General features: G+C 45.3%; 2 long non-coding RNA genes across 2 annotated transcripts; both read left to right on the forward strand.

Annotated features, from left to right (window-relative positions):
- Window positions 1-5,456: 5,456 nt before the first annotated feature.
- Window positions 5,457-91,752, forward strand: LOC121364669. Its single transcript, XR_005956891.1, has 4 exons — window positions 5,457-5,778; window positions 26,405-26,485; window positions 59,968-60,341; window positions 91,600-91,752. It is a non-coding gene; the product is annotated as an uncharacterized LOC121364669 (long non-coding RNA).
- A 15,561-nt stretch (window positions 91,753-107,313) lies between these two features.
- Window positions 107,314-113,693, forward strand: LOC121364674. The gene is made up of 4 exons (XR_005956892.1): window positions 107,314-107,643; window positions 107,876-107,973; window positions 111,143-111,249; window positions 112,115-113,693. It is a non-coding gene; the product is annotated as an uncharacterized LOC121364674 (long non-coding RNA).
- The last annotated feature ends 29,749 nt before the right edge of the window (window positions 113,694-143,442 follow it).

The raw sequence follows: 143,442 nt of genomic DNA on the forward strand, positions 1-143,442 counted from the left end.
AGGTGGATGTTCTCCTACCCAAGGAGCCTGATTGCGTCTGAGAAGGGGCATGGTCATTGGCTTGAGCTGCAAGTGATTCAAGGCTGAAATGGTCCTTCTTTGTGGACTTTATTTCTCTGTCACCATTCAATTTTTCTGGGTGAGGCAATCCAGTATCTCTTAAGAATCACACTCTTCATTCATTGTAAAACATCTTTTTCCAAGAGAAGGATGTGTGGAATGCTGTGTCCCCTATTAGAGGTGATTTTGACAGCATGAAATAGAATTTTATTTTTTTTTTGGTACTATCACCTAAGTTGGGAAACATTCGTGTCTTGAATACTATAAAAAGATGAGTTAATATTTATCTTACAGTTTGTTCCTTTAGTCTTTTTATGTAACAGTCTGCCATTTATCTGGAGAGTATCTCCCCCCCCTTCTCCTCAGGGAACGTTTTCAAGATTTTTTCTCTTAATGTATCTGTGTCAGTTGGTGCAAATGGAGAATAAGGTTATGAAATTTTGCTTTGAAAATGGTCCAAGGTGACATTAGGTGCTTAAAATGTCAGATTGTGCGACATTCACTTAAGATTTTGCTTTTTGTCTTCAAAAATGGTTAAAAGAAGGGGGGTAATTGTAAAGCATCTCAGCAGTACTTCAATTTGTAGCATCCCAGCTTGTGATCCTCATGTGGAGTCATGTAGTGAAGTCGAAAGAGCATAGTCATGACCTGCATTTTGTGTGAGAACTCGAGCTGTAAATATACAGCCTGTTGGTCACTTGGGTACTGGTTCAGGTTGGTGGGCAGACCCATCCCAAGTGTGGCTGAGGAGTCCTGGGTGGATGCGAGGGACACAAATTTGTGTGATGATACCTTCACTGGAATAACTAGACTTACACTTTAAAATGTACACTTTATTGGGAAACTGTTACAAGAGTTCTTGGAAAAATTTTTATGTTGCACTTCATGCCTTACCAAACAATGCATCTTTGGGCAGAGTGTGGGTTGGAATTCCCAGTCTACCGGGCAATCCTTCTGTGCTTGTCTTTTTTCAGCCCTCCCCTTTTCGTTGGAGTTCCCAGAAAGGAATTGATTTTTAGGATGAAAAGTGGTAGGGTAAGGCCAGATGAGTGGTTCTTGCCTCCCTCTTGTTTTCCTCAAATACTCAGGCTTTGGACGTGCATGTGTCTTCGCCTGCTCACAGACTGGAGGAGCATCTGCGAAGTGCCCTCCCCTCATGAATCATCTCGCAGCCATAGCTGCTTTTTCTTTATCTGGGGGCAAATCCCCAGCTCCAGGGACTGCTTGAGATGTTGGCGAAGCTTGTGAAGCCCTCAAAAGGAGCCAGGTTACTCCAAAAACTTGGTGTTGCTGAGTGAGGAGAAAAAGGCACAGCAGCCTTTGCATTTTTTTCCTTTGTGTTTCTTTGGGAAATAATTAGTTTTGTTTATTTATCTTCTGTAAGGACTTAAATATTATGGTCACGATATAAGAGATTGTTAACTGGTGTCCTGCCATAATTCCATAAAGCAAACAAGTTCATGATTCCTCACTGATACAAAACACAAGTCCTATTTACCCAGAACTCCGTGATTTTGCCACTCTCACTTCTATGTCAGATTCAGTCTATAGCTGTTCTAAAATTTCATGCCTAAGAACAGGAAGCCAAGGAGAGGTTTTGGAGGTGGCTTGAGCTGATTCATCAGCTGGATGTTATTGCAGGGGACAGTCTGTGCTTGATCCTGTCCTTTTCCTTCTGCCAGTGGTGGTGCTGAGCCTGCTTTGGCTCACTAAATCAGGAGAAATCCAATCCCTTGTGGTAGCTGAGATACCCATGGCAGCAAACTGCTGCCTTTCAGGAAATACACCTGCAGCCATTTGCTGGAGAATTTGTAAAAAACCAGAAAGCTTGAATAGTTTTCTCTTTTTTTCCCTTTCTATTCTCTGTTGGGTAACATTGACGTTGATAAGCAGTCTCAGTGTCTGGAGAAGTTTTTCTGCATGGAGATGTAACAAAGCCATTTTGGGATGCTCACCTTGTGTTTCAGTGGGGATTTTGGTGTTGGCAAACTGAGCACATACTGCTCACAGTGCCTGGTGGCAGGAGCAGCAGACACAAATGCCCCAATTGCATTCTTGCCCACAATAAAGTCACTACTGGAGCTTACTGCAGTGATCCTGAGGTTTAACAGGTCCCTTACTGCATTTAACTCACATGGCTGGGTTGTAATGAACATGTTAGAGTGTAAAAAAACCCAGCCTTTTCCTTCAAATAAAACACAGGCACAGAAAACATCCTTTGTTTTTTAAAATGAGCAATTGCACTTGGGACTCTTTAACATTCAAAATTTAACAGGTGGGACTCCTTCTCTCTTCCTCACGTGTTTTTCAACTAATGAGGAACAAGTATTTTCACTGTTTTTGTGTGTTTATTAATCATTTGGGGGTCTCTCTATTGCAGTGCAGACTTTGTTCATTGCTGGTTTCCTACAGCTGGTGTTGACAGGTTCCTGCTGCCCCTGGAGAGGAGCCGTGGCTCAGGGTGCTGCTCTCGTGTTGAGGGTGATGCCTTGTTTGCTCAGAGCTGACACGTGCTCAGCCCGTGGTGTTTCTGTGTGTGAGTGATTCAACCCTTGTTGTGTACAACTAATGGAGTAGTTCTTGTCAAGGGATGGGGAAGATGAATGTGTTTTTCAAGTGCTGGCCCATGACTTGAAAAATCTGGATGTGTTTCAGGGCTTTGCTGCCAACCTACTCTACTGCATGACCTTCAGTGAGTTGTTAAGTGCAAGACCTCTGCTGTTGGGGTTGGAGAACACTCATGGACAGTCAGCACCAAAGACCCTCCAGTCTGAGGGGGAGGCAGCAGTGGAGTGAGCTGGAGTGATGTTCTTTCCAGCAGGCAGTGTGCTCAGTCTTAAAAATCTGGCACATTTTAAGGGCAGAGTCCAGAGAACTGGAAAGTTGTCTTTTCAGGCATGTGGTGGGCACGAGGGTTTGAATTTCATCTGCCTCTCAAACAGGGTAGCAATGACACAGTGCCTTCTCCTTACATTGGGGGTGGAAGGTACTGAGGTTCCTCCATACCACAAAGGAAGATGCTTAAAATGAACATTAATCATCTGCCATTGGTTTATCTGTTACAATCTGACTAGAAAAGCCCATATGTTTATGTAGAAACCTAACTTGTGCAAGATGCTAGTCACTGAGCTCTTGCATAGCCCGTGAGTCCTGCTGCCATCCAGCTGGCCTTGAAGGCCAATGATGGGAGTGCTGTGAGAGGTGTGGTGTATGCGAGATGGGGGGAGATATAAAAGATAGAGAACAAAAAAAATTACGTTTTCACTTGCTGGACAGTGAGGACTGCTGGGCTCGTCTCCCAGGAGAGCTGAGCAAAGTACATATTGACACATCCACGTTGGAGCCTGGAGAAAAAGCCCTGCTGGTGCATCAGGCACAGCAGAGCGAGGGGCTGGGCTGGTGGGACAAGCCTCATTTCTCTGGAAACAGAGATTCATCTCAGTTTGCATGCTCCTATTTTACAGGTAATTGGATTGTGGAGAAACGAGTTAGCTCGAGGATTTTGCGCAGGTGTTCTTGCTGTAGAGAAATAGGTTTTACAGGCATTTTCCATGTCATAAAGTTATCAAGAGTGGCTGAGATTGGCTATGTAATTAGTGGGATTGGAGTTATTTTGGGAGATTCAAATCCTTTTCCAAAATGTTTTTATCAGCTCAGGGACTTAGGTCAGACCTTCTTCAGCTTCAGTTCATTTAAGTGGGGGGGAGGTTAGGGAATATTTCATTTCCTAACCCTCCCCATCACTGGGAAAACTGTAGAAGCAAGGACAAGGCATTTCAGATTTCTTTTTCCATGAATTAGCAGACATCACGGCTGCAGACTTCCAGTTGGCTTGTACCGATTTGCCTGCTGGGTCTGTAGCAACAAAAACACGTTGTAGGCGCACCAAATTTTTGTGCGTTAGGGTGTTGTCCCCACGACCCAGCTTAGCCTGGGTTGTGCTAAGGCAATGGTGCATCTTTCCTACAAAGAAAGCAGTTTTGATTATTTTCCCTAGGGAAGAAGTAGTTTTGGTTCAAAGTAGATTTTGTACGTGAGGTGACTTAAACATGATCAAAGTCAGTAGAATTTTATTTCAAATAAACATGTGATTCTCCTAATCAACCCTTTAAAGAGAACATCTGGGGGAAAAAATGTCAGGGTTTTGTACATTTAATTATTCACTTGATTTTTCCCTTTTAAATATCTGATGACGTTTCCGCTGTTTGAGGGTAGATAGGACTTTATTGACACAATTAGCAAAACAAATGATTATCACACCTTTTCCTTAGCCCTGTCCTATTTGATCTATTTGCTTGCACTTTCATTACTCCTTTGCTTGGTTACATTACACACAATGTTATCACCTTCCTGTGCTTCTGCAGCTAAAACAAAGTGAAAAAACCTTTTTTGGCTCTCAGCTGCTCTCTGCTGTTTTCCTTTTACAGATGAACTAGAAAGCAATGTCAGGCAAAGAGTTATTTGAGTTTCCTTTCAGCACTTGCTGGGCATTATATCCGGGCCTGGCACTTGCCTGTGTTTATGTGACAGCTTTCATATTTTAAAATAACAAACAAAAATCCCAGCAACTCTACTCCCAGCACAATTAGTAAGATCAGATTAAAAGAATTGAAAAAACAAACAATCAAAACCCCCCAGATCATGATGGGTTTATATACGTCAAATACTAGAATCTTTATGACTAATTCTTTGGGTATTTTGAGCCACTTTGCTGGGATGTGTTTATTTTCTCTGAAAGCAGAGGTGGGAAGTGTGGCTCTGTCTGGTCGGAGGTCACATTGGGTTCTTGTACTGAGGGGCAGAGTGTTTCTGCTATGTCACTGGTGGGTTGTGCCAGACTTTGCTGTGGGTTGCTGGAGGTGTGATTCTCCTGGTGGTGGAGAGACATTTTCCACTGAGGTCAGGAAGGCAGATGGTGCTGCTGGCCTGCTGCCTCACAGCCCTTTCCATCCTCCTCTTCCCTGGTAGTGAAAATACCTCATTAGGTTTAGGAGGTGTGGCAAAAAGGAGAGGGGAGGAAAACTCTGTTCTTTCACCTGACAAAAAGAAAAAGAGTAGTTTTGGAAAGATCTGTTGGTTAGGTGAGAACTACTTTCAGTTTCTGGCTTCTCCTCCTCCTCCTTGCACATCCCCTAGAGCCTGTGAGGCATCTGGAGGTGGTGCTCCATGCTGTGTCTATGCTCACTGTTACATTAATTTAAATAAATCATGCAAATGAAAAAAAAAAAAGTCTAAAACCTTCCTTCTGTGCAAAAATAAATCAAAATGTTAAAGTTTGCAATCCAATTTTTTGTCCAGCGTGGTAAGAGCTGTTGTGTAATGGCCTGTCCCTTTCTTCTCTCTGAAGGTCCCAACCCCATGTGTCCCACTTGTCTGGAATAACGTTTGGAGTCTGGCAGTCTGGTCCTTTTCATAGCTCCAGAGGATTTTTAGGAGCATGGGGAGCATGGGATGCATGGACCTGTGGACCCACAAAACCCTCTGGAGAATGCTGGCTGTGGATAAAAGCATCTGGAAGTTTCTACCATCTTTTTACCCTTTTTTTCCCTGGGTCACCCTGTGTCATTTGTGGCCCAGTCCTGAGGATTACAGCATACAGTCACTTACTGGAATACCTCCCCATGATCTTCTTGAAATGGAGCCACTGCTTTACCCAGCTGGAAGATGTTTTCTGTTCTCCCAGAGCTTTTCCAGTGCAGCAACAACACTCCTGTCCAGGTATGTAAATGTTTTTTTCATTGACTGCCCAGTTTGCTTTACCTACCAAAGGCCCTGGTGCCATACTCTAAGGATGACTTTTCTTTGCCCATTTGAGGTGTAGGTTCTTGTGAACAGCAGTGTCAGCTTCTGAAGGTTCTGATGACCAACCATAGCCTCATACATGAGGGAAAGGATGGATCTGTTGCTCTTTGTTCCTCCACCTGGATTCTCCAGGACTCTTGGGCAGCTGTGTTTGTAACCCACAGCTTCCATTAGCCATGTGTAGATCAGCTTATCAGGCTTCATCATCTCATTTCAAAAAAGATGACACAAGTGGTTTTTCTCTTCTTAGTTCAACAGAATTTCTGCTGAAGAACGTAATTTTGAGGATGACTTATCCCATAAAAAAGGAGATGCCTTTAGCTCTAAAATTAAACTACTCCTATTCCATATAGATATGTATAACTCAATAGCACTAGTGATAACAACTAAATTTGCATCACTAGAGTAATTTACAATGAATTAGATGTTTTTATGGAGGTGACAAATTTTTTTCCATTCTTTCTAGCAGGGAGTTACTGGTTTTGGTGTCTGTGGGTATCAATTTGCTGTGAAAATCAATTCTTTTTGGCAGTTGTGCTGGTTTGGTCAAATGCTCAGGTGTGCTGGTGTGTTGATCAGATCTCTCCTTCTACAGGGTAGACAAAAAATTAGCCCTTTGTCTCTAAGTTTTATTTTCACCATACAAAGAGGAGGTGCTGAAGGAAAAGGGCTGAAAATGCTTTGATGTACATTTATCTGCATTCCCCTCAGCATTTGTGAGGCATAAAAAGTTTCATCTTCTTGCATTGTAAGCACAATTTTGCATCAAAGGAAGGAAATGAGAGGGGTAGAGTGGATAGAGCATGTTCAGTGGGAAACATAATCAGTTGCCTCACTCTTCAGTTTGGCTGTGACTCGTAGGCCAGATGGAGATGGTGGACAGAGATTGGGGATAAAGATGTTCTTTGCTTTATCAATGAGCAAAGTCAAGTGCTTGCTGTGCTTGTAAGAGAGGCTGGAGCTAACAGTGGGGATTTGGAGTTGGAGGTGGAAGCAGCATCCTGCCAGGCTGGTGGGGATGGTCCATGCTCAAGCCCCTGCAGTGTAGTCATGTGCCAAGGCAGAGCCTTCTCCAGCAGCACTGCCCAGAGCTCAGCCCAGCAGGGCCAGACCCTTCTGTGTGCTTATATGGACTTTGTGCTCTGCTGCAGAGACATCCCCTGGAACCAACTCTTCATTTGCAGATAGTTTTCCTTCCTTAACCTGTATTAACAGTTATCCCATCACTGAAATCTCTAGTGTTTTATTAACTAGCTCCTAACACCTTCTAAAGCACCTAAGAAAGACAGATCACTTGCAGTTGTTCTTTTTATCTACAATTAAAGCAAACACCACTGATACTAAAAATCCTTTTTTTTGTGGTAAGCTGTTTGACAGACACTGCAAACCAGATCTCCCCTTGTTGCTATAAGATGTGAAAAGGTCCTTTGTCAGCAGCAGTGGAATGAGCTTCATCTTTTATAAGTCACTGGGAACGAATGGGGCATCAGTTGCTCTGCTCTGGTGCTGCCAGGCCCTTTGGTGCTTCTGGACACTGAACAAAACCTGCCTGTAACCTGGATAACCCAGAGCAGCCCCAGGGTGCTCGACCTCTGCATTGTAGGGTCAGCACTGACAGTGAGCAAGGAGAAAAGCCATCGTAGATGGACCCTGAATTTTGTGTTCTGCACGGCCCCTTGCAGTGTGACTCCCATGTCACACACAGTCTGGCAGGTACCTGGCACTTCTGGACCACCTGGGAGTGGCCCAAGAATTGGAGCTTGGCCAGGAATGATGCTTCAGTTGTAAATGTGCAGCTGTCCTTTACAGGGAGGAAAAATCATCTCAGGTTTTCTTCAGAGCAGGTCTCACCCTGCATAGATGTGGGGCAGATTCAGAGGGTAAGTAGTTTAAGGGCTTTGCTGTTGGTCAGCATGAACATCCAGGCAGGGGGGCTGCTGGCTGCATCCCTAGGTGCTAATTAAAAGATTAACCCCATTAGCAGTCAAGATTTTTGCTGGTAAAGTAGCAAAGATTTGCTTTGAGTCAGGTTGCAGATCCTTGGATCAAAATGTCCTTTAGGGGGTTGGTCTGTATACAGATGCATATTATTAATAATATAAAAAAATACAGAAAGCTTCTGTTTGGCTGCCTGTGGGGGTTATGTGTGTGGGTGTGTATTTCAAAAGCACATAACTGATTATAAAAATCATTGATGGTCTGAATCAGTATTAAGGATGGTTGGATGACAGTGAAAAGCAGCCCTGGCACATTGCAGGGATGTTCTTGTCATGACTAACCCCTCTCACTCTCACTCCTATGGAATTTTTCAGTGCCCAGCACAGACCAGCACTGAAATTGCAGGTTTGCAGAAGTTTTTAAATCTCTCCCCAGCTGGCAGCAAATTAAGGAATTGCAAGTATTTATTGGTTTAAGGATAAAATATAACCTCAAAGCTATAAAAAATTTTGACAATGAGGCTTTTTAAAGGGAGGCTTACTTTCTTCATGGTTTTGTGAGTCAAATGTGTCGAAGCCTGACAGAGGAAGAGGTTTTAATCTACAGGTGCTGTCTCTTGCTTGATGGTTTCCTGCTTCTAAAATTACTTCCAGGTTTTTTGGAATTGGGGCTGAAGCTAGTTTCAGCTTGTGGGCAACCTCGCTTACCACTTCAGCAGGCTGGATTTGTGAGGATTGGGGGCAGCAAATGCTAGTGCTTTTAAAGATTCTTATTTTGGCTGCCAAAAGTCCATTTGCCACTTTTAAAATATTTACAGCTGAATCTTTGAATTCACATCTTTTGCTTGAGGAAAGTGCTGAAGCTGGCGATGCTGAAATTTTGCTTTGATCTTTCTTCCCCTGTCTTGCATGGGGAGTTTGGAGGAGAGCATGCCCAGGGTGAAGGATGTTGATTCACCTGTGCTCACTCATCCTGCACAGGCTGACTTTTGCTCATCGTGCAGCAGTGAAAGTCAACATGAACAAAGCAAATTAAACATGCATGTCAGTCCTTAGTTTATGCTAAAAACATCAACCACTTTTGAAGTGTGCATTTTCTCTCCTTTAAGGGCTGTCCCTCCTTTGGGGCACTTATTAATGAATGCCATTTGTGCCCAAACTTTGTGCCCTTACTGCAGGGCATGTAACTGGGAATACATTAGGCCATATTGCTGTTTATTTATATCAGTAAATAAATATTCATATATTTTTAAATATCTGAAATAATCCTCCTAGTGTGTCTTTAATGATCCTCTATTGATTGCTTTAAGACCTTGCTTGGAATTTTGTATTAACCAAAGCATCGCAGTCATTACTTTCAGAATAAAATCTTTCTTTATGTGTGATTTTTGCTTTTCTTTATGTATGATCTTTGCTTTTCCATGCTTTTCCTGACTTATTGTGCACAGTAAATACTGAGCTATCTGCTGACTTTCTGTGCTCTTCAGGTTGCAAAGAAGCAGTGACCTATCATGAGACATATTGTTAATGCCAGCAAGAAAGCAAGAGGTGTGTGCTTGGCTTCTGAATCCTTTGTGTTGCTTTGAGGGGTTCTGTGCAGAGCTGGAGGTGCCATCAGGCTGTTTTCTGGTGCTCCCAGCTGCTGGGCAGCGTTATGAGGATTAGCACTGAGGAACTCTTAGCGAAATTTGTCTCATGCCACGAAAATGTAAAGCCTCCAAAGCTGGCTGGCATCCCAGGGCTGTGAGAGGCCCTTGGAGGGGCTCTTGGTAAAGGTGGCAGGATTTGCACTGTTCCCACTGTGAACGGGACATGATCTGAAGAGTTTCTGATGAAGCTTTAATCATCTCCAAGCTGGTTTGGTTGCTTACATAGGGCAGCAGACAAAAATTGCTGAGCAGGAACGGCTGCTATGGGGCCAGTCTGCCACCATGGGAGGGCATCTACCTAATCTTCTTGTCCTGCAGTGTGGAGCCCAGTTCAGAAAAACAAAGTGCCATTTTGGGCAATATTTTATTCTCAGGGCATTTCCTGACCTAGAATCAAACCCAGCCTCCTGGTTTTTCCCTGGCACTGTTTTGAGTATCCTGTGATTTTGCTGCTCTAGTTTTGCAGGGTACCATCATTGTGCTGCCTCCTCCTTTGTCTCTGCAGTGTCAAAATCAGGAGGTCAGATTAGAGACCTGGGGCTCCAGCAGCAGAAACAGGGCCTGAGTGTGTGCAACACAACAAAGTACCTATATTTATAACAATTATTGTAGACAGCTTGGGGGATGAGGCACAGCTGCATTCCAGCCCTGATGCCTCTTACTATCCCGATTAGAAGTGTATCTTCAGCCCAGGCTCAGCAAGCCCAGTTTGCCTGGCTGCAGGCATTCCCTGGGGAGCTGAGTGATGCTGGAGACCCCACACTGCCCTGGCTTGGCCCCCTCCACAGCTTGGATGTGCCCTCCTGCCACTGGCAGCATTCTTGAGGCACGTGGATGTGGAATTGCCATCATCCTCCCCACTGGCACTATCTCTTGGCTTTCATTAAGCTTTTTGCAAAGAGCAGCTCTTTGTGGTGGCCCCTGGGCCGTTTTATCCAAGGCTCCATTTGTATCACCATCAGGTGGTTTTTGTTTGACCTTTGCCTTGCTTAAAAATTAAGTACCAATGTACTAGAAAGAGAAGTAATTTCCCAGATAAGCACTTTTCTCCTGCTCTTCTGTAGTTCATGGGGGAGCTGGCTTACCCTGCCTGTGGATGACTAAGGAGGAAATTCTTTTTTGGTTAGGATAATGCTGACAGTTCACTGGAATTTTTTTTATCATGGGTTTATCACTTCCTCCCTATGAATTCTTATGTGCAGGGCAGGAAAAAAAATAGTGGTGACCACAAGTTATGGAATTTGCCTTCTGTAGAAAAGATGCTGAACAGGTAAATGATGCTGCCAGGTTTGCCATGGTTTACTCGGAGGATTTGCTTCATATCCAGTTACATAAACAGGCTGGGTGAGAGTCATGAATATTCTAGCAGCTATCATCTTTCAAATGTGTTTTTTTAATGTTAGAGTTAATTAATGCTCATATCTCTTGAATATAGATGAGTGTAAGCCTGCTCATCTTTCAGGTGAGGAGGAGGTTTGGATTTATCACTTGTCTCTCAGAGATGGCAGGGTCAAAGTCGAGTTTAAGTGTAAGGGGTTTCTGGGTCACCTTGTTAATCTCCCTACCTCCCTTTTTTTTTGTAGAGGAGATCTGGATGTGTGTCTCTAGAGAAGGCAGATGGAGTTTGGCCAGAGAGACTCTGCCTTTTGGTTAAACATGTGTGTGTTCATGCAGTGTTTGCTTCCCATTGGTGCTCCGTGATTGCACTGTTGATCTTTCTGCAGAGGTTTGACACTGCTGCTGAAAAGCTTTGACACTGCAAAGCACTGTTTACTTATGAAAGTGTTATTATGTTTTGAATATCTATTATTCATCTCTTGTGCTAAAAGTGACATTATGTCATAAAATTGCTGTTAGATTTCAGAGCTTTGAGAAAAAGCTGGTTTTTTTTTTGTCCCAGACTCTCTGTGACAGTACTGGAAAGTGCCTTACCCTTTGTATCTCTGTAGACCCCTTTTATGAATTGTGAGTGACAGCAGGAAAGTATAAAAGAGTGCAGAGGAGCTGGTTTTGATGTTTATAAAGGGCTTTGATAAAAGATGCAGCACACAGACTTGATATTATTTCCTATTTTTAACATCTTAGGAGCATAAAGTGCTCAGATCCAATATTTATGTAAAAAGGGAAAGAGGGGGGCTGTATTTCTTCTTTATTTTCTCCTCTATTTTTCTTTTTTAGGGCCAGGTGAATTAAAATAGAAAAGCGTCTCTCTTCTGTGCCCTAGTAAAATTTTCTTCCATGAAGCATCAGTAAAGCCAACTCCATGATGCTGAATGTGTGGATGATGCTGGAGGAGACCAGCTGCAGTTTTGAAGGCTCCTTGTTTGCAGGCTTGTGCCTTCAACTTCCCAGCCATGGCTGGCTCCAGTGGACCCAGCAGCCATGGTGATGTGCATGGTGATTCCCCAATAACGGGGAATGAGAGCCAGAGAAATCAAACATGGAAAAGCTGGGGCAGTTCCTACCCTTTCTCTAAAAGTCAGATCACAGTAGAAGCATCTCTCTAATAGGTAGATTTGCTTGCTCCACAGAGATGCAAGGCTGTGTGCTGGCTGGGTAATTGCAGTTTTACTGATGAAAGTGCTTGTCATTATTTCCAGCTTTCTTGTTGCAGTCTCCTCTTTAGTCTTGTCTGCCAGCATGGCTGGCTTGTGGTGGGCCTCTGTACTCCTGCATATGAGCTCCTGCATATTCCCATGCATCTAACACATGAGGAGGTTTCATGGCACTTTCCCTGTGTGTGTGTGTGCATAGGCCTGGATAGAAAACACGTGTGAGGGTGAGTGTGGGCTGTGAGTGCCTGCATGGCATTGGCACGGACATTTCCGTGATTGGTCCTTCATCCATGCATGGGCCTTCATGCTGGAAGGTGAATAATGAGTGTGCAAACCTGTCCTTGAGATCCACCTGATTACAAAAGTTATCCTCTTGCTTGAAACACCACATTTTCTATTTTATTGGGGCTAAATGCCTTGAAACACCCTGTGCAAGGAGTCCTCCTATCCCTTGGAGAACCCCAGGATGGAGCAACTTTGCTCAGTCCCATATTGCTGCAGTGGAAGAATTCATCTTGATGGGACAGACATAGCAGCAGCTGTCAGTGGGGTTTTTGAGTTCTTCAGCAACACTTAGTCATCCAAGGGGATCTTCAAAGCAGGTGCTGGTTTGAGGTCGCTGGACTTTAGCAAAGACATCTGAGGGGAGTGAGCACTTTCTGCTCTGTTCTTCATGCAGGAGTTATATGTGAAACCATAAAAAAAGGGGAATTACCAGCCTTGGGTGGTCATTGGAAGTGTGTTTGCTTGGGTGTTGTCTCCCAGCCTCTGCTGTCACTCTAAAGATTGCCAAGCTGGACACTGAGGTCTGCAGGGTGCGATGTTCCTTTGGGATTTGTTGTCATAGAGTTGTGCCTGCTTGGTAGCCTTGCACCTTGCGTGCTCCTTTGTGGTGATGAGTCCTCAGTTACATTCCAAAAAGACGACTCTGGTCACACACGATTACAGGGGCTGAAGCACAGTTTTATTTTTTTCTTGCCTCACCCATGAAACTGCAACAGCGTATGTAAGCAGCTGACTTGTTGACTTGGCTGGCTTATAGCAGTAGTGTGTCAGCTTATACAGGTGTCTTTTCAACTTCTGACAGGCTGTTCAGTTAGGCAGAAGGTGTGGGTATCCTTAGTTCTTTTGTAAGGTATGGGAGGACTGTTTTGTTCAGGTGGAGTGGACGCCATGGTAAATTGGAAAAGCTGTTGCTGAGTCCAGAAGAGATGAGTAAGGGTAGAACTTGTTAAGCTGAAGTGGCAGACGTTGTCTGTGCCCCAGCTGTGGCACTGGCGTTGGGGTGTTCTCCCGTGCCTTGGTGCCTGCTGTTCTGCAGCTTGGGTGCTTCCATTGCATTTCCAGCAGCAATCCATATGCCTGGCTCTGGAGCACAGTGGGGGCTCCCCAAAACCTGGGGCTCTGTGTCATTGAGCAGAGCTGTGCCAAAGTGCCTGATGAAGCATGGATCTTGGCTGGCAAGAGCTGCAGTTCCTCTTCTTTTGAAAGAAGCTGGGAAAGGCTCCCCAAAACAACCAGTGGAGAAAACATCCAGATGAAAGATCTGGTAAGTCTCAGTGTCCCCTCTGTGGTGTTTTCAGGCTCTTCTGTAATCAGCTGTCATTTTAGGATCTGGGCGTATTGGACTTCAGGGAGTATGGATTGGAACTTAAACAAACAGTGATTCTTCTATAAATATTTAGCTCACACTGTTTAGGAGCTGCTGAGAGTTGGAGACAAAAAATAGTTTAAAGTTCATGACTGTCTGGAAAAGCTATCGGGGGGAGGCACTTGGTCACCAGATTGCCTGGCATGTAGGTTTTGAATAGTTAATCCTCTTTTTTTCCCCTGAGGAAGAGGATGTGTTTAAGCATCCTTTGGAGAGGCATAAGATTGCATTTTTCCATTGCTTGCATGGCTGCAGTGGAGACTCAAATCAAAGAGGTTTTCTTCAAGAGAAGACCTGGTATGGAGTAAATGGATGGTGCCCCCTGACTGTACACATCTTTTCAAATTTGGAGTGGACCAAATCCATCTGAAGTTCATACATCTGCATGGGAGAGGGGGGATATGTCTCCAAGTGTGTGCTTTTGTCTGACAGAGGTTTGTGCCTGGGCCAGCTGCTGCTGAACGATGGGGTCCCTGATGGGGTTTGTGTAGACAGCATGAATCTTGGGCTGCCACATTGTTCCTGCTCTTGCAAAAACCATGATAGTGAGGTAGACCTTCCTCTGCCAGCCTTTTTTTTTTCTCTCTTAAATATGAAGATAATACACTTTTTTCAATTTGCAGAGCTCTTCAAAGAATAGAAAAGAATGAAATGTGCTGATAAGGAGGGCATTGGTAGCCGAGACAGGCAGAGGCATACAGGCTTTGAATAAGCAGGGAACATCATGCACAGGAGTCTGGGGTTACTGATTAAAAAGAAGAGAAAATAATTGATTATTTTCTCTCTCCCTCTGTCTTGCTCTCTCTGTCTTGCTCTTCTAACACAAAGTACATGCAGTTGAACTAGATGATGGTTGTAGGTCCCTTCCAACTGTCCTATCCTATCCTATCCTATCCTATCCTATCCTAATATCCCATCCCATCCCATCCCATCCCACTAATATAACAGTAAACACAAAATGTTTGCTATGCCCTGTAAAACATTTTACAACTGTTTGCACCACCCCTGCCCCTGGTTACAGCATCCTGGGTCTTTTTGTACCAGGATGATTGGTGTGCCCTGTCCTTGTGGTCAGCTGCTTTGCCTGAAGATTAATGGCAGAGGAGAAAGTGTGAGGGAAGGACAGGTAAGAAAAACATAAATTTCTCATTTATCAGGTTGTTGAAACTACTTTTGAGGTTTGAGAGAAAATGTCAGTATTTGAGTTGGAGGTGGTGGCAAGCTTGATGGTTTTTCTCTTTCAATAGTTTCTTTTAGTGCCCTTCCTAATTTAAGACAAGGTGTTTAAATTATTAATGTTTTAGCACTGAAGCAGAGGGATTCCAAAGCCTTTGGCAAATATCTGCTAAAGCATCTATCTTAAAAAAGAGCTTCATGTTTTTTTCTGACTCCATCTTTGACAAAAGTTCCCCTTCTGTGAGAAGCACTGAATCTACAGAGGTGGACAAAGAACTTGATTTTATGTAGAAGGTAATTTTCTCCAGTGGTGTTTGGCCAGAAAACAAAGATGATAATTATTTTTATTTTTTGGCATAGCCTTTGCAGATCTCTGTGCTTCTGCCTGTGGCTGAGGCAACACTATGCCATTGGTGAATGCCAGCACACTGTCCGTGATGCTCAGGTGCTGCCTGTGAGAGGTGGGTACCCTTATCTGGTCTTTCTGGCTGCAGCATCCTGGAGATGAGAGGCAGCTGAGGCTTCAGACACTTTCACCAAAGCTGTAGTCTGAGCTCAGGCCTCCCATTGGATTTACCACACATTTTCGTCCCTATTCCCTTTAGGTATTTGTACTGATTTTGTACCAAATCTCCTTCTTGCTACTTGAACTGAAGAATAAAGTATTATAACTCTGGCATGGGGCAACTGTCCAAGGGATATATTGGGATACACTTGGCCTTTGAAAACAAGGACTTCAGTCTCCAGCCCTGTCAGTCCTTCTGGCTCCTGGAAGTTTTTCTTCCAAATGGTTATTTCAAACCTCAGAGAAGAAGTTTGTGTTTTTTCAGAGCTATGATTAATACCATTTTTACGCTTCGTTGCAAAATGCCACACAATGAATGAGACCAGCAGGGTGGTGGTTTATGGGTGGCAGGAAAAAGAAAATCAAGCAAACACTTTAAAATGCTGTTTTGGAAGAGTGATGTGTGTGTGCATGTTTTATAATCTGCTGTGAGCTGTGGGGTTACGTTCCTATTAAAAAGAAAAGGGGGAAAAAAGGCTTAAACCTCATCTATGGGAAGAATGTCAGAAATAGTTGAGAAACTGAATAATTACAGTCTTTTTTGTGGGTCAGTGAAAGTGAAGGATTGCAATGCAGGTGGCTTTGCAATTAAAAAGTCACAGGATGGCTGAAGCTGGAAGGGACCTGTGCAGGTGGTAGGTAGCTTCAGCCAGTTGCCCAGGACCATGTCCAGATGGCTTTTGCATATCTCCACAGATGGGGACTCCACAATCTTCCTGAGCAAGCTTGGTCACCCTCACAGTAAAATGAGGCATAATGCATGCTATTTCAGCACATTGGCCACAGGTTTCTGCTCGTTACTGCTGCAGTCTGGAGAGTTTGTGGGGGTGTGTGGTGTTGGGACAGAATGTGTTGAATGCATGGGGAGCCTGGGCTGCAGCTGAACCCCGTGGCTCGGGCTTGGCAGTGCTTGGCTGGGACTTGGAAGAGTTGGGCTTGACATAAGATGCCAAAAATGGTCTCTTCAGCAGTGTGCAGGGAGTCTTGCTGCCTGATGGCCAGGTCTGGGCCACTCCGATTTGGTTTTGAGGCTGTGCTTATACCTGAGCCTCCAGCCAACTCTGCTGTCTTTTGCTTCCCTTCCCTTGACAGTGTGTCTGTTCCCAGCTGCCGAGTCACTTTGCCACCAGAATCTGGGACTCATTTATCAGCATAAAATCAGGCTAATTACACCTTTGAAGTGTTCAGCATCAGTGGTGTTGCAGCATCAGGTGCTTCGCCAGAAAACTCTGTGTTAGTTGCAAACCTTAGGGAAAAGAGGCCTAGAGGTTTCTTATGGCTGTGTACCTAATGTGTCCTCATCCTGAGGACAAAGAGGATGCTAGTGCATGTGGGAGGTCACCTCACCCCCCATAGAGACATTTGGGTCAGCATAGATTTGCTTCCTGGTGGCTTCATGTGCATTCCTCACACAGCAAAACAAGCAAAGCCTAAGACTACTCAGCCTCTCCTTGGTCTCTAGTGTTTCCTCCTGTCTTCCATCCATGGAGAACAGCAACCCTTGTTTGTTGCCCTGGATGCCTTTTTTTCCCCTCTAAGCCATGTTCTTTTCATCCTGTTTTTGTTGCTGATAAATGATGGGAATAGCAGCAGTGAGATGATGCCTCCCAGTGAGCACTCCCACTGTCCACAGACGTGTCCCATATAGCCCTTGTGCCAGTGACGGGTATTTTCTCATTAAAAATAGACCACAGACAATGCCCCTTCCTGAGGACTGTGATTTATCATTTAATAACAAGTGGTTACTCATTTCCTTCGGAAAACTCTCTGGAAGTGTTATTTTTCTTTTCCCCCTTGCTTCCCTTTTTTTAATTTCCTTCGAAACCCTTCATTACCCATCAGAGCCACTGTGTCTGTTAAATGAAGTGTTCCCTTTTCAAGTGGAAATCATATTTATGATTTAAAGTTAATGAAAATAACAACTCTTAACCCGTTGGGCATGAGCTTTTCTTTGTAAGTGCCTGCAGCCCTGAAGTCTTAGCTCAGCCGCAGGAAACAGCAGCAGAGAGCTGGGTAGGTAAGACTTGAAAAACTGTGATGCTGATCCTAAATGGGGAATGGATGATTTGCTTGAGCTGACTTTAAAGAAAATTTCAAGTAACTTTAGAACTCATATTGTCTTGACTTGCCAGCCCTTAGCTGTGATACCTCCAAGTTCTCCTGAAGGATGGAGAGCCTGCAGAACTGCTAGGCAGTCTCATACCAGGTCCTGTATTTTAGTGACTTTACCAAAGAAGATCAGAAAGTTGTAGAGTAGTTCTTGAGGAAATCCCAGCAGCTCAGTAAACAAACTTGGGAAATGTGCTGAAGATGAAATCATTGTAAGTTGGTACTTAAGAAGCTAAAAGAAATAGTTCTCTGTTGGATCAGAAAGTAATTTGCAGGGTCAGTAGCAGATCAGATGGTAGACTGCAGATGATACAGGAGATGAAATGCAACCAGGGACATTGCAGGTACTTCAGGTCATAACGTTTTTTCTTACAGTTGCTTTAATGAGCTGCAAGGGTAGTTTAAAGATGCGAAAAATAAATTCAGTAAAGACAAGTGCAAAGCAGCACTCTTGGAAAACAGGATGCATGTACCCAAAATAAGCAGTAACTCTCAAAATGAGCAGGTTAACTACAGAAAGGAATCTGTGAGCTGCAGTGAATCACAAGCTTGTTGTGAATTGCAATCAGATGCTGTTAGAAGACAGGTAGATCTTGAATAGCCCAGACAAAAATGGCAAAGGTAATAATTTGTCCTGTAAAAATCCTGTTTGAAACACAGCATCTAGTCTCAGCCCCTCTATTTTAAATATGAAAGCAGGCAGCTTGGGAAGATGAAGCTTCTGTTTGGGAAAATTTACTTAGAAGGAATAGTTGGAAGATTTGCATATATTAAACCTAGGGAAAAAACCCCAAAACCAACAGCCCACAGGTGTCAGGCTGTGGTTTGATGGTATGCTGTCTTCAGCAGTAGTTCTGGGGCTAAGTATCTCTGCTCTCCTGGTATTGACTGTGCTGCAGCTCATTGTGTGGTCAGCTGTGGTCACACCTTGTGTCCACACTGTGAGCTGGGACAAGGAATTTCACTCAGTATAGAAAAAGCTGAAGTCTCTCCAAATTTATTGCAAAGTATGGCCATGCAGACAGCAGATGTTATGCAGGAGGAAGGAGGGCAAGGAGAGGAACTGGAGATTGTGAGCACCTGGTAGAGCTGAGACTTGAAGGGAACACAGCAGATTTGAGACATCCAGGAAGGTGGTGTGAAGAGTGCAGCACACAGTGTCTCTCCATGTCTGAAGACAGGACTAGACAAAAATTGCATATCGGGAATTCCTTTTCTGGGCGTGGTCTTCCAGTGCATCGTCTCTGTCTTGCCTGGTAGCAGCGGGGTAGGCTGGCATTTCTCAAAGTGTGGGTTCCAGCTCCTGGTGGTGGTGGTGAAGGAGAATGAGTGAGGCTGGAGCTGACCCAAAAAGCATTAGAAACCTCTTTGTTAGCAGCACAGCAGCCCTTCCTGGGTGGTGAGGCAAGTGATACTCATCGCTGGGAACTGCAGCCGAGTCCTGCTTGCTCTTGGCAGGGCTGTGCCGGTGTTGCCTTGGAGAGCAGCACAAAGACAAGCCAAGAGAGGGTTTAGGGCTTGGTGGCTGTTTGACTTCCCTCCTGGCCCAGCATTTCTGCAGTCCTTGCATCCAGATTTTGGCATGGCTTCTGCCCCTGTCAGTCTTGCTGAGGCCGAGTGTCTCAACGCCTCCTGATTCCGTTCTGAATCCAAATTTCTGTCATTACTGCTTTGCACTTGGCTTTTTGGCTCTTGGAAGTAGTTTGGTTGACCACAAATTGGTCACTCTGTGCTGTGATGTAAGCTGATGATCTCCTCTGCTGTGGATGCTAAACCAAATATTCCTGCAACTGCTGGGATGTTACCAGGCTGGTGTTTGCAGCTGATGGGAATGTGCTGGAGCTGTGCAAGCCTTAGTGATTCAAGCTGATACTGAGGTTTATGATGAAATGCTAAATGCCTGGTCTGTTCTGTCCAACCAGCTCTACCCCTAGGGAAAAAAAGGGGGTTTACTGCAAGAAGAAAGGATATTCCGGTATTGGTTGGTTGATAATGAGCACACAGAGCATCAAAGCTGAAACAGTGTAATCACTGGAGGATATAGAAGTGCCTTGAAGAGGAAGATCTTAGATAGGCAGACCTACAGGATACGCCTGGTTGATTTTTTGTAGGCTGCAGAGCTTTCCCCTGTGGTTTGCAGGGTTCCCTTTCCTTGCTGCATCTCTGTACAGCTCAAAGCACAGAGTCTTTGTCCACGATCTTGGAGGATATAGATGTGAGCCTTGCTAGGAAGATCTAGGCTTCAGTTCCAGTCTTCCAGTCTTCTTAATGCTAAAATTCCCTTTCGGGGGTGGGGGTGGGGAGGCAAAAAAAAAACCCCACAAAGAAACAAACAACAACCAAAAAAAAAAAAAAAAAAAGGCAAAAAGCAGCTTACTATGTTTGCTTGTGACATGTTTGACGTGTTGCTGAATCTGGCTTGTGCTGATCTCAGTTGCTTAAAAAATAAAAGGAGCATGGTAATTTGTCTTAAGATGGTACAGAGAAAGTGAAGAAGAGAACAAGTAGTTTACTAATCATTGCCTTTTCCAGGCTGGTAGGCTGGGGCTTACTCTGGGAAGAAGTCAAATCCCCAGACAGTTCCATATAATATCACCAGATGAAGGGGTGACCACCACATGAAGCTTACTGGTGCAGGGCTGGTGTGGCAGCACTGCTGATAGTGGAGCCGCAGAGCTCTTCAGTAGGGTCAGCAAAGTTGTAGTGGCATCTCTGGGATGTATCTTTGGACACACAGAAAACCCGTCTTTGGTGGTTTGGGTGATGCTGAAGGCTCCGAACTGCATTCCTGAAACCCCAGGGTGCTGTACAGGTGACTCAACAGCATCAGCTCTAAATGAGGAAGTGCGGAGTCTAGCAGCTGCTGGACTTCAGAGGACAGGGTAAAAGGTAGGACTGCAAAGACATTGGCACAAAGGATTTTTAAAATGTTTTTAAGGAAGACAAGCTAATAACAACTAACTTTCTCTTTAGAAGTCCCTTTTCAAGGACAGATCTATTATGTTAATGACAGTGGTGAATATAATTATGTGTAAGGATGAAATCTTGGCTTTGGTGACTTCACAGGACTAGTATTTCATGCAAAGAGATGTTCTTGGAAGCCAATCTGGAAGTATAGTCATGGCAAGAGGATGTAGGTCCGAGTGGGAGTTGTCTGATTGCCGCAGGAAATGTTTAATTTTGTTTTTACCTTGATGCATTTGTTCCAGGGCTGTTGGTACTACAGGGCATTCTGAGCAGGTGGATACCAAACAGCATTTGTGACCAGGTGGGTCATCTATCCTCTGGCCAGTTTTCTTATAAGGGCATCTCTCAGGCTGGATCAGCACCTCTCCTGGATGGTACCCACAGAGAGCTGTGTGGCATCTTCCTGGGGTGGATGCTGGTGTGTGCAGCTCATCTCCCCCCACACTTGCTCAGGGTGCTCAAAGCAGGGACTCTCAACAGCCACCAAATGGTGATGCAGCACACACAGCTCTCCACCCCAGCTCTTTTTTCCCATCATTGTCCCCAGTTTTCTATTCACCTCCCTCCAGCTCTGTGGCTGGGGGCTGTGTGACCACAGTGAAGCCTCGCGCTGGCATCTTCCTCCTCCTCTCTTCTGTCCTGCCTTTCCTCCCTCTCCAGCTGCCGGGTTGCTCTAAGCAACTTTGGCTTCTGTCCCAGGAACAATCTCTCAACACACAAAAACTAGGAAGGCTAAAATAACGCTTTAAAATTGTTAAATAAATAGCGATGGAGCTCTGCTTAAATGCGAAATGCAGCTTAATTTGTTAAAGGCTTTTTGTCCTCCCTCGGACAGGGATTGGCTGGATGTGTGTGTGTGTGTGTGTGAAGCATTTCTTGTCGCTTCTAAGCTGCATCTCGTGGCCCCAAGTGGGCAGAGAGGGTTATGTGAGTCTGAGTTACTAAACGCTTACAGTAAAAGTGTAGTCATCCTGAAATTCAGCCAAAGAGCTGGAGGTTTTGTAAGGCCCTTTTTTTTTTTTTTTACGTTTTCCTTTCTCTCCCTGCAGGATGCTGCTGCGTCACTTGCATTCTTCACCCCAGCCCAGCAGTAACTCTTTCCAGACTACCAGCAGCAGTCTAGGCACATCCTGCCCCATTCCCCCTCCAAGAGCTTTGTGCATGGGACAAGTGCATCCATTCCCTCTCCCTCAGCAGAGGAGCTGCTGCCAGCTCAGACAGAGGTTTCCATCTTTCTGAAACATGAAAAACACTCATTTCTCTCTCACACCTTTTCAAAACTGGAGCAAAAATAGAATAGCAGTTACTGCCATATGAGAGAGTGAGAATGGGAGGCTCTGGATAAGCATTTGTAAAATATCCAGGGGAAATGGATGCCGGCAAAGGCTCTGTTGAGTGGGAGTGGGTGTACCAAAATGTATGTGTCAGGATGAGAAATGTATTTCTTGGGAAGGACATGGAGAACTGGCTGCTTCCCAGCACACAGCTCCTCCTGGGGCTCTTCCTGTGGGAGCTCTCTGCATTTTTTTTTTTAACACATGGACTATCTCCACAGCCCACTCTTCTGAGTAGAAACTAATCTGCATTTTGAGAGAGAGTTGTTTCTTATTAACTATCTGAATGGGGAAAAAATAACCTCCACTCCCTGTAGTGGGAATTGCACAAGTCAAAATTTTACATTCCCTTCTCCAGACTCCAGAGTCATTCCTGGAAGGATGAGTTGTGGGTCAGAGAGGGGCTATGCCCTCCTGCCACACCTGCTGTGAGAGCTGCCAGCTCCAGCTGTCAGTCTGAATGTATGATGAGAGCAGAGTAAAACTGCAGTCATGGCCTTACCCGGGATACCCAAAATTAACATCAAAAGGAAAGGAGGGAGTTGTCCAAATGCAGCCTGCAAACCTTTAATTCTGTGTGACAGTGATACCCTGAGCCAGGTAATCTCCAGCATCAGTGTTGCTGCAGTAATGGAAGCAGCTGATTCTGTGGGAAGATGAAGGTTTGATGGAAGGTATAATAATCTATCTTAGATGTTTTAATTCTCCCTTTTCATCCCAAACATAAGGAGCAGAATTTCCTCCACTTTGAACGGGTCTTTTTATGTTCTTTTTTTACAATTGGGTAGAACAAAATCATGTTTCTTCAGTATATAAAATGAATCTGGCAGCCTGGTTTTGTACTTCAGCCTCCCAAAGAAACAAGCAAGCATAAAGCAAGAAGACACACTGCCTACTAAAATGTCCCACTTATTAAAAAATCCACAGTAAAATCCTCTGTGAACATCCTGTTTCAACTCTGCAATGAAACTCACTGGTCAGTTAACGGTGGATCTCCTGTTCCCATGGAGAAAGGCAGTTGCAGACTTAAGAGGTTGCTGTGGGAAAGGGGGAAAAAAATAAAATTAAAAAGATCCAGTCTTGGTCTTGCAAACAAAGGTTGCCTTGGATTGCAGTCACATGTTGCAGTTCAGCTGATCTCACTCATGCCAAAAGGGGAAAGATTTCTGGTACTTGCCTGAGCCCCAGTGAACTGGTTTAGGGAATTAATTAGAAGAAAATTACTCACCTTTTCTGTTTTTTCCTATCTAGTTTCCTCTTAGATTCAACTATCCTGCCTTAGCTCACTAGGTCAGGGGGTCAGGGGCAGCCATTGTGTGAATTTAACAATATTTCAAATTACACCTCAGTCTTCTGGCTTTTCCCAACTGGGAAAGAAGTCTCTAAGTACCCAAATCTGGGATACCACTGAGCTTTGTAAGTCCTACCCCCGGTGGCTGCTTTGCATCAGCAATATCGGGGCAGAAGCACCTGAAAGAACCTTTTGTGGTCACTGGCAGTCCCCAGGCACATCAGATGAACTGATAAGCTGGTGTTGGTAAAAACCTCATCATGCATATGTCTGCAGTCAGTAAATAGTTTTGACCTGGTCAAGCTCCTTCCCTAGGGTGCAAGACTCTGTGCTAGGGGGAATGTCCAGAAGACCCTCATATGGCCGGACATTGTGTGAAATTACACAGAATCCACTGTTTTGGCTTCACAGAGTTGATGGTGAGGTGTGCATTACATGGCTTTTTGGGGCAAAGCCAGCATAACAGGTTTATCTCTCCTCCTGGGTGGTTTACTCAGGCCTTAGGGCTCATTTCAGATCTTTATAAGGTGTATAAGGCCCCTGGGTTTCAGAGGGTCAGAGGATACTTTGAAGGCTACGATCTCATCAGAGCCAAGTATTGAAAAACTTCCCAGGATTTTGTCACTTTGCCCATGTGTGTTCTGTGTCTGGCTGTGTCTAGGGAGCTGCTGGGCTGGCAGTTGCCAGGAACATCACTGCCCAGCTCAATCCAGGCTCTTGCTTCCTTGATACCATGCCATGTATGTTTATTTATTGTGGTGAAAAAAAAAATCTAGTGCTTGTTAGATCCCCAGACCTGTTCATTTTTAATAGGTTGGTGGTTTTTTCCTTCTCTTTTTTTTTTTTTTTTTTTCTTTCCCTAACCCTGAGACATTATGGATCAGGGCTGCTGAATAAAAATAAAAGTGAAAAATCAAGTATGTTTATAAATTTTAATTTTACAGTGAAAAGGCATATCTCTGCTTCTTGGGTGAGGTGGTATGAAATGCTTGCCCCATCCCAAGTTTCCTGTGCTCCCTGATGGCATCGAGGTCCTTGCTTGCAGCACCCCATGGCAGAGATAAAAAGCTGTGGTGTATATTCCCTTCAAGGCAATGTGGATTTCTCCTCAAAAACCTCAGTTCTGGCGACCGGTTTTATAAATGCCTAAAAAATGAGGCTTGTACCTTATCTCTTGAGAGATCGTTGATGGATCCATTTCTCAGAAAGATATTTTATTCAGTCCTTTAATGCCACGCCACTCCCTTCATTCAGATGCCTGGAGTCTTTTATCACGTCTCCTCTTACTCATTGCTTAGCCAGGTTGGGCATATTTAGTTCTTTTAATCTTTCCTGCACCTCAGCTGTCTTTAATCATCCTTCTTGATGTCAGAACGTTTGATGCCCACTTCTGCAGAAAACAAGCCTAGGTTGGTTTTTTTTGGGTTTGGGTTTTTGGTTTTTTTTGGTTTTTTTTTGTGTGTGCGTGTGAATTGCTTGGGAAATGTCTCCGGCCGCTTGCCCAGGCTCATGCCTGGATTCCTCAAAAGCTCCCTCGAATGTCTCAGTGTGGCTGAGGAAAATTTCTGGCTCACCATGTACACCACCAGACTTGGCACCCTCTGGGATTAATTAAAATGTTTATTTGTTGGGTGTGGGCAGCAACACATCTGGCCTCCCAGATGTTCCATGGATTGTGTTTCCAGGGGCACATTTCTCTGGGCATCTGCAGAAGGGTGCAGGTGGTGATGGTGTTTATGGAGAACAGGTCCAGAAAGGTTACTGTGACCTTTGTTTCCTTCCTGTACCTGCCAGCAACAGGGAGAGAGAGGTTTAATTGTTCCTATGGTCTCAAAAGCAAAGCCTGATGGTAACTGTTTATAAGTGCCTGTGCTGCAGGTCAGGGTAATTCTTCTCTGGTATGGTGACCCCTTCCTGCTGCAGGTATTGATCCTGTCTTTCCTGAGTAGTTCATCTGTTTTGTACCCAAAAATAGTAATTTACAGCTTCTTAAATGAGTTTGAAGGTGAGGATTGCTGCTAGCTGGTACCAGGCTGAGCACTGCATCCCTTCAGGGCAGGGTCTTCAAACTCACTGTCTGAAGCTGATGTGTGGAGGTGTCCAGAATTCCCTCCACATACCTCCTGGATACCTGCTATTTCAGTGGGAGCTGTTTCCTAAAGCCTGACTCAATAATTTTCTTAATATAGGCAAGCTCAGATGCTGACTGGAAGGAGTTAAGGCACTCATCTCCAGGTTTGCTGGGTCTAGGCCATTGCTGTGCAGCCAGGAGTGGCTTCCCTGACATGGATTTTGAATTACAGAGCACTTGGCAGGAGTTAAAGAAGGCCAGAAGCGCCTTGTCCCTCCCCCACCTCCCATTACAAGGGAATGCTTCTCATACTCTCCCAAATTTAGCAGTGCAAATGTGGCTGGATTTAAGTAGGCTGAGCAGTGAGAAGATTTTGATGGTGATAAAGGTCCCCTTTCCTCCTCTGCCTCACACTTACACTGCCAGCAACCTGTGTGATAGAAAGCTGTTTGATATATGGCTGTGTGAATTATTGGTCAACAAGGGCTCTGCTACCTGAGAAGGAGAGGATAGGGACCTGTGTGGTGGGAGAAAATATGAGGACCACCACCCAGCAGAGCACTGAGAACCTGAACAGCAGCCTGATGTCCACCTGGCTGTCCTGTGTGACCCTTGGGCTGTAATGAGGGGGCTCAGCAGTGTCTGGAGGTCACCATGAGGAAAAGACCTTGTCCTCCCTGTGATGACACTGGGATGCTCTGGGTCATGGAGCAGGAGGCTGCTGCCTCCATTCCTTTTCCTCACTGCTCTGGCCCAGGCTCCCTGTCACTCCTGTCTGTATTTCCTCCCATTACTCCTTAGGAGTGTTTGAGGGATTGCTCTAGAGCTGGCAGTGAACATCTCGGGAGGACCTTGGCATGCCACATTGTTGGGTCGTTGTGGTAGTCCAGCATGGGACAGGCTGTAGGGCTCCATCATTGATGCCTGAACTTTGGTGGCTGCAGAGGAATGTGCTGCTGCTTCAGCCACTTGCATGGGGCTCCATCCCTTCACCAATTTATATATTTATATATATGTATGTATATATTTAAATAAGTAATATGTATTAAATAGATGTATAAATATTATAAATATTTAAATGTATACATAAGCTGCTATTTATATAAGCTGTATTTTATATATAACTGGTTTCCATTGCAGCCTTATGTTGAAAAATTAAGGCAATTGAAGGTTTTTGGTTGGAGGGAGGGGACAAGATTGAGCTTGCTGACATTTCTTTTGTCGTAATGTCATACAGGTCTGGATTGACTGCAGAAAGCAGAAGGGAGGAGCGTGTCAAAGGGAGGTCAGATCCTGCCAGGGTTTCCTGGGAAATGAGGTGAGTGGTGATATCTTTCAGCACTCATAAGCCTGGAGATAGAAGCCCTCCGGGTCTTCCCTGCACCCTTTGTGTGAGACCTCTCCTGTTGATCCTCCAGATTTCCTTTTGTTACAGGTTTTGCTGTATTTGCCTCTTCAGGCCTAATGGGAGGATTGTAGACTGCTGTTGTGCTTGGGAGTCTCAGAAGGGCTGGAGACTATCTGGAATCTGTTGAGGTTTGTGCATCACAGGTCTTGTTTCTGGCTGTATTTGGGCTTCACAGCAGGGGACTTTACTTGTCTAGGTTTAGGGAGCTCTGATAGAATTACCTGCTACTGATCCAGTCCCCCCAGCCTCCTTTTACAGTCGCTGGAAGGAAATGGGTATTTTTTGAAAGTGTCTGACCCTGACCTGCTGTAGGCATCTGAATGAATTGAATCATTCCCTACAATACCTGTTTCTCTGCACTGTCAGCACAGCTAGGGCAGCTTGTTTGGTTGTAGGGTCTGCAAGGCATGTGTAATATCTGTGTCCTGTGTGGGAGGGCTGGAGTTCAGGGTCCTTGCTTGTGGCTTCGGGTGTCCAAAGCTGCTGCATGAAAGCTTGGCCGCTCCTAAACTGCCCTTAAATTTTCTTCAAGGTTTGGACACAGCTTAAATCTGTGAGCCACTTGTCTGAGCCTGCTCTCGGCATTTATGCACCCTGACTGGCAGCATACATGCATTCCTGAAGGATAGGGTATGATTGTTGAGAAGGTTTCAGTCCAACTGGGTCATCTCACACTGGCTGTTGCAGCCCCAGTGAGAATCAGCAAGAGATTCCAACCTCAGGAGTTTATTCCAGCCCCAGGAGCCGCTGCACTAAGACCTAGTGAGGCAGCTTTGGCTGCACTGTAACCTCCTGGGAACCAGCCCTGGAGCTGCTCTGCTCTTTGGCTTTTTGAGTGATGTGGCTTGTGGCTTTTCAGCCACAGGAAGGTTTGGAACAATGCTTGCCATCTCCCCATGGGAACCTGACACCTGTAGAGGGAGCATCCACATCCTGGTACCTTGGATAAGGTGCAGAATCCCCCAGGTGTGGTTCTGTGAAGAAGTGGGGTGTGCATGTCAGCTCTCTGTTGATTAGAATCTCCATCCAGAGCTTTTGTGCACATCCCTGCATCTCTGAGCCAGGGGAAATCCTGCACAGACATCTGCCTGACTTTGCTCGGCCACCCCCTCTTCTTCCCCTCCTTGTTCTTGGAGATGTGTTCTGCTTGTGTTTGCAGAGTGCTCAGCCTGTGCTGGCTCATCCCTACTGCAGTGGGGATAAATATTGGCACTGGCTGAAATTTAGACGTACAAGGTGTTGTACTTAAGCAGAGGTAACTCTGGAAGATTTTTGGTATGCTTATGCTTCTGCTGATGCTCTCAGTGTTTGTTCTCTGAGGGCAGTCTGTTCAGAAATAGGGATTAATGATGGTCCATTGTCAAGATTGTCACCTTTAAGTCAAAGAACAAATATAATTTGCTGTAGTACATCACTCTTGTTTAGTTGTAAGTGGGCAAAGGAAATGTGTTTGTGTTATTCTTCATTTATTTAATGTTTTCTCTGCAATTTACTGTTAGCTTTTCTGTATTACTGATAATTGGAGTGTTTTCATTGCCACCCTGGAGAGAGGAATCTCTCCTTTTTATAGCAAGGGAAACTGTCACAGCGGAATGATGTGGTTACTGCCCTTTGCCTGAGCCTGACACATACCGCTCCTGCCTTCTGTCTGTCTGCAACCAGAAGATGTTGCAGGGACTCACGGTGCCCTTGTATTTGATGCTTGCTTCTGCCACTGGTCTCTTTGCTCTGAACCGTGCCTTGAATCTCCATCCAGAGACCAGGAATAAACGGATTCTTTGGAGTTGTGAGAATTGATGTTAAGGATGAGCAATTTTACGGGATATGCAAGGGCTTCTTAGGAAGGGGGCGGGGGGGGGGATGCTTTCTGCAGTATCAGTGATTCCAGGGTATCTAAGAAGGGGGCGGGGGGGGGATGCTTTCTGCAGTATCAGTGATTCCAGGAACAGCCTCATTTTTACTTGGCTGCTGGACGTCTCTCTGGGTTTTTCACAATTAAGTTCACTCCATCTGGCTTTCTTTCTCTGTCACTCCGGTTTTTTTTGAAGCATTTTTTGTGCTGGGCTGACACCATGGATATCAGCAAGGATATTCAGGGCTCAGGGAGTGCAAAGCCACGATGCTTTCTCTGCTTTTCTCTGCTTTCTTTGAGTTTGGGATTTCCTTGAGCTGGGATGCTTTGGGATTCTGGGACATGATAAGCAGGAGAATGTTGTCGTCTCCATCTTGACCAATATGAAATGAGCAGCCTGCCTGAAATAAGGAGGGTTTTGCAAGTCTCAGTGACACCAGTTAAGTACTCGGAAGGGGTGTGAATTGGGGGTGGGTGGAGAAGGAGGTTTGTTGTGTGCTTCCCGGCAGCTAAAAGCAGGTGTTCAGTCAACTGAGAGTTGCCCTAAAGGCAGAGAATAAGGATGCAAATGATCTGTGAAACATAAAAGGAACCATCTGAATGCCCCTTTTCTTGGTTTACCTCCACCCTGGGTAATTTCCATGACACAAGTTGATCAACCCTGAGAAAAAGCAGTTCGGTCCAACTGGAGAAGATAACTTTGTCAAACCTAACGACCTTGCAAAGAGGCGAAAAAAGCAAAGCGCAGAGGCAAGAAGAGCGTGGGCTGTGGCTCTGCTGTCTCGGTGGGGAGGTGGGCCCCTGGCTGGCACTCGAGAGGTCCCAGCTTCCTCCGGCTTTCACAGGCGCCCGGCAGAGTCCGTGCGGGTCCCAGTCAGGCTCTGTGACCGCAGCTCAGACCCTCCGTGACGGAGGCAGTGTGAGGGGCCGGGCGTGAGCAGAGCCCACCGAGCTCCTGTCCGAGCAGGCCCCGCATGAGTCTGGCTGCTTATTTAAACCCACCTGCAGCGGCTTCTAGGCCGTGCTTTGCTCATCTTTGATGCAGTAGCAAGGCACGAATCCAGCCGGTTGCTGCAGCTCAAGGGGTGGCTGCTGAAGCGCGGACAATGCCTTAGCTCGAAGCTGGTGTGGATTTAGGACCCTCCTTGGCCAGCCGGGAGATGCTGAGTGCAGGGTGGAGCAGTGCTCAGCTGTTCTCTGCCCATCCTACTCCGATTCTGCCTCAGTCGAGTTCTACGCCCAGCCTGCATTTACACCCTACTCTAAATGAACCTTTAACGAGGCTCATTTCTTTGCTGTGATTTGGACCTGCACCGTGTGTCTGTTGGGTGTTTCAGCTCAGCTGTAGCTGCAGATGGCTGGTCTCCCCCACCTCTCACCTGTGCTCTCCTGTCCTGCAGGTGACCTGCTTCATTTCATTGATAGTTTCACTAATCTTCCCGGTGTTAATGAGTTTTCCCCAGCTACCACTACTCCCCTCCCCCAAAGCCAAGAGATTGACTCTTTCGCTGTGAGGGTTAATTGCTTATTTATTTTGTGGACTGCACATCCCTCTTTGTGATTTCACTTGATATGTGCAGGATGTGGTGATAAAAATCTGTTCGAGCTGTCTCCTGTTTCAGACATTTTTGCTTCTTTAAAGAAGCTTCATGGGACAATGAGTGTGTACAGGGGTGCTTGGACAGGAAGGTGGGGAGGAGGCAGCAGGCTGGGCGCTGTGCTCTCCGCATGCTCCATCCTTGCTCCCAGGTGCTTGAACAAAGGCTTTCAGGTGTTCTATCCTCACTAGCCACTGTTATAAATCTGCGGGAAAAAATTGTGACATTGTTCAGTCTGCTCTCCCTCCAGCTCCTCTCAGACTTCTCTTCAAGATCCAGCTGCTTTTCATCAGCAGCTCCGGGGGTTGTCTGGGCCAGCCGGCAGCTTGCCACGTTCAGTGGTGACACGTCTGTGTCTGGAGAGAGCACGGCATCACCGTGGATCTGTACAGTCTCCTTTGCAGGCTGCATGGTGTGTGTGGCCCCTTCCAGCCTCACCCATTCTGTCATTCTGTGCAATTCTGTGTGTTCATGGAGGGCATGCAGTTGCAGACTGCACATATTTAGTTGAACCAGGTGTTTTCTGGTCTTTTTTTTTTTTTACGTTTTGCATCGGTGATTTGTTTGGTTCTGCTGTTTCCTCCTAAAGTTAACAGTGTCTATGGGTGGTTTACTCACATAAGTTAACGGTGTCTATGGGTGGTTTACTGACATGCATGAAAAAACTGCTCTCAGAGGTGGTTTGTATTGTCTGTATTTTTATCTTGAATGTCTGATCTGCAGCATGTCCTGCAGAGATGGCTCCTTTGGGGAGATGTTGCCCTTGTGTGGGTGCTTTTCCTTAATAAATTTGACCCATTTGAAGAAAACTGTGTTCATTTTCTGAATTATGAAGTTGTGTATTGAAAACCAATATGGAGTAAAGGGGGCTGAGGTCAAGAAGGGTTAGTTATGAAAACTGGGCTGTATTCTGCTAACATCTCAGTGTCCCAGGGGTAATGCTTCTGAGCTGGAGCCCTGAGTCATCACTGCCTGCCCCAGCACGACTTCCAACCAAAGCAGTGCCACGTTAGAGAAGCTGGCATGGGAGCTGGAGCCTAGAGGCTTGAGGGGTCCACACTGATGGGGCTGCTGGGTACATAATGCTGATATACCCCCATGGAAAGGGGGATTAAAAATTGGGCAAGAAAACAGGATCCAAGCTGCCAAATGGCTGCATGTGTTACTTTTCCGTGTTTTTTTTTTTTTTTTTTTTTTTTTTTTTTTTTTTTTTTTTTAAATTTCTTTCTCTTTTGTTTGTCTGTTTGCCTGAAATTTGGATTCCTCCCAAAAAGAGGACTTGAGAGATCTCTAACAGCCATAAAGGGAGCTCATCTGAGGAGGAAAGGGTTGCCCTTATTGCACCAAGGAGACCTACTGGGAGCTGCTGACTTGGGATGAGGTGGGTGGTGGTTTTCCATCTTGTCTTTCCACATGGTCATGGCAGGGAGAGCTGATGTTCGTTCTAATTGAGAGTGTGTAGTGACACGCCAGGAATATGTCCTTGCTGGATTGCATTCTTCTGTGGGAAGGCATCAGCTATATATAATCCCTATCATTGTGATAGGGATTAACTCATTAAACCTTACTATATAGATAATGCTTTACAAATGATCTATACCTGGGAAGATTTCCTAACTGGGCATAGTCCCAAAGAGCATGAATTGGATGGTTCTGACTCTTTTATGTTATTCCCAATGCCATGGTGTTTTGGATGAACATTTGAGGCTGCAGCCCTTTCCACGTGCTCTGCTGTGATGGTGCCACTGGTGTGGGCAGGGCTGCTGGGCAGTTGAGCAGAACCAGGTGGGAAGTAGCAGAAAGGGCATTCCTTGTGTTTGATTGCTGGCAAATCCCATACCACATAAGTTATCCGTGAAGAGACGTCGTGATGATAGAGGAAGATGGATTGTCTTGTTGAATTTAATTTTCATATTAATTCAACAGTTGTTCTAAAAAAAAAAAAAAAAAAAGCCCTCCAATCAGCTTGATACTTCTTGGGATCAGTTTTTGTGTGTTTTGTGAGAGCACAGATAAAGGCTATAAAAGCAGTTTCATTTTCCAAAAGGGGGAAGAGCTCAAGCCTGAGTGTGAAATGCCCTGCAGCATACTTCCCAAGTGATCTTGGGCAGGTCAGACAGCTGGACTAGAAATGTCCAAAAGTGTGACTGGTCATCCAAAAAGCTGACCCACTTGGACACGTTGTACCAGCATTACTGTGCCAGTCTCAACTGCTGTTTGGTGGACTTTATGACTCTTGAATAGCTGTGGTTTGGAGTCAGGTTAGGTTGGGTGTGAAGTAGAAAAAATGGTGTTTCAGTGTAAACACCACTTAATTTTGTGTGAAGAGTGGGAACAAATAATGCTTTGGACCAGGATCCTCTATGGCTCATGGAAATTTTCTGAACGTTTGACTTATGTTAGATGCCCATTTTCCAGACAGCTAAAATTAGGGAGAGAGCAGTCCCACCTTGTAGTTTCTTGATGTTTCCGTTGCTTGTGTGTAAAATGCGTTTAGTGTTAAGTTTTTGTTTCCCTGAAACAGAGAATAAATGTAAAACTTGGAGCTATTTCCTGGCTACAGCAGCAAATGTGTTTGGGATAACAGGCTGGTCTTGGCCATGGGTTGCATCTTTGAAACTGCCAGCATGCTGAGAGTTAATGAATGTGCTTGTATTTCTCTTGATGAGCTGGCATGTTCAGGCTTTGAAATCAATTTTACAGCTGCACACCCCCGCATACCTTTTTATTTAAGATGTTCATTTCATGAAGTTCAAATAGCACCCATGTTGGACTGAATTCCAAATCTCCAGGAGAGTTTCGGACAATTTTGCTTGAGGTTTCTCTTGTGGTTGCTTGCAGGAGAAAAAAACCAGGGTAAAGTAACCAAGGTCAGCACCTCACTTCAAGCTGCCAGTAGGACTCCTCCAGGGAGAGAGGGATTGAGTTACTCTCTGCCTGCAATTCATCCCTCATGCCTGTAATCAAATAATCCAGTAAAACGGCGTCAAAAAGGATGGGAAAGTTAGGAAAACTTTTTGCTGTAAGTTGAGCTGGGCAAATGATGCTCAGAGCTGTGTTGGTGTCTTGGGCACAGATTTCTCCTCAGAAAGTGCTGGGGAGGTATTTTACCCAAGGTATTGCATTGAAGTCCTGATGCCTATAAAGTGTGGAGCAGAATGGATGCATCTTCAAATCACTGTGCTTGCCCCCATCTTGGTAGTAGGTCTTAATTTTTGAGTGCTGTGATTCTGAATGCATCTTGCACTTATTATTGATCAATATATGTAGTGCCTTTATTTGAATTTAATTAGTTCTTGTTTAATATTATAGTAGGCTTACTACAGATAAGTACTACCTTGCATTTATTAGTTTTTCCATTCTAGAGGATCTGTTAAGTCTTCCCAGGGTTGATTCCTAACCTTAGGATGCTCCTGACCCCTTCAGTGCCCTTGGACACATTATCCAATTGTGGTAAAAACTGTCCAGCCCATTTTCATTTATTTTCCATCTCCTTTTTCCTCCTTAACTTGATTGTTATGAAGTCATTGAGCTAACAACAGTATTATTTGGTTCCAATTTACATTATTGACATTTCAGCTTTCTCTGGGTTAAATGGCATCCTGGTATTCCCTGCCAACATTGCTTTTTGTCTCGTTAATGTTGGACTAACCTTCAAGGAATAGATTTAAATAAATTATTTCTGAGGTTTTGCTAATTTTTGCCATGTAAGGGCTGTGTGACTCTCAGAAAGTTGTGTTTCAGCAGCAGGCTGGACTAGACAGAACACTGGTGCACTCTGTGATGCCAAGGAAATAATATGCTGCAGCGCCCTACCACATGCAATCCTTGTTTTTCTTGGGATATCTCCCGTGGACCTTCTGGCTGATTTTTCCCATTCTTCAATCTGATGTGATTGTCGTATGTTGTGGTATGTAGGGCTCCAAGCCAAGAATATCCAATATTTTTGAAATGTGTTCATTACTGTTCAAAATAGGCCTTTTTTCCATTCTCTTATAAGATTGTGCCACTTCTCTAATATGCTAATTTTACCCCTTCTTTGGTATCCACACTCCTTGGTGTTTTTTGGTGTGTACTGTATATATATCTTACGTATAGCTCTGTGTGAGTATGCATTACTGTATGTAATTTATATAAAGCTTGTGTTGTCTGTGCTGTCACAAGGAAATAACTCACTTTTGTGGTGGGATCTTGGCTTGGATATGCTGTGTCCAGCCAGTCCATTGCCAGGTCTCTCTGTCTTGCTTCCCTTCATTCCCAAGTAATGCCATTGCTCCAGCCAGGCATGGGAAGACACAAACTATGGAGCACCATTGCAGGTGACTGCAGGTGAGGAATGTGGGGGCTTTGGAGCTGCTGGGTGGAAGTCTCCAGATCCCTGAGTTACACACACTCGTGAGCTGTGTGTGCACATGAGCACGGGTCCACAAATGTGGTCAAGGTGTATATGGAGAAAATGGCTTTAAAAATGGGGATAAAACTGCCCTGAAATAGAGGGGGAGACATATTGGACCATGACTAGAGTATCACAGGTGTGGATGAAAGCTGGAGACAGCAGCCAGGGCAGAGGTGGAACGTGTGTGTGGGTGGAGAAGGTCAGTGTGAGAAACTGCATTGGATGGCAAACTTGCAAGGAAAATTCTGATTCAGATAGGAGAATCATTAATTGGGCAAATTGATTCCCACACAGTGTCTTGAACACCTGCCTTACTTTGTTATTTTGCTTTCCTAGTGTACCTGCTTGAGTCACATGCATGGACCCAAAAACTGGGTATAGAAGGACTGTGGCAGTGCCAATATGTCTGGGGACAGGGAAGGAGCTGGAGTTAACTGTGGCATCTGATCAACTTTGTGGTCAACTCTGACTTGAGGGAACCAGTGGAGCAACTTAATGTTCATGTCTTTTGGTCCTGCATAGAAGAGGGTGATCTCTATTGCTTGGACATTCATGGTCTTTGTTATATGATGGCATCTCTTTAAGGCCTCCACATTGTCATGATGGTATCTACCAAGGGGATGGAGACCTGGCTCATTGTGGCTTTGTCAGTTTTACATATTCGCCCAGCTGCATTGTGATGGGCTTTGTTGTAGGCAGGTAAAGGTTTCCAAGAAGCTCTGGAGTTCCTAGACTGATGACCTGAAAACAGAGGCATAAAATATGTGAGGTGAAAAGTGGGAGGATGGATTGTTCCTTTGAGACAATTGGGTGTTTATTGGGAGGAGGATGTGAGGCTGAAGTTATTGCAGGTAAGTGCATTGTGTACCTTGGCTGCCAGTTTCAAGGTTGTCAGCTGAGGCAGGTGTTATGCCAGAGCAGGATATTGCCACCTCCAGCAAGGGTCTCGATGGGCCTGGCATGACAGGGAAGGCTGTAAACTGGATTTCTACTCAGTATTACCCCAGGTTTCTGGGCTGAAGAGACAGCTCTTGGTCTAAGATGCACAGTGGCTTCTCACCAAATGGCTATGCCTGATTAGTGCTGCTGGAGTTGCTACTGGTATCAGAAATACTGATTCTTTCCTACAAAGGAGGACATCTTACAGTGTGATAGAAGCCAGAAAGGTGTTAAACTGTTGAGCCTGTTTTGTCACTAAATGACACCATCAGTCAGCTAGAGCTCTGAAGATGGAAAACTTTCATAGTGTTGTGAAGTTACTGAAGGAGGGGAAACACTCAACGTGATTAACTTCATTCATTTGGGCCTTAGGACATTGAGGATGGGTTGGTGACTGTATGGACATGAGCAAGCCTCCTAAATGGGTTTTCTTTATGTCAGCCAAAGGAGGATTTTCCAAGATTGGTCCTTATGTTCTCCAAGCAAAGCAGGCCGAATGTTGTTGTATCTGACTGCAGGAAAGCTGACACAGTGGCAGTAGCACTCAAAATTGTGTATTATTCCCTTCACAGCCAAAACTAGAACAAGAAAAATATCTTGTGTCAACCTGGCCTTTGAAATACAAATGAGTGAGCTCAAGCTCACTTGTAAATGTCACCGTGTGCTTTGTGCACTCGCTCCCGAATGTGCTTGCTTTGCTTTCCCAGGTAACACATTTTCAGACTTCTGCTTCAAGTGATGCTTTGACAAAGGGAAAGGAGAAGAGAGTCACTGTGCTTTGTGTTGAGTCCTCCAGGGCTGTTTTCCCACTGAGAAGCTGCACTGACCCTGAGCCAACTCGAAACCATCAGCACAGGCACAGTGCTCCCATGAAAGCCCAGCTGCAGCCTCATGTTCTGTTGTCAGACTTGGGGGAATGGTGTATGAAAGGGCACTGTGCAACTCTTTGGCTTGACAGCCTTGGCTTTCTTTATGTGCTGTAAGTCTTTCTTAGGCATTTTTGTGTCCTTCTGTCAGGGAGTCTGTGCTTACTTGCTGAAACTCATTTGTCTTGTTTTAAGGGCTGAGTTATCCTGTACTGGACCACCAGCAAGCAGCTGTGCCTGGCCAGCTGGCCGAGCCTGCTGCAAGTCTGAGGAAGCAGAGGGGCAGGCACTGATCTCTTCTCTCTGGTGAGCAGTGACAGGACTTGAGAGAATGGCACGAAGCTGAGTCAGGGCAGGAGGGGTATAGGTTGGTTATTGGGAAAAAGTTCTTCATACAGAGGGTGTTCTGGTGTTTTGGCACTGGAACAGGCTCCCCCAGGATGTGGTCACAGCACCAAGCCTACCGGAGTTCAGGAAATGTTTGGACAATGCTCTCAGGCACATGGTGGGACTCCTGGAGTTGTGCTGTGCAGGACAGGAGTTGGACTTGGTGATCTCTGTGGGTCCCCTCAGCTCAGGGGATTCATGATTCTGTATTTCTATGGCAAAGCATTGACCTGTGCAGTCACCTTTAGGGTCCTCTCTAGTGCCTTTTGCAGGATGCGCTCCTGGGGTTTGCAGTAACTCATGCAGCTTCTTTGTGAACTTCTTCCCCTCAAAATTGAATCACAAGGCATGTAGAGAGCCAAGACTGCAACAGGATATGTTGCTTCAGCAGAGAAGCCCGATGTGGAAACAAATTGTGCTATTTTGGGTTATACCACAATGGGCTGGCTGGGTTTGATGACGTTTTTGTCCTGTCTGGGATTAACCTGATAGGGATGGTAAGACAAAAATAACATTTGAAGCAAATCAACCCCTCAGAATTGCATTTTGGATGCTAGAAGATGGTCATCCTCAAAACCTAATTGTTTTAAACCAATTTGCTGATTAGTTCAAGCCAACTTTGAGACTCCTGTCTGAGAAGTAGGCATTTCTGTGGAGTTAATTGGAAAGAACTGCAGTTTCTTTTACCATGAGCAAAAATAAATGTCAGACTGAGGACAATGTGTAACAGCAATGACTGGATTTGTTGACTTAGCCAGAAATATGCAGCCAGTAAAAAATAAAATCATGTGGAAATACCTCATAGGCCTCTGAATCAGTGCTGACAATCCCTCTGGAGCTTTACTTGCAGTTGGTGAATAAAGTTGTTGAGAGGAGTGCACTGGTGTGGGTCTTCTCCACAGGCTGCAGGTGGATCTCTGCTCCCCTGTGGTCCTGCATGGGCTGCAGGGGCACAGCTGCCTCAGCTTGGGCTGCACCACAGGCTGCAGGTGCCTGAAGCACCTCCTCCTGCTGCTTCCCTGACCTCCACAGGGAGTTCATCACTAATCCAGCTATGTGAGTTTGGCATGATAATGGGGTACTACATGGTGTGGAGGAGGCAGCTACAGTGTACCTTCTTTCTGGCTGGTTAATACCCTAGTTTGCAGTGAATCCACCCTTGCCCCCACCTTTATTTTTACCATTTTAGTTAAAAACATAACCTGGTGCTGTGTAAGGCTGCTGGGGCTGTTGCTCATTCCCCACGATGCTCAGCCATGGAGCATACGCACAGAGGCTGGTGCTCCAGCCCTCTGCCTGGGTTCCTCCCCATGCATGACTGTAATTTAAAAATATGTAGTGGGAGGCTTCCCAGACTGAAAAGGGCTTCATCTTCCCTGGATGAGCTCAGCTTTTTTTACAACATTCCATTTACACCAGTTGATGTCTTTCCAAGAGTCTGAAATCAGGATAGTGACCCACAGCTGGAGCATCTGCCAGAGCTCTCTGGACATAGTGCTGAGTCTGCTGCTCTCTGGGCAGGAGCCTGCCAGGAGGTTTGCCCATAAACTTCTGGTATTTATTGTGGTAAAACGGGGTTTATAAAAAGTTTTAGTGGTGGCAGGGCTGTGCCAGTGTACTTGGATGTATTAATGAAATAGGGTTGTTGTTTGAAGGAAGTTACTGAAATGGTACCCATGGCCCCATACGAAAAGCTGGTACAATCAGGGAAGATGTACCTTCTGTCCATTTCTCCTTCTGTTTCCTGCCTGTCTTTTGATAATATTGAGTCTTTCTGCTTTGTGCTTCTTTAACTTTTTGTTTGCTTACAAACCTCCAAGGTGTGCTGCTGACTTCAATGAGTTTTAGTGCTTTTGCCTTTGCTGTGGTGAGCAGTGCATGCAGGTTGGATCACTGCTGTTATTTTGCGTTTTCCCAAATCTTCCTACAGGCTGCTTTTGATTTCAAAGATACTTGTTGAGAAAAGGAAGATTTCCACAAAAAAGCCTCTCACACCTCTGGTGCATTCAAGCATGACTCCTGTTGAGCATCTGTACTGTCTTACCTTGGCAATTAACAGCTGATTAAAGGGGTAGGAATACCAGTTTCAGCTATTTTTATGGCACATATGTCACTTTGATACTTTTGCAGTGGGATGTCCAGCAGACTCTACTTGGTGATGGGTGCAGGGACTTGGGGGCATGCACGTGAGCCCCAAAGTATTGCTGCCTGTCAGGGCACTGCCGTGCTGAGCATTGAAGTGGCAGCTCCCTGGGGCCACCAGCAGCAGAGGCTGGGAGTTTGGTGAAGCTCTGCAGGGAAAACATGTACTTCATGTGACTGAACGCTTTCCTTTGGAAACTGGCAATAGGTCCAAATTTCCCTCTTGCTGTACCTTTCCTCTGTGCAAGCTCTCCCCTCTCCTCCTCCAAGATTGGTTTCCATTTCCCAGCGCTGCAGCTGACACATCTGGGTAGGAGCATCATGGGCTTCTGTGCAACACATCAGCCTTGTTCTACCATGCTGACTTCCCTCAGTGATATCCTGAGGGATAGGGATAGCAGTGGTGATAAATACCTGCTCTCACCCAGCAATACCCCTCTCAGTGCAATCCTTCTTTATGGGCTGTGTTTCCCACCCTGCATGGAGACAATCAGAAGAGTCCTCTGAAACCTAAGCATCACCTTGCACAGGTGGAACCTCTTTTGGATATGAATCAGGAGGCAGCCTCCCTAATTTAGATAGACAGAGCAGTGTTGGAGCCACAGCTCAAATGTGTCAGAGCCTTTTCTGGCAAATCACTTCAAAAAGGGTAAAGAGAAAGCCCAATATTGGGCACAGACAGGTTGCAAGGCAGGAGCTATCAGCTGCAGGTACCTCCAGGAGCAACCAGAGCTTCACAGTGCCATATCCAGTTCCTGGGACAAGAGCAACTTTCCTGTCTGTTCACTTACTTTTCTTTGCCACCTGAGTGTTTAGTGCACTTTTAAAAGCATTGTGTGCATATCCAGATGCTCTTCTCCTGGACTAAGCAGGTGTCCTCCTTTCCCTTAGTTGGTTTCTTCACACAGAGGTAGGAAGTGGCAAAATATTTGTTCAGAGATAAAATTAATGTGTTTACCTGATCAGGAGACCTGGGTATGGGCAGTACCTGAGTAAAATTTTTGTTTGTTTGAAGCAGCATGGAATTTTTAAGAAAATCAGAGGAGTTTCCCTTAGGATGAGCTGCTTAACAAGTGTCCTGCTGACCAAGCTGATAAATGCCAAGAAAATCCAAAACAGAACCCAGCACTGTTCTCGCCAGCTGCCAAGTTTTGTTTGCTTTGGGGTTTTAATTAGAGGCAGTTTCCCCAAAACAAGTGTTTTATTTGTTACCATCTTCTTCCTCCTCTTCCTTGTCCACTTCTCCCTTCTGCTGCTGTTGGCTGTGTGCTCAGCTGTGCTGGGCTTTGCTGGGCTGTCACCATTCCTGCCACCATGGGGATGGCACTGCTCTTTTCTCCAGCTCTCCTCAGCCCTTGTGCTTGCTCCAGCTCACTGTGCTGGTAGAAATTCTGTGTGTGTCTGTATTGAGTGAGCTTCCTGCTGGTCAGTGGAGTGCATCAGCAGCTGGAGAGGTTTGGTGAGCACAAGGGCCAGCAGTGGCTTTAGGAAGTGAGGAAAGGTTACTTGGTCTTTTTCAGTGATGAAGTGTTAGACTTGCACACATTGTGAAGGTTTCAAGCCAGTCCACCTCACCCGTCAAGGCTGCATCCACATCACTTAGAGAGATGAAAAGGTTTTGTGTGTTTTTTTCCCTCTCTCCAAATAGGTTTTTTCCTCTCTCCAACTGCTTTGAGAGTCCCGAAAGTCCTGAGGTATAGACATAGATGGTCATTGATTCTTTCCCCTCTAAACTGTCTTGAAAGTAACCCAAGTCCTCTGCAGGTAATCATGGCATAGGGTAAAATTTTATTTCAATAGAAGGGGAGAGCCTGGTAGACCATCAGCTCCTTTCATTTTAGTGTAGTGTTGTCTTGTCACCCTCGCATATTTAGAAATATGCTTTGTTCTCGTGTTCACTGGTGCATTCAAGCTAAATGTGACTGAGCCTGGTGGCTGCTTGGATGGGTTATATGGTGCTTCCAGGTGCCATTTGTACATGAGGACGCTGGTGATGCAGGAAATGGTTGTTTTCCCTACCTGTAGCTTTTAATGATCATTCAGAATATTAAAGCATTTCTTTGTACATTCACATTTATCTTTCTATTGGCTAAATTTCAATTCACTTTCTTCCTTCTGAACACTTTCATTTTTGTTGAATAAACTGTTCTTCACGAACCATACCAGTGAGGTCCTTGATGCTGTGAGGTTTGGGTGATTGGGTTTTTAACAGCTCTTTCCACTCAAGGGTGGATTTTCTTTCATTATGTACCCTCTAACTGGTTTTCCAAGCCTTTCTCACCTTGTGGGTTTATATATATGGGGTTTTTTTTTGTTTGTTTTGTTTTTTGTTTTAAAGAAGATGTAGGATCGTTTCAAATAAATTGAAGCCTTCTGACAATAGAGTTGCATTTTTTACTTTTACTTTTACTTTTACTATTTGTTACTTTCCACAGACCCATACAATATGGAACATTGTTCCCCAAGGACCAGATGGCTTGAAATCCGTCATTCAACCAGGGTAGAGTAGCACACTTGTTCACTTGAATCTCTTCTTTCTAATAGTTACCAGTTACGGTTATTAGGAATTTTCTATGCTGTTGGTGATTTATAACCCTTCCATTCTCATATAACTGTTGTGGACAGCAAAATCAAAGGTCTTGTTGGTGTTTGCCCAGGGCACCCACTTTGGTCATATGAGCTTGGGCAGAGTGCTGTACTAATGTGGCTCTGTGGCTTTTGTCTTAAGCTGGATTGAGTCCCAGTCAGCTTTAGGCACAAGCAGAGCAAGCCCAGGTCTGTCTGCACATGTCTGGGTGGACACATCCCACTTGGGTCATGTGAAATCCCTACTCATCAGGGCCTTGGAGGGACCTTCTTGCCCTTGGCTGTGCCTGTGAACTGTGTAGCACTGGATATACAAAATAATCCCAGGGAGCCTGAAAATGCCTGTGATGTGAAATTGTAACATTAATAAAAACAAAGGAATTGTTTGTGTTCAACCAAGCAGAGTCGTGCCTGTTTCTCAGAGAACAGTGTTTTCAGCATTGCAGTCCTTGGAGAAACTCTGATCAAAAGTGCTGTTGCTGACCTGCAGTGCAGGTGATTGCAAGGTGGCAGGCACAAGCTCTTGCCCAAGAAACTTTTTTCATGTGCACATGTGCAAAATGTCTGATGTGAGCATGGGAAATGCTTCCCAGCAGGGGAGGCAGGGCCTGTGCTGCGCAGTGCAGATGCTGTGGTGTCCCTCTGTATGGGGTGAATCAATCCCAAATCTGCAGAGATGCAGCCCAGCCCCAGTGAGAAGCCCTGGAAGAGGTAGGGGAGCTCTCCCTGTGTGTTTGAAGTCTGTAAGGTCTGTGGTTTACGCCTGGTTTCTGTCACTGCAGCATTCGTTCAGGTCAAGTTCATCTAAAGGATGAGAGCAAACCCATCCCTGCTGTGTGTGCATCTCTGTTCTGGGCTGCAGAGCACAGGTCTCATGTGGCTGCTGGATTCTCATCAGTCAGTGGGTGCTGCTTGGGGCTTCTGGGTCCTGCTTGGGGCTGCTGGCTCTGGTGGCTCAGCAGGGCAGGCTCAGCCCTGCCCATGGTATAGCTAGCCCTGGAGCCTGGTGGAAGAACTTGCCTTGCAAGTCTCTCCTGGGCAGTGGAAGGAAAATCACCTCCATGTGGGGCTTGCTTTTTCTTCCTGTGTCTTTCAGTTTGGTAGAAGCTCGGTGTCAGAGCTGCTCAGGGTGTGAAATGTGATATTCACAGGTTGTCTTCCTGGCCAGTTGGGCATCTCCTTGATTGGATAGCAGAGATGCCAGTGCACATGTGGAGGTTGGAGCTACTGGCAGAATTTGGACCAGAACACTCTGAGGTCTTGCTCAAGGCTGCTCCTGCTCCTGGGGCCAACCACTAGCAAAGGATGCTTAGTGTTGGTCACTTTTAGATGACAAACGTGGAGGGATGGCAAAGATTCAGGGATCCACACCAGCTCATTCAGTCTCAAAGTGACCCTGATGAGGACAGGCTGAGAGAGCTGGGGTTGTTCAGCATAGAGAAGAGAGGGCTCCTGGGAAACCTCTTTGTGGCCTTTCAGTACTTAAAGGGAGCTTATAAGAAAGATGGGGACAGACTTTTTAGCAGGGCCTGTAATGATAAAGGGTAATGGCTTTAAACTAAAGAGGGTAAATTCAGACTAAATAAAAGGAAGACAATTTTTTGTGATGTGTGTGGTGAAATGGTGGAACAGGTTGCCCAGAATAGATGGAGTAGATGTCCAATCCCGAGGTTGTTCTAAGTAGATGTAACAACAGGACACCTGAGTCTTGGTGCACTGCGAAGTGTCCTCAGGTAACTTGTGCCTTCCTGACAACATTATGCAAGTGGACTTGGTCATGTTGTCTGCTGTTACCCTGGGGATCATACCTAGTGCAAGCAAGTATCTCTTGACCTTGATGGGTCTTTAAAAGTGTTATTTTCCCCATTGTGACAGTAGGAGCACTAACTGTGGCCCTGAGTCTATTGTCCTTAGTACAAATGTTGAATCAAAGGCTGTCCACCCCCCAGGGAGCTCGTGGCCTGCATCAATGACTGGAGGTTGTGATTGGTACTTGCATATGGGAGAGTAAAATAAAAATGCCAGGACACTATTGCTCATCTTGACAGACACGTCTCAGAACACCAGCAGCCTCACAGTTATTGAGTTTTCTTGTAAATGTCACGCAGAGGAGAGTTTTGATGAAGTCACTGAGGTAGTTTGGCAGGCATTTGAGATTAATTTCTACCAGACGAGGGGTAGGAAGGGAAAAAACGTCATTCAATCAAAGGCATTTTCCATTGACCGGTCCAGGAGACCAAGTTCCTAAGTAATAGTCAACATTATAAGAGTCAGCAGCAGACAGTGGGTACTGTAGGGCATGGGGTAAGCATTGAGAGTTGCAGAGCTCTTGTATGATTAGATAGGGAAAGGGCCTATCCTTGAGGAGATGAGGTGGGATAGAAGCCATGACCCATGTGGTTGTACTCTTGCTGGTCAGGAGAAGTTTGGTCTCAGGGAAGGATGGGTGTTGGCTGTGATGTGAGGAAGCAAGAGCTTCAAGGACAATGGCAGATTTGGGTGCTGGATGAAAGAGCATTCAAAAGATGTCCTGAGATTTAATTTCAAACATAAAGGAGACCAGTCTGGAGTAGAGAAGAGAGTCTGCATGGAGGAGGGCAGAGACCATCATAACAATACAAATTTCTGGTGGAGGTGAAAGGGAGGTGGAGAAGGATGGGAGCATGGGTTGAACCATAGGGCCCATGGGGAGGGAGGGAAATCTGAAGCTGAACTGGAGGATGATGAAGAGGCAGGAAGGGAGAGATGAGAGGTAGTGCTGACAGAGGCAGGTTGGAGAAGCCAAGACCAATCAGAGGGACATATGGATTTTGACCTTTGGCTAAGGAGCCACTACTTTTTTCAGTAGAATCATGAATAAGTAATATTATTGCTTCCAGACCCAGACAGGATCCTCTGCAGATAAACCAGTGCAGACAGGGAAAAGCTTTGCATGTAACATCATTCTGGGGTGCATCAAACACAGATGGGCAAAAACAGATGGCAGAACCAGATGAGCAAAATAGGTGATTATCCCACTCTGGCCAGTGTTGGTGTGGCTTCACCTGGAGCTCTCTGTGCAGTTCTAGGCCCCACCAGTTAAGAAGATTGTGAAGGTCCTTGAATGCATCCCAAGGAGGGCAGCAAAAGTTGGTGGAATTGCTGAAAGTCATGTCGTGTGAGGAATGTCTGAGGGCTCTGGACTTGTCTGGTTTGGAGAGGAGGAGGTTGAGAGGTGACTTCATTGCTCCATAACAATTTCCTGAGGAGGGGAAGGGGAGACGGCTGAGCTCCTTTCCCTGGGATCCAGTAGCAGGATGTGCGCAAATGGTCCAAAGCTGCATCAAGGAGGGCTCAGACTGGACATCATGAATCATTTCTTTGCCAGTAGGGTGGTCAGACACTGGAAGGGGCTTCCTAAAGAGGTGGTCAGTACTCTGAGCCTGCCAGTGTTTAACAGGCATTTGGACAGTGCCTTTGGTTATATTCTTTAACTGTTGATCACTCCTGAAGCAGTCAGACATTTGAACTACGTGGTTGTTGCAGGTGCCTTCCAGCTGAAATGGTCTATTCTATTTACTCTATTTTACTCTATTCCATTCAATTCCATTCTAATCCTATCCTGTCCAGTGTTATGCTATCCTATCCTGTTCTGTCATCAGAATAGGCTCTGTGTGTGTGCTTTGGTCAGGGACCCCTGCTGCACTCCTGCGTGGGAAGGGATCTGCCTGGCTCCAGTGCTTTCTGTCCCATCTCCCCACTTGTGATGGGGATGCTGTTCCCATAAAACAGGCATGTGCTGATGTCTCTGCCTGGCTACACAAGCCAGCTCTGGAAAACCTCAGCTCCTAGATTACCAGCATAGCAGGGCTCTCTGTCTGCAAAGGTGTAAGATTACAAAACACACACTCGCAAAGCTTAACCAAAACCACCTCATTTTTAGCAGTTTGTGAGGGTTTATTCATTACACTTCAGCAGAGGAATGCAGGAATGTGAGCAGCATTAAACCTATTCATTTGGCAGGGAGGCATCTCCTCTCCCCTGCTCCAGCCTGCTTGGCTTTAATGATAATTGCACCTCTTGAGTTGTTGAGTTGGCTCTCTGCCACACGGCCCTCCCCACACAGATGTGTGTGGCACAGTGCTGGGAAGGAAGGCTGGAGCCGGGAAAGCTTCGATTGATGCTTTGGAGCGGGGCTGTGCTTCCCGCTGGGATGCGCTCCACCACTGCTCTGCATCCTGCCCTGCATCCTATCTTGCATCCCATCCTACTCACACCTCTTCCCAGACTCCTCTGCTGTGGGCAGCTGCCTGATTCAAAAAAAGGCTTTGCTTTTTCCCTGACAAGCCCTAAGCCCTGCCAATGACCTAGGCTGAGGTTTGAATGGTCCTACCTTTCCAAAGAGCCTGTTCTGCATGTCCTGGGCCACCCTGCCTTTCTGGGACTTCCCCAGTGCCAGCATGGGCAGAGAGACTCATAGATGTGCTTTTGCTCTTGACTCTGGCCAGGGAAGAGAGCAACAGTCACTCCCCCACTCTTACATATCCTGCTGGGGAATTCATGTTGTTGTTGCCATTGTTATTATTGTTATTATTATTTATTATTTCTTTAGTGAATCTGATTAACCGTCCCCAAGCACATCTAACAGTATCCTAGCATCTAAAATTTAACTATTGATTTTAAAAGCCTTGTCACTTTAAAAATGGGAAATAATAATACAAACTAAAGAAAGGCAGCAGTATTTTTGTTGGCTTGTTAAGAATTTGAAAGATGCAATAAAATCGGATTTTGGGTTTATTCGTGCTGCCTGTTCCCAGAGGAGGAATGTGGTGCTCTGCATAACCTGGCTGCTTGCAGCAGCTGCTGCCGTCACTGCTTTCAGCTCTGCTGCTGGAGTTTCATAAAGGGCCTGGGAAGCTGAGGGAACTGGTAGCGCTGGATCCCTGATGAGAAGACAAGTACTGTGTGTGAGCTGTGGATGCACAGGCTGGGCAGCTGGAGAATTAGTCAGCAGAAGTGAGCACCATGGCTGTAATAGCACTGTCGACCTATTAGAAACTGGTACAGTTGAATTGAGGCACAGAGACATGGAGGAGGTTTTACTGAAAGTAGCTTCAAGGTCTCTGTTTAAAGGACACTGTTTTGAAGGGTCTGTAATGAGAATGGAAGCAGCCTAATTCAGTTAATTAGCTGGGGCCCAGCCATCAGCTGGGCACCCCAAGGTTTCACCTGCTGCACAGGGCCAAAGAGGAGACAGCCTGTTCCTAGAAGCTGAGATGAAACTAATTGTGTTTCAGCATCTGGGATGAATTTGGACAGAGTTTATTAATTGCACTTATGCTTGAAACATTAATTAAACTCTCTCTTGGCAGGACTGAGTAATGGAAAGTTAAGTGGTAAAGAGGTTTTTTTAGCCCCCTGGTTCCCATTGTTGGGGTCCTCAGGTGCAGTGCTTTGATACCCAACTTCTGGATTTTGGTCAAGTCACTAAACTGCTTCGTGTCCATGGTCCACAGTTGTACAGCAAGGGCTAGGGCAGAGGTGGTCTTCCATGCTGTGTATCAGCCTCAGTTTTGAAACTCAGTTTTGGGTATCATCAGTAGACAGCTCCTGTCCAGTTTCCTCTTCGTTAAGTTGGACTTCTCTGAAGGTGTGACTCTTGGACACATTATCCTCAATTGCTACGATGATAATCCCTTAATTGTTCATTTGTACAGTAATTTTAGCATTTACAAGAAGGCCAGATGAATTAATCTGAGGAAGATGAGAGGGTGGGATGGACAAGTTGGTCCACTAGAGCAAGTGAAGGAATTAAAGAAGAGTGAATAAGTCTGTGGCCAGGTGAGAGACTTTTCTGTCTGCTTTCTCCACCTAACACATTCACTGCCCTGGGCTGAGAAGAAGCAGCTCCTTAATAGTACACTGGAGAATATATACAGCAAATAGAAATTTTTTTTTAAAAAATGGACCTGCTGACCGTGGTGTGTCCTCCATGGTTGCCTGTACAAGTGATTCAAGAAGCACCATCACAGCCATAGCCCCTGGCATTGTGTCTGCTGCTGCTGGAGGGATCCAGCTTTGCAACCTTTGGGCTACTCTTAAGGTCATGTTTGCTTTAATAGGGACTCTGTATGTCAAGGTCCACACGCTGGTAGCTCCTGGTTCTCTGAAATGCCCTCTCCCAGTCACCTTAATTTGTGGTTGTATAACTCAGACCTTGGGCACAGAGAGTTTGGAATAGAAAGCACAGAACAAAAATCCTTGGTGATTTTTTGGTGTTTTGTTTTGGTTGTAAACACCTGCAAGTATCTATCTTATTCATTAATGGAGAAACTGAGCCACATGTGCTACCTGCCCTGACAGCCCTTCCTCTCTGCAGGAAGTCTGCACTCCTGAGCTTTAAACACAGGAAATTTATAGGGAGGAAAGCAACAAACAAACACAAAACAAAAGAAAAAAAGTGATGCATTTCCAACTACCCCCTTAGCAGGGACAGTGCCCAGTGCTTTCCAGCACCTGTAAAGGTGGGACACACCCTATCCTGGGAAATGGCTGTGCCATGTAACATGTGCCCTACCCTCCTGCCGGTAACTCATACCCTGCAGCAAGACAGCACAGAGGGATGGATAGACTTGTGCTCAACCAGTCCTGCTTTCTCCTTGCCCAACGGGTTGTTGGGCAACTTCAGGATTGCTCAACCCAGTGGAAGTTTCTCCATCAGGATGATGGGTGCTAACAGCACTTAAGTAGTTGTTAAGTGCTTTGGGATCTGTGGTAGGAAATCAAAAGATAAGGAGAGGAGGTGGGGGAAGGGATACAAGTGTCAGGAATTTAATTGGGAAATCTTTTCCATTGTATCACCTTTGTATTTATTATGATCCAACTGCTACTGTTGGCTTTCTGGAGCTAGGTCAAGACTGCGGTGAATCCGAGACCCTGAGCCTGGCTGTTGCCGCTGGCTTATGCTTGACATCTTTACTGTGCTAACAGTAGCAGCAACATAACAAAAAATATTTGTGTCTCCTGGAACATAACCTCTTTGGGATGAGAAGAGGTCCTGGCACTGCACTCTGCCCAGATTTAGCTACAGATAATGGAGTTTTTCCTACCGACATCTTGGGGCGATGGATGGTTGTACGACACGGTCCTTTCATAGCGTCCTTGCAGTGCCAGCTCTTCTCCATGGTCTTTCTTGTCCGATGGCGGGTGGCTGCTGCCACTGTGGGGCTCAGGCTGTGCCAGCCATGTGTTGCCCAGTCAGGCAGGGCACAGCTGGTGACTTGCTCTGCGGTTGCCTCAACCTTCTCCCAGGATCTCCAGCTGAGCTCAGCTCTGCAAGTATGCACATGCAGGGGAGCATCGCGAGAGCCGGCAGTCCCTCCTCCTCCTCCCTGGTGCCGGAGCTAGCTGACGAGCCAGCATCAAAGCAAAATTTCCCACTGGTGTCTCTTTTCTCAGAGGCTGCCTGTCTCCATCGCTGGCTTTCAGTGGCGTTGAAGCCTGCCTGGGAATGGGCGCCACTCCCACATAGCTGCTGGGTCGACTCTCATTAGGAAGGGCGTATTCCTTGGAGAGGGTGAGCTGTGCCTCTCGTTTTGTTTCTCCACGTAGGAGCCAGGCTGCAAAGCCAGGACACAGAGCTGTATTTCTTCCCCAGGGCTTGTTCTCACTGGTGCTGCTGTAGCTGGCAGCCCTATCAGTCATGGCGTGGCGATTAACTCTGGCACAGCAGCAGTGCCTGGGTGGCTGAGCCCTTCCTGCCTGTGCTGGGCTGTTCTGCTGGACCCTGGGCTGGTGCCCCATTGGATCCATGCCCTGTTTTGTGGTGGGGATCTCATCCCATGCCCTGAGTTTCCCCATGGACTCTGTGATGGTGAAAGGCATCTTCAGGGAAAATGTCATAGTCCCCAGTTCTGGTTCTGCTGTTCCCCAGGGTTCGTCCATAGCTGGTGGCCCTGGTGTAGCTCAAAAACTCAAACTGAGTACTTTGCTAGTGAAAGAGGGGTAGCAATGTGTGTGTGCCAGAGACAAGGAGTGAGTTGTTGTGCCCTCTCCAAACCAAGTGAAGAGATCGGAGCTTCAGAATCTCCCCAGAGGGTGCTCCTGTCTTGGCACTACCAAGCGTTACTGCAATTACTGGTTAAAACATCATGATCTTCTTGTCCCCACATCTTCCCACTGACTGTGTCATCATGATTTGTATTATCAGGGTGCAGCAACTGATGCAGCTTGGGTGCTCACTGATCTCCTTGGAAGAGAAGGAGGAAGAGGAGAAAGAGAAGGAGAGGAGGAGGAGGAGGAGGAGGGCAGGAAGGAGCAGGTTGCCCAGAGAGGTGGTAGGTGCGCCATCCATGGAAACATTAAAGATGGGACTGGGCTCTGAGCAGCCTGATCGAGTTGATGTCCCTGCTCACTTGAGGGTTTTGGAGTAAATGGTCTTTAAAGGTCTCTTGCAACCCAAATGATTTGATGAGGGCAATCCCCAGCCTGGCTAACCCAGGATGGCAAGTCGGGTTCAGGGCATCCTCCAACCTTGTTGCAGAGCTGCAGGAGTGGAGGACAGAGACTGACCCAGCAACAAAGGCATAGTTGCATGCATTGAGGGGAGATCTGAGCGCTCACATTGCTCAGCTACAAATTCCTCCCTAAATGGGTATTTCAGGATCTTTCTAAAGGCTATTGCTAATTAATACAGACCCTACCTGTGCTTGCTCTTCAACAGCAGGATGTGTCAGTCTGAAAGCTGGCTGGAGAGGCAAAACAAGTTTTGGGTTTTTTTAAATCTTCCCACAAGACATGCCTTTCTGAGCACTGAAGGACATATTTGCATTTTTTGGGACATAGTGTGAATACTTTCGGCAAATACTAAAATAAATACACATATCCAACCCACATGAGTATATACAAGGCAGTAGAAGATAACTGCACTTGAAGGGCTCAGCATCTCGTTACTCCTGCATAGCTTGTTGGTCAGGGAGCCCGGTGAAGTTGTCATGTCCTCTGACAGTGTTTCAGCTCATACCTGTATTGTCCCTGGTGTACACCATGCTTCAGCTGTGGGCTTCTCTCTTCAGCACCTAGTCAGAAACAACTTGCCTTGGGTTTGCAGTCCATGTTTCTAGATGGTTCCTCTGGTGCTGCAGGATCGTGCAGTAAGCCAGTCAGCTGAGAAATGGGATCACTTCACCAAATTCAGTCCAGTTTTTTGATAGCACACGTAAATACAGCTAGTCACCAAAAAGTAAAACCCCAAGGCAGCATTCAGTGGTTCATTCCTTCGGCAGCTGAGCAGTGTTACTGTAATATCTGGCTGTCCTTCTGCACTGCTACACCCAAAACCAATCTCAGGCTGCTGACAACAAAGGATGTTGCTGAACACACTCACAGCAGGGAGCCCATCCAACTGACATTTTTTTCTCTCCCTTGTGTTGTTATTCTGTAGATTCGGTTCCCCAGTCGAGTTTGCAGTCTCAAATGGCAAACTGGCATGCACTGGCATGGCTGAGAGGGAGGAACTAATGGGAACAATGTCATGGGTTGCTCCTAGTGCCAGAAAGCTCGTGGGGGAGAGTCACTGGCCTAATCACATTGAAACCTTGGGAGTTGCAGCTGAACTGGGAACCTCCTCGAGCTTTGTGCCTGCCCTACTTCCCAGGGCAGTTTGGTTGATGATGATACATGGCAAAGTCTCAGTGCCCAGTTCCCTGCACACACAGGTTGTTCCTTTGTGCTCTTGCTTTTAAAGTTATCGGCACAGAATGCTAGAGGCTGGGAGAGTGTTTGATAAATCTTTTCACATTCTCATCTTTTTCTACATTTGCTTCCCATCCTGATGCTCTCTAATAGCATCGGTTCAGAGCAAGGCCACCCCTGGTAGATGTGAGGTTGGGAGGAGCTGGGCTGAGTGCCAGGCTTGGGGCTGGATGCCACGTGTATGTTTTTTTGTTCTTCTTGCCCCAGATAAGCCAAGATCCCCCTCTCAGGAGCCATGTTTCTGTTTGGCTTGTGTGGAGCTGGGTTTTGAACCTTCTGCTGACTGAGCTCAGCAGTGGGTTGCTTACCAGCATCCTTGCTGCAGCGTGAGGATGGGACAATTGATGTCCGTGCTCATTGCAGGGGCCTTGAACTATGTGACTTCTAAAGGTCCCTTTCAACCCAAACCATTCTGTGATTCTATGATCCCCAGTTCTGTGGTCCAGCAGGTGAATATTTCTAACAGGCCTGAGGGAACCCCTTTTGGAGAAGGGGAGAACAGGCACATCCTTCCTCTCCGCAGCCTTCTTCCAGCATGTAGTACTCCTGAGATGTGCTATTTCCCTGTCTCAGTGTGCAGTAACACCAAACCCTCTCTTTCCTTTGATCCGGGGCTTCTAAAAGAGCAGCATGATGCTCCTGTGCTAGCCAAACAGCTTTGATTCTGCCATGCAATGTGGTGTGCATGTGTCCAGGTTGATAGGGGCTGTAAACACCCATTTCCTTGCAGAGGTTGAGAGTACATGAAACCAAAGCTCACAACTGCAGTTCAGTTTATTTATTTGTTGATTTGTTTATTTTTCCTAATGGTCCATGTGTTTTTAGCACTTGTTACTGGATGCAAGGGGATGCTGCATCAGTGTGTACCTGCAGTGTCCCTTGTTAGCTCACAGCTGTCATCTCATGTGTAGGAGAGGATGCTAACAACAGCTGGGTCCCCAAAAGGTGTTTCCTGCAAATCCTGGAGACAAATCACACTAATGGGAGGTGACTGGCTGCAAACTTGTGGCCAGAGGAAGATGGATGGTTTTGAGCAGGGGTGTTGTGACCTGAAACTTAAGTCTGTAGTTGGGTCACTGCCCTTTCAAGTTGTTTTCACTGGGCTGGAAGCTTTCTTGTTATACATGGAGTTGCATCCAGGAAGGATCTGAAAGGTCGCTTAACCCTTTGCCTCTCTATAAGCAGAGAGAAATGATAATACAATAAATCCAAAGCAATCCAACCATCCTCCAAAAAAAAAAATAAAAAATAAAAAAGCCTGAAAGCTGAAAAAGCCCACAAAGGAGGATGCTGGGTCTATACTGCTTGTTCAGCAAACAGCCTGCATCTGGGTTGAGGTTGCAGTGAAGGTTTATACAGAAATTCAATGCCATTTGGGATGTAACGCAGGTAATAGCATTTTCCCCCCCTCTTCTCTCTCCTCCTTCATGTTTGCTCTAATGCATTTGACTGAATTACAGTGCAAATCCATGGCTGTATAAATACCAAGTGGGGGAGAAAAAAATGCAGCAGAAACCACAGGCATTGTTTAGGTGGTTCTTTGATGTATTTCACCCATTAATATAAACTGTTAGCCTTATGGGATGGTTTCAGGCTAAAAGGGGCTTGAGACTGGTTTGTTGGGTGCCTTATAAAAACACTTCACAGACATTTCACTTCCCATCCTTTCTCTCTTGGTGTGTGTGCCTTGCAAAAAGGTGCTTGTACTCTCAGCTCCCAAGATTAAACCCCTTTTACTGCACAAATACTGTTTGGGATCCACGATTTGTTCATATGTTGAATGCCTTGAAGGATATAAATCCACATTCTGGCACTGCCAGATCCATGTTCTACATGGGCGCCTTAGTTTTAACCAGGCTTCTTGGGAAGCACGTTCCTCAGGGCAGATCCTACAGCTTAAGCTGGAGTCAGGAGTGGGACCATGCTGGCAGTGGTGGGTCTACAGTGATGAAGGAAAGGACAGGGGGATTTGGCAGCTGTCTTGTTTGTTGGTTTGGGAGTGCAGGGGGAGGACTAGTCCATGATGCTTGGCAATAAATTTGGCCTGATACTTAAGTACCAGTTCCCAGGAAATTGCCATCAGAGTAATTAGCATGTGCTGACTTATTTGTACAGTGATAACAGCAGGAAAGTATTGAAGCAGGAAAAACAAACACATTATTCATTTGAACCTTCAATCCACAGCCTTTACCTGACAGTTCACTCTTTGCAATACACAGGTCTATTTTTAGGCTTCCAAGTCAGGTGAGCTTTTTTTTCATTTTTGCTTTGCATTTTGGTCTTTATTTTGCTGACATAAATTGGAAATTAATCTGTGCTTAGAGATAAACAAACCCAATTTCAAAATAAACCTTTTGAATACCAAAGACTGTGGAAGTGCTGCAGCTTCAGTACAAGGCTCTTGAAACCTGTGCCCATGCAAATGGGATGAGCTGCAGATGGCAGCTAGGGTAGGCAAGAGGAGCTCTCTGTGCAGGTGCAGCTCTGGGTAGTGGAATGTGATCCCTGTTTCTATCGGATGTATTTGCTGTGAGCATCTTCTTTAGCCCAGGTTTCCCTGCTTGGTGGTGAGTGCTGCTTAGCCAGCCAGGTTAGAATTGTCCTTTGACAGATGAGCACTGAGGAGCAGGTTTAGTAACTTGGGTGATAATTATTGTTAACGAGACTGTGGGAGAGTGGCACAGGGTCACAGGAGTTTGTGGTTGTGAGGCATCTGAGGGAGGGTATTTGGGGAAGGGCAGCCTTATATGTGTGAGTATATGGAAAAGCTGGTAAGAGAGCAGGAGGTGTTTGGAGGTGGGGGGAAATGGGTGTGGAGAAATGTGTGGATTCACCTTGGAATGGAAACAATGGGGATAAAAGTGTTTGCTCTGCCTTTCCTTTCCTCCCCTCTTCTGCTTACCAGCCACCCGCAGAAGCAATTCCCTGCCAGGCACTTGTGCTAAATCCTTTGAAAGCTCCTCTTCTCCTTTGGCTAATATAAATTCAGAAAAAAGGGTGGAGGCAGAAGACAGGCTGTCTGCAGGGGAAGAGAGCAGAGAGGCCCCAGGGTTTCTCCTGGAGATGGATTTGTGAACAGCTGAGAAAATCAGGCAAAGCATCTCCCTCAGCCAGCAGCTATATCACAGGCACCCCTGGCCACAAATGCAATGCAGATAAATCAGAGTTAAAGTGCCCTTTTTAAATACCAAAGGCTTTTAAGTATTTGAGCCAGCCATCAAAAAGGTGACTTACCATCTCCATATCTTGAGCTCTTTGCATGGAGCCTGCATGCCTCCCTGGAAGGTGGGGCTTAGGCAAACACTAGCAGTGCTGCTCAAATCAAAGGTAGGAATGAAACTTGTGACCTCCCTTATGCAAGATTCAGACTGGGTGACCCAATGGTCCTAAAGTCTTTGGGAGTGATTGCTGTGCTTTGCAGCCCCCAAAGTTCATCCCCATCCCTGGTTCCCCCTGTATTTTCCAGCTACCAAGTGCAGGTTTAGGGTTGGTGGAGGCTGGATTCTGACTGCAGCCTCCAGGTTTCCTAGGGAGCAGTAGTAGCTCCTTGATTTTTGTGCCACAGGTTAGTTACCCTTTTAATCCTATGGCTGTCACCGTGAACCCCCCACATTTTAAGCCCTAAAGGAAGAAGGGGCAGGAGTGAGGGCAGGTATTGCAAATGCACAACCATGAACCAGTACCATGATGATGAAAACTTTAAACAAACCAGGCAGGAGCTGAAATTTGCTTTCTGCTTGCAGGGAGGGCTTTCCAGCTCTTTGAGAGAGAATGCATTCAGGAACTATGTCCTGGGATATGCCTTTGGGGCTTAGAGGAACCCAACAGATGTGAAGATCCTGGAATGAAGAAGCACAAAGGGAACCTGCAAGCATAATTATGATAAACATCAATGGGTGGTTTCAGAGTGTCAGAACTGGGAGCTTCATTCCTTTGGCTCAAGTGCTTGTAGTCAGGAAAGTTTTGTGTGCCTTTCGTAGAGCCACAGACCAGCCCAGACTGGAAGGGATTGTCTGGTTCAGTCTTTTGTGGGAAAGGGAGCCAAGGTGATTGTAGCAACCTTGTCCAGTTGTATCTTGAAGACCTCCAGTGATGGCAATTCCACCATCTCCCTGGGGAAGTTATTCCGATGAGTGGTTGTTCTCACTGTAAAATGCTTATTTCTTACATTATGCTATGTTTTTGGCCAGTGAGTGTATTTTTTTTAATTCGCTTTTATCTGGATATGATTTTTTCTGGTTTTTTAACTGGGAGAAAAATATCAGAGTGAGTTTCTTGGTTTAACAGCATTTTATTTTGCTGCTTATGGTATGGATCTGGCTCTTTTACTGCTCTTCAGAATCCACATCTGGGTAGTCATGGGATGCAGAGGACCTTTGGATGGGACAGGGATGTGTGGGCTGTACAAGCCCGACCACTGATAATGGGGCATCTTGTTCTTCGTACCACCAGTAGTTGAGCCTCTTGTTTTTAGTACCTCATGGATTTCTAGGCTTTAGGACATTGTGCTTGTTTAGTCTGACCTGCTGTATAACAGAGAGTCCTTGAATTAATTTACACTCTGCAGTCAGCAGTTGTGAATGCAACCAAGCACACATTTTTGGGGGAGCAAGAGAAGCAAGGTGGAAGCATCCCATCTTATTTTGAAAATTGCCAGTGCTGGATCCTTGTCCATGCCAGTTGGAGGACTCTTCTCTCTGTTAATTACCTGAAGTGTTGAAAAATGGTATCGTTGTTTCTGGTTTGTTTTCTGTTGAGCTTCAACTTTCAACCTTTGGTCTCGTTATGCCTTTGTCTGGCAGGCTGAGAGCACTCTTCTGACAGGTACCTACAGGCTGCGAGGTGCCTTTTAACTTTCTCTTTGATTGACTTCCTTGAGCTCCTTGCTACAAGCCCAGGTTTGTTCTTGTGGTTGTCCTCTGAACTCTCTCCAGTTTTTCCAGCAGTATTCTTGAAGTGTGGGTACAGGTATGAAACCTCACACTCCCATCAGCTGTGCCAGCCCAGGGCCCGAAGATAGCAGGGCCTCTGCTGGTACGTGACATCCCTCGTCTGTGGGGCCAGGCACCATGGACCTGCCTTGCGAGCTCACGTTGGGCTAATTATGCCTCTTACCTCAGCCAGTCCTGTAGGTCTCGTATGCTTAAAAAGTTTCCACGCATCCATTTCTTTAATATGCCAAGTGTCTCTTTAATCTTTTTGATTTTTTTTTCCTTGGTTGTATTCTGAAAGAAGTTTTAGTCCAGCCTTTCTCTCTCTACCAACCAGACGTCAAAAATCTTTACAAAGTTGAGAGCTGCACAGAATGTGTTTTACAGAGCTGGGGGAAGGAAAGTAGTTCACAAGAGGGAAATAACACTGAGATCTCCAGTGGACGATGGGACAGGACAGGTGCATACCACTGGCTCCAAAGTCCTGCAGGCTTTTTTGACCTCTTCGGATCTTCATTAATTGTTTTCTCCTGTGAAGATTAACCATGGAGATGGTTAACCTGCAAGCACTGTGCCAGTCAAACCTGTCATTGCTGGCTATGGAGTGTAGCACCAAGCTTCTTGCCTGGGGATCATGGACTGGCTGCTCCCACTGGGGGTTTGTGCTGGTGAATTTCTAGATACTAGACACAGAGAGTTAACTGTATTTCGAAATGAGATGTTTTTATTATTGGTTCTATGTTGTTTCTTATGTGTAATGATTCAGAGGAAACAGAGGTGTTGATCTGACAGGGAACCTAGAAAGCTTTTTGGTAATATCATCCAGATGTTTCCTTAGCACATCTGCTTAAGCCACTGTTGAAGTCAATGCCTTCAGCAGTGCTGTTGGTGTGTTTTACTGCCTGCTGCTGTGTGTGATGTTAATTTATGAGTAATGCAGAAATGGAGGAGGGGGAAGTTTAGCAGCAGAAGCAAGGACAACCAGCTGCCGAGGAAGCGTGGGAAAGGAAGGCAATCCAGACTGTAACCCAAATTATTCTTGCTTTTACCATTCGTGTAGGGTGTTTGGAAGTAATCTTGCATGTAATTTTAAGTACTGTGCCCCAGGTTTGCCTGGTTACAGGTCACTGTGTACCTATGCTGTTGCAACTCAGCCATGTGGGCAAGACATTTGTCTGTCTGAACACTGACTTCAGCTGAGAGCAGGGCAAGCTCTCCTTGTGTGAGAAGATACTCCTGCCTATCCCCTTCTTAGTGGGAAGCTGTTTCTCTCCCTGGTTGTATCTGCTTAGCACTTCAACACTGCCTTGCTAATCCCTGCACCAGGATTGTCAGCATGTGGTGTTCCTCCAGGGAGGGTCAGCTTTGGGGCAGCTCAGCTGCCTCATGCCAGGGCTTTGGGCAGCCAGGGTACTACTGGGAGCTGTGCTTTTAATGTCACTGTGTCAGTGTTGTGCCCTGCCCAAGGGAATATTGCCAGCAGCCTGAGGATAACGTTCCATAATTCCCAGAGCCCTGAGCTGTGCAGTGTCTTTCTGGGCTGCACACTCCACGCCCTGGGTCACAGCCCTCCCGATACGGCCTCAGATCTGGTGAGCACTGCAGCTCCTCACACCAGGCTGCTCTTCCTCCCTTTTCCCCAGTGACTTCTGCTGGTGGCTCATTTTCTGTGTCACAGAGAGCATGTCTTCAGAGCAGACCAGTCCGTGGTGCTCACTGCAAACTACTGATGTGGATGCCTGGTCTTGGAAGGTGATGGCAGCCACAAGGTCTTTGAAGAAGAAAAGCATCTCATCTCCCCATATGAAGGCTAGTGTGTCACCTCCCTCCGGGGATGGCGGGGTAACATTGGAGGTTATGCAGGTTAAAATGGGGGAAGAAGGTTGAAACGTGTGGTTGGGGTGTGGCAAAGCCCTTTTGTGAGGAGGAGATGTTGGTGTGGTAGGTGCCTGTGAGATGAATGGCCCAAAGGCAGGAGATCTCATCCTATTTCTGCCTCTTTCTCTCTAATGGGTGACACAGCACCGTGAGCTGGCCAAGGATGGGCCATCAAGTGCTCTTGGTTACGTGTCAGAGAGCGGCCCAGCTGGTGATTCACAGGATGGAGGTGGACATTGCACAGCCCCAGAGGAGCCTGCAGCACCTTGGTTTGTGTGTGTGGTCCTTCAGAGAGTAAAGATGCTGAAACAGCGCTGCAGGTTTTGAAGCAGGAACGACAGCATGGCTTGTTAATGTTTGTCATGTGAACACAGAAAGCAGCAAGAGATGGTCAGAGAGACATGTTTCTGGAGCTGTGGGTGGCATTACCACCCTCATGGCTTGGGGCCCATCTTGTTTCCAGTTGCCATCTTGTTAGCTGTACCCTCTGTGCTCCCAGGCAGTGCCAGAGCCATTTGCTTCCACCACAGCAGCTATGAACCACACTGCTTGACTTCCCTAGCAAAGGTGTGTTTGAGGCTCAGTGGCTTTGTACCTCCTGCGCCACATCCTGTGCACCCAAGGAAGAGGTTTCTTCTGCAGCATTGACCAGATTTCCTGCTTCTCATACAATGATATCATAGAAAGCCCTATGAAGAAGAGACTGTAGAGATCATCTATTCCAGCCCCTCTGCCATGGGCAGGGCCCTCACTTCACCATTGGTCTGTGTAACTAGGAACATTAAATCTGGGTAGGACCAAGCTTCCATTGATATAAGAGAGCTCTTATTTTATGAGGTTAAATTACAAGTTATTCCCAGCCGCCTCCTACGCCTGAGTTTCTGTGTCACTGGCCCACCCTGGTAATCCTTCTCTCCTTGCTGGGCTGGAGTTAATTTGCAGGGATAGGGCTGCTGGCCTCTTCTTCTGCAGCTCTTCCCACCCAAAGAAACCTTGTAGACATCTTCATTGTGTTTATTTTCCATCTCTTTTAAATGTCCCCTGAACAAAGATGAAGGCTGCTTCTTTCTCTCTCAGGTCCATTATGTTGGGTTGCTTGTGTCTAGCCAGTGTCCTGTGGAAGAGCTCCTGGACATCATGAAAGTCTTTAGATAAAGTACCTAAATGCTGCACACAAAGAAATGGCTATTTTTGATAAAACTTAGAATTTAATCTAGATTTGATTTCTGGAGTTGTTCCTGCCTCCTCAGTGGAGCAGTGTGTTATACCCAGCAGAGCAATGTCTGCGTTAGTATTAATCAACACACAGTGTAGTCATTTTGCTAGTTTGTGACAGTCTGCAGTTGAACACTTACATTGTCTTAGGGTAAAATTTACATGTAAAGCTAACTGTGTGCTGCATTGTGTATTGAAATCCACTTAATTTGATTAAAGTAGCTCAGTGTTTCCTTTGTTGGCATTTGAGAGCTGACTCTTACTTTGTCACTAATCCGGTGCCGTGTTGCAGTTGAACGCACCCTCAGGAGACAGTCAGCTTCTGTAAATCCTTCTTTTTGGGAAAAGTGTAGTAAAAATTTGGAGAGGGTTGGCTGCTGACAGTACAGCTAAACTTTCTGACTCCATCTGCATTTTGGTTTGTATTTGAAAGGAGTCTTTGTTTCTAATGGAAGTTATAATACAAAACGTAAAAGTTTGTGACTCCAAAGGGAAATTTTCCAACTGTCGAAACAAAGTGCATCAAGTCAAAATGAGTTTCAATTCAGCAACTCTCAAAATTTCAAGTTGTGTATATTTCCTTCCTCTTATTCAGAATGGTAGGAAAAAATATGAAGATCTTTAAATCCCACAAGGATGATAGAACTGGATTTTTCTTTGATATCTCTTATTCATCTCTGTTAGAGTAGCACCTTCCATTGGCTGAATCTTGAGGCAGCAAGATGTTCTTTTGTCAGTACTGCAAGGTCAGGGTGTCCTTTGATGGGTGAACCAGACATCACGCTCTTGATACTAATAGAAATCATGTATAAAGGCTGACGGTTTTCAATCTGTCCTGATCCAGATATTAAAACTGTGTTTTCTTTATAGGTGTATCCACTGTTTGGATGATGAAACTTGATGAGCTGCAATTGGGCTTGGATTATAGTACTTCAGAAGACTTTCTGAACTTGCCAGGCAACCCTCCCTCTAGACTTTGGGGACAGAGGAGCTTAAATTTATATTTCCAGTGTCACACAAGGAGATAGAATGGAGTTGGCTGCTTTGCACAAGTAATGAAAATCAATGCTGTGTTGCTGTTGGAAGGAGTGCTCAAAAGGACAAAAGCCTGGCATATACATCTTGGTTTAGAGACAGATTTTACCTGGGAAGAGTGTGCCCAGGGGAAGATACAAGAAGGCGAAGAGGTGATGCTACAAGCCAGCTTCCTGACCTCCAGAGTGGGACTGAAGCTTTGTAACAAGGTAAGAAAAAAATGAGTGCAAAATATTTTCTTTCCTTCATACCTCACTGAAATATCCATCAGACAAGAAGTGAGATGAGTAATAAGTCCATGCATTGAGTAGTTTCTCTTACTGCCCCCAGTCTCTGTCCTGTTACCTGGCCTCTTCCTGTGTCCTGCATCACCCATGCCTTGGGCAGGCTTCATGTAAAAATCATCAGTAAATTTTGACTGCCTTAGTTGTCCACATATCTAAGACTTAATTTTTCAATTTTTCAAGCATCTCTGCTCTCACACACACACACGTACACACACACACACACACACATTAAATGTGTTGTTTCTGGACTTGTGCCTTTACTTTATGCCTGAGGATCTTGCTGCTCTGTTGTTGGCAGTGAGGATGACAAGTCACTCACACTGTTTGCACTGCACTCTGTGTAGCTCCAGAGCAGGACAGTGATGTGTTTTCCAAACAGATGAGAAACAGAGAGAGCTGAAATGTATGGGCTTTCACATTGCTTTGTCCAAAGCCACAAGAAGAGAAAGGCAGAAAATAGAGCAAAATTAGCTGTTTCCAGTTTACTACCTTTGGAGAACTGATAAACATTGGTTGTGAAAAAGAAAGTTGAAGCTTGATTTAATTTTTAGCTTCTTTCCTGCTGCAAATGTTTTTCCTCATAAACATGCACAGCTCCTCCCATGCTGGACCCTGGGCTCTTGAGTGCTGGAAGCATTCCTTGGAGGAGAAGGCTGGCCAGGATGACAGAGGGGTGTCAGGCTTGGTCTGTTCTAGTGACACAACTCCATGAGCACGGGGAACATTCGGCTTTCCTCTGCTGCACTTTGTGCACTCCGTGCACTCTGAAGGCTGGATGGTGGTGAGGGTGGAAAGGGTTCATCAGACTCTCTCTCTGAGTATGTGTGGTGTGTGTGTTGTTGCCATGAAGGCCATGCCAGCGTGTGCATGGGGACCTATACTGTCATGGCAATATGCCCTAATAAATTTGGCAGTGATGAAAATTGCTGAACTGGACTCCACCGAGGTGAAAATTCCCCCCCTTTTCTTCCGATCAGAGATTTGCTGGCTGTCCCTCACCCTCATGTCTCAGCACTGAGCTGGAAGGACCATCACTTTGTATTAGAAGTTTTTGACCTCTGTGACTCATTCAGCTGTTAGTTTAACTGCTGATTTTTCTAGTGAGAATGCTAGTGACATGGGTAGATATGGTGGTGGGAAGGTACCACTGGCTGGGAAGTAGCACTGGTTTCACATCTATGAAGAGACTATCTATGACTAAATGTGTAGCTGCAACATTTCTAAAGCAGATTTGAATCAGAGAGATGAAGAATTCTTTCAAAGTCTGGGTCTGGCCCAGTTCCTTGGAAGAACCAAATTTAAGTATTTGTTCGTTAAGCCAAAGTTTCTGTTTCAGAGTGGATGTTTAGATGTTAATCTTGTGTTGAAATTCCCCCATTTAAAGGTGAGGTGACAAAATGTGTGATACACATTGAAGAGCAGCCACATTGTTAAAGATGAAAGAGAGTAAAGTGGCTGTGCAGAGCAAGACCATCTACTTTGGTATCTCCCTTGGTGATAGCTAAGAGAGGAAAGAGTATAAGAAAGAGTGCTTTAGGAATGAGCTTTTCTCAGCAGATCCCTGCAGAATCCAGTGCTTAAAGTGCTAGGTGTTTCTTGGGAGTGTCCTTTATGTCCATTTGTCCCCATGGATCAGATGCTCCTGTTGTGCTCAGGGTACAGAGCTCATTACTCTGAGCAACCCAAGCCATGCAGTCTCTGGCCCAGTATTGTGTTTATATGGGTTAGCCAAGGTCACCTAAATCAGAGGTGCTAAGTTGGATTCAGCCAGGGGACATCACAGCACCTGGTGGGCTGATGGTCCTGCTCCAATGACCAGGAGATTGGAATTCACCCTCAGTCCTGTGTAATTCTGTCATTTAACCCCTCCACTTCTTCCCCTGGGAAGCATCTACTGGCACTTCATAGAGAGCACCAGTCGTATCTGTGGGTGTGAATTCCTCTGTAACAAGTAGGATTTAATGAGAAGAACAGTCCTTAGAAAATCCCGTGCAGCTCAGTCTTATTAGTCATGTAGGACTATTGTCTTCTTGGTGCCTTGATGCATAAAGGAGAGAGATACAACCCCTTGTATCTCACAGGAGCCTCTTCCAGGTCTCCAAAGAAGGATAGAGTGTAATTTGGCGCTTGTTATTTCATTGCATCAGCTTTTCTGGGTCTGGGAGTGCTCTTAGCACAAGCACATAAATTACCTGTCTCATTTTGCTGCATGCACTGCAGCCAGCCATATGTTTGAGGCTGATAGAGATTCTTATCTCATGGGCTAAAATTACTGAATGGAGGATGACATTTCTTATCAAGGGCTTTGCTGAATCAGAGAATGGCCCTGGCACCCAGCTCTGAGACACCACTCCTCTTTGTCCAGCCTCCCAGCCCAGCAATAAATGGATTTGTGTCTGTAGGTCAGAGGTGCTTGTGTCAAGGTTTTGTTGCAGATCGAAGCTCTGAGGATTTTCCGTGTGCTTGGGAGGATGTGGGATTGAGGAGGGGAAGGGAGATTGTTCATGTGACTAAAACAGGGTATCTTAGAGCTGTGCAAATGCATCTTCACTTAGAAGTCCTTGTATGCACAGCTGATAACTTCAGGCTTCACGTCCAGGGACTCTTTTCTCTCACTGGACAAAGGCTTTGCTTCCAGTTCTGTGGTGTGAAAAGCCATCCCCTCCTACTGACAGCAAGAGCTTTTCTCCAGACTTCAAGCTTGCATCTCTCCATCCTCCCACCTCTTTAAGGACAGGTTATTTTTCTTCCTCTCTTTCCATTTCTGTCTTTGAAGGTTAACCTGGTAGCTGCTGATGAGTCAAGGAATTGTCTGGGTGTTTATCAAGTAAGAGAGAGACAGAAATTTCTCCCACCAAGCCTAGGCATCTTCTTTTTGCCTTGTCTTTGCCTCTTAGAGCAGAACTAACAGCATGGGATGTTCAGCTTCTGCAGTGCATCTGGGCAAAGCTCTTGATGGAGAGTGACCTTGGTGGACTCCCCTAACTGAGCACTGTCCACAAAGGCAAGTTTGCTCCTAGGAGTCCTCCTGGGCAGGAAGCAAGACTAGCTACCCACCCAGCCACCCAAGCATAGTCTAACTTCCTGTAAGAGGTTCCTAGGAAAGGCATCTCTGAATTAGCATGTGGTTTTCCTTCCACACAACAATACTCTTGTAGTGTTGTACTAAGGGCAGGGTCATCTTCTCAGATCAGAATAAATCTGGTAAAACGCCGTCTTTGACAGAGAGAGACTTAATGTCAACATGAATTTCTTCTGCCAGGTGGTCCCAAAGGAGTTTTTCAGTTTATCTGTGACTGTGGCAAGGTACTTTACTTCCCCTTTAATTACAAGTATCTTCAAGTTGGCCTGTGGCAGCCATGTAATGCCCAGCAGGAGGTGCCTCAGGTGTCCAGCAGAAGCCATTCTTTAGGTCAGTAGAAGAGTGGTAGCCAGTATGGTGAGGACATTGTGGCTGAAGGTCCCACTATTTGCACCCTTCCTGGCTCAATCCTGGCATGCTCTTGGAAGCGTGGGACTCATCTTTGAGTGATGCTGCCCAGGGAAGACCACTTTATTTCAGAGCCAAACCACCAGCACTGCTTTCTGCAGTGCCCCATGAGATGCCCAGAGATAACAGCCCTTTGTGGTGTGGCAGTGGGCCAAGGCTGTGCTCTGAGTGACTCCTTGGGGAGGCTCCTCTGCCATCTGCAGCAGCTGTCAAGAAATGCTGGGGCTGACGGGTGCAGCATCCCCAGGGTGCCCCATCTCCAAGGTAGGGTGGCAGAGGTCAGAGAGCAGGATGGTGACACCCTTCTCATGGATGGCACCTCTAGGCATGTGCAGCCATCTTCCTCCTCTTGAAACAGCATCCACAACCTGATTTTCAGGTTTTTCTATGTCCTCCCTCCTGCATTCTGATTGTGCAGCTCAGCATCCATCACAGCTTGCAGCATGGGGGTCCCAGGCAGTTGCAGATGTTACATGTGGGCTGAGTCTTGCTTCCCTCAGACCTTTTCTCTTCACCATTTTCCCCCTGAATCATGCTGAGTCACCCTGACCTCAGTGGAGCAACCTCAGGCCTGCCCATCAGCCTCTGGCCCTGCACCAGCAGTTGAGCAACCACTGTCCTGAGGTCATGCTGGATTGGAGGTCTCCAGGGCAGCAGATGACCAGCTGGCCCTTGGGCTTTGCTCCCCAGCAGTGTCTGCATGCCATTGCACCACAGTCATGCTTTTCCCCTTTACCTGGCTCCTGCTGAGGTGGCTGTTTATTGCCTGTTTGCCCTGGATGCAGTGCTCTGCTGTCTGTGGGAATAGGTGATTGCCTGGGTGGGGGATTGGGGAGGTTACGGGGAAGTGCTGTGATTAGGGCTGGTGACCAGCTGGTAACCCCCAGCTGTCAGCCTGGCCTGTCCAGCTGGGCCCCTGCCTTTAATACAATTGCAGGATCATGTTTGATTTGTTAAAAGAAAGAGCAGAGGGGGTTTCCTCCAACTGCCAAGTGCATGCACTGTCTGACCATTGTCTCAGGCATTGTGTCTGCCTGTGGCTTCTGAATTGTTGCAGATAACCTCGGTGAGTTGGGCTCTGGCAGCATACCCACCACAGAGTTCACCCCAGATGCCCGTGGGGTGCACCCTGCATGTGCACAGTGTGCACCCTACACACTCACACTAAGCATGCTGCTCACCCATGACATGCACCCCCATGCACTCATGCATCAGGGCGTGTACCCCACGCTCCCAGTACTGCACTCCCCGTGTGCAGTTCCGTGCACTCTGCAAGCTTGTCGGGATGACGTGCTGGGTGGCAGTGCTTGAGGTGATCAGAACTCATATCTTTGCTTTCAGTTCCCAGACCGAGTTTGCAGTTGGAAAAAAAAAAGCAAAGTCTGTCATTTTATTTGTCAGCTGAGGTAATTTTTTTTCTAGAAGCTGCTAAGGCACAGTCAACCCGGAACCCGCAGCGCTCTTACTAGAAACCATTATCTGGGTTAGACTGACACACATAATGGGAAGGTTGAATTGGCCCTAACACATGGCTGGAACATTGTTAGTGCCAGTGTTGGTCTGCTCTGGTGTAGCCATGGGTGATGTAGTGGCCTGTGGAGCCCTCTTGCAGTTGGTGGAGACTGTCAGATGTCCCACATGTAGCTCTGGGAGTATGGGAATGGGGACTGAACAGGCTGAATTTCCAAATATTCCCAAATACTCATAAATCTGTTCATCATAGATGCTGCCAGCCAGGTATGAGTTGTGGAGTATAGGAGAGCCTCCAAAACTTCTGCTCCATGCTCAGGGCTTCCCAGTTCCAGCACGGGCTTGTGCAAGCAGAGCAGGACAAGCCAGCAGAAATGCATTATACATGGGGAATAAGCAGACTGGCTTGGTCCCTACCATTTTGAGCAAGCCAGAATACATCTTTTAGAAGGGGAGTCTTCAGTGGAAGTACCTGGGAACCTCTCCTGACTCTGGTGGCTTGAAAACAGCCCGTTTTCTGAGGTGCTGTGGGCAAGCCCTGTGTCCTGCACCTTGTGCTTGCTCAAGCAAACCCTCAGTGCCAGCTTTTCCCCATCCAGTTTCTGTCCTCATGTCTTGTATGTGATTATCTTCCCATCTGATTTGTTACAGTAGCAAGCAGCTCGTTTAGGTAATTTCCATCTAGCTCTAATTAAGATTCTACATGCCTTTTTATTCCAGTGAAAAAAAGGGGTTCCTCTTGATTGCTTTTGAGTAGGGGAGCGTGCAGCCGGGTGCCCTTGACTTCGGCAGTATTTAGGAGCACGTGTAAGTGCTTTCCTGGTCTGAACCAAAACTGCAGTAAATCTTGACGGCTCTCAGCAGGAGTCTTTCATCTGCATGAAGCTCTGTAAGTGAAGGAAGTGTTGGCAATTCTTGGAGCCAACAGAAAGAATGTGTAAATCCTGGCAAGGAGGTGAATTACCGTGGAGTTCAAAGCATGACATGCTCCTTTGTGTACTCTATCTCAGTTGTCAGGAGGGAGTTAGCTCTTAAAATGTGGTGCTAGGGATGAGGACTGAGTTATTTTGTGCTTGCTTTTGTGTTTTGGACTTTGCCAAGCATTCAGGTGGATGGATGCTGCCCCATCCCACAAACTCCAACTGGCTGAGCATTGTGAGAGGAAGGATGAAGCTGCTCTGGAGTCCTTTATTTATTTTGGTGCTGCAGGAGTAACTTTACAAAGCAGTCAGTCCATAGCTCAGGAAATATTTTCCTGCTGGCCACATCCCTAGCTAGCAACTGCTCTCCCACTCTGGTAGTGAAGGCAGGAAGAGCAAAGTTCTAGCTGAAAGTCCTCCTTTTTCAAAATTAGTCTGATTTTTATTTTTTAAATACTCGATTGCTGGGTTATTCTTGGAGGTATCTTTAACTGGGCCTTGCAGGATATTTCATGTCTTTGGCAAACTTTCGAGAAGGAGGTGTCTTAGTGATTCCGTACAACTCCAGAGGGCTGCAGAGGATGCAGGCAGGTGGTAAAGCCAGAAGGAAGCAATTAGAGGTCAAAATAAATGCAATTTATGCAAAGTCTTCATGAAGAAATTCAGCCTGATGAGGGCATGGAGTAGCAAAACACCTTCCTAAGGAGAGACAGAGCATCACTGCTTTGCTCGTGTGACACGGGGAAGGATCCAGCTCTCTTTCCCAGGGGATGGGCTGGTGCATCTTTTCCATCTCTAATGTCTCTGCTTCCTCATATCTGATGTAAATAATTTATAAGGCTCGAAACGTGATCATGGGGCCGTCTGTGCAGGAGGAAGATTAAAGCCTGGGGCCAGCAGTGTGCAGGAGACCTGCTACCTAATGCAGTGCCTGTTCTCCATGGGCAGTATGCCAGGTGAACAAGTGCTGGATTAGTGCCTGAACCCTACTAGAGTCATCCCACCCAGTCCTTTTGTTCTTTCCACCTCTTTTTCCATGTCTGCTTCCCCCCCCCCCTGCCATTATTTTCCTTTTTCTTGTCTTTTTTTTCCTTCTTGTCTTTTCCTCCTTCCTTTTTTTCTCTTCTGTTTTTCCCATCTTCTCTGCTGTTTTCCACTGTTCTATATATGAAAAGTCAGCATTTCTTTTTTCCAGGTAGTAGTTTTTGGCTGTAATTGAGCTGTGTATATTCTGACCACATAAGAACGAAACAAAGGGGTTATCACTTCTTTACTAGTCTGGCTTCAGCCTGGGGATGAAAAATCACCTGTGGACAGAGAGTGGAAATCTGTGAAAAGCTGTGCTGGTGGTCTGAGAGAGGACTCGAAGTGCCCAAGTTCAAGACCCTTGAATTCAGCCTAAGTAGCCAGTGGGTGTCAATCAAACCCATGAGGCAGGGTCTGGTGTGAATAGCTGCAGAGCAACTGCAGCACAGTTTCACTGGCAGGTCCCAGGACAGTTGCACAGGTGTTTCAAACTTTCTGGAAGCAGCACCATGTAGAGACAAATCTTGCTGGTTGTGTTGCTCCCTCACTTGGCAGACTTGCTCCTCACCTAGAGCTCCAGAGACTGAAGACAAATCAGAGTCCATTAGCCATTCTGAAGCAGCATCCAGTGGTGTTGATCAAATATATAAATAAATAGAGCACAAACTCCAGAGGTGGGCTCACTTCCAGGAGAGCTGCTTCTATCTGCTCTGGTGTTCCAATGGAGCACCTCTCCTGTGAGGTGAAACAGAGACAGTTTGGGATGTTCAGCATGGAGAAGAGAAGGTTCTAGGAAAATCTTAGAGCACCTTCCAGTACCTAAAGGAGGCTACAAGAAAGGTGGAAAGGGACTTTTTACAAGGGCGTGGAGTGATAGGACAGAGGGTAATGGCTTCAGACTGAAAGATGGCAAGTTTAGGTTGGACATAAGGAAGCAACTTTTTACTGTGAGGTGGTGGGGCACTGGCAACAGGTTGCCCAGAGAAGTTATTGATGCCTCATGGCTGGAAGTGCTCATGGCCAGGCTGGATGGGGCTTTGAGCAACCTGGTCTAGTGGAAGGTGTCCCTGCCCATGGCAGGGGGGATTGGGTGATCTTTGAAGCTCCCTTCCCACCCAAACCACTTTGTGATTCTTGAAATCCTGCAAGTTATGATCTCCTATTTCAGTTGATGCGTTTGCATTAACTGAGAGGGAAGAAACATGACATTTTCAGTCCATTCAGCAGCAGAGACATGCTTGTGCCAAGACACCACTGGCGACTGCTGAGGTGGCAGTTTCAGTAGAAAGGTGGAGGAATGGCTCAGCCCAGAGCCTGACTGTAGCATCCCTTCACCTACACAGGTAAGCTGGATCAAAGCACCATAAAATACCCTGGACAAATGTTAGTGAACCTACAAAAATATTCTCTCAGAATATCACTCCTGTCTGATTCTCCAGGGAAACAGGTCAGCCAAATGCAACAGGAGTCAACAATAATTACAATTATAAGGGGCATTTGCTGACTTGATCTCTCTATGGCTTTGTCTTGGTATCTCTTGCTCTGTTTGTGGCAAGCTCATTTAAATGGGTAGTTGCTTGTCCCTGTGCCTGGGTGGCTGGTCTTGTCAGTCCTCCTCATGTCACTCATGGAAGTAAATTGTAAATATATATATTTTTAAACTTAGGGCTTTCGTTACATCATATTCATCGGCACGGTCTCCTTTTTGTACCATCTCAAATTTATCCTTCAAATAACACACGTAATTTTTTAACTTAATTTCAAAATGCTGCAATAATGTTATTGTAGACGCAACTATTGTAGCTATTTATAAGAACAGGATGCTCTCAGTTTCCTGGGACTGTACAGTATTTTCATTTTTTGGCTTCTCTTTGAGAATTCTGTAAACCACTCTTTATTTTCAGCAAATCATCTGTTTTAGCTTCGCGATTACTTTGTCCTTTAGACTGAAAGGGGCCTCAGAGCGTTTTAACCTCCTGCTTCCCCTGCCTTGTAATCCCCCCTGGGTTTGCCAGGCTCCTTCCCAACATGAATGGGGGGCCGGAGGGGGAGCAGGGAAAGGGGGATTCACTTCCGATGAAGTCAGCCAGGCTCGGTGCTGCGGCAGGAGCTGGGCAGGACCCCCCATCCTGGCTGTCCTGGCTCAGAACTGGGCAGGACCCCCCCCATCCTGGCTGTCCTGGCTCAGAGCTGGGCAGGACGCCCCATCCTGGCTGTCCTGGCTCAGAGCTGGGCAGGACCCCCCCATCCTGGCTGTCCTGGCTCAGAGCGCTGCCAGCGCCGGATTAGGCAGCAGCCCTGAGCTCGGAAGCCGGTGGTGACTTCACTCCCCTGTTGCTGACCTCCTCATGGGAAACTTTTCCCAACAGGAAGATGCATGAGGTTGTTAAATACTTCCTAATGTCTGGCTGAAGTTTCCCCTTTCCTAATTTAATTTCACTTTGCTTATGATTTAGGTGATGATTTAAGAAAAAAACCCAATTTTTTGGACAGTTTATGTATTTTTTTTCAGTTTGAAACATCTTACTCTACTTTTAAGTAGACAAAAATCCTTTGGTCTGTCACAGATGCAGTGGATATTAGCTTTATAGAGCATCTCCATTTTCACAAATTGCTTTACCCCAATGTAAAGGGATATTTTAGAAAAAATTAAGTCATAGGTTAGAAGAAAAAGGAAGAATGCTTCAAAAAGAAGGATGCACAAAAGAAGGATGCATCAGGCGTATCTGTTCTTTTTTCCCACAGTCATAACTTGGTGCTGCTTTCTTTTCATGTTTCCAAGGGTGGTTTGTGGAGTTCCACCCCTGAGCACCCATCAGCAGCAGAGACCCTCAGTGCTGGGCAGTTCTCGCGTGTCTGCCCAGGTCCTGGGCTGCAGCAGGCCTGCAAATGAGTTCCTGTGAGGAGCAAAATGCAGAAGAGTGGGTCATCCCTCCTTCTTCTGTGAAGTTCTGTGGAAGATAAAACACCTCACCCAAACCCAAGGAGGGTTACGGCATGGTAAAGCTGGAGCTTGAAGCCCTGGTGAAGTTCTGGCACCTCAGCCTTGGGCTAGATCTTCTCCCTGGGCTGCTCAGTGGGGAACTCCGGCTGCGCTGGGCCATGCTTGGCTCTTAAAGCATCCTTGAGTTCCACTGAGCTTCTGCTCTCAAGGGTGGTAGAGGAATTTATGTGCACTAGAAAGCACAACGGGTGACAGAAGCCTTGAGAGATTTGGTATCATGAGAGCAAGGAGGAAGGAGACTGCTCCTCCTTCCTGTGTCTCTTCCTTCCCCTCTCCATCCTTCCTCTTCCTGCTGGGCACTCTGCCTCTGGGGCTCAGCCTCCACTCAGGGGGTGCCACCACCCCTCCTGGTCAGGAGCCAGTTGTGCAGCTGAGAGATGCTGATTTTTGGGAGCACTGTTAGATGTTTTTGTCTGCTCATCTTGGAGGTTAAGTGTGGGAACAGTTGCAGCCTGAGATGCCAGTAGCTGACAGTTGCATCTGACATATATTTCAATTTTTGTTATCTTCCTGCAGCTGTTTTCACAACACTCATATGAAAGGTCCACTTATCTCACTCCTTCCATGGTAGAAAAGGCTAAAGAAAACATTCCTGTTTGTTTGTATTGAAACTGGTATGGTTTGTGGCTTTTATGTTTTCTTGCAGGGTTTTTTGTTTTGTTGGGGTTTTTTTTATCATCTTGAACTCTTGAGCAGAAGGTAACAAAACACTCGAGGGCAGAGTCTTATCTCTTCTACATCAGTGCAAAGGTAGAACTGTCACTGACCGTGGGATTGGATTGTCTCATTTCACAGGCATACCCTCTGTTTTAAATAAATAGATTAATCCCTCTGCAAATGCACATTAATTTTCCACTCCCCTTTCTTACTCACTAAGGTATGTTGCATTATAGCTATTAGGAGTCACACAGCTCTCCTATAACAGCATTTGCATCATTATACAAGACCTTTTGTTTTTATTCTTCATAGAAACAGCTGTATCAGAGGGATAGATGTAGAGGGGTTAATTTGGCATCATGGAGCAGTGCATTGATCCCCTCAAATACAGCTTTGCTTGTATGGATCAGGGGTTGCACTGTGAAGTTTCAAAGACAGCCTGGAAATTGGGGAGATGGAGTCTGTGTGGTGCCTGCAAGCCTGGCCAGGTGGCATTGGAGCTTCTCTGGGACATGAGGGATTTGGGATACAAGCTGTGGCTCCTTGTGTCCTTTCCTTCTGATGGTGTGGTCTCCTGCTGTTCAGGAGATGTTCTCCAGCACAGCAGTGGTATTTGTCCAGCATGGAAGGGTAGTCAGGGTCTTGTTTGCTTTTGTTATTAGATTGACTGAGGGGCTGCAGACTGGGGGAAGGAAGAGCTTGGTTTCTCATGTGTGTGCTCTCAGGTGCTGGGCTGAGACTGAGCTTGTCTGGTGGGGAGGCAGAGGGGTTTATGGTGTCATTGCAAGTCTTTGTGACTCTGGTCATTAGGTAGATGCAAATCATGTGATTTTTAAATTGGCTAAAGTTGGCATGGAATAAGTGAGTCAGATGCTTCCCCCTTTGCAATGGTCTTCCTGTCTGCAGATCGGTGGCGAGCACCGAGGGCTTCACTTGCTGCTCTGCTCCAGCAGCCCCAGGTCAACTGGAAACCAAAGGCTGCATTCCTTTGATCAGTGACTAGTGAACTCAGGTATTTAAGGTAAATGTTACAGCTTTCTGGGAACTGTCACCTGAGTTGTTACATAAATGGCGTGAAATTATTGTCATGGAGCCAGTTTGGCTGACACAGGAATGTTTTCCACTTGAGTGGAGATACAAGAGAGGACCTCTCAGTGCTCCTAGATGCTGAGGAATTCAGCCTCTCAGCCTTTCTGAGACGAGGCTTTCCTGCCTGCTTTGTAAACTGTGAAAACAAAACACAGAGATGAAGAGAATTACCCGAGATCACATAGGATGCTGCTGCGCTCAAGATCAAAATCATCTTCCGTGTCCCAGTTTTCACTCCGTCTATTAATACACCACGCTATTTTTAGCCCTCTAAGTAGCCACGTTGTTTGTAATTAGCTTCACTAATAACTGCTCTTCCATACGCTGCAGGACCCACCAGCGGAGCAGCACGCTTTTCCGAGCCAAGCTAAATACAAGGGCGGCTAATAAAAGGCATCCGCATTTCCAGTTGGTTGCTGCTGAGCAGACACGTGTCCTTGTAGCTCTTGTGATCAGTCAGCTGCCTAAATACAGCTCCTGTACTTGGGTTAAGGATGAGGTGTTGCTTCTCAGGGTTTCCGGGGCGTTCCCTTGCTGACCTTTCAAGAAAGTGAAGCAGCACGGTCTGGTCTCTCCCTCTCTCCGGCGTGTGCTGAGTCAAGGCTGCTGCTTTCGAAGAGAGGTACGAAGTACCTAGAGCAGGAAATTTAATTAATGGCTGCAGACATCTTAGGTGACAGCTATATTTACACCCCAAGAGAATTACTAGTTACTGTAGGGATTGGGAGGTGCACTTGCAGCAGCTGCATGGAGCTGAGTGTCCAAGCCAGATGCAAATCCAGCAGATGACTGCCGAGATGATGTTGAGCTGCAGTTCTCTTGAATTCCACCAGTGACTGCAATTTTGCTCCATTGAAAACACAATTGCTTCACCAGTACCAGCTCAAAGCTACCTAAGCAAACAGACACACTACTAAATAGGAGGAACAGACGGTTTTCACGCATTTTCTTTTAAGAATTCAATCTCCAAACTTTCAAGCCCAAAACAAGGAACCCAAAAATGTTCTCCAGTGTGCAGAAAATGAGGAGCTGAATGACTGCAGTGCTGCATCACCTCACTGCATGCTTGCTATGTGACTTTTGCACCAGCTTTGTGTACAACAGCAGCTGTAGGGGCAGCCAAATGAGCTCCCCTTTCAGAAAACCCATGTCAGAGGGTTATTAACTCGAGAGCTGTGACCTCTTGTGACAGCGTGGCTCGCTTGCCTCCAGATCTGTGAGAACGTCACCATGTTTTGCATGTGAGGTTTTTTTTTTGCTCTCCCTCTTTGATATTAATATATTGAGATGGTTATCTTTGACTGTGCACACACATGCAGGCCAAGCTGGTTCACTGAACACTGGCACAAGCCATGTGTGCTTAAACCAGCGGTCTTTATTCAGGCAAAGCCCCTGTTGATTTTTCCTTGCTTCTGTAAATTCCAGAGCCTTGGTCCAAAGCTAGCAGTACACATTTGTTTGCCTTTGTATCGTAATACAGATGGGCAATCCTTGTAATACAGCTACATTTATTTACTGATAGAAATGTGCAGAACTGTGATAGGTTGCTATATAGGTTATTATTGATTTTGTTCTTTTTATTCCTGCAAAACCAGCTAGGCTAAATGCTTTATTAGAGCAAATAGACCTCTCTCTTTTTTTTTTTTTTTCCCACCAAAAACTGAACTGGCAAAATGGTCTTTTAATTTGTAAGAATCTCCTAATTTGGGTCTATTATTGTATCACACATGCTCTAAAGCACCAACAGGGCTAGATTACATCTGTGGCCAGTTCACTTCCTACTCAGCACTTTATTTGCATCTTGGCAGGAAGATATGACAGTCTTCCCCCCTCTTCCTTGCATATTAATTTCATATATAATTCCTGTTTAGACATTTTAAAGGCAATTTTGACCATACAGCATAACTGAAATAAAAAAGACCAGACAAAGCCCCAAACCCAAAATTAAAAAATGCTAGTAGGAAGGTCTCAGAGGAGAACCTAGAAAAACAGGAGGGTTTCTCAGAGGCAAGTGGCCTTCACAAGAGTGCTTACTGGGTCCAGTTCTCATGTTCTTCAAATAAACTCACATGGGAAGAGGTGGACAGGAAGACCTGGGATGGGAAAGCCTGGAGCAGCAAGTTGCTTGTTCAGCCCAGTACAGGTGTATCAGGGAGGAGATGGATGACCTGCTGAGACAGAAGGATGCTGATGCTTCAGGAGCAAGTGGGTCTCACCTGTTATGGTCGCAATTAGGCTGAAAATAAAAAGAAATGTTCTAATTTTGGGGGAAGATTTTTAATAAAAGTGTTGGGACTAAGGTGTTTGGTTTGTTTCTGGGTAGGATTATGTATTTGCCTGAGGTGGGTGCTTACTGAGTTCATGTTCAAGGCAGGCCCTTCTCAATGCTATTAAAAAAAAAAAAAGGGAAGAAAAATATGTATATGAAAATAAGTCTGAGGTTTCAGGAGCAACTAAGTTAGCCTGGTTTTATTTCTAAATTGCTGCCCCCCTACAGAGCTTGTGCTCTGGTGAAGGAATCAGTTTTGTTCCGAGGCTGATAAAATGAAGTGCTGAGAATGAATGTGTCAGGTTGTGGTTATGTGGCCCTTCTCACCTGGTGTGAGTGTGCCCATGCCACAGGGGTTGGTTCCACTGTCTTTTCCCTTTCAAACCGATTCCATCCCTGCTGTTGGTGCCTGGGTGCACATGATTTTGCAGCACTGCAACACTGACTTGAACAAAATTTAACCCAGAGAAAAAAAACGCAGTCTAGCTTGTTCTTGATTGTGTCAGTTCCTGCACTTGTCTGACAAGAGCCTTTGTCCCCAGGGCAGGTAGGGAAAACAGAGGTCACCCTGAGCAGTGCTGAGCTGCAGTGTGAAATGCTCAGCAGTGGGTCCCCAGTCTGAGAGGAACGTGGACCTGTTTTAGCAGGTCCAGAGGAAGCCACAGAGATGATCAGAGGGCCGGAGCATCTCACCTTTGAGGAAAGGCTGAGAGAGCTGAGGTTGTTCAGCCTGGGGAAGAGAAGGCTCTGGGGAGACCTTAGAACCACCTGAAGGGGCTACACGAGTTCTGAAGAGGGACTTTTGAGAAGGACATGGAATGATAGGACAAGGGGCAGTAGCTTCATATTGAAAGAGGCTAGGTTTGGTTTGGACATGAGGAAAAAATTTTTTTTATGATGAGGGTGGTGAGATGGTGTAACAGTTTGTCCACAGAAGTTACAGATACCCATGCCTGGAAGTGTTCAAGACCAGGTTGATTGAGGCTTTAAGCAGCCTTCTCTGCTGTGCCTGGAAACTGTCCCTGCCCATGGCAGTTGATTTGGACAAGATGATCTTTAAGGTCAACTTCCAACCCAAACAATTTTGTGATTCTCTGAAATACTAGCCATGACAAGAGCTCTTATTTTCCAGTCCCTTCCAGGTAGGAGGAGATTAAGGTGGCCATCTCAGGCTTCAGTCTTGGGTGTGGAGGTCTTGGGGTTTGGTGGATCTGTGTTGGTTCCCACGGCCATGCCCTTGTGCCTCTCCCCACTTGCGGGCAAGCTGACAGAAGCATTGTGCCCACCCTGGGATCCCCTGCCCACAAAGCCTCACAGCTGGGCTGCAAGAGCAGCAAATGGGCTCTTCTGTTCTGGCAGGAGGCTGCACGGCAGCCTGTGTGAAACACTTTAGTGGCTCTGAGATATCAGCACAGGGTGATTCATACATGGGGTTTTCTCTCACTTTCTGGCATGTGAAGTTGGGGAGGTGTTTGGAATTTTCTCCCCTCACAGCCCCCGCTGCCCAGCTCCCCTCTGAAATCTCTCTGAGACACCCATACCCCCCTGGGAGACCCTTGGGGTATTTCCTCCACCTCCACCAGCAGCGATTTCTCGGTGAGAAAATTCTCTGAGGCTTGGCCTCAGCTCCCGTGGCTCACCAGAGTCTGCAAGACTCAGGCAGGCAGCGAACACAAAGGTTGCATATGGCTGGGTGCAAATGAGCCAGTGTGGTCATTCAGGGTTGATTTCCTCAAACAGACTTGAAAGGAGGCGTCTTTATCTTTTCCTGTCATTATTTTCACAACTAAATTATTTGCAATTTAGTTGTCCTTTAGTCAAAACAGGGGGAGGTGGGGAAGCATCCCCAGTGTTTAGGATTGTTTTGCACCCAGTGCGTGGCTGTGTTTGGGTTTCCCTAGTGTTGGGGATGTTAAAGACCCTGACCTCAAGCAACTCTTCCTGAGCACTGTGTCCTCACTTGGACAATCACTCACTGCCAAGCAGGGAAGTGATGAGCACAAACCCCCAGGCTGACAGGTCTGTACATTGGAGTCCCAGCCCCAAAAGCTGTGTCATGCACAGCCCCTGCCATGGGTGTTGGCTGAAGCATCCACCAGCAGGAAGGGTCACACTGTGGTTGATTTAGTGGTACTTCACTCATACAGACCCTAATGTTTGTCTTTGAGCTCCTGGTGTGCATGTTTCATCCAATGACCCCCAAACTACCTTTCCCTCTGCCACTTTGGGTGCTGTCTTGCTGACCAGATACCATGCCCTACATTTTATTTCTCTGATAGCATGTTCTGATAGGGTTTTTTTCTTCCTTTTTGTTTTCTTCACAGATTTATCTGGAAAGTGTGACTGACAGGAGCAGCTTACTCACCATTAGATAAGTATTGCAGATGACTCATGCTGGAGTATTGATAGCTGTGCTGCTGAGATGGATATGCTGTTTTATAACAGCTGTAGTGTGATGCCAAGAGCCAGGAACCTTAATTTCACTATCCATGCTTTTCTGTGAACCTGCTTTGGGTCTCTGGCAGCTTTTCTCCTTGGTTTGTCCATCTAAAGGGTTCACACAGAGGGGAGGTTTTGCTTCCCTCAGTGGGGTACAGGGTATGGGGCAGCTCATGTCACCTTGAAATGAAAGCTACTGTTGAAAGGCTGCAGCTTTTATAGCTGTTCTCCAGGACATGCAATATTTGTCTTTTTAATAGATGCCATTAGTGACTCTGCTCGATACTTTGGGTTTTTTTGTTTTGTTTGTGTTTTTCCAGAGCCATCGTACCCCTTCTTCAGCAGAACAAACCAGAAGGTGTAGAAACAGGTAAGGCAGCTGCTGTTGCAGCATGTTACTTTTGAATCATTAAGGGAAAAATACTGCAGTAAAGTGCAAAAAAAAACCCTGTTGACTCAATGGCAAGTGAGAGTTTTACCCAGTGTACTCAGCTCCATGAGAGGCCCTGAAATTACTACATTCAGGGACAAATTTGCAGGCTACTTGAGAGCATGTGTCTGAACCTCCCTCTGCTTCCAAAACCACTGGCCTCAAGGCTGTGTGAGCAATAGGCGATGAGATTGAAGAAGTGATGAGCAATAGAAAGGAGCCTGCTCTTGGGGGAGATGCAAAAGGAGCTGAGCTGTGAAGGTGGGGGATATGTACAGGATGGCAGGAGCTGCTGGGGAGGTGTTAACCCACATGGGATGGCAGGGGACTGTGGTGGCTTTAGCTTGGATGGGTGTAAAGGGCCATAGAGCAATGAGGGAAATTTGGAGATGAAAGGAGAAATTTTTCAAGGGAGCATTGCAGCAAAAGCTGTGCTGCCAGTGAGCACGTGGGCTCTGCCTGATGTACCTACCTGTGTGTGGCTGGTGTCACTGGGGATGGCTGGGACCCCACCTGTGCCACGCTCTTGGTTCACACCATTCTTAAACTGCCAAGGATGTTTGGTTTCCATGAAGATGCTGGGCCACAACTGAGGATCTGTGGCTTGAGCAGTGTGTCCCTTTCAGCAGCAGGAGCCTGGGACAGGACCTTCCAGTGGGGCAGTGGAGGCACGTCAGATGCTGCACCTGATTTCTCAGCAAACATGAACCAGAGCCCAGGAAGAAAAATCTAGCTTGAGGATCTGTGCTGTGTCCCAGCAGCATGATTTGGGCTCAGCATTTACGGTGAGAGTGGTGAGACACTGGAGCTCTCAGAGAAACTGTGGATGCTCCCTGTGGAACACTTCCATCCCTGGAAGTTTTCAAGGTTAGGCTGGACAGAGCTCTAATCATCCTGATCTAGTGAGAGATGGCCCATAGCAAGGGGGTTGGACTGGATCATCCTTGAAGGTCCCTTACAACCCAACCCATTTGGTGGTTCTGTGATTTTGATACTTTGCTACATTCATTGGAGCTTGTGCTCTTCAGGCTGTAACAGACCTTTGCTGGGTCCTGATCATGTGTAAAATAAAAAAAATAACTTACTGCATCTGGCTCCAGCAGAAACCCCTGCATGATGGCTTTGTAGCATAGTCTCAGTTAGGTTCCTGCCTTCTAGAGTAGAAAATGCCTTTAAGGTCTCCTCTGTTTAGGCTCTGCATCAAAGATATTCACATGCTATGAAACTGCCTCAAGAGTAAATTTTTTTTGAGTGATAATCTGATGTTGCTCTTGGTAGAAGGGATGGGATTTTGGCATTTGGGGATTGTGTAGCATCAGTTAGTGAATGCAAGGGCCAGGTCATCAGGAATTTTATCAGCAGCTTCTTCCACTTTGGCCATGTCATCCCACACTGACATGTCTAAAAAAGCCCCACAATTCTGACGAATGCTCTTAACCATCACTTGGTGGAAATATTTTTGGGGTAGAGAAATGAGAACACTTGTCCCTGCCCCATTCACCTTGCATCACTGGGGTCAGGATGGCAGCTCAGAGGCAGGATCTGTGCTTCCCCCGTGGGTGGTCTCAGCTATACATATTCAAATCGGGCACCCAGGCATGTCACCTCAGTGCAGCACGGACTGAGAGAGGCACAGGGGCTTTCCAGCCCTTCAGGCCATTATTAGTAAGAGGATTTGCGTGTGGTGTGTCTTTTGGTTCAAGCTGTGAACTGCCACTAGGCTCTAAAAACTGCTGGTGAGCCTTGGTAATAGTGTTGCAAAAAGTTTCCGAGAAGCATAATAACTTCCCTAAATATATATATTTTTAATGTCTAAAGATGTTTGGGCGTTTGTTCATGCTGAAAGTTTGCTGACCCCAGTAGAGCGGATTTGTACTCTTGCCATCATTTGGGAAGCTCAGGCAGGTAGTAGATAAGGATAAGGAAGTGGTTGTTGGGGTTTTGCTTCTGTCTCTGTCAGTTTGGGATGGTGGATTTGGGGTCATATTTGAGGGTTTGGTGAGTTGGTAGAACAATTTATAGCAACATGAATGGCCTGTATGGTAACTTCAAGATTGTGCCAGCTAAGCAACTAGATCAGGGATTACAGATCCCAGGGCACCTGAAGTCCAAATAGGTTTTTAAATCACACAGGTCATTTTAAAAGAGATAATTAAGTTTCTGAGTTCCTCAGTAGTGCCTACAAATGTTCCTGCAAATGGCTCATGAAGCACTTTCAGTCTATAACTTCTGCCAGAGGAAAATGTGCTATTAGGTGGAAATTAGCTGCCCATGTGGCATTTTCTGTCTTGGAGTCTCAGGGAGTTTTACTGAGATGTGTTAATACAGCTGTGCTGAAGGTACTACTCATCTGCACGCTCTGATAACCATCCTCATGTGAAATGAATCCCTGTGGAGCTGTTTGAGATCTTGCTGCTCCTAGTTCCCAACCTACCTGTTTGCCAAAAGCTGCTGCCCACAGAGGCAGGGCTGAGGATGAGCTAATGTGCATCTGCACCTTATCCCTTGTTCTCTGTGAGCACAAACCCATCTTTGCTTACTGGGGGAACTGGAGCACCAGGTGGGAAGCTGAAATGGAGCATATCTATTCTGCCTCCCCTTACTGGGGCAGTGGGGGATTAAGGGCTGGAAGTGCTCTGAGGCAGAGGCAGTGACATGTCAGGTGCTCAAGTTAGGCTTTGAGAGCAGTTTTCCCTCTGGAAGTGTTTGCTTTTTTGCACTTGACTGGTTGGCAAGGTGGGAGTCATCACCCCCCCATGCAGGTCAGCAGTGCAGCTTTTGGTTTATGCTGCAGCCAGGGGCGATCTAGTCAACATTGTCCATAGGGTTTAAGGTGTGATGGACCCCTGATGAATGGGACAAATTGCACCTTCATCTTCCTTGGCTGTGTGGCAGATTCTTCATCACCTGCAAAAGCACCCCGTGCCGACTTGTTTGGATGCAGGTGCCAAGGCTGTAAACACCTTTCTTTGATGAGATGTGGCGTGCCCCGGCCAGCTCACTCTGACTAGATACAGTATTTCAGATGGCTCTAGGGTGAGTGAGATGAGTCCTACACCTGCTGCAGCAGTGCTCATGCCCTGGGCTGTGGTGGGCTGTCTGGGGAGAGAGGGGGTGTTAAAGCAAGTTTAGGGGGTCCTTCTTGCAGCAAGTCTGACTTCCCATCCTTTTCTGAAGAAGATGGTGGTCAGATCAAGGCCAGCTTGGAGAAGGGAAAACTCCTGTAGGTCACTTGCAATTTGGCAGTGGCTGTGTCACCCACAGTTTGTGCACCCACTGCATCTGTGACCTGTGGATGTGATGGGAAGGCAAAGTAGGACTTGAGGGCACAAGAACAGTGTGGAATCTTTTCAGGAGTAGTGTTGTTTGAGACAGTACAGGGACAGTAAATACTGTCCTTTTCCGCAAAGATTCAATTAGTTTTGTGGCAAAGGTTGCTTTCTGTCTTGGCTCAAGGATTTCATAATTTTAACACTTGCCTTCTGGAGGTCCACAGGCCACATGAGCATGGGGAGCACGGGCTGATGGGCACTTGGTGAGCATTCTTACTTACACTGTTCCACAGGGATAGTTCTGCCATTGAGCTCTGGCTGTGTCTCTTTCCAGCTCCCAGCACTTTCTCCCCTTTAGATGATCCCGGGTGCAGGTGTATGGGGCTGGCTCTGCCATCTGCACTGGTTATGGTGGCAGCAGATTTCCCCCCTGCAAAGGGGGTTTTCCCTGGCTGCTGCAAAGCTTGAGCAGGGAGCTGTTCCAGCTGACCCTGCTACTGCAGCAGATCTATAGATGTACTATGAACAAGGAGGAGGGGAAGCACCTGGAGACACATCTGCATTGGACCATGTCACACAGCTGTCCTAAGTGGGCAGCCCAGCCCATCGGTCTGCGCAGTGCCAGTGTCCTGCCTGTCAGACCTCACCAGCCTGGCTGCCTGTTCCAGGCAGTGTCAGCCTGTGCAAGAGACTGGTGCTTGTTTGGTGTTGTGTCTTAAAGCCTTGATTGCTACCAGATCACTACCCTGAGCCTCCCCCAGCTTCATTTTTCTCTTTGCATTTGGATTTGCAGCCTCAACTGAGTGAAAACACTCAAGCTAAACCCTGTGCCCCAACGGCTGCTCATCTGAAAGTGCGGAGCCAGCTCGCAGCAGCTGCTAAAATAGCAGAACTGAAGTGGGGAATGAAAAGTGAGATGGTGATTAAGACCCAATTTCCTGTCGTGGCCCCGCAGTGTTCCTGCCTGCAGTGGAGACATTGGCAGCAGTGGTGTGAAATGTCTCAGCCTTCTGCCTCGGGCTGGCTGAGCACTCGCACTGCCCTGTGCTGCTCGCTCTTCTCAGTGCTTTGTGGATGTTGGTTTGGCTGAGCTTAAGGGGACGATGAGGATCCTTTTTAGGAAGAGGGGAAGGGTAGGGAGTCTCTGCAGACCTGGTCCTGGCTGAGATGGAGTTGGAAGCAGTTGTGGTGAGACCCAGGCCAGCCCTGAAACAGGCTGATGTTAGTTGCTTTGTGTTACCTGGAAGACATGAAAGAGTGCACTGGATTTGGGAACACTGGTCTTCTGGATCATTTTTTCCTATCTCTGCCAGTAATTTTTCTTGGACTCACCATTTAGGACTGGGAGAGAAGAAAATGCAAGAAGGAGAAGTTGCTGCTAAAGGGATGATGAAGCTCCAAGCTGATGCTGTTTGTTCCAAGGGCACATGGATTGTTCACCTGTCCTACTGCTTGGTCCCTCATGTACCTAAATGTTGCAAAAGAGCAAATGCATTAATTTATCTTTTTGGACTTCTTGCATCAGAAGTTCATTCAAGAGAAAACATGAAAAATTGAGTGCAAAGATGATGCTGAGCTGATAGCTCTTCCTCTAAGGACACTGTTCCACTTGCACTTACTAATGTGCTCTATGTGTATGAGTATCAAAGCCAGCTTCTGGTTTCATTCTCACCCTGGAAGTGCAAATCACTGCTCTCCTGTCTGCTCCAACAGCTCCTAGGTCTGTGTTGTAGAACCTGATGTGTTTCAGCAGTCCACACCACATCACTGTAAACTGTATCCTTACTGACGGGAGCAGTAATGTGCAGCACAGAGATAGGACTTTTTTACACTTCTTCATCCTTTGAAGAAAGCCTGTTGCAAAACCCACTGCAAAGAGCCCAAAACCCCATAGGCCATGGTGTTTGCTCTGTGCTTAGTGGTTATCCCATTTCTTCCTGTTTGAAAGTCAGAGCAGCTCCCATCACCCACCCCTCTTAAACCCACTAGAATTTCTCACTGACTTTTACTCTGCAAAGGTGAATGACTGCTTAATTGGGCAGCATGAGCAACCACTGCTTGAAACTCTTGGCTTTTGCTCTTCCTGGCTTCTCTTGGGGTCACCTGGATCTCCTCCAAGGCTTCTCCTCCAAGGCTGCCCCTTCCTCTGCATTCATGCAGCACCCGGTGTGACTGGCATGGCCGGGAAGGCGTCTGTTGTATGAGGTCACATAACTGCCCTGCTGAAATCTGATCAGTTTGAAGGAATTGTAAATAGAAATGTAAATGTATTTTTCACAGAGCAAGTAGTCAGCCCATGGGAGAGACTCACAGACAGTGAGGGAAGCTGTTGGGGAAGATGTGCTGTTTCACAGCAGTCAAGGCAATTGCCCTAAATTGGTATCCTCTAGTGCCACTACTTTCCTCCAGCCCGGGAGTACTCCTCTGCTGCTGTGCAGCCTGTGCATGCATGGCCGACATGCAAAAGGCAAGGAAGGGGTGAGAGGGGACTGTTGATCCTGAGCCTGGCAGAGCATCACACATCATCTTTCCTGTGTGAGGAGAGGAGTACTCCTCTACTGCTGTGCAGCCTGGGGCATGCATGGCCGACATGCAAAAGGCAAGGAAGGGGTGAGAGGGGACTGTTGATCCTGAGCCTGGCAGAGCATCACACATCATCTTTCCTGTGTGAGGAGAGCAGCTTTTTTGTAGAGAAAGGCTACCTGTGCTCACGAAGACACTTGTGTGACATCCTTTGCCACGGGGGAGAGGGATGTTTTATACTCCTCTGGTGTCTTTCATACCAGAGGAGTTCAAAGTGCTTTTAAGACTATTTTCATAGTCCTGAGGAAGGGATGAGCAGTAGGTTTTGCATGAAATGTCCTTTCCTGCCGGGAGAACAGCACCCAACTGCGGCAGCTGCAGTGCTGGGAGCCAGAGCTTTTCCAACATACTGACTTCTGCTTGCCAGCAAAGCAGCCCCACAGCACAGTGTCATTTCAGGAGTCTGGAGGAAGAGCTACCCAGAATTGTTTTGAGTAGTTCAGGAGCTATTTTGAAGAAGAATGGATTCAAGGAGAGGAAATAGTGCAGACATGGAAGGTAAACAGCTGCATTTTGAGCAGGCAGGACAAGTATGGCGTTGAGGTGATAGCAGGGAACAGACTGCAGATTACTTTCTGTGCATAATGCCACCATACAGATACAAAACACTTCCCTCTTTGACAGAGAGGTCTTTCATATCAGTCTATGGAGGAAACAATGCTTGGTTGAAAGAAACTGCATAGGCTTAATCTGGTGACACCTGGCATATTCCCTAGTCCTGGTTCCCCAGGCCAGCAAAGCTATAGAAAACATGAAGAATATGGAAAACCAATAAACTTTCTCGTAGGATCCAAGCCAGAAGAGTGTTCTTCTGGATGATCCAAATGTCCTTAACTAAATCCTGCAACTGAGAATGACAGTTTTGTTGGCATCTGTTAGTCACAACACAGAAAGACAGCAGGTTGTGTTACATTCTGACTTCCAGGTGATGGTCACAGGGCAGGGAGGCCATGGCAGAAGCAGAAAATTTGGTGGAAGAGGAAGGATCTAATGTAGAGACATGAGCGATTGGACAGGATGATCCCAGTGTCCATGTCAGTCTGTGGAAGTGGACTGGTGTGGGCAGCTCACCAGTGTGTCCTGATGTCACTGAGGATGGCGTGCAAATGGCAGCTCCTCATGCTGTGGTCTTTGTCTAGAGCTCTGTAGCCATCCACTAGTCTGTCTTGGATGGCTTCTCCAGTGTGATCCCATGTTCATGACCACATCTGCCAGGCAGTGCTGGCATATGGTGTAAGTCAGGAACGGCATGGGAGAGCAACCGGAGATGACCCTGGCTGGCATGAACCATTTCCAGTGGTCTCCCTGCTGCTTTCTGGCTTTGCTCAGTCTGGTGGTGGAAGATGTGCTCCCACTTTGCAGTATGTCCATCCCAGCCCAGGTCTGGACCCCAGGCTGCAGGTCACACTTTGATGTGCCTGCCCTTTGCCAGCTATGCCAGCTTGGCTCACTTGCCAAGTCCACGTTCAGCATGGCAAGTGCCAGCAGCAGAGCCAGAGGATTCCCAGGGTGTGTTGGATTCTGTTTGCAAAGCCTGCAAGGAGATGGAAAAGGTCATTTTGTCTGGGGGAGGGGAAGAGGAAAGAGGCATAAGGAATGATGCCATGTGGATTTGTTTCATTCCCTTGAGGAAAACAAAGCGTCTTTGCAACAACTTGATGATCCTGGAGATGTTTTTCAACCTTAATGATTCTGTGATTCTGTGACAGGAGAGCAGTATGGAAATAAAAACTGAGATAAGGAAGAGACAAAAAAACTGAGAGAAAGAAAGAGATAAAAACTGCCTCGCTCCTTAGCAACCTTCTCTTGCGTCTTACCTCGCTGGATCTCTTTACTACCAACAGTAGGGAATAAAAAGGCAGAAAAAAAAATAAAAGCCATGAGATGAGTTTTGAATGGATGCCAAGGTTGATTTAATTAGATGTATTGAATTTGTTAACTTCTGAACGATGTGGCTGTCACACAGCACAAGTGACGAGCTGCGAGCGGCGACGGCAGCGTGGCACCGACCTGCCAAAAGGCTCAGCAAAGCAGAAGGATTGACCTACTTCCCTCGGCTCCATGGAGAGCACAGGCGACTGCCCTCCTCTTGCTGTTGCCATGCTCCTGGAGGGCTGTGCATCCCTCTGTGCAGGGGAGAGCTCACCAGACCAGCATTGCCCATCATCTCCAGTACAATCCCGGGCTTGGGTAAATCTCCGTGTACCCTTGGGAGGCAGATTGCTCAAAGCGAGGGCTCCTGCTTTGTGTGCTGACTTCTGTCTTCTGGCTGACACTGATTTTCAGCTTCTCTCATCTAGTGCACCCTTAAAAAAATACCAGTGTTCTCTGATAATGGGCCTAAATGCTGTTGCAGCTGATAAGGGTGATAAAATCACTCATGCACACTGCCATGGCAACCTACGGCTCTTCGGTCTTGATGTGTGTCTGCTCTTTGGTGTGAGCGTGGATGTGTGGGTTTGTTTGAGATTCGGCCTGGGAATCACCTGAATCTGGAGGATTTGTTTCCTGTTAGGAGCTCTGACATGGATGTGGAGCCACTGAATGGCTCCTTGTCTTGCTGGCCACCCTTAGCGTGGAGCAGAGCATGCTTCCCCTTGTACCTTGCTGGAGCCCTGGCAGTGCAAATTGCATCTTGAAAGATTTGTCAGTGCTGGGAAGGAGGCTTCTGAAAGAGAAATTTGTTTCCAAATGAATTCTGTAATGGTTATCAAGAGGAACTGCTGTGTGTCTGCTTCCAGGTCTGCCATCGTGCAATGCACGTGTAGATCCAGAGTCCTCCCTGCAGTGACCACAGGATCCCTTTGAGATCAGCGTGGTGCATCCTGGACAGGTAACATTCCAGCTAGAAAAGTCCCAACAACTGAGTGGCATTCTGATGTTCTGCCCCTGGTACCATGAGCCAAACTCCACACATTTGTTTGACAGTCTTCTCCATCTCTCCTTAGTGTAGATGCAAGAATATGTCCTGTCAAACCATGTCTGTTAAGTGGTGAAGAGAGAATGTGGATCTCCTAAGCTTCCAGCACTGAAGTGGTGCTATTGTGATAGGGGGTGTTTGCCAAGATGTTTGGAGCTCAAAGACACCGATAGAAATATTTGTGAAGTGCACAAGTATAGAAGTGCTGCATGAAACCATGGTCTGGGTTGTGCTGAATGAGATGCTGATGTGTAAGGGAAGCTTAGGCACGCCATCAGCCTCCTCTGATTATTGTCAGTATTGAGCCTGGATTGGTAATACCAGGCCAGGTGTCACCCAGTATGGTGAGGACTTGCTATTTCAGTGGGGAAATGAGATAAAGCAGCACTGGGGAAGTTGTCTGAGGTCACACAGAGAAGACAACTGGGATGTCCACCACCCAAGCTCAGGCCTTTTTCTCCTCTTGTCTCAAGTGTGGCTTTTTCTCCTGGCCCTACAACATCACTCAGCTTAAGGAGAGAAGGGTTGCTTGGATGGGGAGATGAAAGAAGAAATGTTATTTCATTGAGCAGTGTCAAGAAATTACATAGGAAGAAGAAAAAGAGGACGGGTGGAAGGAATCCAGCTGTCTTCTTCTGCAGAGAAGAAATCTCTTTGTAGCATTGAGGCTGCTTTCAGGGTTCATGATTCAGCTTTCAGGTTGGTTGTTGGTAGTTAGGATGTTTTCATTTTGACTTCATACTGTTGACAAGGCAGTAAGAGCTCTGTGAGGATGCGTATCTCTCCATCACATATGACTAATTGTATTGGGGCAGCCGTGAGCACAATAACACTTCTGTTTTCCTCCAGAACAGCTCCATTACAGACTGCCTGGTAGCTGAGCCCCAGCAAGTGTTTTTGCAGTTTTGCTGATTGTGCAGCCTAGATAACCTGTGAGAGAGCAAACATGAAAAGTGTTGAATATTCAGCTCAAAAACCAGAAAACAGACTTGTTTCGCTGCTTGTCTGAACTGAGCTTTTAACCGCGTGTTAGTGCTTTTCAGGAAAGTCATCTCGTCTGGGACACGTCATCTGGCAGCGAAGTGCTCCCATTTAGGTACAGCCATCAAGAATTCTGCAAAGGCCAGGGCTCATGGCTAGGCACTGTTGTCTTTGCAGCTCAGTTTTGTGTTTTACGTTTCCCATCTCCTTGGAGAGCAAAACTCAATCTGTACAAAACAGATGCATTTTTAAACAAGATTTGTCTTAGTCTTGCACTCAAAAAACTGTCTCCAAAAGAGCCAGTGCGTAGCAGAAGACTTTCTCCAGATGTTTGCTGCTGTTCATCCTATTTCTGCAGCAACCCAGGAGTTTTGGTGCAATGTAAGTACTGAATTTAAACTTCTTGGCATTAAACTGGTTGCCCCCTGCTCCTCAGGGTAACAGCCGTATTTTTGCATGAAAGCCACACTCTCATTCCTCAAGAAGTGTGTCGGCACAGATGAGCCTCTGACCTCAGTGTATCAGTTCACTGGTCAACAGCCCTATGCAGAAAGAGCTTTGGTGTGCAACTCTTCCTCTTGGTGAGTTTATTCTATATATGGATTACAACAGAAAGTTCTCTACAAGAGGCTATGCAAGTTTAAAGCTGCCCTTGCCTTTGATGAAATCATTGCTTGCTCCTCAAGGAGGTTTGTGATATCTAGAATCTGCATTCATAGTACGCAGGTGGGCAGTCTGTCCAGCATAGGGAGGTAGCAGAGATCTTTGTGACTCTTCTTCTGTCCCTTTTCCCTAGCAGAGAAGCCAGTTTTCCTGCCTGCAGCAAGGCACCCCTTCTGATTTAGGAGTGCAAGACTACTTCTGTCATGATGCTGTCACAAGGCCATAGTTTCTGTCTGGGTGTTAGAGGAAAACACTCCTAGTCAGTAGGAGAAGGGTGATGCACCAGGATCACCAGTCAGTGCAGACCTTCGAGGGCTTTGACTTCTCATAACAAATTCACCAAAGGTCCATTTCAGTCTGTTTCTCCACTCCTTGCTATGTTGGCTTTGTTGTTTGTTGTTGGAGGACAGGAGTTACCTAAGGAGTTCTGGGCAGCTGAATAGAGGAGCTGAGCTTGGGATGTGAACTCGGCAGCTGCAGACACCAAGGAGGAGACTGCTTACTGCTCTCCTGAAAGTGTGAGAAATCTCTGGACACAGACAGAGTGTGCATGGCATTATGATTGTGATCTGTCCTGGATGAGTGCTCTGCAGGTGCCCCTTTTAGGGACTGATGCATGTTTCTGCAGCTTTTAAAAATAAGAATTTTGCCCAATGTCCCTTGTCAACCTTGAGCATAGTTCCCGTCATTCCTGTTGGATGCCCTGCGGTGGGAAGAGCAGGCGTGCTGGCTGCCAGTCCAGGTCTAAAAATGATGTCTGTGCAAAGTCCATCCTTGTCTGGACTCCAAGGGACTGCTGTGCACAAGGCCTTCACACAGTTTCCTTAACAAGCTCCTTTTCACTTTTTCCAGGGACTTGCACTGTGCTTCATTTCAGAGTGATCTAGTGAATTAACATATTGTTGCTGCTGCCTGGGTAATTGCATGCCCGGGGTCTGCTCTGCTCCAGCACAGTCTTCCCGGCTTCCCAGACAGAAAGTATCCTTCTCCTTTGGCAAACAAAGTTGCAAAGTATTGCCCTGCAGCCTTGCTCAAAGAGTGGAGGAATGGGAGGGTGGAAAGAGGAGAGGGTGTTGCAGTGTGCTTTTATACTTGGGAAGCTGTTTCTGAAGGTATATCTGGCTTCAAGAACTTACCTATCAATGAGAAGCTGGAGATGGGGTTTTTCAGTCTTTATTTCTGTACAAAAGTACTAACTTTGACTGAAGCTGTGGTTTTCTTGCTGATTTATGCAGACATTGGTATGGGTTCAGTTACAGAAATTTAGTTTAGCACAAGTGACCATGAGGACTCAGAACTGCTTGAAATGAGCTGTCCTGGGTCACACAGGAATTTCAGCAGAAGTTGAAACTGAGTGGTCTGATACCCTCTTTGTACTGAAAATAAAACTCTTTGAATAGGTAGGTGTAAAAATGCTTGCTGGTCTCACTTCCAAGTACAAAAAAACTCACGTGTGGATAAACCCTTAGAACCTCTAAGTTCCTGTGAGACAAGACCACATCTCAAAACACTTTGGTGAGCATACTATTGAAACGGGGTGGGTTTCTTAATGCAGATGCAAATTTGCATTTTTGAAAGATGATATTTGATCAGGACTGACTTCTGGTGGGGAGCTGGCATCCCTTAAGCAACAATCTCCAAAGAGAAGTGTGGTTATGTGCAACATGTGGAGGGCAGCTTTACCTGCTAGCACAGCTTGGTTATCAAACAGATGCATTAAGAGGATGGGGAGCATCCGAACTCAGGGATAGTGGGGAGGAAGTTGATTTATGGCTCTGCCACTGACTTTCTTGGTGACCTGGGGTGAGAAGATGAGCCTCTCCTTTTCTGCCCACCCAGCACATGTGACAGTTACCTTGTAGTTTGTATGGGTCCTCCTAAAAGGCTGGAACTTGGTAGTGCTGTCTGTAAAGTCTCTTTTCATCTTCTTGTGAACATTTCCTGTCCCTTAGCAACATAGGCTATTTGGACTGAAAGGAAGACATTTTTCCAACATTCTTTTTGACACAAGGGATGGAGAGGATGATGTGACCATGTTGACAGTGTAGTTGTGTCATCCTGCACCAGAGCTGTGCAGTTTGTGGGGCAGAGGGAAGGCTTCTTGAGGCATCTCCATCCTGTGGAGTAGAGGCTGCAGCCTTGGCCAGTATATGGAGAGCCCTTTTTTGATTGACCTAGCCATGGACCTTAGGGAATCCTGCTTGTTCTGTAACTATGTGTGTGTATTTATGCACATAAGCAGGGAAGAAGGATGGACGTGTGTGTGCTGAAGATGGGACGTGGATGAAGGTTCCTTGGCCACTGGCACCCCAGCTGAGATGAACAGCTGCATGTGGGCTGCTGTGGGACTGCATGCAGGACTGGGGTTTGTTGTGTCCTGAGAGGACATGGGCACAGTGCCTAGGGGTGCCTTCTGGGCCTTCATGGTCTTGGATGTGGTCGTTTCTCTAACTCTTTCACTTGGGGGATATCATCCACCCTTTCCTCCAAAGCCTTTGCACTGGTGGCAGTTTGAAGATGGCCTGCAGGATAATACAGGCTGAGAGGCATCTTGGGTGGGTCAGCTGTGAGATCAGACTGGGCTGTTCATCACTTTGTTTGGTCAAGTCCTGCTTTTGGTGAAGTTGGCTGTGTTCCCAGTGACCTCCCTGCAGCTGCTGGGGCTGCTGCTGCATCCCTCAAAGCCATCTCTTGCCCTCGCTGAACACGCCCAGTTCCCAAGCCTCTTCTGTTTGGGCAAGTCACCACTGCTCCTCCACTGCACTTGCTCTGGTTTGTCCTTGTGTTTCTTGTACCAAAACAAAATGCAGTGTCTGGATGGGGTCTAACGAGTGCTGAGATCTCCTGGCTGTTTCTGCTCCTGCAGCCCAGTATGCTGTTGGTCTTTGCTGCAGTTTCTTTCCTAAGGTCCACTTGGCCTGTGTGGCCAACAACTGTCCCAGCCCTTGAGGAGTGGCAGAGCTGCTGGGACATGGGGCTGTGCCAAGATGATAGTTAACTATGACCTCTGTAACTGTACTTGGAAAGCCTGAGTGTTTCTCCACAGCCAGGAGGGAAGAGGAGCACAGAGGAGCCCTGGGGTGGCAAAGTCTTCTTCTCCCTGATAATGGTGTGGGCTCCCCTAGGGAGAGACACAGAGCCCACACAGATGAGGCGATGACCTGAGTTCTGCAGAAAAAAAAGCAAAGAGCTTTAGTGTTGTAACTACCACTGTCTCACTTACTCATCTGGAAAGCAAGATTTTACTCGCTGCTCTGCTTCCCGTGGGGCTGTGACTGTTGATGGCCATGGACAGCTGAGGTCCTGCAATACCAGTGCACAGGGCTGTGGCGCATACCTCACTGTGCTCACTGCTGGGCTTGAACCACGACCCCTGGAGCCATGTGCAGAGGAATAATGTGTATCCATGTATGTATACCATACTCAAACAAAATGCTGCGATTCCGTGCTGTGCTGCCAAGTTGGTGTGTGAGTTTCAAAGCAGCAACCTATATTCTTGATGATCCAAGAGCCTTGGGAAAAGATCCATTTTTTAATGCTGTACTAATTTAATAAATGTCTTTTTTTAGTGTGGGAAGGCAGCAATAAAAGACAAAAAAGAGAAAGAAAAGACAGAAAGACCTGTACAATAATTTTAAAGGTTTTCTGCTTTTCCGTTCATGTTCTTTTCAGGAAATGAAACTGGCTATATATGGTATAGGATTGAAACCACATATTAAAAGCCACTGTCAAGTTCATGAAGTGACCACATTGCAAAAGTAGTGAAAAATGGGTTCTTACTGGTGCCTTCCTAGCCTGTAGGAATCCTGGCTGTGGCTTGTGATTGTAGTAGGGTGAAGATTTGCATTTTCAAGTTGGCGGTTTTCCTTTTTGCTCTTCCACTTCCTACAAACTAATTTAGTGCAGTGTTAATTGTGAATCTGGAATGCAAATCAACTCACCTGCTTGTTTTTTCTTTCATTTTCAGATTTTCTAAGTATGGAAGCTCTCCTGAGGAGCTGTATTATGCGCTGCTGCCCCTGGGATGGGATGCAGAGCAAGGAGTGAAGAAGAGCTGCGATGTGCCACTGCTTTTGTGAGGAGAGGGGCTTTCTGGCACGTCATATGGTGCCAAAAGACATTTTACTCTTGGCAGCAAAAATCCTTATCCTTCTTGGTTTTTTTTGGTTTTTTTTTGTTTTTTTTTTTTTCCTCCAGGACAGATGCTATTTCCTGTTAGAGATGCTTTGTATGCAAATCAAGGTGGTACAACAAGAAAAAAGTCCTGAAAGCAATCACACTGATAAACTCAGCCCACTGGGGAATTTCTGCTTATCATTTATCTTTTGTTTTTTCAGTTCTGTACCAGATACTTCTTTGCCTGTGCTTTCTTACAGTCTTTAATATTTGTCCTGCCAGACCTCTTGCTTATGAACTACAGTGCTTGCATTTTGAAGGGTTCCATGTCAGTCTGCACAAACAAAAGGCAGTATGTGCTGGAAATTTGGGTTAACAGTCCCTGTGTTTCAGCTTGATCTTGGATTGATCTGGTGCTTTCTTAAGTTCAAGCCAGACATGAGCCTCATACCAGATTGCCATGTGCCTGTAGTGATGATCTACTGGAAAGGTGATCACAGAAATCTCAGGAATAAAAAAAAAAACCAAAAAACAAAGAGAAAGATAAAAAGCAAAAAAAGAAGCCAGCAAAAAATTTACCTAGGAACTTAAACAGGAGCAGGATTTGACCTGAGGCACCTTGAGAGACGGTGTGGGCAGCGCTGCACTAATGCAGTAACACGAGTTGATCGCCTCATTGCTCCAGCAAAGCAAACTCACACAGAATCACAGACTGGTTTGGGTTGGAAGGGACTGTAAAGATCATCTAGCTGAACTCCCTTGCCATGGGCAGGGAGACCTTCTATCAGACCAGGTTGTCCAGGGCCCCTTCCAACCTGGCCTTGAACACTTCCAGGGGTTGGGCATGATCAACTTCCCTGGGCATCTGCTCAGCCCGTGCCCTACAGGTGTCCCTATAAGTGGATGGGGCTGGTCAAAGCCTTGCTCTCACCAGGCTGCCACCCTGCTGATGTTATAACAGGCTGTGAGGGTGAAAAAAAGACTCAGAAACAGAAAAGGATGTGTCAGAGAGCTTCAGAATGGCATTGCCAAAGAACATTCTCGTGCGTGTCCAGAGATAGCCACTGCAGCCCAGGTCCTGTTGAATCATACTGTGGTTGTTCTGGCCTTTGTGTGGGTAACAGTGATAATCACTGTGTGTGGTGTTGGGTTTTATTTTTTTTTTCCCCTTAAATGTAAAATTAACAGTCAAATTAGCATTGGTGAGGCAGCAAGCCTGGTGCAGCTTTTATCTATCCTGAACCTGGGAACAAAGGAGGGGAGGAAAATGGCTTGACCAGTTTGGCAGCCGTGCACATAACGGTCCTGGAGTTCAAAGCAAAGGGCACAACAGTCAGATACCCAAACCCGCCTGGGCTTTGGCTGATAAGTCACATTTCAAAGTAAAAGGCAATCCTATAGGGGCTCTGTTGAGTGCCTAAAGCTCCAGTGCTGAGTCTTCTTTAAAAGGGGATTTCATAAGGAGTAATATGAACAGAAATGTCTCTTTTGTGGTTTTACACATTCCAGGCATGCCAGGACTGTTCCTGTCAAGGATGGGCAGTCTCTGGGGTTTTGGGTTCTTTTTATTTCTTTTCCCCCAAATATTTACCACAAACTAGCAGCTGAAATGGTGAAAAATAAATAAGAGTTGCAAAATCATTACAGTAGCAGTAATGGAAACTGCGAGGCTTATACTTAAACTGGCTGTGGGGTTTCACTCCATCTTCTGCACTGTTGCGCGGTGAGGATTACTACTTTTACCTGCTATGATCACTTCAGGGTGGATAATTTGAAATCAGAGCTTTAACTGTTGGTTACCCAGGACCTCAAAAAACAGTGCTTTTGGCTTTTTCAGAAGCAATGGCTTTTCAGCTGTTAAGTCTGAATTCTTTCAATCAGCGCAGTTGTGTGGCCGTACAGCATCTTTAGTGATAATTGCTGCAGGTCTGTGTGTACAGAAATGGGGCCCAGCTGTTCCTGCTTCAGGTGCACTTTTGTTTCACAGAGGTTGTGCAGGCTTGGATTGCACCCACACACATTAACACAGAGTTTTAATTGATGTAAGAATTTCAATGCACAAAGTTGTGATGCCTGAAATCTTAAAGGAGAGCACCTTTGCTCTGCCTTAAAACAATCTGAAGTTTAACATGTACATTAGGTGGTTTGTGTACACCTGCCCTGTTAGATGAGTGTCTAATTCATAAGCCTACAATGTCCTGTTCTTCTCCACATGGATACTGCTCCTGTTGCCATAGTCCTCTGGTGTAGTAGCAGGACCTCCTGGACAGCTGGGAAAGCCACAGCCAGAGGTGTTCCTGCTATCACCTCACAAAAGGTATGGCTGTAACAATGTGCCATTAAGTGTGTGCCTCAGCCTCCCCGAGACACCCTACATATACACTCAGTACCTTTATTAGCAGCACACTGACCACCTTCATGAGCGGGAGCTACACCTTTACCTGCTCTGAAGGTGACACTAATCATTCAAGGGGGGGAGCAGAAAATGGGGCCAGGTTCATCCCAGCAGAGTCTGAGCCACGGGACCATAGATATCCATCCTGAGAATTTGTTTTCCAAGCCCAAGTTTGACTGGGGCAATGCAGACAGAGGGTGAGAAAGCATCTCTTTGAAATTGGCAGTAGAAGAGACACTGTTGGAATGAACCTTCTGGCCTGGTTTTATTAAATGTGAATATGGTTACTTAGTGGTGAACAGGAACTGGAGTGGATTTAGGAGATGGTTCCTGAAGCCCCCTCCCATCCTCCAACACAGGCTGTTGTTACTGGGAAGTCTCAGGGCTGTTGTCTGGGCTGTTTTGGGTCTGTGGGTGGAGGAACTTAATCACCTTGTATTCCTTCCAGGATACAAGGAAGAAGTGCTTGTGTTAATTCTGTGCTCAACATACATATTTTTCATCTTAGACAAGTGTGGTCTTCCAGCCTTCTGGACTGCTGCCATTTTGGGTTTGGGAAAAAAAAAATTTCTTTCCCCATCAGTGCTACCAACCACAGAATTTTGGAGACAAAAAGTCAGAAGGGGATGTTCAGCGGTGAGCTGTCTTTTTACTCAGCCGATCTTTCAGGAGTTGGTTTTGAAGTGGATTTTGTTCTGTCCACTCAAGGTCTCTGCTGTGGTAATATTTATTGCTGTGAAACTGTGGCAAGCTTTATAAGTGGCAGGAAAAACTACTTTTGTAACCAAACAAATGTGCTTTCCCTACAGTCACACGGGTGTACATTTGGAATTTTTTTGTTTTGTTTTGTACCAGAGAATTTTTCCACTGTGTTATCTGGAGTGGGAAAATTAGTGGACCTTGCATTTTAATATAGATTTCATCCATTTAATCACAGCAGAAGCGTACATAGAGATTCTCTGTTTTTCTTATTTTTCTGTGTATTTGCTTAGTGTTTTGTGCCTTAGCATATGTTTTTCCTTATTTTTGATGGTTTGAGATTTTCGATAGAGATGGCAAAAGTGCTTAAAAGTATTAATGTCTTTGGGAAGGCTACAAAAGTTATGCAGTGGTGAAGAGATGCAGGCAACCTGTAGAAGAGCCAGATTTTGACAGCATGGGAAGTGGTTAGCGCCTCATTGGACATCCTCACATCAAAGCTGGACAGTGGGCTGCTTGAGATACTCTGTTTGAACCACAAATTGCTGGGCTTTGGGCAGAAATCACTGTATGAAATTCTGTGGTCTTTATTAGGCAGACGGACAGACAAAATAATTTTGCTGGTTTCTCTCCACTCTTAGAATTTATGAATCACATAGTCAGGGTGTTCTGGAGGGGGTTTGAGTTTCCATGAAAAGTTTGCCGTGGTAGCATGCAGACAACAAAACCCATCTGTTCTCTTGTCCTTTCATCATGCTGTGTTGCTTTCGAATTGTTCCAGAAGGAGGATGAAATTGGGCTTGTTATTTAAATTTCAGTATGGGTGGCCAAAGCAAGTCTACCTTGGTTATTATGGGCCTCCTGTGACCACAGGAATGGATGGTGCCTTATGCCAGCCCTGATTTAACAAACACCTGAGGACCGACTCAGCACTGCAGCATAGCCCATGGGAATTGTGTGCCATGGGATCCTGCAGCAAGGCAGTGTCTGGGAATATCACCTCGCACTCTTTAGTAGTAAGGATATAATCAGCCCTTGTAGGCTGGTATCTGATTAAATAGCACAGTGTGAACAAAAACCAAACCAAACAACCCACACTTATCTATGGTAGTTGAACATGTGTAGTTGGGAGCAAAGAATTCAGGTTCTGTCTGAAGTGTGTGTGAGCCCATCTGGGGAGCAGTGTCAGGGAGAGAGTCCGTGGGATCCTCGTGTGTGATCATGTGAGAGCGAGCTCCTGATGGAGCTGTGAGAGAGAACGGAACCCTGCAACTCTGGAGAGCAAGTAGGAGCAGGGATGTGACTCGTGACTTTGTCCTTTTAAAGGGGGACACGCTGCCTGCTGTCTGTACTTGAAGAAGGGAGGAGAAGTGCCAGGAGGCATTCATGGAAAGCCACAGATGACTTGGGTTTGCTTTGACTCCAGGCGTGAGGAGTGCAATTTGGTTAATTGGGATGAAGGCTGATGAGGGGGTGACTTGACTGCCACATCTAGAGGAAGAAAGTTTTGATCAGCAGGTTTGGGGTAAGGAGGAGCTCTTAGAATTTCTATGTCCTTTTCCAGATTTTAGAGGAAATGTCTCTATAGCATTGCAGGTTTAGTTTAAAATATTTGGCTTACTATGAAGATGGCTTGGGTGAAAGGGACTGATATGCAGTGTAGTGAAGGCAGGATGGATTTTTTTGGTCTTTCTGCCTTTATGCTCAGAACTCTGGTACTCCCCAGCACCTTCTTCTCTTAAAGAAGGGAAGCACCTTCTACCCCTCCCTGGGGTAGGGAAGTTCTGCCACAACACTGGGCATAGTATAAACTGTCGGGACAAAATGCTTTGGAACCATCTCATCTCCAGACAGGTGTCTAAGATATCTGGCTTTCCCTCTGGCAATGGCTGTTGTCCTGCAGCAGCTGTGTTGGAGACCTGAAATCTGGCTGAGATGTGGACTCCTGTGCTTTGGATGTCTGAAGCTGTGTGAGGTGAATGCTCCTCTCACTGCCTGTGTGCATGATGAGGAGTTAGTGGAATAAAGAACCTGACAAAGAGCCGTCTGACACCACCTGAGATGAAAATAATAAGGAAAATCTAATAAGCTCTCTGCAGCTGAGCAGTCCCTGGAGGTCCTGTACCAAACCTGACCCACTTGCTGAACCCCAGCAGTGCAGCACTGGGCACTCCTCTACCTGCCTTCAGAAGAATGAAAGGACAGCAGTATGAAAAGAGACAAGTACAGGGGACAGCAGTCAGTGGTAAGTCTTTAATAAGAAAAAGCTGGGGTATTTTGTTTGTTATTAGGAGCAAACCCACCTTCTGCAGCATTTCTCTTTGTGAGGTGCTCAGAAAGGAGGGAGGTGTTGGCAGAGGTTTGTTTTCAACCTGACTGAATGTTTTCCCAGTTCTTTCCCTGCACTCCAGCTCATCCCATCCCAGTCTTTCCAGCCATGCCATGTTGGGAAGCAGCTGTGAGCTCATCCTCAGGGCTGAGTTCTAACATGGTAGCTGTTCTGAGGTCGACTGCTTTGCAGGGATGGAGGGAGGTTCTTGCCACTGCCGAGGAGCAGCATGACTCTTTCACCAGTTTGCTGTCAGGATGGCCTCCCATGATGGCTCATCATGAGCCCAGCCTCCCATCTCTAAGCTCACCAGAGATGTTACCACTTTACCATGGCTTCAAATTAGGGCATCTGGGTAAATAAACTGCAGTTTGTTTTATCCAAAACTTCTGGGCTTTGAGAGGATGATAGCAGTGGACTATTAGTAGCAAACTATAACCCATATCCCCTTTCCAGGTAGATGTTGCTGAGAAGATGATTCCCATGTGCTTCTCAGAAAGGCTGCTGAGCTGCCAGACAAGCACCAAGCTTTCCCCTTCCTGTGTGTACCTGTCCTGCTGGCTGCAGCCCTTGCTGGACCCTCGGAGGATGCAAGGCTCTGGCTCTTTGAATGGCTGTCCAGAATAGTGAGGGAAAACTACCTCCTCCCTGGATACAAACCACGTTGATTTGCTGGTCTTTTTTCTTGTTGTTTTTTTTGGGTTTTTTTTTTTGGGTTTTTTTGTTTGGGTTTTTTGTTTTTGGTTTTTTTTTTTTTTGGGTTTTTTTGTTTGGGTTTTTTGTTTTTGGTTTTTTTTTTTTTTTGGTTTTGGTTTTTTTTCCCTTTTGTCTGTCTGAATAACTAAGTACAAACCTCTTTCACCTATTTGACATTAATTCACTAATGGATGGCAGAAGGTTTCATGTTTTCTTTTTAGCTGAAATAGTGATGATGCAATTATAAATCTCACATCTATTATGTATCTTTGAACCATGTGAAAAGTGTGAGTTTTTACAGAAAACATGAGAATGGTGGGAGTTGTGGAATAAACTTTTTTGCCTGAATTTTATTCTAGGTTTTGAATGAATGAGATGTATTTCATGGGACTGAGAAAGCTGTGATTTTTCCCCTTTCTTCCTTCAGTGTTGGGCTTTTTTGCTGTTGTTTTTGGTTTTGGGGTTTTTTGGGGGGTTGTTACTGATGTTGTTGTTTAGCTTTTTTCTTTCTTTTTTTTGTAATCAAAATATTTACTCCACAGTAAGTTAAATGGTTTCTCATAAACAAGTTAATGTCAAAAGAATAATGAGGGTGAGGAGAGGCCCAACCTTGAGTTTTAGTTATCTCCTTTTTTTTCATTTTAAGCTTCAGCAAAATGGCAATTGTTTCATTTGACCCACTTTCAAATCACATTAGGAAATTAATACAGAATGGGAAGGACAATCACGTGAACTTCAAAAATGCAGGTCAGGACAGGAGAGAACAGCAGCAATCCTGCTCTGTCTGCCTAGACTGGGCTGTTTGAGTGTATCCTACAACATTTTTTGTGTCACCAATAACACATTTCCAGTGATTGGAAGGGAATGAGGAAAAAGGGGCCCCCTGTGCTCCTTCCCCATTTTCCTTGGCTCCCTTTCAGGTGTCAGCAGCGTGCATCTCACAGTCATTGCCCTGCATCAAGCACTTTGTTCTTGTGTAGAGCACATCAGTGCAGGTAAGTGCAAGAGGGTGCTTGCTCTGGTTCCTGAGCTCTGGAGCCTGCCATTAGTGCCAAGGCTGAGCACAAAATCCTCACCCAGAGGGAGGGTACATCTTCAGTTAGCAGCAGGGAGCTTGGTTGCAATACTCCAAGGGCCCACTGAGCTCATTCACGTCTCTCCTGGCTTGTGGGAGGGTGGACCTTTGGCTATGATTTATCCAAGATTTACTAAGCTGCTCTTCTCCGCAACAGGTTTGCCTTTGCAGGGAAGGCATGCCAGCAGGTTCCTCTGGGTTTGGAAAAGTCAACTCCACAGTTACTCTCTTCCTGGAGAAGTACATTTGATTTACCTTAGGAAATTTGTGCTGCTGCATTGACCTTGATGGATCTAGGCTGTGTGGTTTGTGTTCGGTTCAGGAGAGCTCAGTGGCATTTCTTAATCACTATCAAAACAGTTCACTGTGTGATAACTTCAGCATTCCCAGCTTTGGCCTTACAGCAGAAGCAGCAGTGCTTTTTCTTCTGTAAGTCCCTGATTTTTTTCTGGCACTTGTCAGGTGTAGGGAAGGGTGATCTTGGTGTTGCATCTCCTGCGACCTTCCTCACTGTCATCCTCGGCCAGCGCCTAGGAAAGATGAGCTGGTTATCTATGAAAAAGAATGGTTTCTGAATGATTGATGTGTGGGAATATCCAGTCTCTGCCTGTCTGCTTTTCTCACTGTGAGACTGAGGCATCACCTCTGTCTTCTGTCCTTATTCACATTTTGATGATAGGAAACAGGCTGGCTGAGCAGCTGCAGAACAGGTAGCAAATCCAAGAGATGTGGGATGCTGATATATCTCCCCAGTGTTTGCAGTGATGCTGCTGGGGGTGCCCAGCCTCAGGTGAGCATGGCAGTGACACCCTCCTACCTGCCTGGGACCTTGTAGCCCCAGGGTATGAGTTACTACCAAAATTTAGCACTGTCTCAGCCTGGTCGACAAAGAAATAGCACTCTCTGCTCATAAACGGAGGGAGATATAGCTCTGCTTAGGTTCTTGAGAGCTGGAGTTTGTGCACAACTCCATATCCAAAGCCTTCCTTTGCCTGGTGCCTGACCACCAGGTGACAAGCAGAGGTAGAAAATCTCTGTCCCCAGCCATCTGCAGGGAGAGGAGTTACCTGGGGACCAGCCCTGGCATTGCTCCCTGAAGCTCGTGGAAGTACTACTGCTTCCAGATGTCCTGCCTGTCCCCTGCATGTCCAGTCATGTTTATTAAACCTCTGCAGCAGATTGGGATTGGGAATCAAAGGGATGTAGCACAGTTTGGGGTCTGAATGGTTGCAGAGATCTGGGGTGGGGCAGTGAGAGCAAGGGTTGATAATGCGCTAAGCCACTGCAGGTGCTGGATCAACAGAGGGTGAAGCAGCCCCTTGCTGCCCTCCCACCAGCAGGCTCCTGCAGAGATGTGCAATTCAAACCAGAGACCTGGGGGGGATTTGCTGCTGATTTGTGGCACCTCCTCTTGCCCTGGTTGGCAGCCATCGTTGGCTGTGTTGCCTCATGCCAAACTTATTCATAGGTGCCTAATCCTCTGCAGCCAACCAGCTTGGTGTCAAGGACTTCCTTCCAGGAGCCAGATATGTCAGTACCATTATACATGTGGGTCTTGAGTGACTTGTGCAAGGCCAGGCAGCAAGCTTGTGGCTGAGCAGGTGTTGAAAACCAGCTCTCCCAAGCTTCAAGTTGGCAGCCTTTCCACCAGGAAATCCTTCGTTTAACTTTCCACCACAGCAGATGGGCTTGCATCGATGTAGGAGGGAAGTCTCCATGTGCTCGTGCATTTCTTCCCGTCCTTCCTCACCTTCTCACACTTCTGCCTGAAGGCATCTTCTCTCAGGGCGAAGAAATACTGTTTGGTGTCCAGGAGAGAGGAGAAAGGGAGCTGGATTGCCTCTGGCACCAGGCACTGAAGAAAAGAATGGAATAGTTTTGGACAAGGTTCAAGGCAGGTCATGCAAGTTTGCAAATGGGTTCTGCAGGGCTCCATCACCAGCTCTTATCCATGAGAGCCTGTCAGGTGTAGCAGCAGGTTTCTCTTCCACCCTTCACATCTCTTTCCTTCAAAGTGGGAACAAAGTGCCCTGGAACACGCTGACCTTTGGCATAATTATTTCTGCTTTTTTTCCCCCCCCCCAGGTCAGGGGCACCGGAATAAAAGCTGTGGAAAGCTAAAGCAACCTCAGCTTTTTGTCAGCTTTCCTTGTAACAGTGACAGGGCTGTTGTTCTGCTCTTGGCATTAAGTAAGAAATCAGTGTTACCATGGGAGCAAACTCCCAAACAGGTGGCGATCACACACATATTAACCTGAACCAGTGCAGGAGGCACCACGTCCCCCTGCGGATCCGCCAAGGGTAGAGGAGATCTCATTACTCTTTGTTTGTGCTCAGAGTGTGGCTGTCCAGAGGATGGTGTCCAAATAGATAAGGCTCTAGGCACAGATGTCCGGTTTGATTATTCCTTTCCTTTGCAACAAACCATATGGCACTATGGGCAGCACAGATATCTGGCAATCAAAATTCCTGGGCTCCCTCCCTGACTCCGCCATTCGCTCATTTAATTTTCAAAGCAGTTTTCGTACATCAGCAAAACTTGCTGCCTTGAACCTCCCCACCTCCTTAAAACAAGAGCTCCCCCACATCACTGGAGGTGCTTTTAAATACGTCACCATGTCTTGCTTTGCTATCGCAAAATTAGGTGCACTTAATGCTGGTAAACTACTTTGCCACCAACAGATAAAAGGCATTACAGACAGGTTGCTAATCAGTTTGATTAAGTAAAGCACCTAAAGTTTGCCACTGCTGCAGGACGATTGCAGGCTGATCCATCTATAACCCGCAGGAGTAAGATGAATTAGGCATGATAAGCATTGTTTGGTTTCTGGTGCGTCAACCAGTGAGTGAAATGACTCGGTGTTTATATGCCAGGTCACAGAGAAAAGTTTCTTGCGATTGGAAATGATTAGGCACACTGATGAATGCTTCCACTGCTCTTTGATCCAGAGCTGCCAGTTGGAATGAGTCTTGCTGCATGGAGACATCCCAACTGCTGGTAACAAAAGTTCAGGGGGTAGAAGATTGACTGAAAAAATGTGGGTGGGGATGGGAAGGCTCTGCTGTAAGATAGGCTCTTTTTCCATCGGGCTCCAGGCTTGCATTCTTTGAACCATCCTCTTATTCCTGGAAGTCAAGGCAGTTTGTAACTCATATTGTGCTTGTCAGGTTTATTAATTTTGAAGAAAATGTTCAGGAAGATTGCCAAGTTATCTGAACTTCTAGCACTGATAAGGACCTCTGGGTCTGCTAAGTTAAGAAGACAACATCCCAAGTCCAAGAAAAGCTTTAGAATACACCACTTTCTGAGTAGTCTCAGCTCTTGTGAAAGTTATTTCTCTCAGTGTGCAGGTGGCATCTCATTGTGATGGATGTTCCTTCTTTCAGCCACAGGAATTCCCATTTTTAACCCTCAATTAGAATACTTCCCTTTTATCATAGGTGAAATATTTGAAATAATTTCCTATGACAGGACACAGGAAAATTTGCTTGAGTAAGAGAATTCCCCAACATTTCTTACCATTCCCACACCAGCACACCATTTGTCTTCATCTTTTGCATCTCCTTCATACTTTGGGTTCTATGGTTGAACCTTGAACGAGCTGGGGAACACAAACATGGCAGCATTGCCCACTACATTTTCTTTACAGTCAGGACTGCATTGTTTGTCATCCTCACTGTCATAGCTGTCTATCCACACTTGGTCCTTTTGGGGTGATGTCTTTTTTTTGTGTGGTTTGTGTATATCAGGATGGGATTTCAATAAAAATCAAGCGTAACCTGTTAGCAGGTGGTGAATGGTCACTCAAAAGAGCTCTGGAAAATTAGGAGTGAAGACTGAAATGTCTGGATGTACCACAGAGCTGAATTGTGGGTGTCCACACCCAAAGGCATTAAGCTGTTCCCAAATCAGTCTCTGTTTTAGGATGGCCCCATATCCATAGCAACTCACCTCAAAATTCTTCTACTGGAAACCCAAGTGGTTCAGCAGCTACAGCTGCTTTAGTTCAGGGAAGAGAGGAGGCAGGAGCTGGGGCTGCCCGCTCCTCAGGCTACACAAGCACATCCCTGCTGCTCCTGGCCAGCTCTGTGCTGGCCACCTCTGTGAGCCCTGCCCGAGCACTGAGCATTCTGGCCATCACACATTTCTCTGTGCTTGTGTTTGTGCTGCAGACTCCTGATTTTACAAAGCATGGGAAAACTTTTGAGATACTGGAAGTGTTGAGGAGCTGAGATGAAAACTGTGGATGAAAACTGATGCCCACTGGCGATGTAGGTCAGTGTAAGGAGGAAATTCTAATGCTTTTTTAACCAAACTTCAGTTTCTTTGGGTATGTCTGTGTTTTCCATGTTTTGCCAAGCACAAGAGTTTGCAGAGACCAGCACTGACAGCTTCTTTGACATGGAAGGCCATCTTTGACATCTTCCACTTGAGTCAATCGCCTGCAGAGACACCTGGCCAGACACCTTCCCACCACCATTTCACATATCCAGGGACTATCTGTGCCTTCTCTGTACTCATAGGCCTGGGACCACAGCTGGTCCCCAAACAGAGCCTCTGATCTCTGATACCTCATGAACTCACCCCAAGCTGGGCTGGCGGCTTTGGGATTTCTCCTCTGCTCAGCTATTTTCACAAAATGCATTGAAAGCTTACCAGCTTAGCTTACCATGTCAGTTCTCTGACATGTTTGATTCCTTTCAGCCAATGTATTCAGCAGAGGGAGCATGGACAGTGAATTACTGGATATTTTTGTGTGGGAAATTGGTATAAGTATACATCAGTTTCCTGCCTTTGTGAAGTTGTGCTTCATTCCTGTTTTCAAGCCTGTGTTGTCTTCCTGTGCATGGTCTGAATCAGTTAATATCTAATTGCAGATAATTTTCATAAAAATAGGTGCCTACTCTCCCTGTTTTCCAGTTTCCAGGTGGCTCCATGGTGGCTGCTTGGCTGCTGCCTGCCCTGCTGCTAATGTTCCTGTTTTCCTCCCCAGCTTGTGTGGCTGCCCTGGCATGTTGCTGGGACAGGGAGCAGTGACGCAGGGTCTCCTGGAAGCCCATGGATGGGCCAAGTAAAACACAGCTGGGCATCATCCCAAGTGCCTCAAAGACTGCTGCACCGAGTAGGTTCCATTGTCTCAGACATCTCATTGTACTTAATAGCAATGGAGGTGTCTGTATCGCCCTCATTTACAGCAAGCTAGTGACTGGGGCCATGAAAGGGAGGAGTCTGGGGCTAGACATGCCTACAATTCCTCAGGGTAGGAATTGCTGCTTATCAGAAGCAATTTTGGAAAGGTATTTCAGGTGTGGCTTCCGTGATGGAGACAATTTCACACTGGTGGAAGCCATCCCAGGGGTGTGTGACAGCACTTGGTGGCCCTGACACTTCCCCAGCCGCATGCCCCTGGCACTGCTCCAGCCTACTTGCTGCCTTGCTTCCCTGCCACATGCAAGACAAGAAAATGTTGGCGTGACTGATAAACCCATCCTCCTTATCACGTTCATCTTGGTATGGATCCTAGCAGGGAGGCAGTGAGTGGGATGGTGAGTTCAAAGGTGGCTAGCCAAAAAGTAGACATCTCAATAATTTGCCTTGTTATTGCTACCACAGTTAACCCTTTGGCTGCTGGCTCTGGAGTAGGGTATCTGTGAGGCTCTGTTTGTCTCTCGGGCTCATGGCTCAAGCTATCACTGGTGTTTCTGTTAGGTGAGACCTTTGCTTGCAGCCAGTTTTGCCTTTACTGGTAGCAGTTTCTTTTTTTCCTCTTTCATGAAAGGTTGCTGCTCCCAGTAAGAGGCAGGGCCATGCATGCCTGACCGTGCCCATGAGGTGAAGGGCAGGGCTCATGCTTCAGGCTGGCATGACGTGGAGCATAAAACAAAACCGTAGTTGGGGAGGCATGGCCAGCAAGAGCATGAGACTCACAGCCCCTCTGGGCAGGGTTAGACTGGGCAGACACCTGGCAGAGAGAGTGTCTGCCAGGTGTCCAGGTTAGGGTGCAACCCAGGGCATTAAAAGTCTGGGTGTGTGAGAGCTGGAGCTGCTCTTTGAGTTAGAGATCTTAAAGATCTTTGTATGTTGGACAACCGTGGAAAGAAATTGCTGTTGGATCCTTACTGCTCTCTATTCCAAATTGAAAAGCTCAGGACAATTTTTATCCCTGACATAAATGCATAGCAAAGTATCTGTTGAGAAGATATGGGAAGGAAGCACAGAAACAGAGACAAGACTAGGTTAGAAGGGACCTCCTGACACCATCTGATCCAACTTCCCATTAAAAACAGGATCTTAGATTAGATTAGGTTAGTTGAGGGTGAATCAATTTACATCTTTATTATTTCTAGGGAGAAAGATTCCGTTCTCTTCAGGCAACTGATCCTAATGTTGCTCTCACAGAAAAAAAGTTTTTTGATATTCACATGGAGCTTCCCTAGAACTTCCCTAGAAGCCAGTTTGGCCCATTGCTTTTTCTCCTATCATAGTGCACCCTTGTGAAGAGATGCATCTCCTCCAGAGCTACTTTTTAGGTATTGGAAGGCAGTCATTTGATTTTCCCACACTAAGCCTTCCCTCTGAGCAAGTGAAGTTCATTTATTTGTAAAGTTCTCCACTCCCCTAATCTTTTTGGTCCCCTCTGGACCATCTCTAGGCTTTCAATGTCTCTGGAACTGGGAAGAAAGAAACTGAACAGTGTGTTCCAGGTATGGCCTAACAGGTGCTGAGCTGAGTAGAAAGATCACATCTCTTCATTTACCAGCAATAGTCTCACTAATTCAGCCCAGGATGCTGTTGGCCATAATTGCTGCCAGGATACTTGGCTGGCCCGTGTTCCTCTTGCTGTCTGCCAAGACACCCTGTGCCTTTTCAGCAGAGCAACTGTCCAGCCAGCCAGTGCCCAGCTGGTGCTCCTGCTTGGGATTATTCCATCCCAGGTTCAGGACTTGACATTTATCTCTGCTGAACCTCATGTTAAACTTCATTCTTGTTGGCCAAATCTTGACAGCCCATTGAGGTCTCTATATGGTGTTTTTTTCTTCCAGCACTGTTACCTCTTCACCCAACTTTGGCTCATCCTCAAGTTTGGTGACAGTGCATTCAGGCCTACCTTCCAGACCACTTATAAAGCTGAATTGCATTGACTTCAGAAGAAATTAATTTGTGCCCAGCTGCCAGCATGATTTTGAGCCTTTTAACTTTTGAGCCTCTGAACTCAACAGAGTTCCGTTCCTCAGCCGTTTTGTGTTTCATCTGCCCAGACCACATCTTACTGACTTGTCAAAAAGGATTTTGAGGAAGGCTGTGTCAAACACTTTGTGAAAGTCAAGCTGATGATGATATCCACTACTTTCCTTTCTTCTACTGAGCACGATTTTTGCTCAAACAAAAATTGACCCTTCAGTTTGCCCACATTGGCTTTTCACATTCAGGTTCTTGAAATGTGTTTGCATGGATATAGCTTTTGTAAGGACCTGTTCCATCATTCTCTCAGGGACTGAAAAAAAGCTGACTGCTCTGCAGTTTCCTGGATCCCTTCTGGCCCTTTCTGTAGGTAGACATAGTCTCCAGACGGGAAGATATCTCCCAACAAACCTGTTTACTCTTTTGTTTTTCACTCCCCCATCATGGGGAAATAATGTGTTTGACACCAGACAAATGGCTTAAAGCACTGTGGATGTCAACATGCATAGAACAGAAGATCCTTGTGTGTGTTGATACTAGTGCAAATTAAAGAGAACAAAATCTGGGCTGGAAAGGACAGTAGTTCATGGTGACATTCGGTCATCACTAAATTCTTGTTGATGATGCTCTTGTTGATGGTGAAATAATCCTGTCTGCAGATCTAGGTGAACTAAAGTGCAGTTCTCTAGCTTGAGCTAACTTTAATACTACTCTTCCAAGTTTCATTTAGCAGGGACTGGTCTTTGGCTTGCATACATTCAGCAGTCAGGATTTTGGCCTCTCTGCCAGTAGCTGGAAGCCAGGTCTCTCCAAGGAGTGAGCTTGGTTTCAAGGGACTGTTGTGATATTTCATGCAGCTGACTGGTACTGTGATGATGGGGTCCTTGGATGGAGTTGTCACCTCATGAGATGCAGCTAGAGTTCTTTTAGGTGAAAGGTATGTGTAGAGTTTGCACAGACCAGAGCAATAAGTGGCCTAGTTTTGGACTTACATTGATATCAATAATTATATATATCCATATATACATATATACATCGTTTAGTCAGTGGAGTGATTTGGCATGATTACCCCAAAATACAGCAACGTACTCTCTCAGACTTGTACTCTTCTTTCATGTTCCAAAACAAGATATACATCTTTAGCTCAGACATTTCAGTTTTGAAATATTAGGAGATATCCATTGATACTGTAGTAGTTGTATTGGAACCTGAGTTTTTTTGCATTTTAATAATCACCACATTAAATAGGAAATGCCTTCTCTCCACTGCCAAAGGATGGGTTTTTCTGCTTCAGCTGAACAAGTGCCCAAGTCCTTCATATATCAGCTGTTGGTGGCTCACAGTCTGGCTTCTGAGAAGAGCAAGAGGAGGAGAGCAAGGGCTGAATAGGAAGTTGTCGAAAGACCAGGAAGGTTCATGTGAGGCCTCTGAATGGGACTATCCTCCCAGGCAGTGATTTGTTAACATTCAGCTGCACATGGGTGTCCTTCTTCTGCCCCAATGGATTCAAATTTAAAGGTATAATTGTAATTACAATTGTAATTGTCAGGCAATTGGCATGACATTGCTTAGCACTGTTATTAATATTCACAGGGCAGGTAGCTATGTGTCTTCCCTTTAGTAGAGTGGAAACCCAGCATGGCATCCACCTCTGTAAATACCAACTCCAAGTTATTTCAAGGTTCTAAGAAGGAAAGTGTTCTTTTATTCCTAATTTTTCTGTTCTATTTTTTTTTTTCCTCCTCACTAGAATTACCTGTTTCTGGTCTGTCTGGAAAGGGTCAATAGAAAACAAGATTCCATTGGAACATTGAAACATGTCATTGCAACACCCGTGGTCAGTGTTATGTGAGTATACATTAATAGTCAGCTGAGTCTAAATAAACATGCAGAATGCCTGGTTTTGGCCGAGCAAGAAGTGGCAGCTGTTTGCACTGGTGTTTCCTCCATGCTGTGGGCTACCTGCTGGCTTTGCAGAGGTGGAACAGTTTGGGTGTCATTTGCTTGAAGCACTTTGTCATGCCCTCCCACAAGCCCTCCTTCCCTCTGTCTGGCTGCTTGCAGGTTTTCAATGAAAGGCCCTGTTCACACATGGACAACCCAAATGATCTCTAAATAAACCAGTATATGTGGAGAGTAATTCATGAGCATTTCCAGCACGGTGATAAATGGCAGGCAGGGCCAGTGTGTACAAGGTGGCCCCCCAGGCATGTGTCTCCATCAAGTTGTGCAAAGACAATGTAGAAGGGTGTTTAAACCTGACCTTAAAATAAGAGCTGTGTCTTTTGGAGCTTTAGAGACCAGATTGTAAGTGGCAGACATGCAGTATTTGATCTGTCACTTCTTGTCTAACATTTTATTTCCAGAACTTGACACATACTTTATGTTTTACTCCCTATTTCTCCCCATATGTCTACCAGTCTACTTCCTGAAAAAACAACAGTCACCTTAGCGTCTTAAAGACACTTAAACAGACAGGTGTGATAAATAATTACAATAAATTTGAAAAGTTTATGAACTGACCATCTGTTTTCCAGCCCTTGCTGACAAAATTCTAGAAGTGCAGTTGAGCTTTGCCTTAGCAGATGCTATTCTTCTGTGATGACCAAGAGAGAGAAGAAAAGTCTGCAAATCCAAGAGCTGTAGGAGGTTGTGGCCAGGTTTATCCCAGCAGATTAAATAGGGACAAGGCATAACCCTGGGCACTGGTGTATACCTGTCCATTCTGTAAGCTGTTAGCACAGCTCCAGCCCCAGCTAGAGCTGCTCCAGACAGTCCCTGGGCACCATCTGCGGATGCACACTGGCCAGAGGCCATCATCAGTAGTAATTAGGCAGCAGGCACCTTGTTCTGGGGATGTGAAAGAGCTTGGCTGTCTGGATATGAGCAGTTGGGTAGCTGGTTCCAGTGCCAAGGGATGGAACCAACTTGTCTTATTTACATGTATGGACAAGATGAAGGTTTTGGAATACAGGAGCCTCAGTGGTGAGGTAGAACAGATGTGAATTTTGCAATTTCTATTAGACTTTACTGCTTTCAGATACTGTCTCTCTTGAAAATCCTGTACTTGCTGAATTTCTATTATTGCTCTCACATGACAAGGAAGGAAAGAGACCCTTGGACTTCAGACAGTAGACATAAAATAATGTGGAAGAAATGTTAAATGACAAGAGGAGTTTTGTTCTGGACTACAGAAAACTGTAGGAGATTCATAGATCACTGATGATACAATTAGAAAGTGTGGTATATCTTCCTATTTGTGAGAAGAAGAAGAAGAAGGCACAGAAGGAAAGACAGCTCAAAATTATGAGAGTATTAAACACAAATGGTATGCAACCTGATGTGCAGTGTCTTACTTGTCACATAGTAGTGTCTGTGCTATACCTGTATACACATCTGTACTAGTGTCTGTTTTATTATTAGGAATAATAAAAGGCATCCACTGTAGTCAAACTGGTCATGCTTGTTGTTGAAAGAATTACTATTTTTCTGCCCTTAAAATTCCTTAAAATTGATCTCATTCAGTGCTGTAAAGCTCATCCTTCATAAATGAGCAGTCTTGTAATCCAGCACAGATGAGTTATAGATGAAATGTATTTTTGCCCATTATGTCAATGCATTGCCTGTACTGGGGAACCCAACATTGAACACAATGCTCCAGATGCAATCTCACAAGTGTCAAAATGAGAAATGAAACTTTAACTTACACAGTTTTCTGACCATAGGAAGTAGCCTGGTTGGTCAGCCAAGAGATCAACATCACTCTGCTTGTCTACACCGACATGATGCGTTATCTCCAGAGCAGCTGGCATGTCTTTGGCTAAGGCACTAAGCTGAGACATGTGCCTGGCTTGAAAAGTAGAGGGTGGACCTTGGTCCTGCCTGTTTGTACCACACTGATGTATCTTTGTGTCCCGTTGAAATGGAGTCCCATGAGCATAAGATGCATGGTCTAAACAAAGAAGGAGGCAACAGGGATTATTTTAGTATCACAGAGGGCTTAGTGTATAGGATGGTTCTTTCTCTGTCCTGAATGTTCTTTGAACCTATTTCTGTGTTCATTCAGTTTTTTGAATCTCCTGCTTTTTAATAAAACCAGACCTGAAGAGACATGCAGCTTGACTGAGGTGCTGCGCTGTAGCTGAACTGCTCTGGTTAGAAGAGCTGCGAAAGTGTTTGCAGCACTTGCAGAATGGTAAAGTGAAGAACCAGGTGAATAAATGAGTAGCCCTAAATGCTGAAAATGAATGCTCTGTGATGGATTGAGGGGCTGGGGGGAAAAATCCCCCCTTTCCTTGCTTTGCATCCTCTCACCCCCCGTCCTTTCATTATGCTCACCAGTGAAGGGGGAGTTACAAAGCTCTTGTCGTGTTCCCAAATGTGCACTGAGCAACCCGAGTGCCTCTCCTCTCAGGCTGGGAGGTCTGAGCACTGCCAAAATCTTCTGGCCCCCTCTCCCAGCCTGAAGCTTTGAACGAATATCGTTGGCTCCATGACACTGCAGGTCTGTTGACTTGTGTTTGTATGTTTGTGCTGGGATGTGTGCACAACTCAAAAGCAGGTCTGAGGTTAAGTAAAGCCCCTTGCTTGGTGGGGAACCTTGATCAACATGTCACAGAACGTGACAACTTCCATAATGGTTTTTAAAAAATGTGTACAGGGTTAGCTGCCAGCTTCCAGGGAAGGATATGTGTAACCACTTGAAATATTCGACTTCTGAGCTCTGCCATCTTCTCCACAGCAGTTTTGAAGACTTTGTTTGATTTCTCTATGCCAGCCAGTTACTGTGCTATTTATCTGACATCTTTGAGTTTTGTGTGGCTTACTGAAGGGTTTTTCATGTCAGAGACTTAATATAGGCTTTAGTGTTCTGGTTTTTTTGCTAGTATTCTAACTGAGAAAGAATTGTTGGCTTTGTTAAAATTTTATATTATTTCTGTCTATATTTATGTCTCTCTTTATGGGCAGATATTTAGTACTTTTGAAAATTTACTCCTTTTATCATGTCTTAATTCAGGTATCTAAAACCATGGCCCACTTTGAATTTAGGCCAAACAGCCCTGCCATGACATGACACGGTTTTCTCTTGGTTGGGCACACCACTTAGCACAGATGAGTTTGGAGGTGAGTGTGATAAAAAGGTGCTTAGGCTGCAAGGATATAACAAAGTTTTGCCCTATGTACATTACTTGTAGCATACTCTTATGTCCCTCCAAGACAGGGCATGTGGATTGTGCTCTTTATGAAAGACCTGTATAAGCATTAAATGCTGGAAATAAACAGATGGTTGAGAATGATTTGCAGTCATTATGGACTTTTATTTCAGGAACAATGTGACTGCTGGGGTCAGTAATAATAACCAGAGTAGGCCTACCTCTCACATGCCCTCATAAACAAGTGTTGGGGTATTTAAATGAAAAGAGGAATACTTACAATGCACAAAGAAAGATTAGAGAGGCAGAAACCCAGAATGATACCATAACCTGCCCACCACCTTCTGAGGTCAGAGTCACCTTTTCTGCTAATATTGGAGCAATTTGCCACCAGTCTCATTTACTACATACTTTTCAGTAATGTACTTCTGCTATACATCTTGAAAGAGTTTAGTGTTAAACTGGTTCTCCCATCCCCTCTGGACCTCAGTGCAAATGAGAAATGAGAATCAGGTGAAAGGCTTACGAAAACAACTATTTTTGGCTTAGCCCTGATAGGACAACAATTCATTGTTCTGCTCCAATATTGTCAGTGTGACTCATCTGTAGAGGACTTTCTGGCCCATTTTCTTTAAAAATGTGCTCTATCCAGAGAACTGACTGGGACTTTCTAAAACTGGAAACACTGAAAAAGAACAGTTTGCCCGTTTGTTGAATGTTGGTTAACCCTTTCTATACCACCTGACCTCAAAAGCTAGAATATGTGCTGTCTTATGCAGGAAGGTGCTTTCAACCAGAAGCGTGTTTTTACAGACTTTTTTTCCCTTTTTTTCCAGGTGGATGGGGATTGTGGAGAGATCAGGTTTTAAGGCTGTTGTGGAGACTTAGTTCAGGTGTCCTCAGAGACTGGATAGCTGATGGCTGCTTCATCTTGGGAAGAATGGTCAAGACTGGATAATACCACTCTGAACCTCATCTGGCCTCTGGTGGTACCTTGCAAGCCTTGGGTTTCAGAGGATTTCCCTGGTGTTTGAGATTCCCAAAGCATGAGGACTGCTGCTGAGCTTTGAGTGTGCCACCACTGACAGAAATGTGATGCTTAGCAAGAGCCTGGAGATATTTCCTCCTTTAGTCCCTTGTCTAGGATGCAGATATGCCACTTTTCCCCAAACTGGGAAGATGTTTTCTTTAGTCACTCAATACCAGAAAACAATGCATTGGAGAGCAAGGGTTAGGGAGAGCTCAGTCTTGCCATCTTCCCAGCGAGGATATGTCCCTTCCTTTTCACTTGTGTGTTTTCCCTGAAGCTACAAACTCAGGTTGCAGTTGGATTTACTTAGTGTAACACTGAATAATCTCTCTTTCAAGGGCTTTAAGTACTACACTGAATTAGGACTTTAGAAAGGTAAAAGCCGAGCTCCCTTTGCCAAAAGAAGCTTCCATTCATAGTCAGGAAGTGATCTGACATGGACACTGATGACCTGCTTTGTTATCTGTATGTGAAATCTGGCTCTGCTGAAACCAGTGGCAAAACTGCCATTGATTTTAAGAGTTCTGAATTTCATTTTCTGTATGTTTATTTGCATTACTTTTTTTTTCCTGCAATGTCTGATATGTAGCCATAGAGGTCAGGAGGAAAATATGATATGATTGAGACACAGTTTCCATTATGGTAAAGGGTGGGCAGATGTCACTGTGGGAAGATACATTCAGAGTTTTGCCTGGCACTTTGAAATGCTTTTAATTTTTTCCTACCTGCCACGCTTCAGCCTTCGAGGTTAAACTTGTGTATGAATGGCAGGTCTTATTATTTTGAGTGTTCTGTGTTTTTCTTCATTATTTAGACACCAAACTTGCAAAACATTCTTCTTAGCAGGGCAATTCGTCCTCTACTGGATCTTAATGAGACCAGTGCTTCCTTTCCTGGGAAGGTATGTGCCCCTGGTGAGAGAAGCTCACCTTTCTCAAACCACAGCTAAAGCTTGTTTTTTTCACAGAAGCACAAAGCACACAGCCACTTGTAAAGGTCAGTTTCCTTAGCATGAAGAAAATATACATTTTGTAAATGTGGGACAGACATGTTCTGATGTGGGTCTTGAACAGGGTTTCAGTATAGAGATAGCTCATCTTTAATTTATAGTTACATGCAATTGAACCATTCCAGGAAAAGCCATTTTGTGGTTCTTGGGTCAGGGAAGAAGAAGAAGGATAAAAACCTTCTACCCTAAACAATAATAGGACAAACAGGACAGATCTATGTTCCCTAAATGAAAACTTAGTAAAGAGCTCTTAAAATGTTTCTTATTATTAAAATCACTGAGAGATTTGTGCTAAAACTCTTTCGGGTATCAGCTCTTCTTTCTCTGGGAAAAAGAGAAAAACTCCTTTTTTTTTTTTTTTTGTTTGCTACCTCTGTTGCCACAAGCAAATTTAGTTAAATTCAGCTGGCAGCCAGTCACAGTGGTGTCCCCCAGGGCTCAGTACTGGCGCCCGTTCTGCTGAACCTCTTTATCAATTATACTGATGAGGGGATCAAGGGCACCCAGTAAGTTTGTGGACAGCATGAAGCTGGATGGGACTGGATCTGCCAAAGGGTGGGAGGGCTCTGCAAAGGGATCTGAACAGGCTGGGTTGATGGGTCGAGGCCAGTTGTATGGGGTTCAACAAGGCCAAGTGCCAGGTCCTGCCCTTGGGGCACCACAACCCCCTGCAGTGACACAAGGTAGGAGCAGAGTGGCTGGAAAGCTGCCCAGAGGAAAAGAACCTCTGATCAGCGGTGGCTGAACATGAGCCAGGGTGTGCCCAGGTGGCCAAGAAGGCCAATGGTACCTGGTCTGCATCCAAAAGTCTGTCCAGCAGGACCAGGGCAGTGATTGTCCCCCTGTGCTGGGCACTGGTGAGGTCACACCTCAATCCTGTATTCAGTTTTGGGCCCCTCACTGCAAGAAAGACACTGAGGGGCTGGAGTGGGTCCAGAGAAGGGCAATGGAGCTGGGAAAGGGGCTGGAGCACAAGTCCTGTGAGGAGCAGCTGAGGGAGCTGGGGGTGTTAAGCCTGGAGAAAAGGAGGCTCAGGAGAGACCTTAACACTTTTTACAATTCTGTGAAAGGAAGTTGTAGCCAGGTGGGAGTCAGTCTGTTCTCCTAAGTAACAAGTAATAGGACAAGAGAAAATGGCCTCATATTGTGCCAGAGGAGGTTTAAATTGAATATTAGGAATAGTATATTAATTTTTTCATGGAAAGGGTGTTCAAGCATTAGAACAGGCTGCCCAGGGATTTGGTGAAGTCACAATCCCTAGAGAGATTTAAAAGACATGTATATATGTTGCCCTTTAGGGACACGGTTTGGTGGTGGACTTGGAAGTGCTGAGTTAACGATTGGACTCAATGATCTGAGAGCTCTTTTCCACCCTAAAGAATTCTGTGATTTGAAGATGTAGCCACAGGTTTTAATCTGATTATGAGACCTGCTGCAGGAAATTCTCTGGCCTTTCTTGTGCCCAGTTTTGACTCAGTTGATTCAAAATGGAATTTTTTTGGCCTGAAAAGTCATCAATCATTTGAGTCCAGCCAAAAACTTTAGTCATGTGGTATGTTTATAGAGGGAGTTACAGTCTTTTAGGAGTCAAAAACATTTTATAAACAGTAATTGGTTCATGATTTCCTTCTACACATATGCAGCCACCACCAAGCATGAGGAATGTCTTGGGTTTTTGTAGGGGATATCAATAGCAAAGATGTATGTAGGCAGCACAAAGTCTTAAAAAAACCCTGAATTTTATCATAACTTTACATTCATCCTTCTAAAAGAGCTATGGGTTTTTTTAGGGGTCTGTACCTGTTGGTCTGTAGAGCACCAGCAGTAATCATAGAATTAGAGCATCATTAAGGTTGGAGAAGACCCCCAAGATCATCAACTCCAACCTTTGACAGAACACCACCATGCCCAGTAAACCATATCATGATGTTCCATGTCTACCCAGGGATGGTAACTCCACCACTTCCCTGGGGAGCCTTCCAATGCTTGACCATTCTTTCAGTAAAGAAATTTTTCCTAATGTCCAACCCAACCCTCCTTTCGTGCAACTTTGGGTCATTTCCCAATGTTTTATTTCTAGTTTTGATTGTTTTGGGGTTAGTGCTACTGTATCAAGAGTGGTAATACATGGCTGGATTATCATTACCTTGGCCTGGAATACCTCAGTGCTCTTTGATCAGCATTTGGGTGAGAGAAATTTCATTGTAGCCCTTGTCTGGCACTGCAGGTGCCTGTGTACTGCAAACACAGCTGCGTGTGTGCAGCGCTGCCTCTGTGCCTGTCCCTGCTCAGACCAGCTGCCTCGGGCCCCTTGCTGAAGGCTCTCACCTCAAGCAGCAGAGCTGTTCTGCACTGTGGTATAGTCAGCCTTTACTGATGCTCACCACGGCTTCTCCTGACAGGAGAATGGGTCCTTGGCTAATCTGTCAGAAATTGGCTTGTCCTAAATCATAGGAACAACGAAAAGCTTGTAAGGAAACCGCTGCACTATCTCTATCAGTCAGCCTTACTTCTATTACATGCAGCCTTGCTTATGTCTCTGACACTTTAAGGAATATTCAAATTCTGCTCTTCTTTTCTTTTTCTTCAGACCAACTGTCTTTGGGTCGGATCCAGACCCCAGTCAGTTTGAGGGAAGTCTTCCTAATGCTGTTGGCTGTCTTTGGATCTTCTCCATCGCTTGCACTGCTCTTTAGTAAATTGGAGGCACACGTTTGACTTTTTCTTAAAAAGCTGATCTCAGGTAGAAATCAAATAATTCCAGTGCAGCGCCTCAATGCTCTGCTTGAAACAGATCTGTCAGAGGGTTGCTCACCCCAAAGAAAGAGATAACAAAAGAAGGATTTTCTCCTGAATATAGTATGGTTTCTAATATTGTCTATTAAATACAATCCAATGGAAAATATAAAAGAGAAAGAAATATTTTTGTGCTGCTTGCTTCCTCTGCACCACAGACAAATTCCACAGGATCAATTACTTACACCCCTACTTGCTATAATAAAATACCTAAAAACGTAGTCAGATCTCACCATTTAATATATGCCAACAGGGTGAAATGGACCAAAAGTCTACATCAGTACTGTCAAATATCTGTAGGAACTAAGGAAATAGGCTTCAAACCCTTACCCCAGAATCAGCAACGAATGTGGAGTTTTGTTTTGGAATTCTGGTTTTTTGTTTGTTTCGGTATTATTATTATTATTATGATTATTATTACCCTTATCACTGAGGAGGAGTCTTTTATAGAAATAGAAATATTGCTTATTTCTGGCCTACAGGCCTGAGGTCTAAATTAACAGAGCAGCTGATTTCCCAAAGGGATGGAAGTCCCAAAGGGATGGAAGTCCCAAAGGGATGGAAGAGCACAAAGGGAAAGGGTCCTTGATGGTGGCTTCATGGAGAAACAGGAAAAGCACAGAGAGATCTCCTAAGGAGCCAGCTCCATGGTGCCTCCTCCATGTCAGGGTTTGTGCCTGGCTCACCGTGCCATTGTACCCCAGCTTTGGAGCAAAGCATCACTGGAGAGGACAGCATGTGAGAGCTCCTGGCCAAGTGTGTCTGGAAAATGGGACAGCTGCCACCAGTCACTCCAGGTGGATGGGATCAGCTGCTGAGGGAGCACCTGAGCTGGAAGTGGGATCTCTAGGACTCCAGGTGTTCTCCATCTGGGCTGTACCTCCTGGTGCCTGGCCATGTGCACAGAGTGGTTCTGGTCCTCAGATCAGATGGGGCTTTCCAAGAGCACTCAGGAGCCTTCACTGGAAGAGGGCAAGCTGAGAAAGATGCAAAGTCAGCTTCTGCTTGGGCTGAAAAAAAATTCAAAGAGGGCAACTGTATGGGGTGGGTGGCAGGTTTGAGGGGTAGAAGGTAGTGTGATGGAAGTGTGGCTTGGTGTTCCCCTCCTTTCCCTGAAGAAAGGGTTTCATGTCTTTAATTTGGTACTTCATGAAATGAATCTTGCCTGTGTCAGAGGCGATCTCAGCTGTTCTCCAAGACATCTGGGCTGGGACTAGTGCTGATTTTACTGCTGCTCTTCAACAGAGACCTTTAGAGGCTAAACCTGACCCTTTGAGGCTCAGCAGAGATGTTACAAGTGAGTTGTGTCTTGCTTTTGAAGGCCTTGCTGGAGCCTTTGGATGCTACTGAAATGCTTACATATAATAACAACAACAAGGGCTTCTCCATCTCCTTGTGCTGAGTGGGATGTTCTCTTTTGGAGATGGCAGCTGTGTCTGCCTGGGAGAGGACTAGATTTAACACAGGGGAATGATTGGAAACTGGTAACAAATGTGTGGATACTCCAGTCCTTTTCCACAGAAAACCTGAAATCTAATAGAATTTTTTATTTATTGTTTTATTTTGGCTTGCTTTAAGGTCTTATTATATTACAGCTACAGGGATGTAATTGAGAATAATATTGAATGTGGTCAACTTTGTGCACACTAAGGATGTGATGAAAACAGCAGATACTGTAAAAACCCTTAAATAGTTCTGTCAGTCTCTTGAAAAAGAGGAAACTTGGTGTTTTCTAACCAGTATTTTCCTATCATGAAATAGGATTGGGGGATTTTAGAGGATGATAAATTGACTATGAGTCAGTGGGGCAACATTGTGCTAAAGGATCTGCTGTACTGTGCTGCAGATAATGTGGTGTGTACTTCAAAAACTAAATAAAAACTACCCAGACATTCAATTTTCCACTTTCTTCAGCACTGACTGGGCCACAAGATGCAGTTTAGGTCTTCATGTTGTAGAATTGGACAAGTGACAGTCCAGAGCTGAGACCACAGCAGTTGTGGAAAATGAGAATCAGCATTTTTGCAGAGGAGGGTGCTTCCCTGATGGGAAGAGAAGTGAATGAGGACACCTCATGACAATTACACACATAAACACTCAGACTCTGCAGCAAGACACCTGATCATCAGAGATGCTCTGTCTCCAGGACCATGCTCTGTATGGGATTAGAACTGCAAAGAAACAGCAAACAGAATAGCATGAGACCATCTCAATGCAAAAATGGAGACCCAGCTGCTTTGTTCTGTTGTTATTGCATCTGTTCCACACTGCAAGAAGCCTGATACCTACGTAGCCAAATACAGTCAGCAAAGCATCCTGTGTGGTTTAAACCCAAATTCTTGGGGAAGAATTAATCTGAAGGGCGCATTTTTATTGTCTGGACTGGCAAACAGCTGATATGATGAGAAGCCTGTGGTAGTGCTGAAAGCTCACAAAAGTATTTCAGAAGCATCTTAATTCATGGCTCATATCTCAGTTTGTGCCTCCACATTACCGGTTGCTCTACACTAAATCTTTCAGCATTTGGGCCCAGCTGCCTCTGCTCTTTTCAACAATGAAGATGAGGGTCACTTCTTCTCATTAGTCATTAAAAGCTGAATTTAAAAATAACATGTTGATGTTGCTGCACGGAAGTGTTTAAGTTGGATTAAATATGAGAGAAAAATAAATCTGGGAAGAGCAAGCTACAAAGGGAATTGCAGATTCACTTTCCAGTCTGAAAGATTTTTAGGGCAGAGACTGTCAATTATTTTGTTTGTACAACAGTCTCAACATAAATGGGGCCTCTAGCTGCTTCCACAATGTAAATTATTGATGCTGTTAGGATCCACAAAAGACATGTGCCTAGCTTTAAGCACAGGGGTAATAAAACTGACGTCTAAAGGAATCCTTTAGCTCAAAGTTAAATATGTGCTTATGTTTGGGCTTCTGATGGCTGCTTTAGGGCTTATGTACCTGATGGAATCTTGAAGTAACAAAGCTGTGATAGAGGATGCAGGTTTGAATAGACACACTTAGGAGTTCCAGATAATTCTTATGATCTCTCAGAAAAACTCAGCCCTGTTGACTTCGCAGGGCTTGAAATAGATAGTCCTTATCCAAAGTGACAGCAGGTACACGATCCTAATAAAAGAAACATGGACCCGTTGCACATCATCCTGTCATTGCCTGACAAAGGAAGGCACCACACTGTGATCTGAAAGAGATCTGAGGTGACACGGCACCTGACAAGACATCCTGGCTGATGGAGAGGGAGCTGGGAGGCAGGGAGGGTGGTAAGGAACCAAGGCTGGAACCACCTGGAGCTGTGGCTCAGCACTTGCTGGCTCCTTTGTGTTGGGTGGTCTGTGCCTGCACTCCCGGCAACAGATGTGAGTTCCTGAAGTGCCAAAACGAGCCTTGACTAAGCAGAAATAACAAAAAGAAAAAACTGAAGAGAAAAAAAAGTGAATAATCCTCAGGCTCTGGGGCCTTTTTGGGTCACTGTTTTTCACCCCAGCCTTTAAACAACCTGTGCCACAGCAGATTGCAAGCCCTTACAGATTTGCTAGCCTTTGCCTTTTGTAAAAAGCCTTGCTTTTTTTTTGGCTCAGTTTACATTCCTTTTCATCCATCTCTCCCTCTCTTGGAGGTGGAAGTTTGCAATGTATTATGCATGATGTTATTTAAACCTCTATGTTGATTGTGGTTTCTATGGGGGCCCTTTTTTTGATGTTCTTTTTGAATGTATCACCTGCCTTTGGAGCAAGACACTTCTGGCTTGGCTGTCCTTGCTGTGAAATGTCAGAGGGAACAACATGAGAGGAGCCTAAGCCCTGCAGATACAATACCATGGTGATCAGCAAAAACCTACCTGATCACACCTGTCTGTCCTGCTTGGGGCCTCTGTGCTCTCTGCATCCTTCAGTCTCTCTTCTCTGGTCTCCCTTTCACTCACTTGCCCATTACTGGGGGATAAGTTGCAGGCAGCCTATTGGAAGCAGTGCCTGTGCTTCCAACCAGAGAAACAACCTTCAGGAGGGTGAGCATGCATCAAAGACATCCGGCTGCTAGGAAGGACCTGTGGATTTTCCCTTTTCTTTACTCTTCCTGGGCAAAAGGGAAAGAAGCTGTGTAGTGCCTCCTGTCCATCTTTTTATCTTCCCACTTGAAATACAGAGCTGAGGGGCAACTTTCCATTCTTTACAGTTGTCACCATGTGGTTCTTTCTTTCAGGAACAAGGTGACACAAAAACCTTTGGGAGATGCACAGCAGGAGCCCATGAGAGATCTGCCCCTGGTGAGCATAGAGGGATGGCTCTGACCTCTGCAAGCAATGCTCTACTCACCCCAGTGCTTCTGGTTCCACCTTAGCCTCCAAAAAAATTAGATTGTGCCTCAGTGAGAGGAAGCATGACCCAGTGCTTTCCCAAGTGCTCAGGAGAAGGTTTGGCTCTGCAGAAGGAAGGTCAGTCTTAGGGCATCCAGTGCAAGGTGGCAGCTCCTGCTCCTTGGTCTCAGAAGGAGACCCTTGGCTGAGCCTGGTGAGTCCATCTGAGCTCTGCTGGCTCCAGCAGCCCTTCTGAGCATGGATGGCCACCCATAGTTCTGAGACTCATAAAACACTGAGCCCTGTCACCTGAAGAGATTTCCTTTCTTCCAGTTTCTGGCTGCATCCTCAAAGCTTTTCCCTTCAGGAAGAGCCTTTTTCAGAGCAGAGGTGTACATATGTCCTCCGTGGAGTCGTTGTTGAGCTGTGCTCACAAGGCACTATGTTATGGGCAGCACAAAACTGATATTTCAGACTGGAAGAACTAAAAAGACAAAGGGAGTTACACAGATCAGGAAGCCTTGGATGAGTGAATGACACTTTTGCCCCTCTGATGAATTGTGTCTGTTAAGTATGTTGCCTTTTTCCCAACCTGGAAATGAAACTCAAGATAAGCATCAAGTACACAACTTGGATGTAGTCAATAAACCCTACCTAGCGGAGAGAACTAAGGTGAGGAGATGCCCTTTAAACAAGGAAGATGTGGGAACTGTGTGCTCCTCAAAAAGCAGTGTTGCTACATCTCCACAGCTTCCCCATCACCAAGCTCCATGTGCTGCAGTCGCACTGCTTGGTTGCAGTGGAAATTGTCTCCCAAACACAGAAAACTCCATGCTCTAGTGTGCCAAGCAGCCACGGCCTCTGCTGTAAGGCCATCACCCACTGATTGCCTGGGCACTGTGTGAAAATTGACAGATTTCAACTCTTGAAATCAGGTTTTGTTCATTAATCTTTGCACTGGGCTGACTCCCAGTCTTACATGACATTATTAATTTAAGGTGGAGAACCAAAGAAATTTGAGATTCAGAAGGTAGAGGTTTTCTGACTTTTGGGCTAAAACTTTCTTGTTTCTCTGGAACAAATTTGGGGTTCAGTCCTCTCTTTGTGATGCCTCTGTGGCCCAGGCAAGGGTTAACATCTCTAAGTCACCCGCTCCACTGCCCACCCTGCAACAGGCTTAGCTTGCCCTTCCATTGTTTGGACTAAACCTTCCCAGATTTACTTACTTCCTTTTGATGTCTGGCAATGTTTGTTTATTAGCGCCAGTGGCCTGTGTTAACTCTGAGTAAGTCTTTGACTAAATCCCATTCTCTGCCTTTCCTCCCTTCACGGGCTTGTGAGCTGATAAACTTCAGTGCTGGCTTTCAAACCCAGTGAGGTTAAACATGAACTTCTTTTACACCTGCCTGCTTTCCCAGCTAATGGACTCTGGTGGCTGCCAAGAGAGGAGTCCTTTTATGGCAAAGAGAAGGCTGCAAAAGTTCATTTCATTTCTGGTTCGTATGTTCAAGAAATGGGGTTTTAACTCTTGGAGAGGAAAGAATTATTTTAGTGAATTCCCTGCTGTCCTGAGGTCATCTGCGTAACAGTAGCAGAAAAATAATAACAGGACAGGTGTTAACCCATAAATCACATAGTGTTATATATAGTCCACCAAGCATTATTTTAATATTCCCTTTTTTTCACGGTGCTTAAGTACCATTTGGAGACTCAGGGTTTAGACAGCTTCAATCTACAGTATGAATCAAGAGAAGATGAGAGCTGTTTGGGAAATGATAAGTACTTCCTATGGAAACTTTTGCAACGGTTCTGTTTTTCCTTTAATCATGGGAAAATTCCATTAAAAGAACAAAGCCTACCAAAAAAAAAAAAAATAGAAGAAGAAGAAAAAGTCAAGCAAAACTGATCTCCAAATCCATATATCTTTTCACATTTTTAATATTTGAAAATTTTATTTTTGCTGTGGGTTTATCTCAGGAAAGAAGGTATTGAAAAATCCCCTACAACTATTGTGGCTTTTTATTTTAAGACAATCTCCTGACTATATTTGCTCACTTTATTTAATTACAGACATAAGCCCTACTCTCAAATTCTATATGAGTTATGTTCTTTATGCTCTAAGTTTTGTGATTTGTGATTACAAAATAAGGTTGCACGATAATAATTTTAAAGTGAAGAATCTTTGGATATTTATTACTCCATTATTTTGTCTCATAAAATTCTCTTAATCAGCAATGGTTGACTTTTGAGTCATCAGTATCTAAGAGTCCTAAAATGCCTTGTGGGTGCTTAAATATTCTTTTTGCAGGATTTACAAATTCACTGATTTTTAAAATGGTGTTTCAAGGGTCTACAGATGTTCCAGCATGGAGAAGTATCTCCGTGGTGCCAGTCTGAACTTTTCTATGCCATAAAAATATCTTTGCCAAAAAGAACTCATTCAAACTGCAGGTGATTGACAGATGGCAAAGAGGAAAGATTATAGAATATGAATTGCAGAGTGAATCCAGATTGCACTGAAAGGTTTTAAAAGCCTAGGGAAAATTTGTGGTCATCCAGAACTGAATTTACATGACAGTCAGATGACATAATAACAGCTCTCCTTTTTGTTTCCAGTATTTTTTCTTCATATATTTTCTTGATCATTTGGTGGAGGGGCTTTTAACTCATTTTACCCGTGATTCTTTGGCAGTGCCTTTGATCTCTTTCAGTGTGGTGATGGAAAGACCTCTGCTGAAGGTTTCTGGCATCGTTCAAGAAATTGACTGAATTGTCACCAGTTCCTCTCTAGTCCTGTCAGAACAGTGAGGGGAGTAGACATATGCCTTCCTACCCCTCCTATTCATACCCTTGATTCCATCCCAGCCCCACAAGAGCTTTTCTCCAGTGTCCCAGCTCACAGCAGGACATGTGCTGCGTGGCTCTGCCAGGGAAGGCCAGCAGCAGGGACCACAGGGATGCTTTACGTGCCTGACTTCCACCTATCTCCATGAGCATCGGGGACCTGGTCACCAAGGCTGCAAAACAGACTTCTCAGAGACACTTAAGACACTGTGAAGGAGAGCAGACTGTTATTTAACTTTAAAGATCAAAGCTTCACCCTGTCTGCCTGTAAGAGCTATTCCTGTCTATGTAGAAACCTCTCAGTTTCAAGAGGTCTCTGGTTTACACAACCAGGGCTTTCTCCAGTCCTTTCTGCAGCCAGCTTAATGCTGAGATGTGCACAGAAATACTCTGCAGAAGCTGAAAACAGCTCACTGTGAGTCAAGGGGCACTATTTTTCAACAGGTCAATACTTCTGAGATTGTTATGATAACCAGTGACAAAAAAACCTGTTTACATGGAAAACAGTACTGATGTAGCTGATGTAGTTGCAAATCCCAAGTGCATTTTGGCACAAATCTGCATATAGACACAGTTCTTTGTAAATGAATGCCCTAGTGCCACAGCACCCTTCAGAACAGGAACAGCTTTGCCTTGTCTTTAACTAGGATTGTGAGTCACAGAAAGATTTTGTTTCTCCTTTTTGCATGAAAGAACCCAGCCTCTTGTATGTTCCAAATATCTTCCTTTAAATATTTATTTGCCTGTTGCAGTGCTGGACTGCTTGTGCCCTTTGCCTGAGCAGTCAGGCAGTTCCCTTTGAAGATGTTTACTAATTAAATAAGAACAAAGATGGAATGAATGTTAAGGACCTTCAAACACTTGGTGTATGCTGCAGTTCTATGACTGTACTTCACAAGCTGCTGTAAAATCCATACGTTTTGGAATACACCACATTCCTTCAATGGATTCTCTTTCTTAAAAAGGTTAAGGGGAAACAAAAGGAATTCTGGCTTGTTTTGTAGCCTGTTTTTCACATCTGCAACTTTTACAGTAGGAAAGGCGTAGAGTTTGTTGGATGTGGCAGAGCACTGAGACCCAGCATGGCAGATTCCAGCTCCAGCTCTGGTTTTGCTTCTTTTCCTTATCCACCAAGCATAGGCTGGTACCTAAAGGCACAAGTGCAAACCAAACCCCAGCAACAAGCACTGCCAGATTCAGGAGTATCCAAATTCTGAATAACCCTTATTTTTAGGATCTGGGTTAAAGTTGCTTTCTCACTCATTTAGGTGTGACACACTCGTGCTGATCTCAATAGCTGGAGATCTTTTTAATTAAAGAACAATGATAAAAAGCCACATAAAATAGCTTGCATCAAAGCATCATCATACTACAAATGCTAATTATTATAATTATACAAGATTGCTCACGTTTGTTTTCTAGGTGGGAAGGCACACCAGCTGACTGGGTTTCAATGTGTGGCTATTTCAGCGAAATTTTAAGGAGTCAGATGTCTTGCCTAGGAGTTGTCCCTTCCAAGCTGCATAGCTATGGTCAGTCTCTCACCTAATGTAAACATCTCAGTCAGTGCATGAGAATTAACATGAGGGACTGTCTTTGAATGAGTTCCAGTCACTTTCTTTGGTCTTCCTGCTTTAGGGACCTCTCCCAGGCTGGCAAAGTGTACCTCCTCTGGAGAGGCTGTTGTAGGTACATACAACGTCCTAGTGGGCTGCTTGTTCACGAGTGGTCCCATCATCCCTACTTGGCCATCCTCCTAGGATTCTGTCAGGGTTTGGTCCCTTCCAGAGGAATAACAGGTCCAGCATGACTGGTCCTGCTGTTAGTGCAGGGGTGTGGTGTGCAATAGCAACACCCTTCTTTTCCCCACCAAGAGGTTTCCTGGGACAGTAAATCTGGAGCCATAGCAGATACTCTGGTTGCTCCAGATAACTTACCAGGGCAGTCTTTGTCAGAAAAGTGGGAAGACACAAAGCTCCAGGAGCAGTGCTCTGGAGTAACAGCCAAGGTGGAGAGAAGGATCCATGGTGAGCTGGAAAAGGTCAGGAGAGAGAGGAAAGTAAAAGCCTCTCAGGGCACAGGAGGAACCACTGCTTGGTTGGGTTGCTCTTTCGAAGTCTGCAGTAAAATATTTGTTTTACACTGATGAAATGATGTTAGAATATACTTTTGCTGAGCTAATGAGCAGCCCCAACACACACCTCAAAAAGGCAAGACTGCAGTCCTTGTCCCTATATAAACAAGAGACAGAGAGAGATAAAACATCTTGTTAGGAACAAACAAATGAAACAAAGCAATTTTGATTCATTCACAATTAAAAATAATTAAAGGCTGTTAAAAATCCAGTCTAAAGATGATGGTTTTTTTTTCAAAAAAACCCCACAAAACCACAAAAACTCTAAGTGAGATGGCTCCAGAGTGTAATGTAATTTTTTAATCTAAAGCAGTTCAGTGGGTTAGATAGAAACTTGTGAAAAAAGGAGCTGCCAACCCCAGTTTTTATTTTTTTCTGGTTAAAAATACCCACCACCACCTCAAAACCACATTTGGTTGAAATTTTTACTTATCTTTTTTCCTCTGGGGCTGGTGAATGGAGATGTGGAAGACAACTAAATTGGCATCAGGTGATTGTTAAAGCTCTTGAGTCAAATATTTGCATGATCATAAGATGAATTGGCTTGGAAGGGACCTAAGGAGGTCTCTGGTCCAGACTTCCTCAAAGCAGGGGCAGTTCTGAGACTGGGCTGCTCAGGGCTTTATCCCTGAGGTTTTGGATACTCTATGGGAGACCATGAGGTGCTGAATACAATTGTGTTCCCTTGTGTGTACCAAGAGAGGGCTGTGGAGTTGCCCCCTTTCTGTTCTCTTCCCAGGAGTTGGAACTTGACTTTCTACTGTATGTAGAGATCTACCTTCCTGGGGGAGAGTAAAGTTGGGGGGTTTATTTACTGTTTCTGTTCAACAGCTTTTTCCTGGGGCAAAAGCAACATCATACAGCTCATCCAAAGCCAGGTACAGCATCCCATTTCAGATCACCCAAAGTTAAGGGCACTGATTTCACAGGTGAAACTCAGACAATGGGCACATCTGATGAGACAGAGAGAAAAACCTGGGCATAGGGCACTAGTGATGTCTGCACCTTTCTGTTAGTGTTTTCTTTCCTGCACTGGAAATGAAGACACCTAACTTTCCATAGGACTTGTCTCCAGGACTTGAAGCTGCACAGCAAAATTACTTTCATCTTTTAAGCAGTAGATTTTCACAATTAATAAAGTTGCATTTTCTTTTTGTGCCTAGTGAAGGCAAAGCTAGCACGTGTTTCCTTTCTTTATTTTCCACACTACTGCTTTAATACAACTTAATAAAGGCAAAACACTACTAAAAAGCTCAAATAGTTCCATGAGTAGCAAAGCCAAGGAAGTTTCATTTCCTACAGATTTGTATCTTAAGGTTGTATTTTAATGTGGTGTCTCTGGTGTCTAATGATAGATGAGTCAAGTACTACGATTTGGGTGGGAAGGGTCCCCTTCACAGAATCACAAAATCACAAGGCTGGAAGAGACCTTTAAGATCATCGAGTCCAACTCATGTCCTCACGCACCTTGAGGTGTCTAATCCAGCATCATGGTCAGAGAAGGTCTAATTCTGGAGGTAGATCAGATTTCTTGGGGTCTCATTCAGCAAGGTTTGGAAATCTCCAAGGCTGGACAATGCCCACCCTCTCAGGGGTCTTGTTCCAGCACTGAACTCCTCCGAAGATGAAGCAATTTTCTTCTGTCCAGCTGGAATAGCCTCCAACATAGGTTGCAATTGTTTCAGCTTGTCCTTTCACTGTGCATTTTTCAGAAGGGGCTGTCTCCATTTCCCCCATTTTCCTTCCATCAGGCAGTAAAAAGAAAGGAACCTGATCCCCTGCCGATAGTTTTCTCCTCTCCTGGTTGAACAAAGCCAGCCATCACAGTCTCTCCTTGCTCATTATGAACTTTAGTGTCCCCTCCATCCTAGTGCTCTTCACTTGGATGCCTTCAAGTTTTTCTGACTCTTCTGACTCTTGGGTGATGGTCTCAAAGCAAGATAGAATACAGGGGTTTATTTTGCTGTGTGATTTTTCTCTTCTTCCTCATTCCTATTTGCATAGCTTTCAGAATACAGGGGTTTATTTTGCTATGTGATTTTTCTCTTCTTCCTCATTTTTCTCTTCTTCCTCATTCCTATTTGCATAGCTTTAGTGTCTTTGAGTCTTTCACCTCTCTGTCAATGTATTTAATATTTTTTAAACATGATAATGGGTTTAAAAATTATTTCTGGAAAGGGTTAATATACAGGTACACCCAGTCTTACACAGAGTAATTACACAGGCCTCATATTCTTGTGAAAGAGGCTAAAATGCCAGCAATGATAATTTATTGGTCTTACATGGAAAAAGGGAGGAAAAGCAGATGATGATGGGGCAGATGTTATTCCAAATCAGTTGTGTCTGTAGAAGAGGTTTATTTTCTGAGGTATTTGCCATATTTTCCTCCTGGCATTTATTGATCCCTCTGACAAAATTGTTTCTTATAAAATAAGCTGTGTTAATCTAGACACAGAGTTGAGACTGTTTCATCTACCCCGGTGGACACTTCTTAATGCAGAAGTGCCAGTAGAGTATCAGCAGATGTTTTGAGGGATGCCTTGGTATTTGGTACTCACTCTAGGTGACCTGAGGGGGTGCAGGGAGGGAACTGAAGACACAAGTCATTGCCTTGCACATGGGAAATCTAAAAGGACCTGTCTCTCCAATGTTGTACCTTAAAAAAATTTATTAGCCCAAATGAGACCTGTACTGGTAAAAAACCTGGTTCACACCCAAACAATGTTGGTTTTCTCCAATGAACATATTTCTGGCATGGAAAAATGTGGTACAGGCTACATGGGCAAAACTCCTCTTTTGCCTGTGTGGCTTAGTGGAATACTCTGCCTCGGTTAAGGCACAGCCATTTGGAAATCCATGGGGGCTGGGTACTCAATGTCTGTCACACATCACAGCCTGGCACCCCCATGACTGATTCTGTCCCAAATCTGTGTTGCAGACGTGCTTTAAAGAAAACTACTGTAAATATTTTTGCACTAGCATAGCTGTATTGATTCTTGGAGGGTCAGTGATTCTGTTTTGCTTATATGATTACAGCTAAACTGGCAAACCTTCCTGAGAAGTCACCTCCGCTCGATGGCAATTCATTTTGAGCTTTTCAGAGGTTATCATGAACATGGAAAACATCCGACAAATGGATTGCAGTGAATACAGATGGAGTCACCCTTGAGTACGGCTGAGTTTTCAGATGGCAACAGAGCACCATGCCTGTGTTATATTAGTTTTGCATATTTATAAGCTGGTAAGTGTTACACATCTGACAGGGCAAGTCATTGCTCAGCTTCCAAGGGCTCTTTCTAAGACAAACAGGCACTTTCAAAAAATCCACAGAATTTTATTTGTTTTTTTTAGAGGAGGCTGGAGGCTGAAGCTGGAAATGTACATTTAAAAGAGCTAAAGCCAAGGCCCTTCCTTCTTTAAACTACTGGGTTTGCTTTTATTTTCTTTAAACCAGTTGTTTAATCTCTTTCCTATGCTATTTCTTTTCTTGCCTACCTGCAAACTTCTGTTCTTCATTCCTCAGGTCTTCATCCAATAGTTAATACTTGAAGGAGCACCTAAGATGGCAATGGATAATGAAGCCAGCCCTTCAAAGAAACTTCGAATAATGAAATGCTTGCATCAAGCTGTAGGACCTATTTCCCAAAGACTGTGAAAAAATTAGCATGAGCTCTTCACATTTGTCCATGTTCTGTACATATTTGTTTTAATTTTTTCATCCTATCCTCTGCTTGGACTATGACCACAAGTCATCTCTCTTTACCATGCAGACTCTTCTTTCTGTCTGGTCTGCCAGTATTCTTACACTAAGTAACTGAGTCATCTGGCTCATCTCTACCTCAAACTTCCCTAGGTGCTGAGTAGTGCTCTTTCACAAATTAGTCTGGTTTTTTATGACTGGGGACTTTTCCACTTTTTAGCCCTTCCTTCTTTTGGACAGTCTGTACTGGGTGCCTTTTCCTGTTCATGTACTTGTTTTTCTTTCCTGCCCTTCAGGAAGAGCACTGTCATAAAGAAGTTACTTCCCCTTTGCTTTGTGCTCCTTCTGGACAGAAGACAGTGTGTGCTGGAGGTCCTGACAGCCAGTGGGTTTTCCCCCAAATTCTGCATTTCAATTTTAGTGACATTTAGCAAACCACCACAGTCAGAAATCCCAAACTGGCTGGTGAAACTGGTTTGTATGCACCTACTTAGCCACACACAAACTCTGATTGTATGGAGTGTCAAACTGAGCATCAGCGTCCTGAATCCTGATGGCACCTAGATTTCAGTGGTAGCCAAGCAGCAGTCTCAGTTTTTCTCTTGTCATTCCTCCCAGCAAGAAGAAAATGCTTTTTATGTATTTTTATTTATAAAGGTTGCTGTGCTGAAAGTGTAGTAGCAGTTGTTATACTCCAGCTTTATGTGGGTTTTCACTGTCAGTTGTTAACTAGGGGCAAAACCAGAGCTGGGTTTGAGATGGGGCAATCACAATGGCTCGGATCAGAACCTGTCTGCCTGCCAGTAGGGCTGCTGCATCATCTGTGGTTGGATTTGTGCCTTAATATCAACTCACATCACATATAAAGCTAATGCTCTAGAGTACTATGATGCCTGCACTGAACACTCATGTTCTGTCACCTTCACACCCACTTACTGGAAAAAAACCTAAAAGTTATGGTTGCCTCTTCATTGCTCAGAAAAGGAGTTTTTCTGAAGCAGAAATGAAATGTGCAGCAAGAGCCCACAGGGTCTCATAGGAAGCAAGGTTCAGGTCAGTCACATTTTTAAGTAGAGCGCTGCCAAGCAGTTGAGAAGACCTATTGTGTTAGCACTGTATTGCCCTGTTGTTAGCTTTCAGGAGATGACTAATGTGCCTTAATTAATCCCTGTGTGAAAAACATACTTTGTCGGCAACACAGACAAGGCCAAAACTGTGAGCAAGTTATTGGGAGCTGCATCTTTGTGACGTGCTTTTCATCAGGGAAATGTTGGCCACATAAGGAAGCCAGCACAAACTGTGCTCTTTGGTCAAAACCTATTTACTGAAAATGATGAAAACCTCACCCTAGTTCAAGAAAAAGCATCTTCAAAAGTAGAAAAATATCAGTAAAAATTGCAATTAACCAGGAAGACATGATTACAGGCTCACAGAGAATGGCAATGAATAGTGGTAATGCCACAGCATAGCAAAAGCACAGTGAGTTCAGATGTACTGCCCTGTATAATGTGGACATGATTTCTGTATGCAGTGTGAGTGCTGTAGTATTTTTTTTTTTTTAAATCTTGGTAATAAAGTCAAATCCTGACTTAAATCAAGGCATTGGTAGTGATGGCAGGTAGACACTGTCACAATCAGCCAAAGATTTCAAATCTCTTTGTAGATATATATTCAAAGGTCATTTTGTCCACAGCTTAAAACCAGCCCTCTCTGGAATAAAAATGAAGCAGAATGTAGAAATGTGCAGAATACCAGGCCAGGAAGTAAAGACTTCCTCTTCCAATTGAAGGGCAGAGGGATGGTTAAATGATTAAAATATTAGCCAGAAGACTGACATAACAAAACAGCATTTTCCAGTCTCTTGTAATACAGATGAACACTGTAGGAAATTGAAAATATCTGATCCAAGTCTGTGGTGCATGAAATCTTCCTTAGTGTTGGATATTTTGTTGATTTTACTTTGAATGTTCTGGCACAATGTGATAACAGCAGTGAGACTGACTACGAGATTAGCCCCTGGTCCAGACTGGCAAAACGGAAATTCAGAGTGTGAAAATTGACTCTGTGGGGCCTAAAATGCTACATGTATATTGATTATGTGCTTGCATGGGGGCATTTATCCTGAATGTGCCGGTCACACGTGTTATACCTATCCTATAGGCACTGAAGGAGGTGAAACACATCCCCCTTTCAAAACACTGGATTTGAAAGGGAGGCTGAAGTAAAGGCAGGAATATTGAATGAGGGATGGCTTGACCATAGAGATGCTTGTGAAGCTGAAGGATTTGTTCCTGGGTCTGATCCTTAGCTAGCTGTGGGTATGTCACCACACTGAATGAGGCTGCCTTGGAGTTTGACCCAACTTTCATACTTCATTCCAGCCTTGAGTCAATGATCTGTCATGGGAATCAGTTAAAATAAAAGCTACAACTAGGTTTGGAGGAGGGGAATTTCAGTTTGGGAAATGCTATTTATGGGTGGAGGTAAAAGAAAACAAGAAAAGCAGTTGCGATGCCATGACACAGGCAGTGGTTTAAGAGCAGAATGAGCTCTGAGGTGGAGAAACTAAACCCACATTACAAGTTAAACCAACACCTGAATTCTTCTGAAATACTCAGACCAAATTTTGTACTGGGAACACAGCTTATCCTGGCGAGGCTCTGCTTTGCCTTGTAACTTAGATCTCTCATTTCCATCATCTGATCACCAGCAAAACAAATTCTACAAGCAGGAGCACTGGAGCTTCTTTCATGCTTCTGGAGTTATCACAACTAAGCCAGTGCAAATCTGGCAAAGCTGGGATGGCAAAATATAGTAGCCTTAGCCTGACCTCAGATTACATCCTCTCATCCTCTTTACTCTCTTGGATGCTGAAGCCTCCTGGTTGTAAAACCAGATGTGAGATTTCAAATGAGAACGTGGGCTGGATCCAGAATTTGCGTCTTTCATTGCTGGGAGAAGATGGTTTATGGTGAGCTGTGTGAAACAGCTTCTCCCTGCTCTGGAAACCAGGGCAGACCTGAGCAGGTTGCAGAAGCTCATGGGGGTGTGTGTCTTGCACTGATATGGCCTGAGGTCTGTATTCTTGGGTTGCTGTTCTGATAAAAAATGGTGGAAAGAGAATTGTGAGCATCTTCATATTGTAGTCCTTATCCTGCAGGTTTCAACCTTTATTTTTCATAGGAGAGGGACTCCTTTTTACACACCCTGCATAGCTGCTGCTTGACTTCCCCACTAAGGTGGGCAACCAGGCACTAGTTAAGAACTAATGAGAATTTTAAGCTAGTGGAAATCTTTGCTGACCTTCCAGTAGTTTCTCTATCAGGCTTGAACTTGGATTCTTCTTAGTAATTGGCAGGTGGTTCTGTGGATGACAGTCTGATGCTTTAGGGATGGCTCCATGTGCTCAGGCAGAGCCTAACCTGCTCTAAGACTCATCGGAACAATTGCATGTCCATAAACTCAGGAGCAATCAAGTGATGGCAGACACTTGTTGTTTTGATCATATTTTCCCAGTTTTAGTCACTGCAGCCTGTATTCTCAAGGATATTTAGGTACTTAGTTCCTATTGATTTTCTCATGATCAAGGTAGCATGTAAATACCTGTAACAATCTGAATAGAGATAAACTGGTTTCTTTATGAAGCTGCACTGAATGTTAAACACAGCAATGACTCAAATGCTGGAAAAAAAGCTGAGGAGCAGAAGAGACACGTGATTACATGGGGCCATGAGAAAAGGCCTGAAGAACAGCCAGGCAGGAACTCCAGGAGATCTGAAGGCATTCTGTGCTGGCAGTTCATCGATGAAGGTTGCTCATTATTTGCTTATTTTGAACATGTTGTTTGCTGAAGGCCAAAGCCTGTCAGATCTTAGGAAGGTTCTTTTTCAAGTGCTTTTGTTGCCTCAGCAAACAGGTCATGAGTCCAATCCACCCACTCCACAAACAAACATTTCTCCAAATTATCAGGGGAATGGAGTTCATTTGACAGAGATGTCAGTTTGGTAGAGACAGATCACTTAGGGTGTGGGGAGTTTTACTGTGGACATGTGTCCAAGTCTTTGCCCTCCACTCTTCAGCTTTCTCCTCATGCATCCTGTATAATGACTGTGCGTGTGTATGTTGATTTCATTCCTTTTGGAGCTGCTTACCTTTCTAATTATACTTACTAAGTATTCAGTACTTCACTTGGCTGTGTTCCCAGAACAAAGGCCATAGCTGAATACAAATAACTGAATTAAAATAACTTTGGCTTTTAATCAGAGGAAGGCCCTGTGTTGCTTAGGAAGTTTGAGATATCACTAAGCAGAAAGGTAATTCTGCCAGCTCTCATGTAAATTGGGTGCCTGTCTGCTTCCCAAACCAGCTTCCACACTCACATACCTGCCAGATCACTTCTCCTGATGAGCTTCACAGGTCACTAAAGGGAGGTGATGGCAGCAATTACAAATATTTGGGCCAAAAGGAACTCTAAATGGGTAAAAGCATTTTTCAGAGACAAGAATTACTCACAGAATGGCCCAGCTTGAGTAGAGGCCATTTGAATCTGTTTGAGTTGTTGGAAAGAAAGAAGGGCAGAAAAGATGGTATCTAGTGGTATCTAGATGACACTTTAGTGGGATCCCACTGCAGAAACGATGTCTTAATTTCACTGTTCAAGAAACCAGTTTGGTTTTGAGAAAGAACTGGGAAGAAAAGTAGGTGAGAGTAGCTTTCGGAGAATGTCAGACATTGCTCTTGCTCTTCCAAGAGCACAGAGAACAGAACTGACATGTGCAAAGATCAAAAGAGCTCATCTCTCTGCAGTGATGATTATATATATATATATATATGTATATATATATATATATATATACACATTACTGGAAGACTTAGCTTACTGTTGTAATGCTTATAAATCCATCCAAATTGTCAATAGTCATTAATTAGAAACTATTTTTGTCAGATTTTAGCCCTCTTTTTTTTTTTTTTTCCTTAGGGTTGTGGAGTTCATTTTGTAAGAATTTTTGTTTGTAAGGGTTTTCTGACAGGGACGGGGGAGGAGCTTTTGAATTAATTTTCTTTGATTTTGTTTAATATGGCTGGTACAATCCAGATCTGAGGTGCAAAAATATGTGGTTTTTTTGTTGTTTTTTTTTTTTTTTAATTTTCAGAGCAATTTCAATGATGCTATCATGAAATGAAGCCATCCTGGAATATTATTATTATTATTATTAACAGAGAGGTTTTGTCTCTGACTTTCTGTAGTTTTTATTTGTTTCCCTGATGACTTTGATTTCCAGTCCTCACTCTGTGCTACTGTTTTCTATCTATTCATTCTTTTCTACAAGCATCAGATGTCTGTCTGCCGAGAGTACTACCATATGATTTGAATTTGAAGAGCATTAAATTTTTAACAGATTAAGTGCCCAAAGCTTGGGAAGTCTTTTGTAGCCTTTTGCTAGAGATCCAGTTGATAAAGAGGGAGATGTTAAGTTAGAAAGAAGGCTAGAACCTGCTGTTGCCTGGTAGTGTCACATGGACTTCCTGGCATACCTGAGAACAGGTATTTTGTATAGAAGGGAGAGGAGAAGGTGGCATCAGGGGCGCTTCAGCCTTCTGGGGCACAGGTCTTGCAGGTGCTGGAGTCTTGCCCTGTTGTTGTAATGATCAAGTTTCTCCCAGGACCTCAGGCAGTAAAGGAGTAACAGCAAATGCTGTGGAAATAGCTCAAAAGAGGTCAAAAGAAGAATCTGTCAGCCAGTAGTCCCTCAGGCATACACCCTTCCCTCACAGAGTCATTCATGGTATCATTCATTATGGCTGGGAAAGACTTCCAAGATCATCGAGTCCAACCTTTTACCAAACACCACCATGCCAGTGAGACCAGAGCACCGAGGGCCACATTCGGTCCTTTGTTGAACACTTCCATGGATGGTGACTCCACCAATTCCCTGGGCAGCCCATTCCAGTGCTTGACCAGTGAAGAAATTCTTCCTGATGTCCAACCCAAACCTCCCCCGGTGCAGCTAGATGCCATTGCTTCCTGTCCTGTCACTTCCTGCCTGGGAGAAGAGACCAACCCCACCTTGCTCTCTCCTTTCAAGGAATGTAGAAGTCTTCCTGAGCCTCCTTTTCTCCAGGATAATCATCTCCATCTCCCTCAGCCACTCCTAATGTGACTCACTCTCCAGACCCTTCCCCAGCTCCACTGCCCTTCTCTGGACACACTCCAGCCCCTCAATGTCTTTCTGGTTGTGAGAGGTCTAAAACTGAACCCAGGATTTGAGGTGTGACCTCACCAGTGCCGAGTACAGAGAGACAATCACTGCCCTGGTCCTGCTGGTGACACTATTGCTGACACAGTTCAGGATGCCTTTGGCCTTCTTGGCCACCTGGGCACACACTGGCTCATGTTCAGCCACTGTCAGTCAAGACCCCTAGATCCTTTTCTTTCAAGCAGCTTTCCAGCCACTCTGCCCCCACCCTGTACCACTGCAGGGGGTTGTTATGACCCAAGTGCAGGACCTGGAATTTAGCCTTGTTGAACCTCATACATTTGACCTTAGCCCATCAGCCCAGCCTGCCCAGATCCCTCTGCAGAGTCTTTCTGCCCTCTGGTAGATCAACACTCCCACCCAGCTTGGTGTCCTCTGTGAAATTACTGAAGGCTCCATCTTCACATTCCTCCAGCTCTGGGGCTGCAAGTGTTGTCGGGGTTGCCTGGGTTCCTCTCTATCTGTGGACCTGGTATATGATGGGAAACCCCTCTGGGAGGCTGTGGTTGGCTTCCCTTTCCTTTGGAGCTCTTGGAGCAGATAAGCTGTTGAAGGTAAGGTAAACCCTTGGGCTGTGGATGTTGTTATACAATTCCCAGAGTCCTCAGGGCTGGTGGGAAGAGCATCTTCCAAATGCATTTATGTGTGAGTGACCCAGTCCCTGCCGTCTGAGCTGGGCTGTCAGTGTGTGCACAGATCTCCCACAGCCCCCAGGCAGTATCAAAACACCTTTGAGTCATCTGCTATCAGAATTTGTCAGAGGAGGTTTAGGTGTTCCTGATCCTGCCAGGGACTGAGCTGGATGTCTCTTGAAGTCTTTGCCAACACTGTATTTCAGTAGTTATCATTAACAACAGGATCCCACTCTGAGAAAGGCTGGTCTGTGCTCCAGCTAACTGGAATGGGGGAAGAGAAAAAGAAAAGCAGGCATCAGTTTTTATTAAGCAAACAGTGCAGATGCTCCAAATCTAACCTGGTGCTTTCTGAGCTGCTCCTTTTATCCTTTAGCAGTGTAAAATATGATGTATCACTTTTCTGGCAGCATATGTTGTTTGGTTTTTATTTTTCCCCTCTGGCTTGGGGCTCTGCTTGTGAAACAAAAAGAAGAGAAAAAAAATTTTTGGAATAAATATAGTTTTAGTGAAAAAGAATTCATGAATAAAAAAGAAAGCTGCACCTTTCCAGATAAGTTATGCATGAATACAACATTCAGAGTGGCAGCTTTCTACTCAAACATTCAGTAGTTTGTAATAACTGTTTGTCAGCTTTACAGGTAGATTTCAGAATTTCTTCTGTGATCCACGTGCAGTGGGTTTTGCTCATTGAAATCTCTTATTTGGCCTTTAGGAAGAAACTGTGTTTTGAGATTGAGAGAAAAATAGAACCTGATGACTCTTCACTTTGGTTGCTGTATTCTTGTGGGCAAAGGCTTCACCTTGTGAGCACTTATTGTGCAATCCAAGAGGAAACCCACCAGGGCAAACAAGTAGGGGAAATTACTTTGCCATGTTTTTTGCTGCTAACATATTTCTATATTTTTTCCCATGAAAGGAACTTCTATTTTATCTATCAATATCTGCACTTCTCTATGTGGATAATTTCTTTGGAAATAAAAGAGTTTGGGGGAATATGTGGGAGTTGCTATTGCTTTTTTTTTTTTTTTTCTTTCAGCAGGAAAAGGTGAAGTAGTGGCAAACCAAATCCCATTTATAGAGCATTTTGTTCACAAATTCTTTTAGACCTTTCTTTTCTGGTTAATGGAAGTATTTGATCTGATCCAATGTCATTATCTAGTCTTCAGTGATAGCAGATCTAGACCATAATGAACTCTGTTGATCCAGAGAAAATGAGAGTATAATAGCAGAGTAATTTAATTGTGAACAGCTCTTCAGTTAAGTAGAAAATTATATTAAAAAGTCAGTGGTTGGAAGCTGAAGGCAGAAAAATGATACCTAATTTCTAGTGTGATTTATCTACACACTCAGAATAAATGAGATTAACAATCGTAATAAATGTAAGGATGCTCTGGACATTGGGATTCTTGGCCTGGGACATATCTCACCTGGTTCTGAATGCCTATGATGCATCTATATCCACTTCTCAGAACTCTGTGTCTTGGTTTTTTTAGGTGAGGATCCAGTCAGCACCAGGGTGTGTTTCAACCAACTAAAGCCAGTCACTTAATTTCGGATGAAATAAAGAAAGCTCCAAGGCTCCAGTGGACATATTGACCTTATCCCCACCAGATGTAGAAGGACCACCAGGTGACATGACAGACACCTAGATGCAGGTGGGTTATTTCTGTCTCTGAAGGCTGAGTCTCTGAAGATCTCAACCTAAATTACATTCTTCAGACCAGCCAGTGATAAAGAGCCTGAAGGAAAGTGTGGTTTTAGTTGCCTGTTGTGCAGGAGACCAGAGGGTATGATCACTAGCCCCTTCTGAGCATAGAATATGTGAATCACCAGTGAGTAATTCTCCAACTGCTGTTGAAAACTCTGCTGATCATTTTGGGGCTTTCACTATGATTTCCTCCATTCCCAATGATTCATCTCTACCCTAGCCATGTTTCGAATGAAGGCCCATGGAGAGGCTGCTTTTCTTGTTTTGGGTGTTGGCATGCTTCAGGGAAAAATGAGGTACAGAAGTGTGTAAGCACTTTTCATCTCATCCTGGTGCTTTTTTCTGACCGATGCCAGCAGAGATATGAGAGTCATTGAAATCAGCGCCATTTCAAGCAAGTTTAGGGGCCTGCCCAGGCAGAACGACTCACAACATTAGGGTCTCTTTTTCTATCATGCACTTGATAATGATCTTCTTGGACTTGACCTCATTATTTATTTGTTCCTTGCAGGCTGTTTGTGTCCAGTTTCACACAAGAGCTGTTTGCCTGACTTGTGTGTTTTTGTAAGGGTTTACTCTGTGCCTTGAAATTGCTCCCCTTGCCAATGCGCGCTGCCTGTTGTGTCCCATCTGGTTCCCTTGCTGTGGCCATACACTGTTCCCCACCTGCTTTGGACACAAGAGACTTATCAATGTGTGCAGAGTGCCATACTGAGACACTTTGGCTCCCTGGACATTTACCCATTGTGCATTCTCTCCAACCTTTCTTTTACAGATGCTCTTTTCAGGCCAGTGGTATGCCTCCCACCCATGCAGGGTTTTTCTGGGCATCCTTCTCCCTGATACCATGATTTTTTCCTGGCTGTCACCCTGCTGGTTCCCTGCCACCCTTCCAGCTTGGATGCAGTAGAGCGAGTTGGCATCAGGAGTATTTGCCTTCATTCAGCACCAACTTTCCTTCCTGTCTTTTTTATAAAAAATATGGACAAAAACATTTTAACAGGGCCTGCAGTGACAGGGTAAAGGGTGACAGTTTTAAATGGAAAGGGGGTAATTTATATTGGAAATTGAAGTTCTTTACTATGAGGGTGAAAGAGGTTGCCCAGGGCAGTTGTGGATGTCTTCTCCTGAAGTGTTCAAGGCTCTGACCAACCTGGCCTAGTGGAAGGTATCCCTGCCTATGACAGGAGGTTTGGAACTGGGTGACCTTTAAGGTTGGTTCCAATCCAAACTATTCCATGATTCCATCATAATATATCTCTCCTAAAGCTTCCATCAAATCTGAAGAAACTTTCTGGGTTTTCTTCCTGACTCTTAATTTTTCTTATTGTTTCCTTTTCTTCCTGCATTACCTATTGTCTCAATACTACATTATCCTATACCAGATAAAAACATCTTGGGCCTTGCATTTCTTCTCTGCTAATACAGAAGTTAAGGTCATCATTGTGTCCTACTTTCATTGCTGTCTCCTGACTCATTAGTTTATTGCCAAATTCTCTTTAGAAGTTTGTAATTCTTCCCAGTGCTGGCAACAATCCTATCACTACAATCGAATCTCTAGCAGTTTAGATTTCTTTTCTGTCTGCTCTGACCTTCGCACCTTGTGGAAAATGTGTTTGTTTTGCTGTTGTCTTTTTGTGAGTGTTGCAACAAAATAGTGCCCTTTAATTTTTGTTTCACTTGGGACTTTTTAACGTCTTCTCTGTTCTGCCAATAAATTGTGTCACATCCTGTGAGGATTTAAACCTGTCTCCTTTGCTGAACTCTTAGTTTTTCCCAGACTGTTGTCTGCATCTGACTTTTAGTGGTCATTTCATTTAACTTTTTAAGAAGTCTTCCTTTGAAAAGGTATTCTTTGAGTAATTTTGGTTTCTTTCCTTCCCCATGACCTATGGTCTTTATTTTTCACACTTCTTGCTTTCTTCAGTGACTTCCTCATTAAATGGACTTAATTCCCACCAACTTGCCACAGGCACCAAGCTACATTTTGGGACACAATACACACCTGGGGGTCACTTAGTGCTTCCCTCCCTCCCCTTCCTTGGCACTATCGAGTTTCCTCCAAAGTGCTCCAAATCCTTCTGACTGAGACCAGTGCACACTGTTCCTCATTTTTTTTTTCCTTCCAGTGCTGAAACCACAGTGATTAGTGGTATTGAGTGGGTTTGTTTCAACACAGTTTCTCTGGGCCATGGGAACCATAAACATAGAAAATTGAAGTGTTCACACCAGCACTTCCTCCAGTTGTGCTGGAATAACATGGCTCTCGTTGGTTCAGCACTCACTCAGGTGTCTGTGTTTTCACCTGTGTGCCTCAGCCCAGATACATATTCTATGCCCTCCTCGTTCTTTCACCATTTGTCTAGGTGTTTAATTGTGAATTGATGCAAATATTTCCTCAGGGAGCTCTGCTGGCAGCAAGATCTCAGCCATGTGACCCCAGTTGCCCCACATGGGCTGGGGGAAGGCATCTCCTAGAAGATTTCCACATGGGATATATGTTGCAAGGTGGGGTATTTGAGAAGAAATTCTGCTGTTTTATTCCACTCTTGTTTGTCCATTGATAAAGAAAGCAAGCTTGATATTCAATCCACTTGGAAGCCTTTGTTTGCCAAAGGATGTTTTACTGTCTCTTCAAATCCTCATAAACCATCGAAGTTGAGCAAAGCAGTGCAGTTAAACCTCTCAGTCCATGTTGTTCTGTCTCCAGTGAGTGCTCCTGAGCAGGAGCAGCAAAATTTCCTACCACTTGAAATATGCAAAGATGCCTCTAATATATTCATGAAAAATAATAAGCTACCTGCAAATGGAGCCACACCTGTTTCCTCCAACCAGAGGAGAAAGTGGATTAAACCCTTGCCTCATTTTTCCACAGCTCTTACAAAACACTGAGTACCGTTTACAGTTGGGAGCCTGATTATCGTTATGCTTCTTTAGCTCAGGGAAAAAGAGCTTTTCCTGGTGTAGATTATATTTGCATTTATATTTATTCATTTGCATACAGATTTTTGTACCCTACTCTTGAAAGGTAAAGATATTCCAGCTCTTTTAAAGGCAATAACAGTTCATTTTATGCCCTGTTCTCCATAACAATAATTGCTATAACTCTGAAGTTCCCCTGGCATTTTAAGGGCAATAAAGAAAGGGGCGGATGGAAAAAGAGAAGAAAATTCTCCTATTAATTGGTGAGACTCCAGGGTTCTGATCTGCAGTGTTTTACTCCTGTAAGTAATCTCATTATCCTTGGTAGGACTGGTTGCACAGAGGCAGCAGGATCATGCTCCAGAAGTCCAGCCTTTAATCAAATCTACCTGTTTAAAAAGAACACATGGTTGCCTTTCAGTGGGAGCCTTTAGCTCTGAAATGAGGATGTAAATTAGCCAAAATGCCTCAGAGGATGGAAAACTTCATCTGCCAGCTTTTCCCTCTGCTCTTGCTGAAATGAATCCATTGGTTATGTGTGTGTGTGTACATGTGCAGGGGAGTGATTCTTTGCTATTTTTCCTTTCATAGAGATTCAGATCTCCCTTTAGAGAAAAATATCCCACCATGTGTTTGAAAAAAATCATTATAAAGGGTTGTGTTGTATGGATGCAGTAAAACACATATAAATCTTTAGTCAGGAAAAGACAAGAATAGAGGGCTTAAGACAAGCTAATTGAACACTAGTAAATGTATTCAGATCCCCTAAATGTGAGTTAGAAAAGCAAGTCTTTGAGATAGTCTTCTGTTCAGAATCAGATTTAGCCCAAATTCCAAATTTGTTGCATAATATGAAAAAAAAATAATTGTGCTTTTTATAAATGTGAACAAATGTTACCACATCATCTGTAGCTATCAAATGGGGTAACACAGAAAAATAACACAATCTTTCCCACACTAAGAAATAAAATGTCAGGTGAAAAACAGAAAAGATGCAGAAAAGCTCTTCTTGTCTCAGAAAGACTTAAAATAAGACCCCAAAGCAGCCTTGGTATTTTTTCCCCCATAAGAACAGACACAAACTCAAGTGGAAAATTAATGAGTCACAGCAGAACAGTTGGGCTCTTCTTCTGCTCTCTCCGTCCCCTGCCTGCCACCTCACCAGGCATCCAAGGTTCTATCCATCTTCTGCCACCTCCCTAGCGGCCTTCAGGAGTAACTTGAGTGGGGGTCATCTCCGTGGGAGGAGATTGATTTTCTACTGCTGTGGGTAAAGCAGCAAAGTACACAGAGAGGTTTCAATCCCCCTTTTGAGACATTCCTTCCACAGCAAAGGTCTAGAGCCTTTTAGAGCATTTTGCTACTCAGCTGCTGATACACTTCCATTGATAGCTTTGTGTTCCAGCCACCATCAGGGGTGGCAGTGCAGGTATCCTGTGCAGGAGAGTTGACATGGAGAGCAGGGGGAGGTTGTGACTGACCTTTTGAAGAGATCAAAGAGCAGGATAGGCATCACATGGTAACTTTTAGTGCCTGGGTGCTTCTCCTGCCTTCCTCTTTGAGACCATTTTAAACCATACTCACACCAAATGAGGATCTGACCTCCATTCTTAGGAAGAGCACCAAGCTTGTTTACAAAATAATTGACTTGGCTTCCATCCCAAGAAAAGCATCTTTTTCTTTTGGTTTCAGTCAAGCTAAGTTCCTATTATGGTTAGCCAGGCTTGTACAGTAAATATTTGGCAACTGGCAGTGTGGTGTTGCTCAGTGTGAACTTTTTGTGCTGCGGTTGCTTACACAAGACCAAGGCTGGGCCAGCTGAGTGGCTGCTGCTGCGGGACAGTGTTGGAGAAAGTGCAGCGAGTTGGGGTGGCCACACCAGCTAGGCTGACTCATGCCATCAGCCTTGCCTGACTCCACGCCAACCATCCAGACCCTTTTCATCCTGTAGGAATCTGTCTTGCACTCCCTACAAATTGGAAACAGAGGATTTGAAGTGGCTTAAAAATGCCAGTGGTACAAAGCAGGTGGGGTGTGAACAGTGCATCTGGTGGAGGCTGGAGGAGAAGCTGCATGGTGCCATGGCTGTTTGCTTTACCCAAGACTGGTCTGTAGCTGCTGGTTGTTCTCCAGCACTGAGCAACATGACATCATCCACTTTCACATTCAGATTAAAGTGGAGGGCTTTAAAGCAATGTTTACCTCATTTGTTTGTTTGTTTTTGAAAAAAAGAATCTTTTCAGATTATTCTTTTTATGCTGAGTGTGTGTATGTGAGTGAATTAGATATGTGCTTCATGGAACAAAACTGTACATAGCACATAGCATAATTCCATATATACAACTCCATTCCCATTCACAAAGAAAGAGGGTCGACCTCCTGCAGCCCCATGACAGACCTGGCTTCTCACTCAGTCTGTAGAGATGACAACTTTCTGGGCAGAAGTAGATTCAAGTTTTAAACAGATTTATTTATTAAAAGTTGATGCAGTCTTAACACATCAATGACTTAATTTGGATGCAAATATGTTCAAGAAACATCTGTCAGGACTGAAAAAGGTTCAGATAACTCTGTCTTGAGCATGGAGATAAAACCATCTTAGGAAACCTCCTAAGATGCCTTCCAACTCTTGATTTCAGTGGTAACTTGATCCTTTAAATTGACAGTCATTTTCCCAGGTAGGGCATGTATACACAATCCCTGGCATCTTGAGGGTATTTTTTTGCTAACAGAGAAGGTGAAGCTGACTGAAGTGCAGCTCTGACATGCAGATGAGCTCTAAAGCTGCTGCAGGACAAAATATCTCAATTTTACTAGGCT

Source organism: Pyrgilauda ruficollis, unplaced genomic scaffold, assembly GCF_017590135.1.
Source record: "Pyrgilauda ruficollis isolate IOZ18807 unplaced genomic scaffold, ASM1759013v1 scaffold87, whole genome shotgun sequence".
In the NCBI taxonomy this organism is placed as follows: Eukaryota; Metazoa; Chordata; class Aves; order Passeriformes; family Passeridae; genus Pyrgilauda; species Pyrgilauda ruficollis.